The 144,179-nt window shown below is 40.1% G+C and overlaps 1 protein-coding gene across 1 annotated transcript; it reads right to left on the reverse strand.

Moving 5' to 3' along the window:
* Window positions 1-17,787: 17,787 nt before the first annotated feature.
* LOC140009890 (uncharacterized) lies at window positions 17,788-77,417 on the reverse strand. The gene is made up of 3 exons (XM_072056225.1): window positions 76,793-77,417; window positions 18,108-18,143; window positions 17,788-17,954 (listed from the first exon to the last, which is right to left on the reverse strand). The coding sequence occupies exons 1-3, from the start codon at window positions 77,415-77,417 to the stop codon at window positions 17,788-17,790; spliced, it is 828 nt and encodes a 275-aa protein (XP_071912326.1).
* Window positions 77,418-144,179: the final 66,762 nt, after the last annotated feature.

Here is a 144,179-nt window from a genome sequence, read left to right on the forward strand (position 1 = left end):
AATAAACATGAAATCTATCAATTGAAACATTCAAATGAAATATAATTAATAATTAAAGAAGAAAAGCAACTTCTATTTAAGAAATCAAAACTGCCAGGGACCTAATTGCAAATGTTGAGAAAGTTTTAGGGATCAAATTATTATTATTGCAAAAATTAGGGGTCAAAATCAAAGGAAAATAAAGTTTAGGGACCTATTTACATTTAAATTAGGAACCTAATTAAAAAAATCAAAGTTTTCAGTGCCCTAGTATAATTATATAAAAGTATTGGGACTGTTATGCAAATTTCATAACCAGATTCTTACCCAAGGAAATATGCAGGCAAGCCCTCATTTTTCAACAAACAAAACCCAACCAAATAACATTAACCCAAAATCTAAACTATTCTTACAAAACTCAACAAGCTAAAAAAAATCAACTAAAAATATTTAACCCTAATTATATCCTAAATTCTAGAATTAATCTACCCAATGAATCACTAAAACATGAAAAAGAGGAATAAAGTCAAAAAGGACAAAATTGGTTCAATTGGAAAAGTTTTTGGGCCATAATATAATTAGATAAAAATTAAGGGGTTAAAGTGAAATTTTTAGAACTTTTGCATGCAAAGCTTCTAGCAAGAGCTTTCTTCTTCTGCAACATTCTAGCCGCAATCATTTCCGCAACTTTGCAAACTTCTTCAGCACAAAAAATCACCCGCAAACTCAAACGAAAAAAGCCATTGATTTATCAACCCAGTTACCACAAGAACTTCATCCCATTTTGATTAGCACAATCTAAACAAAGTCTTGAGAGCTTAAAAAAAAAAAGGAATCTTACAGCAACAGGAGAAAGAATGAAAACCCATTTCTTGCGGCTTAAAGATGAAAAACATTAAAGGCCAACATTCATTTAACCAAACCACGGAATCATCAAATATTGAACCATCCTAATCCTCTGACGAATTCAGGTCACAAAAAAACAACTTTTTCACAACATCATAAGCCAGCAAAAATCCAAGAAAAAAAATAGTTCATGCAAGGAAAAACTCACATAATAATTCTAAAACTTCATGAAAGATTCTAAATTAGTTGATGAGGGACACTATCGTTATCTATAGACAATGTGTGAGGACCCGAATTTTACTTACTTTAATTCTATTTTATTGACTTATTTAATTATTTATTCACCCGTTTTCTCCGAATAATTTAATTCAACCATTTTGAATCCGTTTGCATGGAACAATGTCTCACTTATATTTTTAAAACATTCCGTTAGCCAAATTAATTTTCGGCGACTCGTTTAGTAAGAAATAGCGAATACATTTTTCGAGGCAATATTCAATCCGTGAGTGCAATAATCTTGGAGAATTAAGAATGATCAATAGTATACTAAGAAAAGTTAATTTAGGGATTAGATGTGAGTGAATTAAAATTACGCTTTTATCACGCGCGCGTCGAAAGTTTCTCGTAAGTCGCACCGGTCCGATTAATTGGAGATTTGAAGAATTAGTATTAGACTCATAAGTATGAGTAATTAAAATGTTAGAGGATGTACCTTGGAGGATTAGTGCATAAGTGTATCAAGCAAGAGAGGAAGTGGTAGTGCACGAAACTATTTCGCACTATTAAGAGTTGATTTTTAGCAAACTTAATGGCTACTTTTCATTCAATCTTCCCTCACAAGATTCATCACTCAACTCCCTCACTCTCACCTCTCTCTCTCTCGGCCGACTCTAAGGAGGAAGAAGGGAAAGAAAAACTCCATTCTTCTATCTTCCATTTTGCTTGCAAATCATCATCCAACTTCCAAGTCTCTTGGAATTCCACTCTAGCAAGAAGAAAGACGCACTCTTGTGAAGTTTCTTGGTGGAAAATTGGAGGAACACTCACTTACTACTAGGGTTTAAATGTGACGCCCCCATTTCTCCCTAAGGCGAACCAAAGGGTATCGGCGGGACGCCTGCCCAACTCTCGCCAGGACTCAATACAATTCCAGATCAAGCTTATTACCAATAATAACTAATAAGACAAGACGAAGTAAGAAAGAGAAGTTGCTTCCATACATAAATATTCAATCTTACATCACAAGTTCAAAATACATCCACTTTCCAAAATATACAACTTCCCAAATGATGTCTAGACAAAACATTTCAAAATTCTAGCCAAAAGAGCCATCAAGTAGGCTTTTCCATAATCCCCTTCCAGTTCAGCTCTTGTTAAGGAAAACAAATTTAACGGGATGAGCGGATGCTCGTGAGGCCAAGAAAACAAGTAAAGCACATAGTTCAAGTAGCAACGGCATTAAAGCAAGAATTAAAGCTATAACATTCAAGCAATTCACAAATTTTCAATTAAACACATTCAATGAGGATACAGGAGCTCTCAGGAGCTAAGTTCCACTTGCTTCGCCAAGCCTCAATCGAATACCTTCCCGCGATGACACTCAGTCAACCGGGTCGGCATTTAAGTCCGTAGAATTCCACTTAACGTCAATTCCATCCACCATACACCACACCGGGCCCGAACATCAATAAAAGGCACTACTACGCGAGTAAGCCAAGCAAGATCTCTCAATAGATCAAGCTTACAGTTATCTCATGGTTCACCAAGCTCCTCGACCAAGCCCTTGCTGGTTCGAGTCGCAAGGTCGTCCAATTGAGATTTGGACGTCCCCACAGTTCAGTTATAAGTCGAGGAGATTCACTCCAACGACATGCAAGCAGTTCAGTTACAATTCAGTTACAAGCAATTCAATTCAGTTGTTCAATCAGTTAAAAGAGAACGAGTGCGATAAAGTACACACTCGACTCAACAATCATAAACCATTCAGTCCATAAGAAGCAATTCACACAATTGCAACAAATCATGCACTTGACACTCACCAATCAAAATAGGGAGTAAGTGCTCAAGCAACTTTTAGGTTTCCGCTTCGAGTTCCTCTTGAAGGGCGCCTGAGCAAATAATAATTGACTATCACACACTATTACTTATAAACCCCTTATTAACAAGAAAGATTGTACACTTGTACAATACTAAGAAAAATATCATGAAAGAGAGCCTTAATTACTCTTAAATCGAGACTTAAAAGTGGGGTTTAATAACACAAGGAAAACTGATTTCCTTCATGAAATCAAGTTTAAAACGGTCAATCAATCTTAAAGGATAGGAAAGAGTTTTCCAAAAACTCATTTTCCATCGAGTCGGAAAATTTTAGTTTTGCATCAAATTTAGAAAAATCAGAACTTGCACTCAGTAGGTCCAAAATTGAAAAACTTTATATCATTGGAATCGGACACTTTTCCAAGATTCTAAATGGAAGACATTCAAATTTCAGCTCAAAGTGGCTGACTTGAGCATACAAGATAGTTTCGATCATATTTTTCGACAAACTTTGGAAATTCGGCAAAATTCACAAAAAGTGAACTAGCCTCTGAAATTTGTAACACAATAAGAATTTCAATCAAGGTTTCAAACACAACAAACAAAACAAATTTGAAGTTTTGAGCGTCAAGATATAGTAGCTCAAAGTTGGTAAATTTTCACTACTAAACAGTGAATTTTCCATATTTGAAAGTAAATTTTGGGACATCATTTGATTATCAAAATGGTCTTAGAATGACACCAAATTTGGTACAATTAAACTCCCATATGAGGGCTATTCCTCTATCAAATTTCATGTAAAAACTCATACTGAAAGGTAGTTAACAAAACTACCAAAGTTCGAGAAATTTCCAAGACAAATCTGTCATCTTGTTTTCTTTCCATTTTCAAACACTTTCCACCATGAAACCAGTCCCATTTTCGTTCATTTGTGAAAGCAAGGTCTATGGAACATTTCATAAGCAATTGATAGTTGGTTGACATCAAAATTTCAAAATAAAACATCTCACAAACAACTAAACTAGTCGTCCAGTAAAAAAAAGGGTTTTCCAGTTTTCTCGCAGTTTGGAAATTGGACCATATATCACTCAATACAACTTGGAATTGTGAATGGTTGGTGGTGTAGAAAACTAGAATCATAAGGTTACATTTTATCACAACAAATAATTTTCAAAATCAATTCATAAGTGAGAGAAAATAGAGCCACAAAATGCAGCATCTACCTTTCTCTCGGATAGGCCATCAGAACAGGGCAGTAAATTTTCCGACTCACTACGGCTCACTCATTTTGAAATAGAAAGTGAATTTTATACCGTTGTAAAGCTACAAATGTCTAGTTTCAAATGCCACAAACGGCACTCGATTTTGACGTCTGTATAAAGAGATATGTTCGATCAAAGGGACACTGTTCAAGCTGCCAGAACACATTTTCCAGGTTTCTTCACATTTCGAAATTTCAAGTTTTACTCAACCAATTCAAATGAGTTTTGGTGGAAACTTTCTACACACCATATACAACATATATACATCAGTTTCACAGTCATTTGAGCATAAAATTTTGAAATAAAGGCACAGCAAAAATAGGATAGATTTCGGCCAGCATCCATGCGCAATTTTTCCTTCATTTTCTATCCATAATCAACTCATCTAAACACATAACAACTACAATCAAGCATTTACACCTCAAGCCCGCTACCTAGAGGTCACCACCTAACATTTAAGAGCAAGAAAAATAAATTCCTCAAGTCCTCTAGCCTAATCCATGTGTAGGGTTCAAACCCTTGCAATTGAAGCTCCAACTTTGAAGAAAAATGGAAAGATTAGAGGAGATAATGGATACCTCTTGAGCTCTTGAAAAACCAGAAATTTATCATTACAAAAGCTCCAAGAAAACCGCAAGATGGAGCCTTTCACCAAGCTAGAGTTGCTCTCCAAGTGATATGTAAGTTGTGTGAAAAATTTGAGGTGAAATGGTAGCAAGAATTGGAGTGAAATTTGGTGAGCTTTCTTCCTTCTTCCCTTGAGAGTTTCGGCCGGCTATGGAAGTGAGGAGAGAGAGTGTGGCTGATGAATGAAGCTTCTTGGAGAAGCTTGAGTGATTTGTGGTTAAAATTTGAGCAAAAATCAACTATGAATAGTATTTGCGTGCGAGGGTTTCGTAACCGTTTTCTCTCAAGTTTGTTTCACTTGTGCACTAAACCTCCAATGTAATTCCTTTAACACTATAATTATTCATTCTTAGTAGTCTAGAATAAATTTCTTAAATCTCCATTGGGTTGGTTTGACGCAAAAACGCGAACTTCCGATTCGTGCGCGATAAAACGAAACTTAAAAGAAATTCTCGCAACGATAATATAAGTAACTAATATTAGGGTAAATAATCATAAAAATAACTATTTTAGAAATAAAACATGAGTCCTCACATCCTCTCCCCCTTAAGAAAATTTCGTTCTCGAAATTATACCTTGATTTGAGAACAGGTATGGATATTTTTCTCGAATTTCTTCTTCAACTTCCCAGGTTGCTTCCTCCAGTCCGTAGTTCCTCCATAGAACTTTCACCAACGGAATCCGTTTGTTTCTCAATTCTTTCACCTTACACTTTAAAAGCTTTATCGGTTTCTCCTCATAGGTCAGTGCTTCATCAATTTCAACATTCTCTGATTGCAAAAGAACGTGAGACGGATCTAGATGATATTTCTTCAGCATCGATACGTGGAAAACATTGTGGATCCGAGATAGACTTGGTGGCAATTCCAACTTATACGCCACGTTTCCCACGTGTTGGATAATCTTGTACGGTCCTACAAATCTCGATTGCAACTTCTTCCCTCTTCCTGCCATCAAACTCGCTTTTAGAGGAGTAGTTTTAAGGAAAATTTGATCTCCAACCGCAAATTCTAAGTCCTTCCTTCGGTTATCTGCATAACTTTTTTGACGACTTTGTGCGGTTTGAATCATCTGGCGTATCAACTTCACTTTTTCGTTCGCCTCCTCAATCCAAGGCATTGTAGTCGGGTCTAAAATCTTTCTTTCACCAACCTCATTCCAATAGATCGGAGATCTATACTTCCGACCATATAGTGCTTCGTATGGAGCTATTTGAATGGAAGAATGAAAGCTATTATTATAGGCAGATTCCACCAAAGTCAAATACTTACTCCAACTCTCCCCAAAATCCAAAGTACAAGTTCTTAACATGTTCTCAAGCGTCTGAATCGTCCTCTCAGACTGTCCATCTGTCTGGGGATGGTAAGTAGTGCTAAAATTCAATTTAGTCCCCAACAGTTCTTGCATCTTTTGCCAGAACTGCGAGATAAATCTAGGGTCTCGATCGAACACAATACTTACAGGTATCCCGTGTAGTCTTAAAATCTCATCTAAGTATAACTTAGCTAACTTCTCCAATAGGTATTTCATACTAATCAGCAGAAAGTGAGCCGATTTGGTCAACCTATCCACTATTACCCAAATGGCATCATGACCCCTTTGTGTCCTAGGTAATCCAGATACAAAATCCATGGTGATATTTTCCCATTTTCACTCGGGTATTTCTAAACATTGCAAAAGACCTGATGGTTTCTGATATTCGGCTTTAACCTGTTGACAAATCAAACAGATCTGGACAAATTGAGCAATTTCCTTCTTCATGGTCTCGCACCAATACAAACTCTTCAAGTCTTGGTACATTTTATTCCCTCCAGGATGTACCGTGTACTTAAATCGTTGTGCTTCTTCCAAAATTTCCTTCTTAAGTCCTTCATCCTTTGGCACTACCATCCGATTCCGGAACCTCAATACACCATTCACTCCCTCTTCTTTAATGCAAACACTACAGCCTCTAACTCCAAATCATGAGTCGGGTAATTTTTCCCGTGCGGCTTTAATTTCCTAGAGGCATACGCTATCACTTTTCCATTTTACATTAATACACATCCCAAACCTTCCTTTGAAGCATCTGTGTAGACCACAAAACTATCCTTCCCATTCGGAAGAGCTAATACGGGTGCTCTCGTTAAACGCCTCTTTAATTCTTGAAAATTTTCTTCACACTTAGGATTCTATATAAATTTCTCACTTTTCTTAGTCAGCTCAGTCATGGATCCAGCAATCTTAGAAAAATCGTTGATAAATTTCCGGTAATACCCTGCTAACCCTATAAACTTCGAACTTCAGTAGGGTTTTTCGCTTGCTTCCATTTAGAGACTGCTTCCATTTAGAGACTACTTCAACTTTGGCTGGATCCATTTTAATCCTGTCCTCAGAAATTATATGACCTAAGAATGTCACTTCCTTCAACCAAAACTCACACTTGCTAAACTTAGCGTACAACTGATGTTCCTTTAAAGTTTGTAAAATAATTCTCAAATCTTTCTCATGATCCTTCAAGGTCTTAGAGTACACCAGTATATCATCGATGAACACCACTACAAACTGATCCAGATAAGACTTAAAGACTCGATGCATTAAATCCATAAAAGCCGCAGGTGTATTGGTCAATCCAAATGGCATTACTGCGAATTCGAAATGACCATACCTCGAGTTAAAAGCAATTTTAGGTATATCCTTTTTCAAAATCCTCAATTGGTTGTAACCCTGTCTCAGATCTAACTTCGAGAATACTACCGCCCCTTGCAATTGGTCAAACAATTAATCAATGTGGGGCAAAGGGTACTTATTCTTAATGGTGGCATCGTTTAAGCCTCAGTAATCTATACACAGCCTTAAATTCCCATCCTTCTTCTTAACAAACAAGACCGGGGCTCCCTACGGTGAATCACTATCCTTTATAAAACCCCACTCTAGTAAATCCTGTAATTGCAATTTCAACTCTTTCTGTGACAGCCCCACCTCACCCTAAGGCGAACCAAAGGGTTCGGTGGACCGCCTGCCCAGCTCTCGCCAGGACTAACGGTTCAGATTAGAGCGATCGAATACGTTCCGGACCGTACACCGCGCATAGACAAGTCAAAATCCCAGAATAAAACAAAACGAAATCGGAGTCGGCCATGAATAGGAACCGACATGGCAAAACCCAACCAAACGTCAAGCAAATATTTACATCTCAAAAGTTAGCATATACAACCCAAAGGGCATACCAAAGTGATTCAAAAGTGGATACATGTACGGTTTGCCAAATCCAAAAGAGAAACGGACCCAAAAGTATATTTAGGGTTTAAATCAATGAGCTATACAAAAGATATGTCTAACTAGCTCAATTCGGCAACCATTTATCAAATCCAGTCCAAAAGTATTTATTTTCCTGTAAGGAAAACAAAAAGGAACAGAAAGGGGTGAGCTTGCGCTCAATGAGGTACCAAACATATAGCAGAAAATCATGGCATTTCACATTTAACAAATCAGATACACATGCTAGATGTAAAGTAAAGTAACTAATGATTCAAATCAGAAGGATACAGGTGGCTCTCAGGAGCCAAATTTCCAGCGCAATACTTGATCTAAACCGGTTGACTCTCCGTCAACGTATATAGAACCAACGCGTCCGTAGACCTCACTTCGTACTGAATTCCGTCCACCAAACACCCCTTTACCAGGCCCGCTCACCGTATTCGAACATAAATGGTAATACTCGAGTATACCCGGAATCAAGGGTCTCAATACCCAAAATCCCCGAACAGACTACCGTGGTTCGTTATCTAATCGTCCAGGCCCTTGCCGGCCCGACTCGAATAACTTAGCCACAGGATTGAGCTCATAGGTCATAGAAATCCGAACAGATGCAGACACAGATAACAGATTCAAATTTTGCATAGTAAATTGGCATATGAACAGACAAGAGAACGAGTGTGATAAAGTACACCCTCGTCTCGAACAAATAAACAGATTACAGAGCAGAAATCAAGTTAAACAGCAATGGAGGGGAGTGATACACTCACTGATTCAACTTCAAAAGTTTTTACTTCAGATTGGCCTTAATTGCCAAGAAACCCTAAAATAATCAAAATAAACCAATTGAAGGTTTCACATCCATAATCGAGTAAACAAAATGCACATGAGGCTCGACTACTAGTCGTATGCCTCGCCAAATAATTACAAATGCAAGGGTACAAAACATGATTTTTGGGAATAAAAAGATAACATGAAGACCTAGGTTCAACAACCCAAAAGCCCTTTCATTTCTACCAAAAGGCAAATCCAACTTAAAAGAACCAAACGGCCTAGAAAATCGGGCAGCACTTCCCCTAAATTTCTTACTTTTCTAGCCATTAAGGCTTCATTATTTCCTCAAATCAGTCCCAACATCTCACACAAAAGTCATCTCATTTCCCAAAAGCCGTTCACGAGGCTCAAAGTAGTACAAGTACAAAAGTTAGCTAGGAAATGACCGGAATGAAAGCAAGCCCTAAAACATGCAAACAAGTACAAGGAGACTCGATAACGAGTCATAAACCAATGCCAAGTATGACCCCAATAGGGTTCCATAAACATATACAAACATTAAAGAAAATCAGAAATTTCGGACATGCAATTAACTTTGGCCCTGAAAAAAAAACAGGTTTTGACTTTACTTTGCGGTAATAGCACCAAATGCACCACGATTATCGGATGAGGGTGAAAGACCCACCATTTCGAAGCTAAAAGACAGGGCTACAACATCACAGAAGGTCACTCAACCCAGTTTTGAGTGTAAACAGGTGAAAAATGCAAGATACTTCATCAACAACGTAAAACAGATTCACCAAAACGCATTCTAGCGGAAACATCATAACTCAGGCTCTACAAGTCCAAATCCAGAAATTCCAAAACCAGTTGAAATCTAATAAACAGGGATAAATTTCATCAGAAGGCCTCAACAACCAATTCGGAAGCAATTCCCGCCAAAACAACCAATTACAGTCGCAAATCCCAATTTCGGGTAAACCAGAACAGCAATAGGAATTTCGACTTTTCTCACTCTACACTACTCCAATTGACCTGAAATTTTGTAGGCACCTCTAAAATGTCATTCCCTACAACTTTAATGTTTTGAGGTAAGGCCAATTCGGCCTCTATCTAGGACCAAAAATTTCGGACAGAATGAAGAACCAAGAACCCTAATTTTCCAGATTTCTTCCAAAACAGAAATTAATTGCAATCTTCCACTTTTTCCACCTCCTAGAGTCATTAAACATCAGTTCCCATCATCAAGGATGGCCACAACATCACATTCATATTAAACCAGAAAATTCATCAATAAATTGAAAACTTCATCAATTCATCCAAAACCAAGAAGTAAACCACAAAATTCATCACTTTAACTACCACTAGGCACTAATTAAGCTTCATTAAGTGAAGGAGAAAGTTCAATCACCACTCACCTAGTAAACAAGAGAGGAAGAGTTGTTTGTCACCTTAGCTTCCCAAAACACTTCACCAAACCACTTACTAACACCTAAAGAAGAGATTTTATGGAGTAGAAACAAGTCTAAGTGATTGCTTTGGATGATTTGCACTAGATGGATGCCAAACTTTGAAGAGTTTTTCTTTCTTCCTTGCTCAAGGTGGCCGGCCACAATGGAGGTAAGAAATGGTGATTTTTGTGGTAATTTTTGAGATATTTAATCAATTGGTCAAATAAGTCAAAAAGGTGAATAGTTGTCATAAGTTACAACCACTCTTAAGGTGACACTTGTCACTTCCTTTAAAACATCTCTATCCTTTAAGTCCCTCTCACATCAATCACATCTCAACCTCTACTTATCTCTTAACACCCGATAAATTTCAACCAGTATCCGAAACTTAACCTAATTGGCCGAATTTTTCCGAACTTCTCACACTAGTGGGTCCCACGTCCGGTATACGCTCTTAATTTCTCAAAATCTATTCGATACTAGAAAAATCATCTAAAAACTATATTTACTCATAAAAATTATCTAGAAAATGTTCCGGATACAGAAAGTGCAGAAAACAAGTCATGAAAAATGCGAAAACCTAGAAAATGCAATTTACGGGTTCTCACACTCTCTCCCCCTTAAAGAAATTTCGCCCTCGAAATTTTCTCTTCAAAATTTAAAGTAACCATTGACCTGTACCTTCTCCGTCTTCAGAGTCAGAAGAAACGAGGTTCTTTATTCCAGTCCCTTCTCCACTTGACGGTCCAGGGTCGGTCTTGATTGGTTGTTGGGTTCCTTTCTTTTCACGCGCTTTAATCGTGCAATGAGCAATTCGATGCTCGGCGCTCCCACAGCGCAGACATCTCCTTCCCTTTTTCCAACAATCCACTTCAATATGATTGGATTTTCTACAATAACCACAAATTGTCACACCACCCGCTCCACGGCGCTTCTTAGCAATTGATCTACCAGCTTTACCCTTTTTCTTTGCATGAAAGATCTTCAGTTGTGGCCTTGCAATTCCCGTCCTTTGAGCTTCCTCTGGAGTCCCCCTAGAAGTATTACCTTGTGCCATTGCTACGGTCTCCTTGGAAATCTCTTCGTATTTCCTCTTTAACTCCATGTTTTGGTGTAAGAGCTCAAGTTTCTCTGAATATTCTTGCTTCCATCACCCTTCCCAGTACTCGGTCAGCCTCCTTTGAACCTCTATTTCATCTGGGAGAACCGAAATTTCCTGATACGGATCAACCCAATGTGTCATCTTACGGAAGTGCTGGAACTCGGATGCTAGCCTGTCGGGCAAAACAATGGGTCATAATACATTCCTAAGTACAAGTGGCACTCTCGGTCCTTGTCCAGCTATTGTTTCCCTTTTCTTCTCTTGATTCTTGGCCTCGCTTAGTTCCACGGCCATGACCACGTCCACGACTACCTCTTCCTCATATATATATATATATATATTTTTTTTCCTCCCTTTTTTTTTCCCTTTCCCCAAGGTAATTCAACGCATAAATACAGTAAAGTGACAAAAGCAATCATATTCTAGCACACCAATTACACCAATGACATATACACATATAACACACCATGTATCAAGAAAACAGTTAATCAAATACACCAATACATGCCAAATTAGACAGATAATCCTATGCACAATACTCAAACCACTGTTATGTCATAGCGGTATCAAAGCAAATCAAGAGTAAAGGCGATATAGTCCCAGACCCAATTAAAATAACCCCGTCCGATCCCTCACGTCACTTACTATGCAAACTAGATATCCAATAACCTCTTGTACTCATTCCAGTCAAACAAAGCCCATTCATGTTCCCAAAATGCAACTCTCACCTACGAACACCGCCTCAACTCTGGAGTACTCAGGCACAAGAATCCGAAATAAGACAATTCACCTCTCGAGCTGGCCAGTCCCAAGAGTAAATCATCAAAAATCGAAATTCCTACCAGACGTACCTATCTATGGTCCTCACATACCACAAGAAAATTTAAAGCCTATAACATTCACAATTCAGAGCTTAGGCTCAAACGAGCACTTAATCCTTCATACATATCCACCACTTAGTCTAGGCTCACTCCGCGCAGAGACCACGTGAAACAGGCTCTGATACCAACTGTGACAGCCCCACCTCACCCTAAGACGAACCAAAGGGTTCGGCGGGCCGCCTGCCCAGCTCTCGCCAGGACTAACGGTTCAGATTAGAGCGATCGAATACGTTCCGGACCATACAACGCGCATAGACAAGTCAAAATCCCAGAATAAAACAAAACGAAATCGGAGTCGGCCATGAATAGGAACCGACATGGCAAAACCCAACCAAACGTCAAGCAAATATTTACATCTCAAAAGTTAGCATATACAACCCAAAGGGCATACCAAAGTGATTCAAAAGTGGATACATGTACGGTTTGCCAAATCCAAAAGAGAAACGGACCCAAAAGTATATTTAGGGTTTAAATCAATGAGCTATACAAAAGATATGTCTAACTAGCTCAATTCGGCAACCATTTGTCAAATCCAGTCCAAAAGTATTTATTTTCCTGTAAGGAAAACAAAAAGGAACAGAAAGGGGTGAGCTTGCGCTCAATGAGGTACCAAACATATAGCAGAAAATCATGGCATTTCACATTTAACAAATCAGATACACATGCCAGATGTAAAGTAAAGTAACTAATGATTCAAATCAGAAGGATACAGGTGGCTCTCAGGAGCCAAATTTCCAGCGCAATACTTGATCCAAACCGGTTGACTCTCCGTCAACGTATATAGAACCAACGCGTCCGTAGACCTCACTTCGCACCGAATTCCGTCCACCAAACACCCCTTTACCGGGCCCGCTCACCGTATTCGAACATAAATGGTAATACTCGAGTATACCCGGAATCAAGGGTCTCAATACCCAAAATCCCCGAACAGACTACCGTGGTTCGTTATCTAATCGTCCAGACCCTTGCCGGCCCGACTCGAATAACTTAGCCACAGGATTGAGCTCATAGGTCATAGAAATCCGAACAGATGCAGACACAGATAACATATTCAAATTTTGCATAGTAAATTGGCATATGAACAGACAAGAGAACGAGTGTGATAAAGTACACCCTCGTCTCGAACAAATAAACAGATTGCAGAGCAGAAATCAAGTTAAACAGCAATGGAGGGGAGTGATACACTCACCGATTCAACTTCAAAAGTTTTTACTTCAGATTGGCCTTAATCGCCAAGAAACCCTAAAATAATCAAAATAAACCAATTGAAGGTTTCACATCCATAATCGAGTAAACAAAATGCACATGAGGCTCGACTACTAGTCGTATGCCTCGCCAAATAATTACAAATGCAAGGGTACAAAATATGATTTTTGGGAATAAAAAGATAACATGAAGACCTAGGTTCAACAACCCAAAAGCCCTTTCATTTCTACCAAAAGGCAAATCCAACTTAAAAGAACCAAACGGCCTAGAAAATCGGGCAGCACTTCCCCTAAATTTCTTACTTTTCCAGCCATTAAGGCTTCATTATTTCCTCAAATCAGTCCCAACATCTCACACAAAAGTCATCTCATTTCCCAAAAGCCGTTCACGAGGCTCAAAGTACTACAAGTACAAAAGTTAGCTAGGAAATGACCGGAATGAAAGCAAGCCCTAAAACATGCAAACAAGTACAAGGAGACTCGATAACGAGTCATAAACCAATGCCAAGTATGACCCCAATAGGGTTCCATAAACATATACAAACATTAAAGAAAACCAGAAATTTCGGACATGCAATTAACTTTGGCCCTGAAAAAAACAGGTTTTGACTTTACTTTGCGGTAATAGAACCAAATGTACTACGATTATCGGATGAGGGTGAAAGACCCACAATTTCGAAGCTAAAAGACAGGGCTACAACATCACAGAAGGTCACTCAACCCAGTTTTGAGTGCAAACAGGTCAAAAATGCAAGATACTTCATCAACAACATAAAACAGATTCACCAAAACGCATTCTAGCGGAAACATCATAACTCAGGCTCTACAAGTCCAAATCCAGAAATTCCAAAACCATTTGAAAGCTAAGAAACAGGGAGAAATTTCATCAGAAGGCCTCAACAACCAATTCGGAAGAAATTCCAGCCAACACAACCAATTACAGTCGCAAATCCCAATTTCGGGTAAACCAGAACAGCAATAGTAATTTCGACTTTTCTCACTCTACACTACTCCGATTGACCTGAAATTTTGTAGGTACCTCTAAACTGTCATTACCTACAACTTTCATGTTTTGAGGTAAGACCAATTCGGCCTCTATATAGGATCAAAAATTTCGGACAGAATGAAGAACCAAGAACCCTAATTTTCCAGATTTCTTCCAAAACAGAAATTAATTGCAATCTTCCACTTTTTCCACCTCCTAGAGTCATTAAACATCAGTTCCCATCATCAAGGATGGCCACAACATCACATTCATATTAAACCAGAAAATTCATCAATAAATTGAAAACTTCATCAATTCATCCAAAACCAAGAAGTAAACCACAAAATTCATCACTTTAACTACCACTAGGCACTAATTAAGCTTCATTAAGTGAAGGAGAAAGTTCAATCACCACTCACCTAGTAAACAAGAGAGGAAGAGTTGTTTGTCACCTTAGCTTCCCAAAACACTTCACCAAACCACTTACTAACACCTAAAGAAGAGATTTTATGGAGTAGAAACAAGTCTAAGTGATTGCTTTGGATGATTTGCACTAGATGGATGCCAAACTTTGAAGAGTTTTTCTTTCTTCCTTGCTCAAGGTGGCCGGCCACAATGGAGGTAAGAAATGGTGATTTTTGTGGTAATTTTTGAGATATTTAATCAATTGGTCAAATAAGTCAAAAAGGTGAATAGTTGTCATAAGTTACAACCACTCTTAAGGTGACACTTGTCACTTCCTTTAAAACATCTCTATCCTTTAAGTCCCTCTCACATCAATCACATCTCAACCTCTACTTATCTCTTAACACCCGATAAATTTCAACCAGTATCCGAAACTTAACCTAATTGGCCGAATTTTTCCGAACTTCTCACACTAGTGGGTCCCACGTCCGGTATACGCTCTTAATTTCTCAAAATCTATTCGATACTAGAAAAATCATCTAAAAACTATATTTACTCATAAAAATTATCTAGAAAATTTTCCGGATACAGAAAGTGCAAAAAACAAGTCATGAAAAATGCGAAAACCTAGAAAATGCAATTTACGGGTTCTCACACTTTCAATTCAGTTGGAGCCATCCTATACGACATCTCAGAGATAGATGCTACTCCCGGAGTCACATCAATCTTAAAAGCTATTTCCCTTTCCAGGGGTAAAGATTCTAACTCTTCAGGGAAAACATCCGGATACTCCTTCATTACAGGCATATCTTCTAGTCTCACTTTGTTGCTAGGAGTGTTTATAAGAAAAGCCAAATATCTCTGAGCTCCCTTACTTAACATTTTCCTAGCTCGAATTCCTGAGATAAGTGCAGATGAGGCTAATCTACCCCTTACATCCAATTTCAGGGTTGTCTCTCCTGGTATGCACAACTCTATCATTTTTGTCTTACAGTTTAACTGAGCATTGTAACAGGCTAACCAGTCCATTCCTAGGATCACATCATACCGCTTAATTGCTAAGCCCATCAGATCGACCAGTAATTTCCGTTCACCAACCCAGATCTCACAATCTTTGTGTATCAAGTTAGCGATTAAACTTTGATCACCAGTAGGCGTTCTAACCTCCAAATCATAAGATAACTTAATTGGCTTCAAATCTATTCCACTCATGAACTTAGGGTTTACAAAAGAATGTGTTGAACCCGGATCAATTAAAACCTTTGCTAAACGGTGAAAATAGGGATCGTAGCTCAACCACCTCAGTAGCATCGGGGATCTGTTGGTAGTCCAATGCGTAAACCCTAGCAGGTACCTTTGGTCGACTCCCTCCAGCACTAGTCTGCTTAGAGGTTAACTTTTCTGGCCTTTGAATGCTTTCTCCTACCTTCAGCTTAATTGGACAATTCATGAGTTGGTGCTCGGCACTACCACAGAACACACATTTTCCCGACTTTCTCCAACAATCATTCTCCGAGTGATTTGGTTTGCCACTGTAACCACAGTTGACCTGAGGGGTTACGGCCGGACCACTAGAAGGCACTCCTCTCGTTTGAACTGGCCCACTACGACCTCATCTGGATAAAGCTCCCTTTGAAGCTCCTGCGGTTCTTACTCCTCCCATTCCCCTTCCCATCTTGGAAGGTGGGGTACTTTTACTAGCCTGACTAGAGGTATAACTAGAAATATTCCTTTTCTTAGAGTGAAAGTCCCTAACTTGTATCCTTGCACTCTCAACTCTCTGTGCTTTCTCCAAATATTCAGTAAATGTAGAGATTTGGGCTGCAGCCAATCCCTCCTGAATCTCCACATTAAACCCTTGTACAAAACGTCTTATCCTTTTCCGCTCATTAGTCACCAATTCAGGAGCGTACTTAGAAAGTTTAGTGAACTTACCTTCATACTCGGCTACACTAAGAGTTCCTGGTCTTAACTTGATGAACTCATCCTCCTACTTCTCTTGGATCAGAGGCGAAAGAAATTTCTCATTAAATTCCCTCGTGAAGTTTTCCCAATTCCAAGGGGTTTGGGCTCTCTCCCACTTTCCCTTTATCATGTCCCATCAAGCATGTGCTACTCCCTCAAATTGGAAAGCAGCAAAGTTCACTCGCCTATCTTCGATATAATCTAAGGCAGCGAATATGTTGGTCATTCTCTCCAACCAGTTCTCCGCTACCTCGGGATCAGGTTTTCCAGTGAACTTAGGCTGGTTAAATTTTAGAAACCTCTCCAAGGCTCTATCTTCCCCTCTATCATGGGCCCCAAGTTGGTTAAGTGGCCCTGGACGCTGTCTCTCAGCTAACCATTCAAGAATATCAATCATCCTATTAATGGCAGTAGCCACTTGGTTACCCTCTAGATTCTCTTGTCCCTGGGTCGGCCCAATTGCCGATCACTGGTCATCCCCATGAGGTTGGGTTTGCCTAGTCCTTCGCCCACGACCTCGACCACTCCTTCGTCCGTCCATAATTCTAGGTATGCCTAGTGCAAGAAATAAAAGTAATTACGTGAGGAAATACTTAAAATAAGAACCACTCATGAAAACATTTAAAATAGCAATAATTTACATATATTAGCACTTTAAAATCCATACAATTAGCAAGTCATGGGGTATTACAAAAATATAGCACACAGGTGCCACAAAAGTACTTTTAGTCATGTACGACTAAAGTAGAGCCAAGAGCCTCAAAAGTAGGCCACACAGTCAAGCAAAATACAATGGCCTTAGCACTAGCATCACCCTAGCTATTTCTAACTACAAAAGTCAAAAGTCTATCACTCTAGGTCTAGTCCACAGTAGGGCTATTAGGTGGAATCTCCTCCTCAGGATCCTCCTCCTGAGCCGGACTCTGAACAATGTCCATCACCCCGTCAATCAGCATAGTAGTATCTGCTAGCATCCCAGCGGCCCGATCCCCGACCTCCTCGCCTATCCTAGTAAGTCGAGCCCTAACTCTCTAAAGCTCATCATGGGGGGTCTCAGCCCTAGCCACCTCGCCCACTATGATCCCCTCTAACTCAGCAATCCTAGCACTCTGAGCATTCACCATAATGCTCAGTTTCTCCACCTCCTGAAGTAGAGCCATGTTGGTATTCACCAACTGGCGACGCTCATCATCAAGAGCTAACACGAGGTTATTCGGATAAGTGTATGTCGCCCTACAGATACATTGAGGAAACCTAGAAGAAGGCGAGTAACGCACACGAGCTCCTCTACCCTATGCTCTATAGTAAAAAGTCCTAAGGGGCTCCACGTGGCCATTAGCCTGACCATTACCATTAGCAGCAGACTCCCCATTTCCATTCTCCATCCCTGCAAAACAACCACAATTTTTGGATTAGAAACTTAGAGTCACTAACTCGCTCAAATATTACTTAGGATATAACTAAGTTATCCCATTCCTATTCTTAGAAGTAAAGTCTCTAGTATATCTCCCAAATAGATCTTCAATTTAGTGCTCTGATACCAACTGTTACGCCCCCACTTCTCCCTAAGGCGAACCAAAGGGTATCTGCGAGACGCCTGCCCATCTCTCGCCAGGACTCAGTACAATTCCAGTTCAAACTTATTACCAATAATAACTAATAAGACAAGACGAAGTAAGAAAGAGAAGTCGCTTCCATATATAAATATTCAATCTTACATCACAAGTTCAAAATACATCCACTTTCCAAAATATACAACTTCCCAAAAGATGTCTAGACAAAACATTTCAAAATTCTAGCCAAAAGAGCCATCAAGTAGGCTTTTCCATAATCCTCTTCCAGTTCAGCTCCTGTTACAGAAAACAAATCTAGCGGGGATGAGCGGATGCTCGTGAGGCCAAGAAAACATGCAAAAAACATAGTTCAAGTAGCAACGGCATTAAAGCAAGAATTAAAGCTATAACATTCAAGCAATTCACAAATTTTCAATTAAACACATTCAATGAGGATACAGGAGCTCTCAGGAGCTAAGTTCCACTTGCTTCGCCAAGCCTCAATCGAATACCTTCCCGCGATGACACTCCGTCAACCGGGTCGGCATTTAAGTCCGTAGAATTTCACTTAACGTCAATTCCGTCCACCATACACCGCACCGGGCCCGAACATCAATAAAAGATACTACTACGCGAGTAGGCCAAGCAAGATCTCTCAATAGATCAAACTTACAGTTATCTGATGGTTCACCAATCTCCTCGACCAAGCCCTTGTTGGCTCGAGTCGCAAGGTCGGCCAATTGAGATTTAGGCGTCCCCACAGTTCAGTTATTAGTAGAGGAGATTCACTCCAACGACATGCAAGCAGTTCAATTATAAGTTGAGGAGATTCACTCCAACGACATGCAAGCAGTTCAGTTACAATTCGATTACAAGCAGTTCAATTCAGTTGTTCAATCAGTTAAAAGAGAATGAGTGCGATAAAGTACACACTCGAATCAACAATCATAAACCATTCAGTCCATAAAAAGCAATTCACATAATTGCAACAAATCATGCACTTGACACTAACCAATCAAAATAGGGAGTAAGTGCTCAAACAACTTTTAGGTGTCCGCTTCGAGTTCCTCTTGAAGGTCCCCTTGAGCGCCTGAGCCAATAATAATTGACTATCACACACTATTACTTATAAACCCCTTGTTAACAAGAAAGATTGAACACTTATACAATACTAAGAAAAATATCATGAAAGAGAGCCTTAATTACTCGTAAATCGAGACTCAAAAGTGAGATTTAATAACACAAGAAAAACTAATTTCCTTCATAAAATCAAGTTTAAAACGGTCAATCAATCTTAAATATAGGGAAGAGTTTACTAAAAACTCATTTCCCATTGAGTCGGAAAATTTCAGTTTTGCACGTCAAATTTAGAAAAACCAGAACTTGCACTCAGTAGGTCCAAAATTGGAAAACTTTATACCGTTGGAATCTTCGTTCAAAGTACTAAAAGTTCCTAGAAGACATTTTTCCGAGATTCTAAATGGAAGATATTCAAATTTCAGCTCAAAGTGGCAAACTTGAGCATACAAGACAGTTTCGATCATGTTTTTCGGCAAACTTTGGAAATTCAGCAAAATTCATAAAAAGTGAACTAGCCTCTGAAATTTATAACAGAATAAGAATTTCAATCAAGGTTTCAAACACAACAAACGAAGCTAAATTCGATGTTTTGAGCGTCAAGATATAGTAGCTCAAAGTTGGTAAATTTTCACTACTAAACAGGGAATTTTCCAGATTTGAAAGTAAAATTTGGGACATCATTTGGGTATCAAAATGGTCTTAGTGTGAGGGCCCGAAAAATTTTCTTATTTTTATTTTATTTTACTGGATTCACCCGTTTACCCCAAATAATTTATTTCACCCGTTTTAAGTCCATTTGTATGCAAAAATGTTTCTTTTATATTTTTAGATTGTTCCGTTAGCAAAATTAATTTTTCTATGGCTCGTTTACCGAGAAATAGCGAATACACATTTTTTGAGGTAAATTCGATATGAGAGTACATTAGTTTTAGAGAACTAAGGATGATTAAGAATAAACTAAGAAAAGTTAATTGAGGGATTATATGTGAGTGAGTTAAAAATTAAGCTTTTACTGCGCGCGCGTCAATAGTTTCTCGAAAGTCACGCCGGTACGACTAATTGGAGATTTGATGAATTAATATTAGACTACTAAGGGTGAGTAATTACCATATTAAAGGAAGTACCTTGGAGGATTAGTGCATGAGTGTCTCAAACCCGAGAGAAAGTGGTAGTACAAAACCCCATTTGGGCACTACTAAGAGTTGACTTTTTGCCCAACACTTATGGCTACAATTTCATTCTTTCTCTCCAAGTTTCCATCATGCAAAACCCCTCATCTCTCTCTCCTCACTCCCTCAATTTTCCGCCAGACCAAGTGACAAGAAAAGGAAGAAGAAAAAAACTCCATTGTTAGCTTCAAATCACTCACCAAACCTCCACCAAATCACTCACAACTTGGAGTACCACTCTAACTTGAAGGGAAGAGAGGGCTGGCTGGTTAGGGGCTGTTTTAAGGAGTTTCTCACAACCAAAATATAGAGTTTCATCTTGAGTTTTGAAGGTATAAACATCTCCACCAAAACTTTTACTTTCTTGTTTCATTTCTCGATTTTGAAGCTTGTAGCTTCCTTATTGTTGTTGTTGCTTGGATTTGGTTGGTTGAAGTGGGCTCTATGAACTCCCACCTTGGTTATATAAGGGCTGCCATGATGTTTATGTGTGTGTTAGTGTGTTTGTGATGAGTTTTACTGTGACGCCCCCATATCTCCCTAAGGCGAACCAAAGGGTATCCGCGGGACGCCTGCTCAACTCTCGCCAGAACTCAGTACAAATCCAGTTAAAACTTAAGGTACAATACTAACAATGAAATCGGAATAAAGGTACGAAGTCATTTCCATACATAAAAATTCCATCTTACATCACAAGTTCAAAATACATCCTCTTTCCAAAATATACAACCACCCAAAAGGATGTCTAGACAAAATACATTCCAAAATTCAAGTCCAAAGAGTCATCGAGTAGGCTTTTCCATAACTCCTTCCATATCGGTTCCTGTTAAGGAAAACAAATCTAATGAGGTGAGCGGATGTTCGTGAGGCCAAGAAAACATGCAAAACACACAGTTCAAGTAGCAATGGCATTTAAACAAGAAATAAAGATGTAAAATTCAAGCAGTTCACGATCCTCATTAAACACATTCAATGAGCATATAGGAGCTCTCAGGAGATAAGTTCCACTAGCTTTGCCAAGCCTCGATCAATTACCTCCCTGCGATGACACTCCGTCAACCGGGTCGGCATTTAAATCTGTAGAACTCCACTTACATGTCAATTCCGTCCACCATACACCTCACAGGACCCGAACTTCTATAAAAGGCACTACTACACGAGTAGGTCAAGCAAGATCTCTCAATAGATCAAGCTTACAGTTATCTCATGGTTCACCAAGCTCCTTGACCAAGCCCTTGCTAGCTTGAGTCGCAAGGTCGGCTAATTGAGATTTAGGCGTCCCCTAGTTCAGTTCAATTCAGTTATAGGTCGAGGAGATTCACTCCAACGACATGCAGACAGTTCATTTATAAGTCGAGGAGATTCACTCCAACGACATGCAGACAGTTCAGTTATAAGTCAAGGAGATTCACTCCAACGACACCCAGTCATACAAATACTGTTCAGTTATGAGCAATTCAGTTGTACAATCAATTAAAAGAGAACGAGTACATAAAATACACACTCGACTCAGCAGTTGTAAACCATTCAGTCCATAAGAAGCAATTCACATAATTGCAACAAATCATGCACTTGACACTCACCAATCAAAAATAAGGGAGTAGTGCTCAAATCAAGTGTTTAGGCGTCCACTTTGAGGTCCTCTTGAAGGTCCTCTTGAGTGCCTGAACAAATAATAATTTACTATCACACACTATCACTTATAAGCCCCTCGTTAACAAGGAGGGTTGTACACTTGTACAATCTAAGAAAATGTCGCGAAAGAGAGCCTTAATTACTCGTAAATCAAAGCTCAAAAGTGGGGTTTAATAACACAAGGAAAAACTGATTTCTTTCATGAAATCAAGTGTAAAACGGTCAATCAATATCGAAGGGTAGTGAAGAGTTTCTAAATGTCATTTCCCAACAAGTTGGAAAAATTCAATTTTTAAGTGTCAATTTTGAAAAATCATATCTTGCACTCAGTAGGTCCAAAATTGGAAAACTTTTTACCGTTGGAAATTAGTTTCAAAGTACTAAAAGTCCCTAGAAGACACTTTTCCAATATTTTAAATGGAAGACATCCAAATTTCAGCTTAAGGTGGCTGACTTGAACTCACAAGACAGTTTCAGTCTTAGTTTTCGGTAAACTTTGGAAATTCGGCGAAATTCACAGAACGTGAACTAGCCTGCAAAATTCGTAACACAATAAGAAGTCCAATCCATGTTTGAAACACAACAAACGGAACAAAAATTGGAGTTTTGAGTGTCAAGATATAGCACCTTCTGATTCGAACGTCCGGACATCCAGATAGAGAGATATGTTCGTTCAAAGAACACTGCCAGAGGACCACTGTTACACGAATTTCCAGATTTGTTCTTGCCAAAATTCAATTTTTATCCAACCAATTCAAATAATTTTTGGTAGAAACTTTCTACACACCACACACAATATATATACATCAGTTTCAAGGTCATTTGAGCAACAAAAATTCGAACCAAAGGCCCGGCAAAAACAGGACAGATTTCGGCCGGTCTTCCTATGCAATTTCCTTCGATTTTCCTTTCACTTTTTTAACTAATATCATCTTGTTTAACACATAATTAACACAAACAACACTTATTATCATCACATCAGCCAATATAACCAAGGTGGGATTTCATAGAGCCCACATCAATCATTCCAATTCAAATAACAACCTCAATAATGAAGCTACAAGCTTCATAGCCAAGATTAAACTCACTAAAGCCGAGATTAAAAGATTGGATGATTACCTCCTAATTCTTGAGACAAATCAGAAATTTTTTCACCTCTAAAGCCCCAAGAAAACCGTGAGATGATACCTTTCTTCTAGCTTAAGTGGATCTCTAAGAAATTTTGAGGTTGGATGCAAAGTTTAAGGTGATTTGGAGTGAAATGGTGAGGAGTTTTCTTCTTCTTCCTTGCTTGGTGGTTGGCCGGCTATGGTGAGTGAAGAGAGAGAGAGAAGGCTGATGAATGAAGCTTCTTGGAGAACCTTGAGTGTTTGTGGTTAAAATTCCTTCAAAAGTCAACTATTAATAGTGTCGCGCGCGCGCGTTTTGTACCCGATTTCTCTCGTTGTTTCAATTGTGCACTAAATCTCTAATGTACTTCCTTTAACATTATAATTATTCACTCTTAGTAGTTTAGTATTAATTTCTTAAATCTCCGTTGGGTTGATTTGACGCGAAAAATGCGAACTTCCAATTCGCCCGCGATAAAGCGAAACTTAAAAGAAATTCTTGTAACGATAATTTAAGTAACTAATACTAGAGTGAATAATCATAAAAATAACAATTTTAAAAATAAAACATGAGTCCTCAAATCTCCAAGATCATTGCTGTGAGAACCCTCATTTTTAAAATATAATTTCCCCAAACTACATGCCTTGCACCAAGATTTAAACCACCTCTTATATGCCAAGCATTATATTTTACAATGTGTTACAACAAATCCCTTGTATTGACCCTCACTTTAAAACACAATTCTCTTATTTACATACCTTATTATAAGATCTAAACCATTTATTACATACCCTTACAATACATTTTCTAGATACTATATTAATTTCCATGCATAACATTCCATTTTATTTTACTTGGAGTAAAATATTTTCTTGAGTTAGTTTAAGTTAATGCACCACTTGACTTTGTCCAAGTGTTCTTGTCTTAAGTAGTAGAGATTTTTTTGTGAGGGATTAGAGATGTTTAACCATTATTGGTACATTTGGAAAGTTAAGAAGACCATTAGTCAAAGGTTAAGAAAGGTTAGGCTATTAATGAAGCCATGTGGCCAAACCTTGACCATGAGCTTGATGACTAAGGATTAAGGGACAAAATAAAAGCTAAACAAACCCTTTTTTTCCCTTAGAGTGGCCGAACCCTTAGCCAAGAAAGAGAGAGAGAGAGAGAGAGCTCCATAAACAAGGTTTTCTTACCTAAACAAATCAAGGGCAAAAATGCAAAAGAGAGAAATTTAGGGTTTGTAAACAAACTCTCTTTGGTTCTAGTGGTGAATCAAACCTTGAAACCTCTATTTTGGTGGATTTCTTGGTGATTTGAGCACCTTGCAAGTAAGGTAAGTACTCTTTAAATTGGAGGTTTTATGTGTTAGATCATCTATTATAAGCTCTAATCATGAATTTCAAGTTGTTGTGGTTGGAATTGGAAGTTAACCCCTTGAATTAAACAAGTAGTGGATGAATTGTTATTATGCACACCAAGTGTTTGATGAAATGTCCAGCTCTTATTCATGTGTATTTATGAAGTATTGATATGTTTTAAAGCCCTATTTAGTTAGATTTAATACTTGAAATGTGCAAAAGGTGAAAATAATGAGAAGAGTGAAAGTTGGAAAATTTCAAGTGTGCTGACCGAAATTTTAGGGGTTGTGTAACAGCCCCACTTTCCCCGAAGGCGAACCAAAGGGGTTAGCGGACTGCCTGCCCAGCTCTCGCCAGGACTACGGATCAGTTCACGTCGATCTAATACGTTCCGGAACATACCCACGCGCGTAAACAAGTCAAAATCACAAAATAAAAAAAACGAAAATCGAAGCCGATGATGAACAGTACCGGCCACGTCAGAATCCAGATACTAGGCCGAGAGTAGCCAAAATTTTTCTTTTGCCGTTTGAAATACGAGTTGATCCGAAATTCAACCAAATATCAACCAAACATACATACATTGAAATGTAACATTTACAAGCCAAAGGGGCATATCAAAAACCATTCATTACGAATATACATGTTCGGTTTGCCAATCAAAAGAAAGTGAACCCAATACACATTAGGGTTTCATTCAAAGAGCTATCCAAAAGATACATTTACATGAGCTCAACTTGACAACCAACAAGTATAACCTTTCCAAAAGTGGTCATTTTCCTGTAAGGAAAACAAATGGAATGGAATGAGCTTAAGCCCAGTGAGTTACTACCACATAAGCAACAAAGATCACATAAGCATAATCTTTCATTTCAAGTACACAATTAAGAAGTAAAACAAGTCGGTAAAAGGATACGGACGGCTCTCAAGAGCCCATTTCCACGCTTACATTCTTGATCGAATCTCATTGACTCTCCGTCAACGTTTATGAGTACCAACCGTAGAACCCACTTCACTCCCATCCCTTCCACCAAACATACCCCAACCGGGCCCGCACTCCAATCAGTAGCTTTTGGTAATGCTCGAGTTTACCGGAATCAAGAGTCTCATTACTACAAGATTCCCCAGTACAGTCCCCGTGGCATGTCAATTTTCACGACCAAGCCCCCGCCGGCTCGATTCAATTGACTACCAACGGGGTTGAGCTCAGTAGTACAGTAAGGCCGTTGGATACTCGTCCAAACGACACCAAATCAGTTTTTCATGAAGTGAATTCAATATCTCATATAGCAAGTGCAGTATATCAGTGAAGCGGTAAACAGTCATTAACGGTATCACAAGGGGTGAGGGCGGTCAAGTACACCCTCACCTCAATCCATTCCAATAACCAAATAAGCCTTCAAGGCATCAAAATCACATATAGCAAAGCCACATTGTAACATTCAAGTGAGTAGTATACTCACCAATCAAGTAGGTGATGTTTCATGCACCGTCGTTAAAAGGACGTCGTGAACCCCCGTCATGTCCTAAAACATACAACCAAATACAATGAGACTCGATAACGAGTCATAAAGCCATGCCAATCACAACCCCAATAGGGTTTCATATGCATATATCAGCATTATAGCAAACCAGAAAATCAGGAAATGTAACTAAGTTGGCCCTAACAACAAAAACAGTTTTGTCCTCATTATGCGGTAATGGCACAAATTGCGCTACGCTTATCGGATGAGGGTGAAAGACCCACCATCTCGAAGCTAAAAGACAGGTCTACAACAATGTAGAAGGCCACTTAGTCCAAATCCTAGCACAACTAGGTCAAAAATGCAAAATACCAAACCAGAACCTTAATTGCAGGTTTACAAATTACACTATGCTGTAATTAGTCCAACTCAGTCTGTACAAGTCCAAATTCATTGATTCCAAAGGCATGCGGTAGCTAAGACAACAGGATACATTTCATCAGAAGACCTCAACTACCAAATCCAAAGTAATTCCAGTCAAAACAGCCGATTACAGGCGCAGTTCGGCCATCCTGATGAACCCAGAACAGCAATAGTAATTTCGACATTTCTCACTCTACACTACTCCAAATGACCTGAACTTTTACAGGCACCTCAAACAAATCAATACCTACAACTTTCATGTTTTAAGAAAAGGCCAATTCGGCCTATAACCATGAGATATAAAACCGGCCAGAATTGGGGATATAAAACCCTAACTTTCTCAAATTCCTTCCAAATCCAAAATTGGTTACAATTATCTATCATATACACCTACTAGAGTCATTAAACATCAATTCCCATCATCAAGGATAGCCACAACATCACATTCATATGAAACCAGAAAATTCGTCAATAAATTGAAAACTTCACCAATTCATCTCAAACCAAGAAATAAACCACAAATTTCAGCACTTTAGCTACCACTATGCACAACTTAAGCTTCATTAGGTGTAGGAGGAAGTTCAATCACCACTTACCTAGAACACAAGAGAGGGAGAGTTGTAGGACACCTTAGCTTCCTTGGACACTTCCACAAAATCACTTACTAGCACCAAATGGAGGAATTTTATGGAGTAGAAACAAATTTAAGCACTTGGTTTGGATGATTTGCACTAGATGGAGAGTTTTTCTTTGAAGAGTTTTTCTTTCTTCCTTGCTAGAGAGGGCCGGCCACAATGGTGAAGAAATGGTGATTTTTGTGGTAATTTTGAGATATTTAATCAATGGGTCAATTAAGTCAAAAAAATGAATAGTTGTCATCCACTCTTAAAGTGACACTTGTCACTTCATTTAAAGCATTTCTATCCTTTTGTTTCCTCTCACATCAATCACATCACATCCTCTACTTATCTCTTAACACCCGGTAAAGTTCAACCAGTATCCGAAACTTAACCTTATTGGCTGAATTTTTCTGAACTTTTCGCACTAGTGGGTCCCACGTCCATTATATATTCTTAATTTTTCAAAAACTATCCAATACTAGAAAAATCATCTAAAAACTATAATTACTCATAAAATTCACCAGGAAAATTTCCTAAGCCAGAAAATGCAGAAAACATGCCATTAAAGGGGAAAAACCCTAGAAAAATTATTAGGGAATTTACGGGTTCGCACACTCTCTCCCCCTTAAAAGAATTTCACCCTCGAAATTCCTTATCATTGGCTACTCCGGGATTAAATTGAGCATTAGACTTAGCTAACAGATCTGTACCCCTTCACTGGCCAGGTTCAGTAAATTATTACCTTCCACGTCCTCTAATAGGTCAAAGACTTGATGTTGTTCTAAGGAGTACACCCGAGAGGACACTTTCGATCCATCCTTGTCCCCTTTCGGCTGGGCAGGGTTGGTCGTAGTTGGTGGCAGAGTCCCTTGCCGCTCGCGCAGGCGAGCTGGACAGTTAGCAATTTGATGTTCGGCACTCCCACAGAGCAAGCATTTTCCTCCTTTTTTCCAGCAATTGTCCTCCGAGTGGTTTAGTTTTCCGCAATACCCGCAGGGTCCGCGTGCTACAAAAGCCGAGCCTCCTCTTGACGGGCTCTCTTGTGACACTCCCGGCATCCTTACTCCTCCCGTTCCCCGCCCAAACTTGGGAGGGGTACTTTCATCCGCCTGCCCCGAACTACTTCCAGGAAATCCCCTCTTTTTCGCCTGAAAGTTTTTCACCTGGAGCCTAGCATTCTCTACTCGTTGTGCCTTCTCCACTGCTTCGCTGAAGGCGTTAATTTAGGCTGCCGCGAGGTCCTTCTGGATTTCTACGTTCAGGCCCTGGACAAATCGCCGTATTCTTCGTTGCTCGGTCATGATCAGTTCGGGCGCAAATTTGGATAGGCGGGTGAATTGGCTCTCATATTCTGCCACAGTTTGAGCTCCTTGGCGGAGTCGAATGAACTCGTCTTCCTTCTTCTCCTGAACTAGAGGAGGGAAAAACTTCGCATTGAACTCTCTGATGAAGTTCACCCAAGTCCTAGGTATCTGTTCTCGTTCCCACTTCTGCCGAATTACGTTCCACCAGGAACGGGCTGCCCCCTCAAGCTGGAACACGGCAAAAGTCACCTGCCGTTCGTCAGGGTAGTGTAAGGTTGCAAATATATCCACCATCTTTTCAAGCCATCTTTCGGCAACGTCTGGGTCGGGTCCCCCAACAAACTTTGGCGGAGCGAACTTTTGAAATCGTTCGAGAGCTCTGTCTTCGCTCTCGATATGGTTACCAGGGTTTCCAGGGTTAGGGTTTGGGTTCTGGCCTTGTTGTTGCACTACTTGTGCTAGTAAGTTTGTCATTTGCTGCATAGCCGCAGCTATTTGTACATTAGGGTTTACTTGCGGTTCCAGATTGGGTCCAGTAGAGGTTTCCCCCATACCCCTAATCGGTGTGGGTTGTCTAGTTCCGCGCCCACGTCCCCGACCACTCCGTGTACCTTCCATGAGTTTTACTTGGTCTAGGCAATAATACTAAACCAAAATAAGCACGATGCATGTGAGTAACACTCAAAACTTTTATAATAACACACATTTATACATTCCAAACAAGATCAAAACATATATATACAAGCCGGTCAAAATTAAGCCACACACATATATACAGCCAGTTAAGTCAAGTACAAACATAGACGATCCACCGAGGAATGGCCTTTCTAGTTCACCAAATCCTTTCTAACCTAGGCCCTCATATCTTTCGTATCCGGGCGCAAGAATCCCATCTAAGATAATTCACAACTCGAGCCGGCCGGTCCCAAGAGTAAACCATCTTTATTAAAGATTCCTACCCGACATACATACCTAGCTTCCTCGAGTCCCATGATAATGATTCGCACACTTATCACATGCCCGGTTCATAACTTATGCTCAAACGAGCACTTAGACATATTCATGAAATTAGGACCATAACACCACTTGGCCCAGTCTCACTCCGCGCAGAGACCACACGAAGTGGCTCTGATACCACTTGTAACAGCCCCACTTTCCCCGAAGGCGAACCAAAGGGGTTAGCGGACTGCCTGCCCAGCTCTCGCCAGGACTACGGATCAGTTCACGTCGATCTAATACGTTCCGGAACATACCCACGCACGTAAACAAGTCAAAATCACAAAATAAAAAAAATGAAAATCGAAGCCGATGATGAACCGTACCGGCCACGTCAGAATCCAGATACTAGGCCGAGAGTAGCCAAAATTTTTCTTTTGCCGTTTGAAATACGAGTTGATCCGAAATTCAACCAAATATCAACCAAACATACATACATTGAAATGTAACATTTACAAGCCAAAGCGGCATATCAAAAACCATTCATTACGAATATACATGTTCGGTTTGCCAATCAAAAGAAAGTGAACCCAATACACATTAGGGTTTCATTCAAAGAGCTATCCAAAAGATACATTTACATGAGCTCAACTTGACAACCAACAAGTATAACCTTTCCAAAAGTGGTCATTTTCCTGTAAGGAAAACAAATGGAATGGAATGAGCTTAAGCCCAGTGAGTTACTACCACATAAGCAACAAAGATCACATAAGCATAATCTTTCATTTCAAGTACACAATTAAGAAGTAAAACAAGTCGGTAAAAGGATACGGACGGCTCTCAAGAGCCCATTTCCACGCTTACATTCTTGATCCAATCTCATTGACTCTCCGTCAACGTTTATGAGTACCAACCGTAGAACCCACTTCACTCCCATCCCTTCCACCAAACATACCCCAACCGGGCCCGCACTCCAATCAGTAGCTTTTGGTAATACTCGAGTTTACCGGAATCAAGAGTCTCATTACTACAAGATTCCCCAGTACAGTCCCCGTGGCATGTCAATTTTCACGACCAAGCCCCCGCCGGCTCGATTCAATTGACTACCAACGGGGTTGAGCTCAGTAGTACAGTAAGGCCGTTGGATACTCGTCCAAACGACACCAAATCAGTTTTTCATGAAGTGAATTCAATATCTCATATAGCAAGTGCAGTATATCAGTGAAGCGGTAAACAGTCATTAACGGTATCACAAGGGGTGAGGGCGGTCAAGTACACCCTCACCTCAATCCATTCCAATAACCAAATAAGCCTTCAAGGCATCAAAATCACATATAACAAAGCCACATTGTAACATTCAAGTGAGTAGTATACTCACCAATCAAGTAGGTGATGTTTCATGCACCGTCGTTAAAAGGACGTCGTGAACCCCCGTCACGTCCTAAAACATACAAACAAATACAATGATACTCGATAACGAGTCATAAATCCATGCCAATCACAACCCCAATAGGGTTTCATATGCATATACCAGCATTATAGCAAGCCAGAAAATCAGGAAATGTAACTAAGTTGGCCCTAACAACAAAAACAGTTTTGTCCTCATTATGCGGTAATGGCACAAATTGCGCTACGCTTATCGGATGAGGGTGAAAGACCCACCATCTCGAAGCTAAAAGACAGGTCTACAACAATGTAGAAGGCCACTCAGTCCAAATCCTAGCACAACTAGGTCAAAAATGCAAAATACCAAACCAGAACCTTAATTGCATGTTTACAAATTACACTATGCTGTAATTAGTCCAACTCAGTCTGTACAAGTCCAAATTCATTGATTCCAAAGGCATGCGGTAGCTAAGACAACAAGCTACATTTCATCAGAAGACCTCAACAACCAAATCCAAAGAAATTCCAGTCAAAACAGCCGATTACAGGCGCAGTTCGGCCATCCTGATGAACCCAGAACAGCAATAGTAATTTCGACATTTCTCACTCTACACTACTCCAAATGACCTGAAATTTTACAGGCACCTCAAACACATCAATACCTACAACGTTCATGTTCTAAGCAAAGGCCAATTCGGCCTATAACCATGAGATATAAAACCGGCCAGAATTGGGGATATAAAACCCTAACTTTCTCAAATTCCTTCCAAATCCAAAATTGGTTACAATTATCTATCATATACACCTACTAGAGTCATTAAACATCAATTCCCATCATCAAGGATAGCCACAACATCACAATCATATGAAACCAGAAAATTCATCAATAAATTGAAAACTTCACCAATTCATCTCAAACCAAGAAATAAACCACAAATTTCAGCACTTTAGCTACCGCTAAGCACAACTTAAGCTTCATTAGGTGTAGGAGGAAGTTCAATCACCACTTACCTAGAACACAAGAGAGGGAGAGTTGTAGGACACCTTAGCTTCCTTGGACACTTCCACAAAATCACTTACTAGCACCAAATGGAGGAATTTTATGGAGTAGAAACAAATTTAAGCACTTGGTTTGGATGATTTGCACTAGATGGAGAGTTTTTCTTTGAAGAGTTTTTCTTTCTTCCTTGCTAGAGAGGGCCGGCCACAATGGTGAAGAAATGGTGATTTTTGTGATAATTTTGAGATATTTAATCAATGGGTCAATTAAGTCAAAAAAATGAATAGTTGTCATCCACTCTTAAAGTGACACTTGTCACTTCATTTAAAGCATTTCTATCCTTTTGTTTCCTCTCACATCAATCACATCACATCCTCTACTTATCTCTTAACACCCGGTAAAGTTCAACCAGTATCCGAAACTTAACCTTATTGGCCGAATTTTTCCGAACTTTTCGCACTAGTGAGTCCCACGTCCATTATATATTCTTAATTTTTCAAAAACTATCCAATACTAGAAAAATCATCTAAAAACTATAATTACTCATAAAATTCACCAGGAAAATTTCCTAAGCCAGAAAATGCAGAAAACATGCCATTAAAGGGGAAAAACCCTAGGAAAATTATTAGGGAATTTACGGGTTCTCACACTCTCTCCCCCTTAAAAGAATTTCGCCCTCGAAATTCCTTATCATTGGCTACTCCGGGATTAAATTGAGCATTAGACTTAGCTAACAGATCTGTACCCCTTCACTGGCCAGGTTCAGTAAATTATTACCTTCCACGTCCTCTAATAGGTCAAAGACTTGATGTTGTTCTAAGGAGTACACCCGAGAGGACACTTTCGATCCATCCTTGTCCCCCTTCGGCTGGGCAGGGTTGGTCGTAGTTGGTGGCAGAGTCCCTTGCCGCTCGCGCAGGCGAGCTGGACAGTTAGCAATTTGATGTTCGGCACTCCCACAGAGCAAGCATTTTCCTCCTTTTTTCCAGCAATTGTCCTCCGAGTGGTTTAGTTTTCCGCAATACCCGCAGGGTCCGCGTGCTACAGAAGCCGAGCCTCCTCTTGACGGGCTCTCTTGTGACACTCCCGGCATCCTTACTCCTCCCGTTCCCCGCCCAAACTTGGGAGGGGTACTTTCATCCGCCTGCCCCGAACTACTTCCAGGAAATCCCCTCTTTTTCGCCTGAAAGTTTTTCACCTGGAGCCTAGCATTCTCTACTCGTTGTGCCTTCTCCACTGCTTCGCTGAAGGCGTTAATTTAGGCTGCCGCGAGGTCCTTCTGGATTTCTACGTTCAGGCCCTGGACAAATCGCCGTATTCTTCGTTGCTCGGTCATGATCAGTTCGGGCGCAAATTTGGATAGGCGGGTGAATTGGCTCTCATATTCTGCCACAGTTTGAGCTCCTTGGCGGAGTCGAATGAACTCGTCTTCCTTCTTCTCCTGAACTAGAGGAGGGAAAAACTTCGCATTGAACTCTCTGATGAAGTTCACCCAAGTCCTAGGTATCTGTTCTCGTTCCCACTTCTGCCGAATTACGTTCCACCAGGAACGGGCTGCCCCCTCAAGCTGGAACACGGCAAAAGTCACCTGCCGTTCGTCAGGGTAGTGTAAGGTTGCAAATATATCCACCATCTTTTCAAGCCATCTTTCGGCAACGTCTGGGTCGGGTCCCCCAACAAACTTTGGCGGAGCGAACTTTTGAAATCGTTCGAGAGCTCTGTCTTCGCTCTCGATATGGTTACCAGGGTTTCCAGGGTTAGGGTTTGGGTTCTGGCCTTGTTGTTGCACTACTTGTGCTAGTAAGTTTGTCATTTGCTGCATAGCCGCAGCTATTTGTACATTAGGGTTTACTTGCGGTTCCAGATTGGGTCCAGTAGAGGTTTCCCCCATACCCCTAATCGGTGTGGGTTGTCTAGTTCCGCGCCCACGTCCCCGACCACTCCGTGTACCTTCCATGAGTTTTACTTGGTCTAGGCAATAATACTAAACCAAAATAAGCACGATGCATGTGAGTAACACTCAAAACTTTTATAATAACACACATTTATACATTCCAAACAAGATCAAAACATATATATACAAGCCGGTCAAAATTAAGCCACACACATATATACAGCCAGTTAAGTCAAGTACAAACATAGACGATCCACCGAGGAATGGCCTTTCTAGTTCACCAAATCCTTTCTAACCTAGGCCCTCATATCTTTCGTATCCGGGCGCAAGAATCCCATCTAAGATAATTCACAACTCGAGCCGGCCGGTCCCAAGAGTAAACCATCTTTATTAAAGATTCCTACCCGACATACATACCTAGCTTCCTCGAGTCCCATGATAATGATTCGCACACTTATCACATGCCCGGTTCATAACTTATGCTCAAACGAGCACTTAGACATATTCATGAAATTAGGACCACAACACCACTTGGCCCAGTCTCACTCCGCGCAGAGACCACGCGAAGTGGCTCTGATACCACTTGTAACAGCCCCACTTTCCCCGAAGGCGAACCAAAGGGGTTAGCGGACTGCCTGCCCAGCTCTCGCCAGGACTACGGATCAGTTCACGTCGATCTAATACGTTCCGGAACATACCCACGCACGTAAACAAGTCAAAATCACAAAATAAAAAAAACGAAAATCGAAGCCGATGATGAACAGTACCGGCCACGTCAGAATCCAGATACTAGGCCGAGAGTAGCCAAAATTTTTCTTTTGCCGTTTGAAATACGAGTTGATCCGAAATTCAACCAAATATCAACCAAACATACATACATTGAAATGTAACATTTACAAGCCAAAGCGGCATATCAAAAACCATTCATTACGAATATACATGTTCGGTTTGCCAATCAAAAGAAAGTGAACCCAATACACATTAGGGTTTCATTCAAAGAGCTATCCAAAAGATACATTTACATGAGCTCAACTTGACAACCAACAAGTATAACCTTTCCAAAAGTGGTCATTTTCCTGTAAGGAAAACAAATGGAATGGAATGAGCTTAAGCCCAGTGAGTTACTACCACATAAGCAACAAAGATCACATAAGCATAATCTTTCATTTCAAGTACACAATTAAGAAGTAAAACAAGTCGGTAAAAGGATACGGACGGCTCTCAAGAGCCCATTTCCACGCTTACATTCTTGATCCAATCTCATTGACTCTCCGTCAACGTTTATGAGTACCAACCGTAGAACCCACTTCACTCCCATCCCTTCCACCAAACATACCCCAACCGGGCCCGCACTCCAATCAGTAGCTTTTGGTAATACTCGAGTTTACCGGAATCAAGAGTCTCATTACTACAAGATTCCCCAGTACAGTCCCCGTGGCATGTCAATTTTCACGACCAAGCCCCCGCCGGCTCGATTCAATTGACTACCAACGGGGTTGAGCTCAGTAGTACAGTAAGGCCGTTGGATACTCGTCCAAACGACACCAAATCAGTTTTTCATGAAGTGAATTCAATATCTCATATAGCAAGTGCAGTATATCAGTGAAGCGGTAAACAGTCATTAACGGTATCACAAGGGGTGAGGGCGGTCAAGTACACCCTCACCTCAATCCATTCCAATAACCAAATAAGCCTTCAAGGCATCAAAATCACATATAGCAAAGCCACATTGTAACATTCAAGTGAGTAGTATACTCACCAATCAAGTAGGTGATGTTTCATGCACCGTCGTTAAAAGGACGTCATGAACCCCCGTCACGTCCTAAAACATACAACCAAATACAATGAGACTCGATAACGAGTCATAAAGCCATGCCAATCACAACCCCAATAGGGTTTCATATGCATATATCAGCATTATAGCAAACCAGAAAATCAGGAAATGTAACTAAGTTGGCCCTAACAACAAAAACAGTTTTGTCCTCATTATGCGGTAATGGCACAAATTGCGCTACGCTTATCGGATGAGGGTGAAAGACCCACCATCTCGAAGCTAAAAGACAGGTCTACAACAATGTAGAAGTCCACTCAGTCCAAATCCTAGCACAACTAGGTCAAAAATGCAAAATACCAAACCAGAACCTTAATTGCATGTTTACAAATTACACTATGCTGTAATTAGTCCAACTCAGTCTGTACAAGTCCAAATTCATTGATTCCAAAGGCATGCGGTAGCTAAGACAACAAGCTACATTTCATCAGAAGACCTCAACAACCAAATCCAAAGAAATTCCAGTCAAAACAGCCGATTACAGGCGCAGTTCGGCCATCCTGATGAACCCAGAACAGCAATAGTAATTTCGACATTTCTCACTCTACACTACTCCAAATGACCTGAAATTTTACAGGCACCTCAAACACATCAATACCTACAACGTTCATGTTCTAAGCAAAGGCCAATTCGGCCTATAACCATGAGATATAAAACCGGCCAGAATTGGGGATATAAAACCCTAACTTTCTCAAATTCCTTCCAAATCCAAAATTGGTTACAATTATCTATCATATACACCTACTAGAGTCATTAAACATCAATTCCCATCATCAAGGATAGCCACAACATCACAATCATATGAAACCAGAAAATTCATCAATAAATTGAAAACTTCACCAATTCATCTCAAACTAAGAAATAAACCACAAATTTCAGCACTTTAGCTACCGCTAAGCACAACTTAAGCTTCATTAGGTGTAGGAGGAAGTTCAATCACCACTTACCTAGAACACAAGAGAGGGAGAGTTGTAGGACACCTTAGCTTCCTTGGACACTTCCACAAAATCACTTACTAGCACCAAATGGAGGAATTTTATGGAGTAGAAACAAATTTAAGCACTTGGTTTGGATGATTTGCACTAGATGGAGAGTTTTTCTTTGAAGAGTTTTTCTTTCTTCCTTGCTAGAGAGGGCCGGCCACAATGGTGAAGAAATGGTGATTTTTGTGGTAATTTTGAGATATTTAATCAATGGGTCAATTAAGTCAAAAAAATGAATAGTTGTCATCCACTCTTAAAGTGACACTTGTCACTTCATTTAAAGCATTTCTATCCTTTTGTTTCCTCTCACATCAATCACATCACATCCTCTACTTATCTCTTAACACCCGGTAAAGTTCAACCAGTATCCGAAACTTAACCTTATTGGCCGAATTTTTCCGAACTTTTCGCACTAGTGGGTCCCACGTCCATATATATTCTTAATTTTTTAAAAACTATCCAATACTAGAAAAATCATCTAAAAACTATAATTACTCATAAAATTCACCAGGAAAATTTCCTAAGCCAGAAAATGCAGAAAACATGCCATTAAAGGGGAAAAACACTAGGAAAATTATTAGGGAATTTACGGGTTCTCACAGGTTGCTGTCCGGTTTTTACCTTGATGTTTCATGCATATTTTGGCTACAAAAGTGAGTGATATATGTTGGGTAATGTGTGTGTAGGTTGTCTACAAAAAATTAGCCAATTTGGTTGAGTAAATTTTGAGTTACAAGCAATGGAACAAAACTGGACAAGGTCCAGAATTTTCTGTCCAGCAATCTTGTAAAGGCCATAACGTTTTACTCACTGATCGGATTTGAGTGGCGTTTGAAAGTAGACTCTTAGAGCTTTAAAACGGTACCAAGCTCATTTTCTGGTTCGTCTTGAGCGATCCGTGGCGAGTCGTGGAAGTTGGCTGCCTGGGCGGTACTGTTCATCCGTGGCAGTCCTGAAATTTCATTTGGTTTCTTAATTTGGAGCCACTTATGTTGGGATTTTGGAAATGGTTTCTTCTAGACAAATTTAACCTTATGAACCTAGTTTCCAATGCAACTAACGAAACCTAATTCCGACTCTCCTACAATGAGCCGTGACCGTTTTCCCTAGACTGGCTGGCCGACACTGTTCAAACCGAAAATGAAACCTTTGAATTTAAATGAAACCTTTCCTTTCCAAGCAATCATATGAACACTAAACATGTATTTTCATGAACTTTTACTATACTTTGGACCTCATTTACATGAAGGATTAAGTAGATTACCTTAGTTACTTAGCTTCTTCATGAACCTATAATTTAGTGAAAAACGAATCTTATTGTTATCGTTTTCATTCGTTGCCCTAGGATCGGGAAACGGAGGTGACTGTAACTGAATCATTTGAAGTTGATAATGACTTTTGTTTGACAGGTGAGTGTTCCACGACCTGCTACTTGTTATGTGGGATACTTGTATATGTGAAAACCTTGATGTGCTATTGACTGAGCCAAACACTGTTTTAATTAAAGTTGGAGGCGAGTGTGTACTTTATCGCACTCGACCTTCCTCGATTTCCGCTGAGGCTCTATATATTGTTACACTGTGATGTGAAATTTTAATTGTGACTGTGAATGAGTTGTTAGGGTGATATCCCTTCAACTACTGTTACTGTTTGGGTACCCAACCTCATAGGTGAGTCGGTTGTATCGAGCCAGCAAGGGCTTGGTCGAGAAGGCCGATAAACCTTGAGGACTGTTTATTGTTCACTGAAACCGGTATACTCAAGTATTACCAAACTACTGTTATGAAGTGCGGGCCCGATAGGGGGTTGATTGGTGGACGGAGACTGGTAAAAGTGGTGTTCTACGGACCCTTTTATACTGTGCATACAAATGTTGACGGAGTGTCAACAGGAGGCAATTATGATCAAGCTCAAGTGGATCTTTGGCTTTTGAAAGCCTCCCGTATCCTTGAATTGAACTGTGATTAAACTGTTATCCTACTGTGTGATATTTATTTGATTATTTCTGTGCTCTTATTTGGGTATGTGCTTACTTGTTTTACTTGGAACCTCACTGAGCTTTAGCTCACCCCATTCCCTTTGTTTTCCTTGACAGATCGGGGATGGATTTGATCAAGAGCTTTCTTAGCTTTACATTGTTTTGTACTGGTATTTGAGATTATAACCTTTTGCTTAAGTAGACCTTACTTTTGACTCCTGTAAGCTTAAACCTATAAGTTCGACTCATGTTATGTAAGTTTATGTGTGGAGTGGTAAGTTGACATTTGACTATATGTATACTAAGCTTTTGGATTGTTGGTGAAGTGATTATGTTTTATTTAGGGTTACGCTCCAAAGAATGGAAGATATTGCCTCTGCTTCATTTGATTTATTAGTACTTTGATCGACTGAGCCCCGGCGAGAGCTGGGCAGGCAGTCCGCTGATACCCTAGGGTTCGCCCTGGGGAGAGGTGGGGCTGTCACAGTTGGTATCAGAGCTTAGGCTTTAGATCTTTGTAGTGTATCCTAGACTTAAATGTTTAGGATGCCGGACTGTGTGATTGGTTTGAAAGTTGGGTGACTGCTGGTAGGGAAAAAAAAAATTAGGGCCTAGGTTTGAATTGGCCGGAGTGAATTAGAAATTTTTAATTTGAGGCTTTAATTGGCCGGAGTGCATGACTATTTCCCCTTAAGATAATTAAGTTTCCTCTACACTTCGTGTAGAGTGGACGGATCTAGTGACCTTAGCAATAGACCGGATAGCGAGCCGTCCTGTAGGGACTTACCGATGATTAAGTATCAAATCAGGCCCGGAGAAGCTAGAGCCTATTAAAGCCCATCTAACCGCTACAGGCGTTGCAAGTGCCATCATACTTATATCTACCCTAATGAAGTAGTATTGGTCGTGGTGAAGGGCCGGAAGGTTGCCATAAGGGACAACGCTAGGCTTGAATCTGAAGTGAATCAACTGAAGGAAACTATTAAAATGCGAGCCGATCGAATTAAGGAGCACGAGTATGATATGGTTGAAGGCCATGAAAGGATTGATGATCTGTGTGCGTAGTTTGGAGAAACTCAGGAGCGTATGGTTAAGGGGGCAATGAAAGTGAGGAATAGAGTTGAATCGATTCTGAACATTTGCAATGACTTACTTGGAGATGTGTACGATGAGGCTTCCCACATTGGAGGCGAGGCAGGAGCAGAACCTGCCCAGACTGAGGGGTCAGCTAGTCTCGCGGTGGATTAAGCCTTCATTTCTAGGCTACTATTTTGGGTGATTTTGACTCCTATACATAGAAAGGATAGGGGATGCAGTGACTTGGTGGTTGTACAGCTTTCTTTTGATTACATGCACTAGGTTTTTGCTTAATATGACTGTACGACTATATCTGTACTTTTGAGGCTCGTACTTACTACTTTTGGTCTTGTTATCTTGTAAATGACTGCTATGCGCCTTTGAATGTATAATACTTGATTGTTGACTGTTGACTGTTGATTTTTGACTTTGGACTATTGACTTTGACTTTTGACTTTGATAATTGACTTTGACTTTTGACCTTTGACTTGACTTTTGACTTTTGGCTATGACTTTATTTTGGCATCGCATTCAAATTACTTTGCATTTTACTCGCCTATCGTGACTCTGATTTCCCTTTTATTTAGTTTTTTAGAATGAATAAGTATCTGTTATGTATCGACGCATACTCACCCATTAGTTATAATACTTGGGGCCCTGGACTAGTGAGTAATAATGGAGACTAGATGACAGTATAGTAGGGGCCATGGGTGTGGATCTAGGTAGGTCCAAGAATAAGAGGAGGAATAAAGGTCTGTAGTCAATTAGAACCAAGGACCCGAATGTGGAGAAGGAGTCCAGGTAGCTACAGCTATCAATTGTATGACTGATCTAATGTTTACTGGCCCGTTTGGTTGACCATCGAGGTCAAGTATCGGGTAACTAGTAAAGGAACCTTGAAGTAAGTGAAGATAGGGCCCTGAGACGGTTCCAAAGTTCGCTTCCCTTAAATTTCTTAGCGGACCAGATCCCAAAGCTGCCGAGAACTGGTTTGAAAGAATGGAAGATATTTTGCTGCTTCGCGTGGTCCCTGCGCGGAGTGAGCTTGGGGTCAAGTGGTGTTTTTGGGCGTAAGCTATGAATCATGACTATTATAAGTATAAACCCTTATCGGTGTACTTGGGAGAAATAGATATGTACGTCGGGTAGGAATCTCTAATATGGGTGATTTACTCTTGGGACCGGCCGGCTCGAGTTGTGAATTGTCTTATTGTGGATTCTTGTACTTGAGTACCAAAAGTGGAGAGCACTGGAATAATGATCTGTATCTTGATTGCACTTGAGATAAGTTTTAATGGTAAAAGTCAAGGCGCGAAAGATTCTAACACTTGACCTAGTTAATGGACTGATTGAGGGAATGGATCTCGGAAGTTATCATGGACTAATCTAGAAATAGTCTGTTAGGGTTTCTATAGACGGTGGCTAGATTATAGTGTACGTCGAGAAATTTGCACTGAAGACCTATTTCCTTCTCCTATGACTGTGAAGACTTGATAAGTGTTTATTTTGAATATGAGGTGGTTTAGGGTTTCAATTTCGGTTGTTTTATGAGAAAATATCATGGTTTGAAGTTGTGTCGTGAAATTTTCAGTTTTATGGTACTTTTTTGTCCACACATGATACTTAAGTGTTGGCCATGGTTTGGTAGCTTTGCTATGTGAAATATCTAGCTTTTATATGCTAGTTTGACTTGCCTAAAGAAACTTCCAGTTTGTGATTAGGAATTTCAGCTTAGGGTTTCATTTTCTAACTTGAATAGGTGACAGTTATATGCTTGATGTAGTGAGTTGTTGGCTTGATATTTATACACTTGAGTTAAAGCTATTTCATGGGAAGAATAAAGCCTTGAATGGGCTGGAAAAGTTAGTAAACACAAAGGAAGTGCCGCTGAAAATTTTTTTCCGCGGGGAACCTTGGAAAGTTTTACGAAATCCGTTATATATTGATGTAGAAAAGTCAAAATTGAGGTTCGTTTATTATGTTTGAAACTAGGTTCAGAGTATCAGTATTGTTTTCAATTCCCATGAATATCTATGATTTTTCAAAGTTGACTGAAATTGTATACCTGTTCTGTCTGTTACTAGGTGAAGCAGCAACTTTAGGTTGGAATTTGACTGACTTGTGGATTGGATCTTACAATGGTACCTTCTAGAAAGTTGTAACAATTTGAATCTATATTCCGACGGTATAAAGTTTATAAGTTTTGGACATAAGAATCTCGAGATATGATTTTCAAATGAGATCACGTAAAACTGGAAAATTCCTATTTTCCTAGGATTATTCCTACTTACATTTCCAACTTTAAGATTGGAGTTGGTAAACTATTTTGAGGTTGGTTTGTGAGTGGATTGAGGCTTAAATAAAAGGAAAATGAGTTCTTCAAATCATTTTAGGTCAGACAGTTTACAACTTTGCATTTTGAACGTCTTTTCTACTTTCCCCAAACGTTTGGCTATAAGTGATACTTTTCTTCTCTAAATGACTTTTGCAACATTGATTAGTAAGGACATCAGGATTATTCCTCGATTGGAACAAGCTAGTATTATATTTTGATAGGTTATACGAGTATGAAACTTTTAAATTGATACATGTTCTAAATAAAGATTTGGAGCCTCAATTCCTACATAATGTGGCTTTGTATTGCTGGTCTTTTACTAAAGCATGTGCTCACAGGACTCGAGAGAGTTAAAAAGGATATTCACCGAAAATATTTTGAACTACTCAGTAATCAAGCTGAGAATTTCGAGGGCGAAATTCTTTAAGGGGGAGAGAGTGTGAGAACCCTCATTTTTAAAATACAATTTCCCCAAACTACATGCCTTGCACCAAGATTTAAACCACCTCTTATATGCCTAGCATTATATTTTACAATGTGTTACAACAAATCCTTTGTATTGACCCTCACTTTAAAACACAATTCTCTTATTTACATGCCTTATTATAAGATCTAAACCATTTATTACATACCGTTACAATACATTTTCTATATACTATAATAATTTCCATACATAACATTCCATTTTATTTTACTTGGAGTAAAATATTTTCTTGAGTTAGTTTAAGTTAATGCACCACTTGACTTTGTCCAAGTGTTCTTGTCTTAAGTAGTAGAGATTTTTTTTGGGAGGGATTAGAGATGTTTAACCATTATTGGTACATTTGGAAAGTTAAGAAGACCATTAGTCAAAGGTTAAGAAAGGTTAGGCTATTAATGAAGCCATGTGGCAAAACCTTGACCATGAGCTTGATGACTAAGGATTAAGGGACAAAATAAAAGCTAAACAAACCCTTTTTTTTTCCCTTAGAGTGGCCGAACCCTTAGCCAAGAAAAAGAGAGAAAGAGAGAGAGCTCCATAAACAAGGTTTTCTTACCTAAACAAATCAAGGGCAAAAATCCAAAAGAGAGAAATTTAGGGTTTGTAAACAAACTCTCTTTGGTTCTAGTGGTGAATCAAACCTTGAAACCTCTACTTTGGTGGATTTCTTGGTGATTTGAGCACCTTGCAAGTAAGGTAAGTACTCTTTAAATTGGAGGTTTTATGTGTTAGATCATCTATTATAAGCTCTAATCATGAATTTCAAGTTGTTGTGGTTGGAATTGGAAGTTAACCCCTTGAATTAAACAAGTAGTGGATGAATTGTTATTATGCACACCATGTGACGGCCCCACTTTTCCCTAGGGCGTACCCCAGGGTTCGGCGGGTCGCCTGCCCAGCTCTCGCCGGGACTCACTCACTCACTACAGTCCTCCAATGAAGTATAAGATAAATCTCAAATATTACATTCAATTCTCCAAGAATTACATATCACAAGTACCAGAAAGTAAAACCTAGAAAAACTCATAACTACAATCACCACGCCAACTATGTACATCTTACTCGTCAACTTTTAACAAATACAAATTCAAGTATTCTATAGCTCAAAATCTAACCACCTTCCCGAGCGATCCCCGTGCCGTCCCCCTGCTAAGGAAAACAAATGGAACGGGGTAAGCTATATGCTTAGTAAGTAAACAGGGGCAAAAGCGTAAATTTTCACGTATCAACCAATTATATGGTAAGAGTAAAGCAAAAGCAGAAAGATAACATCACATAGTAAGGATACGGGTGGCTCCAAAGCCAGATCGTTTGCCATGTGTGACCTCCTGCCGACACTCCGTCGACCTCAAATAATGGTCCGTAGAACTTCACTTGTACACCCACCGTACACCTTATCACCCTCTCTGGCCAGGCACCTCACAAACTTGCTCGAGCGAACGAAATCACAAACTTGAGCTTGGTTCACAAGCTCGGGTCACAAACTTGGTCGACATTCTCGGTGAATCGGATTCACAAACTTGGTGACCTCAGACTAAGTTGGACTGGCTTCGACCAAGCCCTGACCGGCTCGAATAGTCCATCTAGGTCGGAAGATCAACCCCAAACTCACAAACTTCACAAAATTATTCAAAAGTCACCCCGAGCCACAAGCTCAAGGGTTTTAGTTTCAAAATTGCTCATATACACAAGCCATGTACAAATATGTGCGCAAGTTAAGGTTTAGGTCGAGTGCGATAAAGTACACCCTCGCCTAGGTACCCTCTTCATACATATCGAAACACATAAGCAACTAACACACAAGAGCGGCCTGAATACTTACACAACGAACAAAAGAGCAAAATTCAAAATTTGTGCCGCGAAGAGTAGCTAGTAGGCCCCACCGGCTCCACGTAGCTCACCACCGTCTGAAATAGAAGATTGCGTCACAAAATATCATAAACGGCTACTAATATGCCTAAAACAAGTAAAACGGCAAAATCGGCACATACGAGTGCGGAAACGACACACGGAAACGGGAATGGCGGCCTAGCCATTTTGCTGTCAAAACTGTTTTGAACCTAATCGAAGCTATGAGTGTCGGATCAAGGTACATGAGGTACCGTTGCGAAGCTAAGAGGAAGGGATACAATTTTCATGAAGACACCTAAATCCGGATCTGAACAGAAATAGGTCGAAAGTGCAGAAAACCGTTCCAGGAATTTGCACTCCAGAGTAACGGACAGGGTATGTTTGCTGGACTATAACTCCCAGCTCACAAATCCAAATCAGGAAATTCTAAAGGCATTAGAAAGATGAGACATAAGGTTAAAACTTTGATGTTTTGGCCAAGACCTGAATCCACTCAGAACAGAACGAAATTTGAGTGTCAAAGTACTCGTCAGAACTGTCCAGATTCAAGGCAGTTCTGACGATCGATTTTGTTTTGGTCATAACAGGAGCTACGGAACTTGGATTTCGATTCACTTTATACCGTTTCGAAGCCAAAACCAAGATCTACATTTATTATGAAGGAATCAAAACCCAGATCGTACGGGATCAAAACCGAAAAAGTCACGGACAGAAGCTAAACTAAAAACGCACAGAACCTGATGTTCAAAACAGGCTTGAGTATTTCATCTATAACTCATGATACACTAATCCGTTTGACCCGAAATTTTACAGGAATATTCAGGACTTAAGAGGCTAAAATGTTGAAGAAGGCCACTCAGTCAAATTTCGAGTGTAACTACGTCAAAAATGTAACATACTACGCCAGAATCGCAAAACAGGTTCACAAACCGTAATCTAGTACAAACATCATAAAACAGCCTACATAAGTCCAAATCCAGAAATTCCAAAACCAGCTGAAAGCTAAGAAACAGGGCTAAATTCTATCAGAAGGCCTCAACAACCAATTCTGAAACAGTCCAAACCAAAATAACCAATTACAATCGCAGTTCTCAGGTTCGGGTAGAAACAGGACAGCAAGGGTAATTTAGACTTTTCTCATTCTACGCTACTCCGATTGTTCTGAAATGTTTCAGGAACCTCTAAAATGTCATTCCCTACAACTTTCATGTTTTAAGCTAAGGCCAATTCGGCTTCTAACATGGTGCAACAAAAACGGACAGAAAGGGGAAAAATTTTCCAGAAATCTGGAATCTTTTGGTTTCAATGATAGTTTTCTTAATTTCTTGCTACACTTGCTACCAAAACCCCCTATATAGCTTTGGATACAACATATATCAATCATACATCAAGTATAGGCAGAAATTAATCAAACCCTAACTTACCTATCTCATCCAAAATCATCACATCAACTTGCATAACTTGTAATCAAACCCAAAACATGAACTATTTAACATCTTAAACAAGAATAAAAGGATCAAAGCCATAGATCAGATTTTATACCTCAAAAAGAAGGCTTGCAAGAGTGATCCTCCACTATTTCTTGAAATTTTTGGTTCCCTTAGCTTCCCAAGCTTCCAAACTTACGATCAATCGGTTTAGAATTCGATTTTAGCACTTGGTTGGTGTAAATCAAGAAGAAAATGGTGCAACTCTTGCTCTCCCTTTCTCTCTCTCCTTACTCAGCCAAGATGCAGAAAATAATGAAGGAGATTAAGCTAAGTTTGTCTTATAAGAAGGTAGAAAGATAAGAATTAATTCTAACCACAAGTTTGGCCAACACTTGGCTTAACCTCAACCACAAAAATTTTCTCTTTCCTTCCTTGCATTTGAGCCACAAATTTCGGTCAAGCTTAGCTGTAAATTAGGAGATATTTTACTCAAATATCAGTAGACTTGTATGGGAAGAAAGTGGTGGTCAGGTGGTGCGTTCAATCGGTAGTGCGCGGGACCCTCCGGTTCGCGCCGTTTTTCTTAAAAAAACACACGTACTAGGGTTTTTACTTCCTATTCACTAACCTTGTATCATTGCTTCTAATCACATATTATTTCTTACTTAAAATTCATTTTTAATCACCAAATTTGATCCTTGCTCCATACTGAAATTTCATCCGGCGAAAAAAATCGTGAAAACCCTAATTTGCTCCAATCTTGAAAACGAAGAGTGAAACCCTACTTTCTAGGTTTATTTACACTTATTGTGGAGTACTTGAGTAGGAGGATCATATTAAATAAATAATTTCCAAATAAAAGGAATTTTAAGAAAAGTGTGATGAATTTTACAATTCCATAAAATAAAATTAGGGTTTTGAGTCAAATATGAGGGATTCAAACATAGTCACAAGTAAACTAGGGTTTTTGATTAAAATTTTAGGATTTCTAGTCTTTTAAAACAAAATAAAATTTTAAATCAAACCCAAAGAAATAACTTTAGTATCTTCCCTGAAACAAAATAATGTTTTAAAATAAAATGAACTAAAGAAACCGTAAAACAATAGCATCTTAAAAGTTGGGGTGTCACAAATCAAGTGTTTGATGAAATGTCCAGCCCTTATTCATGTGTATTTATGAAGTATTGATATGTTTTAAAGCCCTATTTAGTTAGATTTAATACTTGAAACGTGCAAAAGGTGAAAATAATGAGAAGAGTGAAAGTTGGAAAATTTCAAGTGTGCTGACCGAAATTTTAGGGGTTGCTGTCCGGTTTTTGCCTTGATGTTTCATGCATATTTTTGCTACAAAAGTGAGTGATATATGTTGGGTTATGTGTGTGTAGGTTGTCTACAAAAAATTAGCCAATTTGGTTGAGTAAATTTTGAGTTACAAGCAAAGGAACAAAACTGGACAAGGTCCAGAATTTTCTGTCCAGCAATCTTGTAAAGGCCATAACGTTTTACTCACTGATCGGATTTGAGTGGCATTTGAAAGTAGACTCTTAGAGCTTTAAAACGGTACCAATCTCATTTTCTGGTTCGTCTTGAGCGATCCGTGGCGAGTCGTGGAAGTTGGCTGCCTGGGCGGTACTGTTCATCCGTGGCAGTCCAGAAATTTCATTTGGTTTCTTAATTTGGAGTCACTTATGTTGGGATTTTGGAAATGGTTTCTTCTATACAAATTTACCCTTATGAACCTAGTTTCCAACGCAACTAACGAAACCTAATTCCGACTCTCCTACAATGAGCCGTGACCGTTTTCCCGAGACTGGCTGGCCGACACTGTTCAAACCGAAAATGAAACCTTTGAATTTAAATGAAACCTTTCCTTACCAAGCAATCATATGTACACTAAACATGTATTTTCATGAACTTTTACTATACTTTGGACCTCATTTACATGAAGGATTAAGTAGATTACCTTAGTTACTTAGCTTCTTCATGAACCTATAATTTAGTGAAAAACGAATCTCATTGTTATCGTTTTCATTCGTTGCCCTAGGATCGGGAAACGGAGGTGACTGTAACTGAATCATTTGAAGTTGATAATGACTTTTGTTTGACAGGTGAGTGTTCCACGACCTGCTACTTGTTATGTGGGATACTTGTATATGTGAAAACCTTGATGTGCTATTGACTGAGCCAAACACTGTTTTAATTAAAGTTGGAGGCGAGTGTGTACTTTATCGCACTCGACCTTCCTCGATTTCCACTGAGGCTCTATATATTGTTACACTGTGATGTGAAATTTTAATTGTGACTGTGAATGAGTTGTTAGGGTGATATCCCTTCAACTACTGTTACTGTTTGGGTACCCAACCTCATAGGTGAGTCGGTTGTATCGAGCCAGCAAGGGCTTGGTCGAGAAGGCCGATAAACCTTGAGGACTGTTTATTGTTCACTGAAACCGGTATACTCGAGTATTACCAAACTACTGTTATGAAGTGCGGGCCCGGTAGGGGGTTGATTGGTGGACGGAGACTGGTAAAAGTGGTGTTCTACGGACCCTTTTATACTGTGCATACAAATGTTGACGGAGTGTCAACAGGAGGCAATTATGATCAAGCTCAAGTGGATCTTTGGCTTTTGAAAGCCACCCGTATCCTTGAATTGAACTGTGATTAAACTGTTATCCTACTGTGTGATATTTATTTGATTATTTCTGTGCTCTTATTTGGCTATGTGCTTACTTGTTTTACTTGGAACCTCACTGAGCTTTAGCTCACCCCATTCCCTTTGTTTTCCTTGACAGATCGGGGATGGATTTGATCAAGAGCTTTCTTAGCTTTACATTGTTTTGGACTGGTATTTGAGATTATAACCTTTTGCTTAAGTAGACCTTACTTTTGACTCCTGTAAGCTTAAACCTATAAGTTCGACTCATGTTATGTAAGTTTATGTGTGGAGTGGTAAGTTGACATTTGACTATATGTATACTAAGCTTTTGGATTGTTGGTGAAGTGATTATGTTTTATTTAGGGTTACGCTCCAAAGAATGGAAGATATTTCCTCTGCTTCATTTGAGTTATTAGTACTTTGATCGACTGAGCCCCGGCGAGAGCTGGGCAGGCAGTCCGCTGATACTCTAGGGTTCGCCCTGGGGAGAGGTGGGGCTGTCACAGTTGGTATCAGAGCTTAGGCTTTAGATCTTTGTAGTGTATCCTAGACTTAAATGTTTAGGATGCCGGACTGTGTGATTGGTTTGAAAGTTGAGTGACTGCTGGTAGGGAAAAAAAAAATTAGGGCCTAGGTTTGAATTGGCCGGAGTGAACTAGAAATTTTAATTTGAGGCTTTAATTGGCCGGAGTGCATGACTATTTCCCCTTAAGAGTATTTAAGTTTCCTCTACACTTCGTGTAGAGTGGACGGATCTAGTGACCTTAGCAATAGACCGGTTAGTGAGCCGTCCTGTAGGGACTTACCGATGATTAAGTATCAAATCAGGCCCGGAGAAGCTAGAGCCTATTAAAGCCCATCTAACCGCTACAGGCGTTGCAAGTGCCATCATACTTATATCTACCCTAATTAAGTAGTGTTGGTCGTGGTGAAGGGCCGGAAGGTTGCCATAAGGGACAACGCTAGGCTTGAATCTGAAGTGAATCAACTGAAGGAAACTATTAAAATGCGAGCCGATCGAATTAAGGAGCACGAGTATGATATGGTTGAAGGCCATGAAAGGATTGACGATCAGTGTGCGTAGTTTGGAGAAACTCAGGAGCGTATGGTTAAGGGGGCAATGAAAGTGAGGAATAGAGTTGAATCGATTCTGAACATTTGCAATGACTTACTTGGAGATGTGTACGATGAGGCTTCCCACATTGGAGGCGAGGCAGGAGCAGAACCTGCCCAGACTGAGGGGTCAGCTAGTCGCGCTGTGGATTAAGCCTTCATTTCTAGGCTACTATTTTGGGTGATTTTGACTCCTATACATAGAAAGGATAGGGGATGCAGTGACTTGGTGGTTGTACAACTTTCTTTTGATTACATGCACTAGGTTTTTGCTTAATATGACTGTACGACTATATCTGTACTTTTGAGGCTCGTACTTACTACTTTTGGTCTTGTTATCTTGTAAATGACTGCTATGCGCCTTTGAATGTATAATACTTGATTGTTGACTGTTGACTGTTGATTTTTGACTTTGGACTATTGACTTTGACTTTTGACTTTGATAATTGACTTTGACTTTTGACCTTTGACTTGACTTTTGACTTTTGGCTATGACTTTATTTTGGCATCGCATTCAAATTACTTTGCATTTTACTCGCCTATCGTGACTCTGATTTCCCTTTTATTTAGTTTTTTAGAATGAATAAGTATCTGTTATGTATCGACGCATACTCACCCATTAGTTATAATACTTGGGGCCCTAGACTAGTGAGTAATAATGGAGACTAGATGACAGTATAGTAGGGGCCATGGGTGTGGATCTAGGTAGGTCCAAGAATAAGAGGAGGAATAAAGGTCTGTAGTCAATTAGAACCAAGGACCCGAATGTGGAGAAGGAGTCCAGGTAGCTACAGCTATCAATTGTATGACTGATCTAATGTTTACTGGCCCGTTTGGTTGACCATCGAGGTCAAGTATCGGGTAACTAGTAAAGGAACCTTGAAGTAAGTGAAGATAGGGCCCTGAGACGGTTCCAAAGTTCGCTTCCCTTAAATTTCTTAGCGGACCAGATCCCAAAGCTGCCGAGAACTGGTTTGAAAGAATGGAAGATATTTTGCTGCTTCGCGTGGTCCCTGCGCGGAGTGAGTTTGGGGTCAAGTGGTGTTTTTGGGCGTAAGCTATGAATCATGACTATTATAAGTATAAACCCTTATCAGTGTACTTGGGAGAAATAGATATGTACGTCGGGTAGGAATATCTAATATGGGTGATTTACTCTTGGGACCGGCCGGCTCGAGTTGTGAATTGTCTTATTGTGGATTCTTGTACTTGAGTACCAAAAGTGGAGAGCACTGGAATAATGGTCTGTATCTTGATTGTGTAACAGCCCCACCTTCACCTAAGGTGAACCAGAGGGTTCGGCGGACAGCCTGCCCGGCTCTCGCCGGGACTCAGTCGTTCACTACATTCCTCATACAGATTACAAGATAAAACTCAAATATTACATCAAATTCTCCAATAAATAATTACATATCAAAAGCGAAGCGTCCATGCTTCCACTGCGCCACTCTGATCCATGATCCCAATTATTACACAAGAGGAATTGCACAACAATAAAATCACAACAAGCCTTCCTTCGCCACGAGCCCTGTGGAGGGGAATAAAATATTTTTGGGATGAGCTAGAAGCTCAGCGAGTAACCAGAAAAAAAATAGTAGTCAAATCGGTTTCACAATAGTTCATTTCAATGATGTCATAAATCAAATGATAAGTCCAGAAACAATTACGACATTTACAAAACATTAAATATGGAGTATCAATAATTCAAGAAACATGTACAATGGAAAGCGATAGTAACATTCATGAAAAATATACGTTCGTTCTCCTGTCATTTCCTTTTCTTTTTTCTCATTTGAAATTGCATCATTTTCCACCAACCTCCACCAACCTACAAAGGTAATACTCGAGTATACCAAACGTTCACCCAGGTCCCTAATCGCCCGACCGAGTCCGCTTCTGGCTCGAGACGACCGGTAACAAAGGGCAATGGCCAGTTCAGCCCAAAAAGGCTTACATTCATCCGCAAGTAGCATTTAATCATTCAGAAGTGTGAGGACTCGCAAAAACTATTATTTTATGCCTAATTTATGGCTTAATAAATTATTTAATTGGATTTTATTTCCAAGGAATATTTTCTAGTCTTATGAGACCTAAACGCATGATAATATAACCTCGTTATATTTTTAAAATGATTCGTTTCGAAAATTAATTTCCTAGAGCGCGTTTAGTAAAAATAGTGAATAGTACTTGGAGATTTTATCCGCGTAGTAGCCCGATAAGTTTGGAATATTAGAGACTTGTACTATGGTACTAAAATAGGTAATCTTAAGTATAAATATTCAAGTGATAGTTAGTGGTGCAATTGTTATAAGAATTTTTCGAAAGTTTCGCGTTATAGCGGTAAAATTGACGGTACGCGTTTTCACACGCGCGACTTCATTTGAGGGACTTTAGACCCTTATTCCGGGACAATTAAGAGTGAATAATATTTACAAGAATATATATGCCTTGGAGGTTTAGTGCACTAGTGAACCAAACGCGCGAGAAAAATCGAGTCCAAACGCACCCTAAATTGCACTATTTCCAGTTGACTTTGAGGTGCATTTTGCACCACACAAAGAATCTTCCTTTGGAAGCCAATTGCATCAGCACTCTCTCTCTCTTCACCTCACTTGGCCGAACAACAAGAAGGAGAAGAGCTCTCCATTGTCTTCATTTTTCATCTTCAATCCATGCACTAAAATCCACCCAAATCACACCAAACTTGGAGATCTCTTAGCAAACCACTTGGAGACTACATCTAGCTAAGGAGGAAGGGAACTCTCACGGTTTCTTGGAGCTTCAAGAGGGCCGAAAATTCTGACCTTGCAAACCAAAGGAGTAGGTAATGATCAACTCTTGGATTCTTATCTTTTGGAGATTATATGACAAGATTAAGCTCATACATGCACTTAGTTACTTGTTTATGGTGTAAAAATGTGATTGTGGGCTCTTGGAATTCCCACACTTGGGTTTTTGTTGCTGATGTGATGATTAATGGTGATTATATTGTTGGTTTAGTGATTATAATGATGCATTAGTGATGGGTAATTAGTGGAAACCTCATTGGGTGTAAGAGGCTAAAACTTCCGATTTTGCCCCTGCTATGTTCGGCCATTTCCAGGCCAAATTTTAATGGTTTAATGGCTTGAATTGGATGTTTATAGGATGTATTAGATGTGTGAAAAATTTCATTGGAAAATATTGAGGGTTGATGGAGCAAATGAATTTTTTTTCGAAACCAGCAAATCTGGAAACTGATTCGCGTATGTCTCTGACCAGCAGTAGTATTTTAGCTATAACTCTGTCCTCGGATGTCGAAATCATGTGCCGTTGGTGGCGTTTGAAACTAGACATTCCTAGCTTTAATTTGGTATAAAATGCACGTTCTGATTCTTTGTGACCAAGTCGAACCAAATGTTTTAAGTTCGCTGTCCTGCCACTCTGTTCATCTGGAATGAAGTGTTCAGGCAGCAACTTGATGCCCGAATTTGAACCAGATGGGTGCCGAATTTGGAAATGATTTCTTCTGTGATATTTTAGTCCTATGAATGTATTTTCCAACGGCGTAAGCCATGCTCGATTTCGAGCTATATTGACTGATTTGTGACTGAAGCAAGTGGACTGCTCTGTTTTGGAAAACCCTAATGTTTGGACTGGTTTGGAACCAAATCTTGTAGTGAACTTGTTAGTTGATGTTTTTGATATTAAACACTACCAAAGATATTATGGGTGTATCTTAGACCCTTATTTTTACAAATGAACCATGGTTGGATAACCTTCTTGGTTGAACGATTGGAAATTTGGGAAATGAAAGTCAAAGGCAGAATGCCTTAGGAATTTTCTTGAACTGCGGTTGGCTCATTAACTACCTTGCCGAAGGTATTTTTCCCCGAAATTCGATAGAGAGATACTTTCCATATAGTATTGAAATACTGCCAATTTTGGTGCCGATTCAAGTTCGTTTCGATACCCAATTGAATTACTAAAGTTAGAGGTTCAAATCTGGAAAATTCTCATCCAGTCTTGAATTTCCCCAACTTCGGGCTACCGTATCTCGGTACTCGAAACTCCGATTCTTGATCTGCTTGTTTTGTCATACACTTCACTTGCAACACTAATTGAGCTGAAAATTTTAGAGGCCGGTTTGCAACGTGCGAATCGTGCCGAATTTTCAAAGTTGGCCAAAAACCAACTTCATTCTGCCTTGTAAACTGAAGCTGCGTCTTCAAGCCCATTTTTGACCACTTTCCACTTCGATTCATGGAAAAGTGTCTTCTAGGAACTTATAGTACTCTCTAAGAGGTTTCCAACGGTATAAAGTTTTCCAATTCTCGACTTATACCGAGCGAGTTATGATTTTTCAAAGATTATCGTAAAAGTGGAAAATTTTCCAATTTCAAAGAAATAGAGTTTTTCAAAAAACTCTTTATTCTTTTGATGTTCTTAAACGTTTTGTTTACGATTTTCATGATAAAAACTCAAATAATATTGTACATAATAAAAGGCAAGTTGAACCTCGATTTACGTGTAATTGAGGTTCCCTTTTTCGAAATAATTCTTAGATTGTACTAGTGTACAATCTTTCTTGATAAGTGGGTTAATTGTGTGATTATCCACTATTAAATTGCCAGGCGCGCAAGGAGACCTTCAAGAGGATCTCACCGCGGACACTTGAACTCCCAGAAAATAATTCTTATTGAATTGCTCGGTGAGTGTCAAGTGTATGAATTTGATACTTGCTTATTGTGATACTTGTTGGGAGTTTTAAAAATAAGGGCGGGTGCGTACTTTATCGCACTCGTTCTAATTTCAAATGAATGAATGAATGAATGAATGAAATGTATTGAATGAATGAATGAAATGCAATGTCATGTCATGAATGCTTGTGTCGTTGGAGTGAATCTCCTCGACTACCAAATGAATGGGGGACGCCCAAACTCATAGGCCGTCCTTAGACTCGAGCCAGCAATGGGCTTGGTCGGGGATTTGGACGAGCCATGAGATACACATAAGCTCGACCTAATAAGAGGTCTTGCTTGGCATACTCGTTGAGTATCGCCCAATTATGGTCATTGTGGGCCCTTGGGGTGTACGGTGGACGGAGGGAAGAAAGTGGTGATCTACGGAAATGGAAATACCGACCCGGTTGACAGGAGGGTCAATGCGGGAAAGTATACGAATGACATCGACAGATCGAGTGGAATTTAGCTCCTGAGAGCTACTATATCCTTGAATTGTTTCTGATTACTTTTCCTGTTTGAATAATTGATTATTGAAAAGACATGGTTTTATTTATTAAATTGGGATTGTTATTTGACTAAGTGATTGCATGTGTGTTCTTGGCCTCACGAGCGTTAGCTCACCCTATAGTTTTGTTTTCCTTAACAGGACCGACTCTTGGAGAAATATGGAGAAACCATCCGTTGTAATTTTGTTAAGACTCCTGTTATATATTTTGACTAGGCCCTGGTTTGGGTTGTGCTTTTGGAAATTGAAAACTTGAAAGGTTTGGGCCCTGATGTGTACTTTGAATTTAAGTCGTTTTATGATTACCGATGTACTGGTTATACATTAAGTGACTTATTAAGCTTGAACGCTTCCGCATTATTGTATTCATGTTGCTCTCATCGAAGTGCTTAATTCGGTTTTAAATTGAATGGAATTGCTTGAGTCCTGGCGAGAGCTGGGCAGGCGTCCGCGGATACCCTTTGGTCCGCCTTAGGGAGATGTGGGGCGTCACAGTTGGTATCAGAGCACTAGGTTAGAGGTCTATATGGGAGACATATTAGATACTCTACCTTTAAGACTCGATACGGGATGATTTAATCCTACCCTAAGTGATACTTGAGGCGAGCTAGCAACTAAGTTAGTCCTACCTCAAGTGACGAATGGGATGAACCAGCTATTAAGATAGACATGCATTGCAGGATATTGGAACTGAGTAGTGATTTAAGTTTCTAACCTGAAAAATATTATTATTGTTATTATTTTGCAGGGATGGCTGACGGAAACGGAGCCCCGGCAGCTAATGGGAATGGCCATGCGAATGGTCATTATGAGCCTCTTAGGACTATCTTCTACCGAGCTCGAGTAGGAGGGGCTCGAGTACGCTACTCACCGTATGATAGATACCCTCGATGTCCGTGTAGGTTGACTTACGCCTACCCGAGTCATGTAGTGCATGCTATGGACGACGAGCGTCGTCAGTTGGTGGATACCAACCGCGCTTTACAGGCTGAGGTAGACGAGCTTAGGCAGATGGTCGGCGCTCAGGGTGAGCGGATTGCCGAGCTCGAGGAGGTGCTAGAGGGTGAGGTAGCCACATCTGCAGTGGTTAACCAGGAGCTTCAGGATACTAGGGCTCGACTTACTAGGTTAGGACGGGATGTCCGTACTCGGGCTTTCGAGATTCTGGCTGATGCGACTAGTTTGGTTGAGGACGCTGCTGAGGTGATTCCTGATGAGGAGGAGGAGGATCCGGAGGAGGATCCCGAGGAGGAGGTTCCTCCTGATAGCCCTGCTATGGACTAGGATCTTGGTCGTTGACCTCTTTTGACTTTTGACTGGTACAGTTAGGACTAGTTAGGGTGACGCGAGTGCTGAGGCCATTGTATTTTGCATGCTTGTGTGGCCTACTTTTGGGCACTTGTTCTTACTTTAGTCTTCTGTGACTAAAAGTATACTTCTGAGCACCTGTGTGCTATATTTTGTGAATTGTCCCTAACTTGCTAATTGTACGAACTTGACATGCTTATGAATGTAAATTATTGTTAATTTCAATGCTTTCTTGGTTAGTTCTAAATTCGATATAATTCTTGTTTTCTGCTTAAATTAATTTATTTCTTGCACTAGGCACGCTTAGACTAATGGAAGGATTAAGGAGTGGTCGAGGCCGTGGGCGAGCGTCTAGACAGGCCCAACCTCAGGGGGATGACCAGGGTTCGGCAACTGGACCGACCCAGGGACAGGAAAACGTTGAGGGTAACCAAGTGGCTACTGCCATCAATAGGATGACTGATATCCTAGAACGTCTAGCGGAGAGACAGGGTCCTGGACCATTTAACCAACCTGGGGGCCAGGATAGGGGAGAGGATAGAGCCCTGGAAAGATTCCTAAAGTTTAACCCGCCTAAGTTTATGGGTGAACCTGACCCCGAAGTAGCGGAGAATTGGTTAGAAAGGATGACCAACATATTCGCCGCTCTAGACTATACTGAGGATAGGCGAGTGAACTTTGCTGCTTTTCAATTTGAGGGAGTAGCCCGTGCTTGGTGGGATTTGATAAAAGGAAAATGGGAAAGAGCTCGAACCCCTTGGACTTGGGAGAATTTCACAAGGGAGTTTAATGAAAAGTTTCTTCCGCCCTTGATCCAAGAGAAAAGGGAGGACGAATTTATTAAGTTGAAACAAGGAACCCTTACGGTAGCAGAGTATGAAGGGAAGTTCACCAAACTTTCCAAATACGCTCCTGAGTTAGTAGCCGATGAACGGAGAAGGATTAGAAGGTTCATACAGGGACTTAATGTAGAACTTCAGGAGGGCCTGGCTGCAGCCCAAATCTCTACGTTTACTGAGGCTTTAGAGAAAGCGCAAAGGGTTGAGAATGCAAGATCTCAAGTGAGGGATTTCCACAATAGGAAAAGGAATTTCCCTAGTCGCACTACTGGGCAGACCAGTAAGTTTGTACACCCTTCTAAAAAGGGAAGAGGGGAAGGGGGAACGAGAACTGCTGGAGCTTCTAGGGGAGCTCTATCTAGGGGAGGTCGTAGCGGGACGGCTCAAGCTAGGGGGGCACCATCTGTTGGATCGACTGTGACCCCTCAAGTTACTTGTGGGTATTGTGGTAAATCCAACCACTCTGAGAATGACTGCTGGAGAAAGCTGGGAAAATGCTTGCTGTGTGGGAGCACTGAGCATCAAATCGCGAATTGTCCGAAATCGTTGAAGACAGGGGGAAGCCTGCAGAGGCCTGAAAAATCAACCTCTAAGCAGACCAGTGCCGGAGGGAGTCGACCGAAAGTACCGGCTAGGGTCTACGCATTGGACTATCCACAAGCTCCAGATGCGACCGAAGTGGTCGAAGGTACAATTCCAATCTTTCACCGTCTAGCTAGGGTTTTAATTGATCCGGGTGCAACGCACTCTTTTGTAAACCCTGATTTCATGAGTGGAATGGACTTGAAGCCAATTAAGTTACCATATGACTTGGAGGTTAAAACACCCACTGGGGACAAAAGTCTAATTGCTAATATGGTGTATAAGAATAGTGAAATTTGCGTGAGGGAAAGAAAATTGCTGGCCGATTTGATAGGCTTAGCGATTAAAGGATATGATGTGATCCTAGGGATGGATTGGTTAGCCCGTTATAATGCCCAACTAAATTGTAGGACGAAAATTGTAGAATTGTGTATTCCAGGTGAGGCAACCCTGAAATTGGATGTGAGGGGTAAGTTAGCCTCATCTGCACTTATTTCGGGAATTCGGGCTAGAAAATTGTTAAGTAAAGGAGCTCAAGGGTATTTGGCTTTTCTTATTAATACCCCTAACGATAAGGTGAATCTGGAGGACACACCGGTAGTAAAAGAATTTTCTGATGTTTTTCCTGAGGAATTGGAGTCTCTACCCCCGGAACGGGAAATAGCTTTTAAAATTGATTTAGCTCCGGGAACAGCACCTATATCAAGGACACCATACAGGATGGCCCCAGCTGAATTGAAGGAGTTGAAATTACAATTACAGGATTTGTTGGAACGAGGTTTTATACGGGAGAGTGATTCCCCGTGGGGAGCCCCAGTTTTGTTTGTAAAGAAGAAGGATGGGAGTTTGAGGTTATGTATAGATTATCGAGGCTTAAATGATGTTACGATTAAGAATAAATACCCACTGCCCCACATTGATGAACTGTTTGACCAACTGCAAGGGGCGGTAGTGTTTTCAAAGTTGGATCTAAGGCAAGGTTACTATCAATTGAGGATTTTGGAGAAGGATATACCTAAGACTGCTTTTAACTCAAGGTATGGGCACTTCGAGTTTGCAGTAATGCCTTTTGGGTTAACCAATGCACCTGCCGCTTTCATGGATTTAATGCATAGGGTTTTTAAGCCTTACTTGGATCAATTTGTGGTGATTTTCATTGATGACATTTTGGTGTATTCTAAGAATGTGAAAGATCATGAGAAACATTTGAGAATTGTTTTACAAATCTTGAGGGAACATCAGTTATATGCTAAGTTTAGCAAGTGTGAATTCTGGCTAAAGGAAGTGACTTTCCTAGGACATATAATTTCTAAGGATGGGATTAAAGTGGATCCAGCTAAAGTGGAAGCTGTTTCGAAATGGAAACGACCGGAAAACCCAACGGAAGTTCGGAGTTTTATAGGATTGGCAGGGTATTACCGGAGATTCATCCAGGATTTTTCGAAAATCGCTGGACCTATGACTGAGTTGACCAAGAAAAATGGAAAGTTTATTTGGAATTCTAAGTGTGAAGGAAGTTTTCAGGAGTTGAAAAGACGGTTGACTAGAGCGCCTGTTCTAGCTCTACCAAATGGACATGATAGTTTTGTGGTTTACACCGATGCATCTAAGGAAGGTTTGGGATGTGTTTTGATGCAAAATGATAGAGTGATAGCTTATGCCTCCAGAAAGTTGAAACCGCATGAAGGAAACTATCCGACCCATGATTTGGAGTTAGCGGCTGTGGTCTTTGCTTTGAAGAAATGGAGACACTATTTATACGGAGTGACATTTGAGGTTTTTACCGATCACAAAAGCCTTAAGTACTTATTTTCTCAGAAGGAACTGAATTTGAGGCAACGTAGATGGATGGAATTTCTGGAAGATTATGACTGCATTATTAAGTACCATCCTGGGAAGGCCAATGTAGTGGCCGATGCTTTGAGCCGTCAGGTACAAATGGCTGGATTGATGGTTAAGGAATTTCGATTGTTGGAGGAAGTTAGTTATTGGAATCCTCGATTAGAACCAAGGAAAGTGATTTTGGGGAATATTGTGATAACCTCCACTCTATTGGAACGTATTAAGGAATCTCAGGAAAAGGACCCTGAAATGCAGAAGTTGGTGGAGAAAGTCAAGATGGGAGACCAGACCGATTTCACTTTGGGATCCGATGGAATATTAAGATTTCGAAATCGGGTGGTTATACCAAAGGATGAAGGGCTTAGAAAAGAAATTTTGGAAGAGGCACACCGATCAAAGTTTACAGTACATCCAGGAGGGAATAAAATGTACCAAGACTTGAAGAGTCTATATTGGTGGAAAAATATGAAGAAGGAAATTGCCCAATTTGTTCAGACATGCTTGGTTTGTCAACAGGTTAAAGCCGAACATCAGAAACCATCTGGACTTTTGCAACCTCTAGAAATACCTGAGTGGAAATGGGAAAATGTTACCATGGACTTTGTATCAGGCTTACCAAGGACACAGAGAGGCCATGATGCCATTTGGGTGATAGTAGATAGATTGACTAAGTCGGCTCATTTTCTGCCGATTAATATGAAATATCCATTGGAGAAGTTGGCCAGATTATACTTGGATGAGATCATTAGACTACATGGTATACCTGTGAGTATTGTGTCGGATAGGGATCCAAGATTTGTTTCGAGGTTTTGGCAAAAGATGCAAGAAGTGTTGGGGACTAAGTTGAACTTTAGTACCACCTATCATCCCCAGACTGATGGACAATCTGAAAGAACGATTCAAACTCTTGAGGACATGTTGAGGACTTGTGTACTGGATTTTGGAGAGAATTGGAGTAAGTTCTTGACTTTAGTGGAATTTGCATATAACAATAGTTTCCACTCTTCTATTCAAATGGCTCCGTATGAGGCACTTTATGGTCGGAAGTGTAGATCCCCAATTTGTTGGGATGAAGTAGGTGAACGGAAAATCTTAGACACGACCACTGTATCTTGGATTGAGGAGGCTAATGAAAAGGTGAAATTGGTACGGCAAAGAATTCAAACCGCTCAGAGTAGACAAAAGAGTTATGCCGACAATCGGAGGAAGGATTTGGAGTTCACTGTTGGAGATATGGTATTTCTCAAGATTACGCCTTTAAAAGCAAGTTTGATGTCCGGAAAAGGGAAGAAATTACAACCAAGGTTTGTAGGGCCATATAAGATTATTCAGCGAGTTGGGAATGTAGCCTATAAGCTGGAATTACCACCGAGTTTATCTCGTATTCATAACGTGTTTCATGTGTCCATGCTTAAGAAGTATCATCCAGACCCCTCTCATGTTTTACAACCGGAGAATATTGAGATTGATGAAACCCTGACCTATGAGGAGAGACCGGTAAAACTTCTGGATCGAAAGGTGAAGGAATTGAGGAACAAGCAAATACCACTAGTGAAAGTTCTATGGAAGAACCATGGAGTAGAGGAAGCAACATGGGAAGTTGAAGAGACAATCAGGGAGAAGTATCCAGACTTGTTCACCGACCAAGGTAAATTTCGAGGACGAAATTTTCTTAAGGGGGAGAGGATGTGAGGACTCGCAAAAACTATTATTTTATGCCTAATTTATGGCTTAATAAATTATTTAATTGGATTTTATTTCCAAGGAATATTTTCTAGTCTTATGAGACCTAAACGCATGATAATATAACCTCGTTATATTTTTAAAATGATTCGTTTCGAAAATTAATTTCCTAGAGCGCGTTTAGTAAAAATAGTGAATAGTACTTGGAGATTTTATCCGCGTAGTAGCCCGATAAGTTTGGAATATTAGAGACTTGTACTATGGTACTAAAATAGGTAATCTTAAGTATAAATATTCAAGTGATAGTTAGTGGTGCAATCGTTATAAGAATTTTTCGAAAGTTTCGCGTTATAGCGGTAAAATTGACGGTACGCGTTTTCACACGCGCGACTTCATTTGAGGGACTTTAGACCCTTATTCCGGGACAATTAAGAGTGAATAATATTTACAAGAATATATATGCCTTGGAGGTTTAGTGCACTAGTGAACCAAACGCGCGAGAAAAATCGAGTCCAAACGCACCCTAAATTGCACTATTTCCAGTTGACTTTGAGGTGCATTTTGCACCACACAAAGAATCTTCCTTTGGAAGCCAATTGCATCAGCACTCTCTCTCTCTTCACCTCACTTGGCCGAACAACAAGAAGGAGAAGAGCTCTCCATTGTCTTCATTTTTCATCTTCAATCCATGCACTAAAATCCACCCAAATCACACCAAACTTGGAGATCTCTTAGCAAACCACTTGGAGACTACATCTAGCTAAGGAGGAAGGGAACTCTCACGGTTTCTTGGAGCTTCAAGAGGGCCGAAAATTCTGACCTTGCAAACCAAAGGAGTAGGTAATGATCAACTCTTGGATTCTTATCTTTTGGAGATTATATGACAAGATTAAGCTCATACATGCACTTAGTTACTTGTTTATGGTGTAAAAATGTGATTGTGGGCTCTTGGAATTCCCACACTTGGGTTGTTGTTGCTGATGTGATGATTAATGGTGATTATATTGTTGGTTTAGTGATTATAATGATGCATTAGTGATGGGTAATTAGTGGAAACCTCATTGGGTGTAAGAGGCTAAAACTTCCGATTTTGCCCCTGCTATGTTCGGCCATTTCCAGGCCAAATTTTAATGGTTTAATGGCTTGAATTGGATGTTTATAGGATGTATTAGATGTGTGAAAAATTTCATTGGAAAATATTGAGGGTTGATGGAGCAAATGAATTTTTTTTCGAAACCAGCAAATCTGGAAACTGATTCGCGTATGTCTCTGACCAGCAGTAGTATTTTGGCTATAACTCTGTCCTCGGATGTCGAAATCATGTGCCGTTGGTGGCGTTTGAAACTAGACATTCCTAGCTTTAATTTGGTATAAAATGCACGTTCTGATTCTTTGTGACCAAGTCGAACCAAATGTTTTAAGTTCGCTGTCCTGCCACTCTGTTCATCTGGAATGAAGTGTTCAGGCAGCAACTTGATGCCCGAATTTGAACCAGATGGGTGCCGAATTTGGAAATGATTTCTTCTGTGATATTTTAGTCCTATGAATGTATTTTCCAACGGCGTAAGCCATGCTCGATTTCGAGCTATATTGACTGATTTGTGACTGAAGCAAGTGGACTGCTCTGTTTTGGAAAACCCTAATGTTTGGACTGGTTTGGAACCAAATCTTGTAGTGAACTTGTTAGTTGATGTTTTTGATATTAAACACTACCAAAGATATTATGGGTGTATCTTAGACCCTTATTTTTACAAATGAACCATGGTTGGATAACCTTCTTGGTTGAACGATTGGAAATTTGGGAAATGAAAGTCAAAGGCAGAATGCCTTAGGAATTTTCTTGAACTGCGGTTGGCTCATTAACTACCTTGCCGAAGGTATTTTTCCCCGAAATTCGATAGAGAGATACTTTCCATATAGTATTGAAATACTGCCAATTTTGGTGCCGATTCAAGTTCGTTTCGATACCCAATTGAATTACTAAAGTTAGAGGTTCAAATCTGGAAAATTCTCATCCAGTCTTGAATTTCCCCAACTTCGGGCTACCGTATCTCGGTACTCGAAACTCCGATTCTTGATCCGCTTGTTTTGTCATACACTTCACTTGCAACACTAATTGAGCTGAAAATTTCAGAGGCCGGTTTGCAACGTGCGAATCGTGCCGAATTTTCAAAGTTGGCCAAAAACCAACTTCATTCTGCCTTGTAAACTGAAGCTGCGTCTTCAAGCCCATTTTTGACCACTTTCCACTTCGATTCATGGAAAAGTGTCTTCTAGGAACTTATAGTACTCTCTAAGAGGTTTCCAACGGTATAAAGTTTTCCAATTCTCGACTTATACCGAGCGAGTTATGATTTTTCAAAGATTATCGTAAAAGTGGAAAATTTTCCAATTTCAAAGAAATAGAGTTTTTCAAAAACCTCTTTATTCTTTTGATGTTCTTAAACGTTTTGTTTACGATTTTCATGATAAAAACTCAAATAATATTGTACATAATAAAAGGCAAGTTGAACCTCGATTTACGTGTAATTGAGGTTCCCTTTTTCGAAATAATTCTTAGATTGTACTAGTGTACAATCTTTCTTGATAAGTGGGTTAATTGTGTGATTATCCACTATTAAATTGCCAGGCGCGCAAGGAGACCTTCAAGAGGATCTCACCGCGGACACTTGAACTCCCAGAAAATAATTCTTATTGAATTGCTCGGTGAGTGTCAAGTGTATGAATTTGATACTTGCTTATTGTGATACTTGTTGGGAGTTTTAAAAATAAGGGCGGGTGCGTACTTTATCGCACTCGTTCTAATTTCAAATGAATGAATGAATGAATGAATGAAATGTATTGAATGAATGAATGAAATGCAATGTCATGTCATGAATGCTTGTGTCGTTGGAGTGAATCTCCTCGACTACCAAATGAATGGGGGACGCCCAAACTCATAGGCCGTCCTTAGACTCGAGCCAGCAATGGGCTTGGTCGGGGATTTGGACGAGCCATGAGATACACATAAGCTCGACCTAATAAGAGGTCTTGCTTGGCATACTCGTTGAGTATCGCCCAATTATGGTCATTGTGGGCCCTTGGGGTGTACGGTGGACGGAGGGAAGAAAGTGGTGATCTACGGAAATGGAAATACCGACCCGGTTGACAGGAGGGTCAATGCGGGAAAGTATACGAATGACATCGACAGATCGAGTGGAATTTAGCTCCTGAGAGCTACTATATCCTTGAATTGTTTCTGATTACTTTTCCTGTTTGAATAATTGATTATTGAAAAGACATGGTTTTATTTATTAAATTGGGATTGTTATTTGACTAAGTGATTGCATGTGTGTTCTTGGCCTCACGAGCGTTAGCTCACCCTATAGTTTTGTTTTCCTTAACAGGACCGACTCTTGGAGAAATATGGAGAAACCATCCGTTGTAATTTTGTTAAGACTCCTGTTATATATTTTGACTAGGCCCTGGTTTGGGTTGTGCTTTTGGAAATTGAAAACTTGAAAGGTTTGGGCCCTGATGTGTACTTTGAATTTAAGTCGTTTTATGATTACCGATGTACTGGTTATACATTAAGTGACTTATTAAGCTTGAACGCTTCCGCATTATTGTATTCATGTTGCTCTCATCGAAGTGCTTAATTCGGTTTTAAATTGAATGGAATTGCTTGAGTCCTGGCGAGAGCTGGGCAGGCGTCCGCGGATACCCTTTGGTCCGCCTTAGGGAGATGTGGGGCGTCACAATTTATCTCTTAACACCCGATAAATTTCACCCAGTATCCGAAACTTAACCTTATTGGCCGAATTTTTTCGAACTTTTCGCACTAGTGCGTCCCACGTCCGTTATATATCCGTAATTTTTCAAAAACTATCCAATACTAGAAAAAATCATCTAAAAATTATATTTACTCATAAAATTCACCAGGATAAATTTCCTAAGCCAGAAAATGCAGAAAACATGCAATTAAAGGGGAAAAACCCTAGGAAAATTATTAGGGAATTTACGGGTTCTCACACTCATACTTTTCGGGTCGTGAAATTTTCAGTTTTATGGTATTTTTTTGTCCACACATGATACTTAAGTGTTGGCCATGGTTTGGTAGCTTTGCTATGTGAAATATCTAGCTTTTATATGCTAGTTTGACTTGCCTAAAGAAACTTCCAGTTTGTGATTAGGAATTTCAGCTTAGGGTTTCATTTTCTAACTTGAATAGGTGACAGTTATATGCTTGATGTAGTGAGTTGTTGGCTTGATATTTATATACTTGAGTTAAAGCTATTTCATGGGAAGAATAAAGCCTTGAATGGGCTGGAAAAGTTAGTAAACACAAAGGAAGTGCCGCTGAAAATTTTTTTCCGCGGGGAACCTTGGAAAGTTTTACGAAATCCGTTATATCTTGATGTAGAAAAGTCAAAATTGAGTTTCGTTTATTATGTTTGAAACTAGGTTCAGAGTATCAGTATTGTTTTCAATTCCCATGAATATCTATGATTTTTCAAAGTTGACTGAAATTGTATACCCGTTCTAGGTGAAGCAGCAACTTTAGGTTGGAATTTGACTGACTTGTGGATTGGATCTTACAATGGTACCTTCTATAAAGTTGTAACAATTTGAATCTATATTCCGACGGTATAAAGTTTATAAGTTTTGGACATAAGAATCTCGAGATATGATTTTCAAATGAGATCACGTAAAACTGAAAAATTCCTATTTTCCTAGGATTATTCCTACTTACATTTCCAACTTTAAGATTGGAGTTGGTAAACTATTTTGAGATTGGTTTATGAGTGGATTGAGGCTTAAATAAAAGGAAAATGAGTTCTTCAAATCATTTTAGGTCAGACAGTTTACAACTTTGCATTTTGAACGTCTTTTCTACTTTCCCCAAACGTTTGGCTATAAGTGATACTTTTCTGCTCTAAATGACTTTTGCAACATTGATTAGTAAGGACATCAGGATTATTCCTCGATTAGAACAAGCTAGTATTATATTTTGATAGGTTATACGAGTATGAAACTTGTAAATTGATACATGTTCTAAATAAAAATTTGGAGCCTCAATTCCTACATAATGTGGCTTTGTATTGCTGGTCTTTTACTAAAGCATGTGCTCACAGGACTCGAGAGAGTTAAAAAGGATATTCACCGAAAATATTTTGAACTACTCAGTAATCAAGCTGAGAATTTCGAGGGCGAAATCTTTAAGGGGGAGAGAGTGTGAGAACCCTCATTTTTAAAATACAATTTCCCCAAACTACATGCCTTGCACCAAGATTTATGTGAGAACCCGTAAAACCCTAATTATTTTTCTAGGGTTTATTTCCCCTTAATTGCATGTTTTCTGCATTTTCGGGCCTAGGAATATTTTTCTGGTAGATTTTATGAGTAATTATAGTTTTTAGATGATTTTTCTAGTATTGGTGAGTTTTTAGAAAATTAAGAATATATTTTGGACGTGGGACCCACTAGTGCGAAAAGTTTGGAAAAATTCGGCCAATAAGGTTAAGTTTCGGATACAGTGAAAATTTTATCGGGTGTTAAGAGATAAGTAGTGTGTGTGAAGTGATTGATGTGAGAGAGAGAAAAGAATGATAAGGATGCATTTATGGAGGTGACAAGTGTCACCTTCTCATTTGTTGGACTTTAAGAAACACTATTCACTTTCTTGACTTTTTTTGACCAAAGGTTTAAATATCAAAAAAATGCACAAAAACCACCATTTTCTTGCCTCTTATGGCCGGCCCTCTCCTTGCAAAGAAGAAAGGAATTTCTTCAACTCTCAAGCTTCCATTTCACTCAATCTTGCAAGACCAAAAGCCTACACTAGATTCTATTCCATAAAAACCTTTCTTCTAGTGCTTGTAAGTGTATTAGTGAAGTTGTTTTGAAGCTCTAAGGTGGCCAACCTCTCTATCTTTCTTAATTTCTTGGTAAGTGATGCTTGAACACCCTACTACACCTAATGATGGTTATATTATGCTTAGAAGTGGCTTGAGTGTTGGATTATATGATTTATTTCTTGGTTTGGCTTGATTTGGTGAAGTTTTCCATTTTATGAGGAATTTTCTGGTTTCATATGATTTTGATGTTTTGGACTAGTATGATGGTTGGTAATAAGGGCCTTTGGCTCTAGTAGGTGTGAATTGTTGTTAAATGCAATCAATTTTGGATTTGGAATGAAATGTGAAAAGTTAGGGTTCTTGAACCCCTATTCTGTCCGAAATTTTAGGTCATAGCTAGAGGCCGAATTGGACTTTTCTCAAAACATGAAAGTTGTAGGTATTGATGAGTTTAGTGTGCCTGCAAAATTTCAGGGCAATTGGACAAGTGTAGAGTGAGTTATGCCGTTTTTACTGTTGCTGTTTTTGGTGCACAGAATGTCCGAACTGCGATAGCAATTGCCTGTTTTGACTGGAATTGGTTTGGATTTTGAAGTTGGTTTCTTCTGATCAAATGTAGCTGAATGTCTTATATAACTTATGCCTTTGGAATTTCGGCATTTGGACTTGTATGGACTGAGATATACCGATTACAGTTTTCTGTGTTTTGCAAACCTGTTTTGGTGATTCTGGTTTAGTGTTTGGCATTTTTGACCTAGTTGGGTCAGGAACTGGATTGAGTGACCTTCTACATTGTTGTAGCCCTGTCCCATAGCTTCGAAACGGTGGGTCTTACACCCCTAACCGATAATTGTAGTGAGAGTTGTGCCATTACCGCATTATGACGTCAAAACCGGTTTTCTTATCAAGGCCAACATTAAAGCCTTTCTTAATTTCTGGTTTGCTTTCATGCTTGTATATGTTTATAAAACCCTATTGGGGTTGTGAATTGGTGTTGTTTATGGCTCGGTATGGTTTCTTGTTTTATGATATTGTGAGCTATGGAACGGCTCTTGACATGAAATGCTTATATGCGTGTTGTTGGGTTGTGATTGAAGAAAAATAATGAAGCCTTATGGCTGGAAAATTTGGTAAACACAAAGGGCATGCTGCCCGAATTTTTACTCGCGATTTAGAAAACTATATTCTCGACTTGAGTAAAGGTTAAGTATTTAACCCTTGAATTTCCATGCATGAAACCCTATTGGGCGATAATTGGTTTGACTTTATGACTCGTTATCGAGTCTTATGGTATTTGTTTACATGTTCTAGGGCGTGACGATAGCTCACGACATTCTCCTGACGGAAGTGCATGAAATAGCACTTAATTGATTGGTGAGTGTACTACTCACTTGTGTGCTATTATATGGCTTTGATATTTGAACTTGAGATGTTGTATGTTAATGGATTGATGTGAGAGTGTACTTTACCACTCTCACTTATTGTTTCACATGTTATTGAAAAGTTATTGGAAAGTTATTGGAAAGTTATATGAACTGATATATGAAATGAAATACATGACTTGATATCGATTGGACAAGTATCCAACGACTACAAATGTTATCATTGAGCTCAACCCCATTGGTAGTTGATTGAATCGAGCCGACAAGGGTTTGGTCGTGACAATTAATGAGCCTTGGGTAAAGTTATAAGGAATCTTGTAGTATGAGAGACTCTTGATTCCGGTATACTCGAGTAATACCACAGTGCAAGTGTTTGGAGTGCGGGCCCGGTAGGGGGATGTTTGGTGGAAGGAATGGGAGAGAAGAGGAGTCTACGGTTGGTCACTCTTCAACATTGACGGAGAGTCAATGAGGTTGGATCAAGACATAAGCGTGGAAATGGGCTCTTGAGAGCCGACCGTATCCTTTCACTGATTTACTTTACTTCGAAATTGCATACTGGAATTGAATGGTTTTGCTTATGTGATCTTAATTGCTATTGTGATAGTTGCTCACTGAGCTTTAGCTCACCCCGTTCCTTTTGTTTTCCTTACAGGAATATGACACTTTTGGAATGAATTTTGATAAATGGTTGCCAAATGAACTAGATGAATGACTCTTTTGTATTGTATATAAAATGGGACCCTAAATGTATCATTAGGGCCGTTTTCACTTTTGTCTTGGCAAACCATATATGTAGCGACTTTTGTATCACTTTTAAATGTCATTTTTGGTTTGTAAAGGCTAAATGTTATGGGGTATATGTAATTCGATGTTTGGTTGGGTTCGGACGAGTCGGTTACTATTCATGGCCGACTCCGGGTTTCATTTTCTTTTATTTTGGGTTATTTTGCCCTTTTGCCTTATTTGCGCGCGTTATAAGTTCGGGAACGTGAAAGATCGCTCTATACTGCACCGTTAGTCCTGGCGAGAGCTGGGCAGGCAGTCCGCTAACCTCTTTGGTTCGCCTTAGGGGAAGGTGGGGCTGTCACAGGTGGTATCAGAGCCACGTCGCGTGGTCTCTGCGCGAAGTGAGACTGGGCCAAGTGGTGTTGTGGTCCTAATTTCATGAATATGTGTAAGTGCTCGTTTGAGCATAAGTTATGAATCTTGAAGTGTTATAGGTCTTTAATCTTTCTCATGGTATTTAAGGACCCTAGATAAGTATGTCGGACAGGAATTTTGATTTGTAGATGGTTTACTCTTGGGACTGGCCAGCTCGAGATGTGAACTATCTTATTTCGGATTCTCGTGCCCGAGTACCCCAGAATTGAGGTGATGCAAGCTACTAGGTATTTGAACCCTGTGTTTTGGAAACAAGCCTTGTATTTTGGAAACGTGAACAGGCTTTGTCTGACTAAGATGAGCACAAGAGATCAATGGACATCTAGTTTGGATAGTTAGTGACGTGAGAGACCAGACGGGCTGGTACTGGGATGACTTTTCGACTGTATATGACTAAGTCTATATTTGCTTACCTGCTTATCCGTCTTTTAATATAACGTGTTATATGCGATATGTTATTGGTATGATAGATTTTGTTATGTTAGTCAATTTATTGCATTCATGCATGGAAGTACCCTTTTGGAAAAAAAAAACCCGCGGACATGGTCATAGCAGTGACACAAAACGAGACCAAGAGTCAAAGAGAAGAAAGGGAGGAAACAACACCTGAACCGAACATGGACCAAGAGTGCTACTTGTAATCAAGACTTTCTTATGACCCATTGTTTTGCCGACAGGCTACCATCTGAGGTCCAGCAACTCTGTAAAATGGCACGTAGGGTTGAGATGTATAATGAAATCGGGGGTCTTCGAGACGAAATAAAAGTCCAAAAGAACCTAGTCGCATACTGGGAAGGGCGCTGGAAGCACGAGTATACAGAGAAAATTGAGCTCCTGCACAAAAACTTAGAGCTAAAAAGGAAATATGAAGGGATTTCCGAGGAGGCCCTGGAAAAGGCTCAATGCATCAAGAATGCAAAGGTGCAAGTGAAAGCTTCCCAAATACGGAAAAGGGGTGCAGTGGGTAGCGTGAGTGAGGAACCTTCTAAAGTACAGAAAGTGAACCAGTTATTCGGGCCGCCATGGACAATGGGGGCGGTAGATAAAAGATTTGTCAATGAAAGCCAAACCAGACAGGGGGAGAGTTCTCCGAAAAGCAAAAAGATGACTTTCCACTTGACTTGTGACTATTGCGGAAAGGCCAATCACACTGAGAATGATTGCTGGAGAAAGGGGAGTAGATGTCTGCGCTGTGGGAGCATCGAGCATCGAATTGCATATTGCCCGATTAAAGTGCGGAAAAAGAAAAGAACTCAACAACCAACCCAGACCGACCCTGCACCGTCAAGTGGAGAAGGGACTGGAATGAAGAACCTCGTTTCTTCTGACTCTGAAGACGGAGAAGGTACAGGCCATTGGATACTTTAAATTTGAAGGAAAATTTCGAGGACGAAATTCTTTTAAGGGGGGGAGAGTGTGAGAACCCGTAAAACCCTAATTATTTTCCTAGGGTTTATTTCCCCTTAATTGCATGTTTTCTGCATTTTCGGGCCTAGGAATATTTTTCTGGTAGATTTTATGAGTAATTATAGTTTTTAGATGATTTTTCTAGTATTGGTGAGTTTTTAGAAAATTAAGAATATATTTTGGACGTGGGACCCACTAGTGCGAAAAGTTTGGAAAAATTCGGCCAATAAGGTTAAGTTTCGGATACAGTGAAAATTTTATCGGGTGTTAAGAGATAAGTAGTGTGTGTGAAGTGATTGATGTGAGAGAGAGAAAAGAATGATAAGGATGCATTTATGGAGGTGACAAGTGTCACCTTCTCATTTGTTGGACTTTAAGAAACACTATTCACTTTCTTGACTTTTTTTGACCAAAGGTTTAAATATCAAAAAAATGCACAAAAACCACCATTTTCTTACCTCTTATGGCCGGCCCTCTCCTTGCAAAGAAGAAAGGAATTTCTTCAACTCTCAAGCTTCCATTTCACTCAATCTTGCAAGACCAAAAGCCTACACTAGATTCTATTCCATAAAAACCTTTCTTCTAGTGCTTGTAAGTGTATTAGTGAAGTTGTTTTGAAGCTCTAAGGTGGCCAACCTCTCTATCTTTCTTAATTTCTTGGTAAGTGATGCTTGAACACCCTACTACACCTAATGATGGTTATATTATGCTTAGAAGTGGCTTGAGTGTTGGATTATATGATTTATTTCTTGGTTTGGCTTGATTTGGTGAAGTTTTCCATTTTATGAGGAATTTTCTGGTTTCATATGATTTTGATGTTTTGGACTAGTATGATGGTTGGTAATAAGGGCCTTTGGCTCTAGTAGGTGTGAATTGTTGTTAAATGCAATCAATTTTGGATTTGGAATGAAATGTGAAAAGTTAGGGTTCTTGAACCCCTATTCTGTCCGAAATTTTAGGTCATAGCTAGAGGCCGAATTGGACTTTTCTCAAAACATGAAAGTTGTAGGTATTGATGAGTTTAGTGTGCCTGCAAAATTTCAGGGCAATTGGACAAGTGTAGAGTGAGTTATGCCGTTTTTACTGTTGCTGTTTTTGGTGCACAGAATGTCCGAACTGCGATAGCAATTGCCTGTTTTGACTGGAATTGGTTTGGATTTTGAAGTTGGTTTCTTCTGATCAAATGTAGCTGAATGTCTTATATAACTTATGCCTTTGGAATTTCGGCATTTGGACTTGTATGGACTGAGATATACCGATTACAGTTTTCTGTGTTTTGCAAACCTGTTTTGGTGATTCTGGTTTAGTGTTTGGCATTTTTGACCTAGTTGGGTCAGGAACTGGATTGAGTGACCTTCTACATTGTTGTAGCCCTGTCCCATAGCTTCGAAACGGTGGGTCTTACACCCCTAACCGATAATTGTAGTGAGAGTTGTGCCATTACCGCATTATGACGTCAAAACCGGTTTTCTTATCAAGGCCAACATTAAAGCCTTTCTTAATTTCTGGTTTGCTTTCATGCTTGTATATGTTTATAAAACCCTATTGGGGTTGTGAATTGGTGTTGTTTATGGCTCGGTATGGTTTCTTGTTTTATGATATTGTGAGCTATGGAACGGCTCTTGACATGAAATGCTTATATGCGTGTTGTTGGGTTGTGATTGAAGAAAAATAATGAAGCCTTATGGCTGGAAAATTTGGTAAACACAAAGGGCATGCTGCCCGAATTTTTACTCGCGATTTAGAAAACTATATTCTCGACTTGAGTAAAGGTTAAGTATTTAACCCTTGAATTTCCATGCATGAAACCCTATTGGGCGATAATTGGTTTGACTTTATGACTCGTTATCGAGTCTTATGGTATTTGTTTACATGTTCTAGGGCGTGACGATAGCTCACGACATTCTCCTGACGGAAGTGCATGAAATAGCACTTAATTGATTGGTGAGTGTACTACTCACTTGTGTGCTATTATATGGCTTTGATATTTGAACTTGAGATGTTGTATGTTAATGGATTGATGTGAGAGTGTACTTTACCACTCTCACTTATTGTTTCACATGTTATTGAAAAGTTATTGGAAAGTTATTGGAAAGTTATATGAACTGATATATGAAATGAAATACATGACTTGATATCGATTGGACAAGTATCCAACGACTACAAATGTTATCATTGAGCTCAACCCCATTGGTAGTTGATTGAATCGAGCCGACAAGGGTTTGGTCGTGACAATTAATGAGCCTTGGGTAAAGTTATAAGGAATCTTGTAGTATGAGAGACTCTTGATTTCGGTATACTCGAGTAATACCACAGTGCAAGTGTTTGGAGTGCGGGCCCGGTAGGGGGATGTTTGGTGGAAGGAATGGGAGAGAAGAGGAGTCTACGGTTGGTCACTCTTCAACATTGACGGAGAGTCAATGAGGTTGGATCAAGACATAAGCGTGGAAATGGGCTCTTGAGAGCCGACCGTATCCTTTCACTGATTTACTTTACTTCGAAATTGCATACTGGAATTGAATGGTTTTGCTTATGTGATCTTAATTGCTATTGTGATAGTTGCTCACTGAGCTTTAGCTCACCCCGTTCCTTTTGTTTTCCTTACAGGAATATGACACTTTTGGAATGAATTTTGATAAATGGTTGCCAAATGAACTAGATGAATGACTCTTTTGTATTGTATATAAAATGGGACCCTAAATGTATCATTAGGGCCGTTTTCACTTTTGTCTTGGCAAACCATATATGTAGCGACTTTTGTATCACTTTTAAATGTCATTTTTGGTTTGTAAAGGCTAAATGTTATGGGGTATATGTAATTCGATGTTTGGTTGGGTTCGGACGAGTCGGTTACTATTCATGGCCGACTCCGGGTTTCATTTTCTTTTATTTTGGGTTATTTTGCCCTTTTGCCTTATTTGCGCGCGTTATAAGTTCCGGAACGTGAAAGATCGCTCTATACTGCACCGTTAGTCCTGGCGAGAGCTGGGCAGGCAGTCCGCTAACCTCTTTGGTTCGCCTTAGGGAAAGGTGGGGCTGTCACAATTTAAACCACCTCTTATATGCCTAGCATTATATTTTACAATGTGTTACAACAAATCCTTTGAATTGACCCTCACTTTAAAACACAATTCTCTTATTTACATGCCTTATTATAAGATCTAAACCATTTATTACATACCGTTACAATACATTTTCTATATACTATAATAATTTCCATGCATAACATTCCATTTTATTTTACTTGGAGTAAAATATTTTCTTGAGTTAGTTTAAGTTAATGCACCACTTGACTTTGTCCAAGTGTTCTTGTCTTAAGTAGTAGAGATTTTTTTTTTGTGAGGGATTAGAGATGTTTAACCATTATTGGTACATTTGGAAAGTTAAGAAGACCATTAGTCAAAGGTTAAGAAAGGTTAGGCTATTAATGAAGCCATGTGGCAAAACCTTGACCATGAGCTTGATGACTAAGGATTAAGGGACAAAATAAAAGCTAAACAAACCCTTTTTTTTTCCCTTAGAGTGGCCGAACCCTTAGCCAAGAAAAAAAGAGAGAGAGAGAGAGCTCCATAAACAAGGTTTTCTTACCTAAACAAATCAAGGGTAAAAATCCAAAAGAGAGAAATTTAGGGTTTGTAAACAAACTCTCTTTGGTTCTAGTGGTGAATCAAACCTTGAAACCTCTACTTTGGTGGATTTCTTGGTGATTTGAGCACCTTGCAAGTAAGGTAAGTACTCTTTAAATTGGAGGTTTTATGTGTTAGATCATCTATTATAAGCTCTAATCATGAATTTCAAGTTGTTGTGGTTGGAATTGGAAGTTAACCCCTTGAATTAAACAAGTAGTGGATGAATTGTTATTATGCACACCAAGTGTTTGATGAAATGTCCAGCCCTTATTCATGTGTATTTATGAAGTATTGATATGTTTTAAAGCCCTATTTAGTTAGATTTAATACTTGAAATGTGCAAAAGGTGAAAATAATGAGAAGAGTGAAAGTTGGAAAATTTCAAGTGTGCTGACCGAAATTTTAGGGGTTGCTGTCCGGTTTTTGCCTTGATGTTTCATGCATATTTTGGCTACAAAAGTGAGTGATATATGTTGGGTTATGTGTGTGTAGGTTGTCTACAAAAAATTAGCCAATTTGGTTGAGTAAATTTTGAGTTACAAGCAAAGGAACAAAACTGGACAAGGTCCAGAATTTTCTGTCCAGCAATCTTGTAAAGGCCATAACGTTTTACTCACTGATCGGATTTGAGTGGCGTTTGAAAGTAGACTCTTAGAGCTTTAAAACGGTACCAAGCTCATTTTCTGGTTCGTCTTGAGCGATCCGTGGCGAGTCGTGGAAGTTGGCTGCCTGGGCGGTACTGTTCATCCGTGGCAGTCCAGAAATTTCATTTGGTTTCTTAATTTGGAGCCACTTATGTTGGGATTTTGGAAATGGTTTCTTCTAGACAAATTTAGCCTTATGAACCTAGTTTCCAACGCAACTAACAAAACCTAATTCCGACTCTCCTACAATGAGCCGTGACCGTTTTCCCGAGACTGGCTGGCCGACACTGTTCAAACTGAAAATGAAACCTTTGAATTTAAATGAAACCTTTCCTTACCAAGCAATCATATGAACACTAAACATGTATTTTCATGAAATTTTACTATACTTTGGACCTCATTTACATGAAGGATTAAGTAGATTACCTTAGTTACTTAGCTTTTTCATGAACCTATAATTTAGTGAAAAACGAATCTTATTGTTATCGTTTTCATTCGTTGCCTTAGGATCGGGAAACGGAGGTGACTGTAACTGAATCATTTGAAGTTGATAATGACTTTTGTTCGACAGGTGGCTGTTCCACGACCTGCTACTTGTTATGTGGGATACTTGTATATGTGAAAACCTTGATGTGCTATTGACTGAGCCAAACACTGTTTTAATTAAAGTTGGAGGCGAGTGTGTACTTTATCGCACTCGACCTTCCTTGATTTCCACTGAGGCTCTATATATTGTTACACTGTGATGTGAAATTTTAATTGTGACTGTGAATGAGTTGTTAGGGTGATATCCCTTCAACTACTGTTACTGTTTGGGTACCCAACCTCATAGGTGAGTCGGTTGTATCGAGCCAGCAAGGGCTTGGTCGAGAAGGCCGAAAAACCTTGAGGACTGTTTATTGTTCACTGAAACCGGTATACTCGAGTATTACCAAACTATTGTTATGAAGTGCGGGCCCGGTAGGGGGTTGATTGATGGACGGAAACTGGTAAAAGTGGTGTTCTACGGACCCTTTTATACTGTGCATACAAATGTTGACGGAGTGTCAACAGGAGGCAATTATGATCAAGCTCAAGTGGATCTTTGGCTTTTGAAAGCCACCCGTATCCTTGAATTGAACTGTGATTAAATTGTTATCCTACTGTGTGATATTTATTTGATTATTTCTGTGCTCTTATTTGGCTATGTGCTTACTTGTTTTACTTGGAACCTCACTGAGCTTTAGCTCACCCCATTCCCTTTGTTTTCCTTGATAGATCGGGGATGGATTTGATCAAGAGCTTTCTTAGCTATACATTGTTTTGGACTGGTATTTGAGATTATAATCTTTTGCTTAAGTAGACCTTACTTTTGACTCCTGTAAGCTTAAACCTATAAGTACGACTCATGTTATGTAAGTTTATGTGTGGAGTGGTAAGTTGACATTTGACTATATGTATACTAAACTTTTGGATTGTTGGTGAAGTGATTATGTTTTATTTAGGGTTAAGCTCCAAAGAATGGAAGATATTTCCTCTGCTTCATTTGAGTTATTAGTACTTTGATCGACTGAGCCCCGGCGAGAGTTGGGCAGGCTGTCCGCTGATACCCTAGGGTTCGCCCTAGGGAGAGGTGGGGCTGTCACAATTGCACTCTCAGATCGAATACTGCCTCAAAACATGTATTCGTTATTTCTTACTAAACGAGCTTCCAAAAATTAAATCTGCTAACGGAACGTTTTTAAAATACAAGTAAGGCATTGTTCCATGTAAATGGGTTTAAAATGGTTGAAATAAATTATTCCGAAAAACAGGTGAATAAATTGCTTGAAATAAATTTTACCTTGAGTTGAAAACAGGTCTGGATATTTTTCTCGAATTTCTTCTTCAACTTCCCAAATTGCTTCCTCCAATCCGTGGTTCCTCCAAAGAACTTTTACCAACAGAATCCGCTTGTTTCTCAATTCTTTCCCCTTACGATCTAGAAGTTTTATCGGTTTCTCCTCATAGGTCAGTGCCTCATTACTCTCCGGTTGCAGAACGTGAGATGGATCTGGATGATATTTCTTAAGTATCGATACGTGGAAAACATTGTGGTTCCGTGATAGACTTGGTGGCAATTCCAACTTATAGGCTACACTTCCTACACGTTGGATAATCTTATAAGGTCCTACAAATCTCGGTTGCAACTTCTTTCCCCTTCCTGCCAACAAACTTGCTTTTAGAGGAGTAATCTTAAGGAAAACTTGATCTCCAACCGTAAATTCTAAGTCCTTCCTTAGATTATCGGCATAACTCTTTTGAATACTTTGTGCGGTTTGAATCCTCTGGCGTATCAACTTCACTTTTTCATTCGCCTCCTCAATCCAAGGCACTGTAGTCGGGTTCAAGATTTTTCGTTCACCTATTTCAACCCAACAAATAGGAGACCTACATTTCCGACTATAAAGTGCTTCGTATGGCGCCATTTGAATGGAAGAATGAAAACTATTATTATAGGTAAATTCCACCAAAGTCAAATACTTACTCCAACTCTCCCCAAAATCCAAAGTACAAGTTCTTGACATGTCCTCGAGCGTCTGAATTGTCCTCTTAGACTGTCCATCTGTCTGGGGATGGTAAGTAGTGCTAAAGTTCAATTTAGTCCCCAACACGTCTTGCATCTTTTGCCAGAATCGCGAGACAAGCCTAAGGTCTCGATCGGATACAATACTTACAACTATCCCGTGTAGCCTTATAATTGCATCTAGATATAACTTAGCTAACTTCTCTAACGGGTATTTCATACTAATGGACAGAAAGTGAGCCGATTTGGTCAACCTATCCACTATTACCCAAATGGCATCATGACCCCTTTGCGTTCTAGGTAATTTAGATACAAAATTCACGGTGATATTTTCCCGTTTCCACTCGGGTATTTCTAAAGGTTGCAAAAGGCATGATGGTTTCTGATGTTTGGCTTTAAACTGTTGACAAATCAAACAGGTCTGGACAAATTGAGCAATTTCCTTCTTCATACTCTCCCACCAGTACAAACTCTTCAAGTCTTGATGCATTTTATTCCCTTCAGGATGTACCGTGTACTTAGATCGGTGTGTTTCTTCCAAAATTTCTTTATTAAGTCCTTCGTGCTTTGGCACTACTATCCGATTTCGAAACCTCAATATACCATTCACTCCCAAGTTAAAATTCGACTTTTCTCCCTGTTTGACTTTTTCAAACCACTTTTGCACTTCAGGGTCCCTTTCCTGAGTCTCCTTGATACATTCCAACAAAGTGGATTTCACGAAAATATTTCCAAGAATTACTTTTCTCGGTTCAAGTTGGGGATTCCATATACTAACCTTCTCCAACAAGTGCATCTCTTTAATCACCAATCCGGCCACTTGTACTTGCCGACTTAAGGCATCGGCCACTACATTGGGTTTTCCTGGATGGTACTTTATCGAGCAATCATAATCTTCTAAGAATTCCATCCAACGGCGTTGTCTCAAGTTCAACTCCTTTTGAGAAAACAAATACTTAAGACTCTTGTGGTCGGTAAAGACCTCAAACGTCACTCTATAAAGGTAATGCCTCCACTTCTTTAATGCAAACACTACAGCCGCTAACTCCAAATCATGAGTCGGGTAATTTTTCTCGTGCAACTTTAATTTCCTAGAGGCATACGCTATCACTTTCTCATTTTGCATTAATACACAGCCCAGACCTTCCTTTGAAGCATCTGTATAGACCACAAAACTATCCTTCCCATTCAGTAGAGCTAACTCGGGCGCTCTTGTCAAACGCCTCTTTAATTCTTGGAAACTTTCTTCACACTTAGGACTCCATATAAATTTTTTAATTTTCTTAGTCAGCTTCGTCAGGGGTCTAGCAATCTTAGAAAAATCCTTAATAAACCTCCGGTAATACCCTGCTAACCCTATAAAACTTCGAACTTCAGTAGGGTTTTCCGGTTGCTCCCATTTAGAAACTACTTCAACTTTGGTTGGATCCACTTTAATCCCATCCTTAGAAATTATATGACCGAAGAATGTCACTTTCTTTAATCAAAACTCACAGTTGCTAAACTTAGCGTACAACTGATGTTTCCTCAGAGTGAGTAAAACAATTCTCAGATGTTTCTCATGATCCTCCAAGGCCTTAGAGTACACCAGTATATCATCGATAAACACCACTACAAACTGATCCAGATAAGGTTTAAAGACTCGATGCATCAAATCCATAAAAGCCGCGGTGCATTGGTCAATCCAAACGGCATTACTGTGAACTCGAAATGTCCATATCTCGAGTTAAAAGCAGTTTTGGGTATATCCTTCTCCAAAATCCTCAATTGATAGTAACCCTGTCTCAGATCTAATTTCGAGAATACTACCGCCCCTTGCAATTGGTCAAACAATTTATCAATGTGGGGCAAAGGGTACTTATTCTTAATGGTGACATCGTTCAAGCCTCGGTAATTTATGCACGGTGTTAAACTCCCATCCTTCTTCTTAACAAACAAGACCGGGGCTCCCCACGGTGAATCACTCTCCTTTATAAAATTCCACTCTAGTAAATCCTATAACTGCAATTCCAACTCTTTAAATTCAGCTGGAGCCATTCTATACGGCGTCTTACAGATAGATGCTACTCCCGGAGTCACATCAATCTTAAAAGCTATTTCTCTTTCCGGGGGTAAAGACTGTAACTCTTCAGGAAAGACATCCGGATACTCCTTCACTGCAGGCATGTCTTCTAATCTCACTTTATCGGTAGGAGTATTTATAAGAAAAGCCAAATATCCCTGAGCTCCTTTACATAACATTTTCCTAACTCGAATCCCTAAGATAAGTGCAGATGAGGCTAATCTACCCCTTACATTCAATTTCAGGGTTGCCTCTCCTGGAATGCACAATTCTACCATTTTTGTCTTACAATTCAACTGAGCATTATAACGGGCTAACCAGTCCATTTCTAGGATCACATCATACCCTTTAATCACTAAACCCATCAGATCGGCCAGTAATTTCCGTTCACCAACCCAAATCTCGCAATCCTTATATATTAAGTTAGCGATTAAATTTTGATCTCCAGTAGGCGTTCTAACCTCCAAATCATAAGGTAACTTAATTGGCTTCAAATCTATACCACTCATGAAGTTAGGGTTTACAAAAGAATGTGTTGCACCTGGATCAATTAAAACCTTAGCTAAACGGTGAAAAATAGGGATCGTACATTCAACCACCTCAGTAGCATCGGGGATCTGTTGGTAGTCCAATGCGTACACCCTAGCAGGTACCTTTGGTCGACTCCCTCCAGCACTAGTCTGCTTAGAGGTTGACTTTTCTAGCCTTTGAATGCTACCTCCTACCTTCAGCTTATTTGGACAATTAGTGAGTTCGTGCTCGGTACTACCACAAAACAAACACTTTCCCGACTTTCTCCGAGTGATTTGGTTTACCACAGTAACCACAATTGACTTGAGGGGTTACGGCCGGACCACTAGAATGCACTCCTCTCGATTGAACCAGCCCACTACGACCTCCTCTGGATAGAGCTCCTCGTGAAGCTCCTGCGGTCCTTACTCCCCCCATTCCTCTTTTCATCTTGGAAGATGGGGCACTCTTACTAGCCTGTCCCGATGTATAGCTAGAAACATTCCTTTTCTTAGAGTGAAAGTCTCTTACTTGCATTCTTGCACTCTCAACTCTTTGTGCTTTCTCCAAAGCTTCAGTAAATGTAGAGATTTGGGCTGCAGCCAGGCCCTCCTGAATCTCCACATTAAGCCCTTGTACAAATCGTCTTATCCTTTTCCGCTCATTAGTCACCAATTCGGGAGCGCGTACTTAGAAAGTTTAGTGAACTTCCCTTCGTACTCGGCTACACTAAGGGCTCCTTGCCTCAATTTTATGAATTCGTCCTCCCGCTTTTCTTGGATCAGAGGTGGAAGAAACTTCTCATCAAATTTCCTCGTGAAGTTTTCCCAAGTCCCAGGGTTTTGGGTTCTCTCACACTTTGCCCTTATCATGTCCCACCAGGCACGTGCTATTCCCTCAAATTGGAATGCAGCAAAGTTCACTAGCCAATCTTCGATATAATCTAAGGCGGCGAATATGTTGGTCATCCTCTTCAACCAGTTCTCCGCTACCTCGGGATTAGGTTCTCCAGTAAACTTAGGCGGGTTAAATTTCAGAAATCTCTCCAAAACTCTATCTTCCCCTCTATCCTGGGCCCCGGGTTGGTTAAGTGGCCTGGACCCTGTCTCTCGGCTAATCATTCAAAGATATCAGTCATCTTATTAATGGTAGTAGCCACTTGATTACCCTCTCAATTCTCTTGTCCCTGGGTCGGCCCAGTTGCCGATCCCTGATTATCCCCTTGAGGTTGGGTTTGCCTAGTCCCTTGCCCACGACCTCGACCACTCCTTCGTTCGTCCATAATTTTAGGTATGCCTAGTGCAAGAAATAAAATTAATTACACGAGAAAATACTTAGAATAAAAACCAACTCGAAACATCAAAATTAATAATAATTAACATGTATTTACACTTTAAAATTCATACAATTAGCAAGTCATAGGGCATTACAAAAATATAGCACACAGGTACCACAGAAGTACTTTTAGTCATGTATGACTAAAGTAAAGCCAAGTGGCTCAAAAGTAGGCCACACAGTCAAGCAAAATACAATGGACTAAGCACTAGCATCACCCCAGCTATTTCTAACTACAAAAGTCAAAAGTCTATCACTCTAAATCTAGTCCACAGTAGGGCTATCAGGTGGAATCTCCTCCTCAGGGTCCTCCTCCTGAGCCGGACTATGAACAAACTCCATCACCTCGTCAATCACCATAGTGGCATCAGCCATGATCCCGGAAGCCCGATCACTGACCTCCTCGCCTATCTAAGTAAGTTGAGCCCTAACTCTCTGAAACTCATCACGGGCGGCCTCAGTCCTAGCCACCTTGCTCACTAATGTCCCCTCTAACTCAGCAATCCTAGCACTCTGAGCATTCACCATAATGCTTAGCTCCTCCACCTCCTGAAGCAGATCTCGGTTGGTATCCACCAACTGACGTCGCTCATCGTCAAAGGCAAATATGAGGTTATTCGGATAAGCATATGTCGCCCTACATATACATCGAGGATACCTAGTAGATGGTGAGTAACGCACACGAGCTCCTCCACCCTGTGCTCTATAGTAAATAGACCTAAGGGGCTCCACATGGCCATTAGTCTGACCATTACCATTTGCAGCAGGTTCCCCATTTCCATTCTCCATCCCTGGAAACCAACCACAATTTTCGGGTTAAAACTTAAAGTCACTAACTCGCTCAAATATTACTAAGAGCATGACTAAGTTATCTCATTCCTATCCTTATAGGTAAAGTCTCTAGTATCTCCCAAATAGATCTCTAACCTAGTGCTTTGATACCAACTGTGACGCCCCTACTCTCTATAAGGCGAACCAAAGGGAATCCGCGGGATGCCTGTCCAGTTCTCGTTAGGACTCAGTACAAATCCAGTTCAAACTTAAGGTACAATACTAACAATGAAATCGAAATAAAGGTACGAAGTCAGTTCCATACATAAAAATTCCATCTTACATCATGTGACAGCGCCACCTCTCCCTAGGGCGAACCCTAGGGTATCAGCAGACTGCCTGCCTAGCTCTCACCGGGGCTCAGACGATCAAAGTACTAATAACTCAAATGAGGCGGATGAGATATCTTCCAAGCAAGGGAGTGTAACCCTAATTAAACATAATCACTACACCAACAATCCAAAAGCTTAGTATACATATAGCTAAATATCAACTTACCACTCCACACATAAACTTACATAACATGAGTCGAACTTATAGGTCAAAGCTTACAGGAGTCAAAAGTAAGGTCTACTTAAACAAAAGGTTACAATCTCAAAATACAAGTTCATAGCAAAACAGAGCTAGGTAAACTCTTGATCAAATCCATCCCCGATCTGTTAAGGAAAACAAAGGGAATGGGGTGAGCTAACGTCCAGTGAGGTTCCAAATAAAACAAGTAGACACATAGTCAAGTAAGGTCACAAAATGATCAAATAACATCATACAGGAAGATAACAGTTTAATCACAGTTCAATTCAAGGATACGGGTGGCTTTCAAAAGCCAACAACCACTGGAGCTTGATCATGACTGGATCCATTAACTCTCCGTCAACGTTTGTATTCATAGAATGTAAGTCCGTAGAACACCGCTTTAACCAACCTCCAACCTCCATCCACAAATCAACCTCCTACCGAGCCCACACGTCACAAACAGTAGTTTGGTAATACTCGAGTATACCAGAAATCCAAGATTCCAAAGAAACAGGATCAAGTCGAGGATTTTACCACTGGTGGTGCTAGGCAACACAACAAGCAAGCACAATGGCTATACTTTACCAGGGACCTCCAAACATCAGTCCCCAAGGTTTATCGGCCTTCACGACCAAGCCCTTGCTAGCTCGATACAACCGACTCACCTAAGAGGTTGGGTACCCAAACAGTAGCAGTAGTTGATGGGATATCACCCAAACAACTCAAACACAGTCATATATATAGCGAAATTTCATCTCATAATAACAGTATATAGAGCCTCATTGGAAAACAAGGGAGGTCGATTGCGATAAAGTACACGCTCGCCTCCATTTTATCAAAACAGTATTTGGCTCCAACAGTCATAAATCAAGTATTTCAGATATTCAAATATTTCACATAACGGGTAGCAGGTAGTGGAACACTCACCTGTCAAGCAATGCAGTAGTCAAACGTCAAGTATCTCGGTTACGACCACCTTTGTAACAGCCCCACTTTCCCCTAAGGCGAACCAAAGGGGTTAGCGGACTGCCTGCCCAGCTCTCGCCAGGACTAACGGATCAGTTTACGTCGATCTATTACGTTCCGGAACATACCAACGTGCGCAAATATGTCAAAATCACAAAATAAATAAAAACGAAATTCGAAGCCGAAGATGAATAGTGCTGGACACGTCAGAATCCAGATACTAGGCCGAGAGTAGCCAAAATTTTTCTTTCGCCGTTTGAAATACGAGTTGATCCAAAATTCAACCAAATATCAACCAAACATACACACATTGAAATGTAACATTTTCAAGCCAAAACGGCATATCAAAAATCATTCACTACGAATATACATGTTCGGTTTGCCAATCAAAAGAAAGTGAACCCAATACACATTAGGGTTTCATTCGAAGAGCTATCCAAAAGATGCATTTACATGAGCTCAACTTGACAACCAACAAGTATAACCTTTCCAAAAGTGGTCATTTTCCTGTAAGGAAAACAAATGGAACGGAATGAGCTTAAGCCCAGTGAGTTACTACCACATAAGCACAAGGATCATATAAGCATAATCTTTCATTTCGAGTACACAATTAAGAGTTTTAATTCTTAAGAGTACACAAGTCGGTAAAAGGATACGGATGGCTCTCAAGAGCCCATTTCCACGCTTACATTCTTGATCCAATCTCATTGACCCTCCGTCAATGTTTAAGAATACCCGACCGTAGACCTCACTTCACTCCATTCCTTCCACCAAACATACCCCAACCGGGCCCGCACTCCAATCAATCATTTTGGTAATACTCGAGTATACCGGAACCAAGAGTCTCATTACTACAAGATTCCCCAGTACAGTCCCCGTGGCACGTCAATAGTCACGACCAAGCCCTCGCCGGCTCGATCCAATTGACTACCTACGGGGTTGAGCTCAGTAATACAGTAAGGCCGTTGGACATTCGTCCAAACGACACCAAATCAGTTTTCCATGAATAAAATTCAATATCTCATATAGCAAGTGCAGTATTTCAGTAAAACGGTAAACAGTCCTGAATGGAATCACAAGGGGGTGAGGGCGGTCAAGTACACCCTCACCTCAATCATTTTCAATAGCCATATTAGCCGTCAAGGCATCAAATTCACATATACCAAAGCCACATTGTAACATTTAAGTGAGTAGTATACTCACTAATCAATTCAGTGCTATTTCATGCACTTCCGTCAGGAGAATGTCGTGAACCACCGTCACGCCCTAGAACACGTAAACAAATGCAATGAGACTCGATAACGAGTCACAAAACAATGCCAATCACAACCCCAATAGGGTTTTGCAAACATATACAAGGATTATAGCAAACCAGAAAATCAGGAAATGTAACTCATTTGACCCAACAACAAAAACAGTTTTGGCCTCCTAATGCGGTAACGGCACCAATTTCACTACGATTATCGGATGAGGGTGTAAGACCCACCATCGCGAAGCTAAGAGACAGGTCTACAACAATGTAGAAGGCCACTCAGTCCAAATCCTATCACAACTAGGTCAAAAATGCAGAAAACCAACCCAGAACCGTAATTGCAGGTTCCCAAATCACACAAAACTCTAATCAGTCCAATTCAGTCTATACAGGTCCAAATGCATTGATTCCAAAGGCATATGATACCTAAGATATCAAGGTACATTTCATCAGAAGACACCAACAACAAAATCCAAACCAATTCCAGTCAAAACAGACGATTACAATCACAGTTCGCACATTCTGATCACCCAGAACAGCAACAGTAAAAACGGCATAACTCACTCTACACTACTCCAAATGCCCTGAAATTTTGCAGAAACTTCAAACTCATCAATACCTACAACTTTCATGTTTTGAGAAAAGTCCAATTCGGCCTCTAACCCTATGATCCAAAACCGGACAGAATTTGGGGTTATCAACCCTAACTTTTCTCATTTCAATCCAAACCCAAAATTGATTGCAATTTCCTATCATATGCACCTACTAGAGCCATAGCCCCTTATTACCAACCATCAAAAACAACCACACCATCAAGATCACATAAAACCAGAAAATTCCTCAAAAAAATAAAAACTTAACCAAATCACTTCAAACCAAGAAATAAACCACAATTTCTAACACAATAGCCACCATTAGGCATAAATTCAACATCATTAGGTGTAAGGGGATAGTCAATCACTACTTACCAAGTAAACAAGAGAGAGGGAGTTGTAGGACACCTTAGCTCTCCAAGAAAACTTCACTAATCAACTTACTAGCACCTAATGGAAGGATAATATGGAGTAGAAACTAATTTAGGTAAGTGGTTTGGATGATTTGTGCTAGTTGAGAGCTTGAAAATTGAAGAAATCCTCTTCCTTCTTGAGCTTAAGAGAGCCGGCCATGGAGGAGTAAAAATGAGTGAATTTTGAGCAATTTTTAAGATATTTAACCTTTTGGTCAAAAAAGTCAAAAATTGGAATAGTAACTCTTAAATCCTATCCAATGATACCATGACACTTGGCACCTCATTAATGCATTCCTATCCTTTCTTTTCTCTCTCACATCAATCATTTCACACACTCTACTTATCTCTTAACACCCGATAAATTTTACACAGTATCCGGAATTTAACCTAATTGGCCGAATTTTTCCGAACTTTTCGCACTAGTGGGTCCCACGTCCAATATATATTCTAAATCTTTCAAAAACTACCCAATGCTAGAAAAATCATCTAAAAACTATAATTACTCATAAAAATTCATCAGGAAAATTTCCTAAGCCAGAAAACGCAGAAAACATGCCATTAAAGGAAATAAAACCCTCGGAAAAGATTAGGGTTTTTATGGGTTCTCACAACCTTCGTTTCCCAATCCTAGGGCAATGAGTGAAATCGTTAACAAATTAGGTTCATTTCCCACTCAATTGTAGGCTCATTAAGTGACCAAGTGAGTGGTTAAACTCACTCAATTCATCATGTAAATTAGGCCCAAAATGTAGTAAAAGTTCATGAGAAAACAAGTTAGACAACTGCAAAAAAATTGGGCAAAATAAAAGTCTCATTCAAGCTCAAAATGTTCTTCGCGGGTAAAACAGTCGTGCCCGCGCAGTCTTGGGAAAACGGTCATATCTCATTGTAGGAAGGTCGGAATTAGGTTCTGTCAGTGGCATTGGAAACTAGACTCGAAGGCTTTCCAACGGTACCAATTACACACTCTAGTTCATCTCCTAGAAGTATCAGTAGCTCGGACAAGTTGGCTATTTTTCCAACCCTGGATCAGCCCTAACCTCAAGCAAAACTACATTAGTTCTTGGTGTTATCTTCATTTGTTTTGGTTCAAATTCACCCAAATCAGTCCTCAAATGTTCATATATAGGGCATCACATCGCCTAGGGCCATTGGAGTTCAAAATATAATACATCAACATGAATAAGAATAACCATAGTAGCCTAGCCATCAAGAAAACCAAACCAGTCCACTATATAGACCAAACCACTACTTTACTTGCTCAAATTTCATTCAACTCACCCATGAGCTTAACCAATGTCTAGCCATGATTATTAGGCTTGAATAGAGTACACTTGAACCACAAAAATCAAGGGAAAACCCCTTCTTCCAATGCCGGTCAGCCAAGGTAAGGAAATCAGTCCACAAATTTACATGTTCATCTAACTTTCATCCTTTCATGATTTTCATTTAAACAACACATCAAGTGGTAGATCTAACTCAAAAAAGGTTTAAAACATGTCAATACCTCATAAACAAACATGAACAAGATCCAAACATTTCATCAAACACTTGGTAGGCATAAAAACTAACTCAACTACTACTTGTTTCATTCAAGCAATTAACCCCAAATCTCAACCAAAACAACTTGTAGTTTACCATTAGAACTTAAAGTAGGTGATATAACATCATAAAACTCTAATTTAAAGGTCAGTTACCTCTCTTACAAGTTGCTTAAGTCACCAAACAACCGACCAAAGTGAAAGTTTCAAGCTTGGAACAAACTCTAGGATTGCAAGAAAGTTTCTCGACTAACTCAAGATCTTTCTCTTTTGGTTTTTGCTCTTGATTTACTAGGGTTGGAAAGAAAGGAAAAATGGAGTTTCTCTCTTCCTCTCTAAGCTTCAAGAAATTCGGCCATAAGGGAGAAAAAATGGCTAAGGGTAGTTTAAATTATCTTCTAATCTTTGGTCAAACAAAATACTTGGCTAGGGTTTTGCCACATAACCCATTTCTTGTCCATAACTTCTCTTAATCCTTTGACTAATGATAGTTCAACCCTTCCAAATGTACCAATACCTATTAAACACCTCTAATCCTTCATGTAAAGTCCCTACCACTAATAGAAGAACACTTGGTAAAATACAAGTGGTGAATTATTTAAAACCAACTCAAGAAATTGTTTTAATTCAAATAAAAGGAAATGAAATGTAATACATGGGAAATGTTATGACACATAGCGAATATAATACAAGGGCATATATTAAATGGTCTAGATCTTATAGTAAGGCATGTAAATAAGAAAATTATGTTTTAAAGTGAGGGTCAATACAAGGGAATTATTGTAACACATGTAAAATACAATGCTAGGGCATATAATGAATGGTTTAAATCTTAGTGCTAGGCATGTAGTTTAGGGGAATTGTATTTTAAGTTAGGGTTCCCACACATTACAAGTTCAAAATACATCCCCTTTCGAAAATATACAACCTCCCAAAAGGATGTCTAGACAAAATACATTCCAAAATTCAAGTCCAAAGAGTCATCGAGTAGGCTTTTCCATAACTCCTTCCATATCGGTTCCTGTTAAGGAAAACAAATCTAACGGGGTGAGCGGATGCTCGTAAGGCCAAGAAAACATGCAAAACACACAGTTCAAGTAGCAATGGCATTTAAGCAAGAAATAAGTTGTAACATTCAGGCAGTTCATGACTTTCAATTAAACACATTCAATAAGGATACACGAGCTCTCAGGAGCTAAGTTCCACTAGCTTTGCCAAGCCTCGATCAATTACCTCCCCGCGATAACACTCCGTCAATCGGGTCGGCATTTAAGTCCGTAAAACTCCACTTACACGTCAATTTCGTCCACCATACACCGTACAAGGCCCAAAATTCTATAAAAGGCACTACTACACGAGTAGGCCAAGCAAGATCTCTCAATAGATCAAGCTTATAGTTATCTCATGGTTCACCAAACTCCTCGACCAAGCCCTTGCTGGCTCAAGTCCCATGGTCGGCCAATTGAGATTTGGGCGTCCCCCAATTCAGTTCAGTTCAATTATAGGTCGAGGAGATTCACTCCAACGACATGTAGACAGTTCAGTTATAAGTCAAGGAGATTCACTCCAACGACACCCAGTCATACAAATACAGTTCAGTTATGAGCAGTTCAATTGTACAATCAATTAAAAGCGAACGAGTGCGATAAAGTACACACTCGACTCAAGAGTTGTAAACCATTCAATCCATAAGAAGCAATTCACATAATTGCAACAAATCATGCACTTGACACTCACCAATAAAAAATAAGGGAGTAGTGCTCAAATCAAGTATGTAGGCGTCCGCTGTGAGTTCCTCTTGAAGGTCCCCTTGAGTGCCTGAGCAAATAATAATTTACTATCACACACTATCACTTATAAGCCCCTCGTTAACAAGGAGGGTTGTACACTTGTACAATCTAAGAAAATGTCGTGAAAGAGAGCCCCTGTGACGACCCCATCTCCCCCTAGGGCGTACCCTAGGGTTTAGCGAGTCGCCTGCCTAGCTCTCATCAGAACTCACTCACTCGTACCTCGAGTAATTAACTTACATCCATAAAAGTAAATAACATGACAATTCAAACTTATAATGTACATCGATGCACAAACCAAGATACAAAGCTCTATACACCAAAATATTTCATAGTGGTTACAATTCAAGTACAAATCACCCTAGTCGAGTGATAGCGTGAGAACAAATCAAAATTCAAAACATCTAGACTACGCTAGTCTGTACACATCTCACGCCTCGATCGTATTCCCTGTAAAGAAAACAAAATTTATGGACTGAGCTAAAGCTCAGTGATGTTCCAAATATCAAATTAACCATCAAATAACGTAGAAGTAGCACAATAGTGAAATAGCAAGCAAAACAAGTCAAGAAGTGAGTAATAATACTTCATATAGCCAAACAATAAATATTTCACATTTCACATATAAGGATATAGTGGCTCATATATCTGCTCCACCATAGCTTGATCGATTGGTAGTTGACACTCCGTCAACTTTCAAGTAAGGTAACTATTCCAGTAGAACACCACTTAACTCCAATCTCCGTCCACCGACCAAACCCCTTACCGGGCCCGAACTCCACAATACACACTGGTGGTAATACTCAAGTATACCGATTAGTCGAGGGGATAACACTCCACTTGACATCACTAACTACCCAGGGTTCGTTATCTAATCGACCAGGCCCTTGTCGGCTCGACTCGACTAACTAGCTACAGGATTTTTGGAATTCCAAACAAGATATAATTCATGTGCATGTATATCAAATCAACTGAAATCAATGACCAAGAACAAATTACATTAGGGCAAGTGCGATAAAGTACACGCTTGCCTTATCAATCTACTCATATATCAGGTAATCACATTGCTCAAGTATTAAACACAAGTATCAAGTGCAATCCGGTATTTGGAAGCACTCACAAAATATGTATGCCTCTACGGGTCATGTTTGGGTATTACTCCGGGCTTGGAGTCCAAATCTGCGAGAAAATATCGTTTAAGAGCTTTGAAAATCGACTAAGGTTCGAAACTTAGACGTGTTGTTTAACAAGAAGCAAGCAATTGAAATTCATTTGGAGAATATTCGTAAGACCCTTGCTCGCTATTCAAACTGTGAAACTTGGTAACAATTATACTTGGAAATACCATTTGAGTCGAAGGGACAAGGAAAACGTATTTCTATGAGTCGTTATTTTCATTTTCCCAAGGGTACAAGTTTCGGCCGAACGCTAACTTACAGACCTCTATGAAACAAGACTTGAATACCCTACGGTTCTAGTAAGATTCGTTCCTGAATTCATACTCAAGTCGTGAGTACCTCTACCTAACCCTCGAGTGTAAATTTGGGCAGTACGCCCTTTGTGTTTACCTATTTTCCAGCCATTTATGGCTTCATTGTTTTTCGCAAGGCAGCCCCAACATCACACACAAGAAATATCATCACCACAGCCTTTCAATGAGGCTCCAAAATCACCCAAGTACATCACAAGTCCAATAGTGCAACTAAATATCAGTTTTGAAGCCAAAAGAGGAAATAGCAGCTTTAACATCTTATAGCATTTTAGTCACAAATGGAGCTACGTTTATCGGATTGGTATTCATTTTATACTGTTTCGAAACTAAGACAAAGGGCTACAATTTTCATGAAGACCACTCAATCCATTTCACAATTGATCTAGGTCAAAAGTACAGATTACAGAACCAGAAGGTCCTTGTCAGTATGGTTGTCAGTACTGAATTCAAATGACAATAACTCAGGCTACACAATTCCGTTTGAGGCGTTTTTGGATGTGTTGGAAAAATGAAACATAGGGGTAAAAGTTTTGTGTTTTGGCCAAGGTTAATTTGATACGGATCAAGGTGAAAAAATGCAGCCAAAATGAGGAAATGTCAAAACCATCCACAAAACTATACCTATGGCAGCAAAGGTAATTTTGTCTTTTCATATGCTACAGTACTAGGATTGAACTGAAATTTTTCAGACAGCTATAAAACATCATTTTCTACAACTTTCATGTTTTAACCTAAGGCTAATTCTGTGACAGCCCCACCTCACCCTAAAGCGAACCAAAGGGTTCGGCGGGCCGCCTACCCACCTCTCGCCAGGACTAACGGTTCAGATTAGAGCGATCGAATACGTTCCGGACCATACAACGCGCATAGACAAGTCAAAATCCCAGAATAAAACAAAACGAAATCGGAGTCGGCCATGAATAGGAACCGACATGGCAAAACCCAACCAAACATCAAGCAAATATTTACATCTCAAAAGTTAGCATATACAACCCAAAGGGCATACCAAAGTGATTCAAAAGTGGATACATGTACGGTTTGCCAAATCCAAAAGAGAAACGGACCCAAAAGTATATTTAGGGTTTAAATCAATGAGCTATACAAAAGATATGTCTAACTAGCTCAATTCGGCAACCATTTGTCAAATCCAGTCCAAAAGTATTTATTTTCCTGTAAGGAAAACAAAAAGGAACAGAAAGGGGTGAGCTTGCGCTCAATGAGGTACCAAACATATAGCAGAAAATCATGGCATTTCACATTTAACAAATCAGATACACATGCCAGATGTAAAGTAAAGTAACTAATGATTCAAATCAGAAGGATACAGGTGGCTCTCAGGAGCCAAATTTCCAGCGCAATACTTGATCCAAACCGGTTGACTCTCCGTCAACGTATATAGAACCAACGCGTCCGTAGACCTCACTTCGCACCGAATTCCGTCCACTAAACACCCCTTTACCGGGCCCGCTCACCGTATTCGAACATAAATGGTAATACTCGAGTATACCCGGAATCAAGGGTCTCAGTACCCAAAATCCCCGAACAGATTACCGTGGTTCGTTATCTAATCGTCCAGGCCCTTGCCGGCCCGACTCGAATAACTTAGCCACAGGATTGAGCTCATAGGTCATAGAAATCCGAACAGATGCAGACACAGATAACAGATTCAAATTTTGCATAGTAAATTGGCATATGAATAGACAAGAGAACGAGTGTGATAAAGTACACCCTCGTCTCGAACAAATAAACAGATTGCAGAGCAGAAACCAAGTTAAACAGCAATGGAGGGGAGTGATACACTCACTGATTCAACTTCAAAAGTTTTTACTTCAGATTGGCCTTAATCGCCAAGAAACCCTAACATAATCAAAATAAACCAATTGAAGGTTTCACATCCATAATCGAGTAAACAAAATGCACATGAGGCTCGACTACTAGTCGTATGCCTCGCCAAATAATTACAAATGCAAGGGTACAAAACATGATTTTTGGGAATAAAAAGATAACATGAAGACCTAGATTCAACAACCCAAAAGCCCTTTCATTTCTACCAAAAGGCAAATCCAACTTAAAAGAACCAAACGGCCTAGAAAATCGGGCAGCACTTCCCCTAAATTTCTTACTTTTCCAGCCATTAAGGCTTCATTATTTCCTCAAATCAGTCCCAACATCTCACACAAAAGTCATCTCATTTCCCAAAAGCCGTTCACGAGGCTCAAAGTAGTACAAGTACAAAAGTTAGCTAGGAAATGACCGGAATGAAAGCAAGCCCTAAAACATGCAAACAAGTACAATGAGACTCGATAACGAGTCATAAACCAATGCCAAGTATGACCCCAATAGGGTTCCATAAACATATACAAACATTAAAGAAAACGAGAAATTTCGGACATGCAATTAACTTTGGCCCTGAAAAAAATAGGTTTTGACTTTACTTTGCGGTAATAGCACCAAATGCACCAGGATTATCGGATGAGGGTGAAAGACCCACCATTTCGAAGCTAAAAGACAGGGCTACAACATCACAGAAGGTCACTCAACCCAGTTTTGAGTGTAAACAGGTCAAAAATGCAAGATACTTCATCAACAACGTAAAACAGATTCACCAAAACGCATTCTAGCGGAAACATCATAACTCAGGCTCTACATGTCCAAAACCAGTAGAAATCTAAGAAACAGGTATAAATTTCATCAGAAGGCCTCAACAACCAATTCGGAAGCAATTCCAGCCAAAACAACCAATTACAGTCGCAAATCCCAATTTCGGGTAAACCAGAACAGCAGTAGTAATTTCGACTTTTCTCACTCTACACTACTCCGATTGACCTGAAATTTTGTAGCAACCTCTAAAATGTCATTCCCTACAACTTTAATGTTTTGAGGTAAGGCCAATTCGGCCTCTATCTAGGACCAAAAATTTTGGACAGAATGAAGAACCAAGAACCCTAATTTTCCAGATTTCTTCCAAAACAGAAATTAATTGTAATCTTCCACTTTTTCCACCTCCTAGAGTCATTAAACATCAGTTCCCATCATCAAGGATAGCCACAACATCACATTTATATTAAACCAGAAAATTCATCAATAAATTGAAAACTTCATCAATTCATCCAAAACCAAGAAGTAAACCACAAAATTCATCACTTTAACTACCACTAGGCACTAATTAAGCTTCATTAAGTGAAGGAGAAAGTTCAATCACCACTCACCTAGTAAACAAGAGAGGAAGAGTTGTTTGTCACCTTAGCTTCCCAAAACACTTCACCAAACCACTTACTAACACCTAAAGAAGACATTTTATGGAGTAGAAACAAGTCTAAGTGATTGCTTTGGATGATTTGCACTAGATGGATGCCAAACTTTGAAGAGTTTTTCTTTCTTCCTTGCTCAAGGTGGCCGGCCACAATGGAGGTAAGAAATGGTGATTTTTGTGGTAATTTTTGAGATATTTAATCAATTGGTCAAATAAGTCAAAAAGGTGAATAGTTGTCATAAGTTACAACCACTCTTAAGGTGACACTTGTCACTTCCTTTAAAACATCTCTATCCTTTAAGTCCCTCTCACATCAATCACATCTCAACATCTACTTATCTCTTAACACCCGATAAATTTCAACCAGTATCCGAAACTTAACCTAATTGGCCGAATTTTTCCGAACTTCTCACACTAGTGGATCCCACGTCCGGTATACGCTCTTAATTTCTCAAAATCTATTCGATACTAGAAAAATCATTTAAAAACTATATTTACTCATAAAAATTATCTAGAAAATGTTCCGGATACAGAAAGTGCAGAAAACAAGTCATGAAAAATACGAAAACCTAGAAAATGCAATTTACGGGTTCTCACACTCTCTCCCCCTTAAAAAAATTTCGCCCTCGAAATTTTCTCTTCAAAATTTAAAGTAACCATTGACCTGTACCTTCTCCGTCTTCAGAGTCAGAAGAAACGAGGTTCTTTATTCCAGTCCCTTCTCCACTTGACGGTCCAGGGTCGGTCTTGATTGGTTGTTGGGTTCCTTTCTTTTCACGCGCTTTAATCGTGCAATGAGCAATTCGATGCTCGGCGCTCCCACAGCGCAGACATCTCCTTCCCTTTTTCCAACAATCCATTTCAATATGATTGGATTTTCTACAATAACCACAAATTGTCACACCACCCGCTCCACGGCGCTTCTTAGCAATTGATCTACCAGCTTTACCCTTTTTCTTTGCATGAAAGATCTTCAGTTGTGGCCTTGCAATTCCCATCCTTTGAGCTTCCTCTGGAGTCCCCCTAGAAGTATTACCTTGTGCCATTGCTACGGTCTCCTTGGAAATCTCTTCGTATTTCCTCTTTAACTCCATGTTTTGGTGTAAGAGCTCAAGTTTCTCTGAATATTCTTGCTTCCATCGCCCTTCCCAGTACTCGGTCAGCCTCATTTGAACCTCTATTTCATCTCGGAGAACCGAAATTTCCTGATACGGATCAACCCAATGTGTCATCTTACGGAAGTGCTGGAACTCGGATGCTAGCCTGTCGGGCAAAACAATGGGTCATAATACATTCCTAAGTACAAGTGGCACTCTCGGTCCTTGTCCAGCTATTGTTTCCCTTTTCTTCTCTTGATTCTTGGCCTCGCTTAGTTCCACGGCCATGACCACGTCCACGACTACCTCTTCCTCATATATATATATATATATTTTTTTCCCTTTCCCCAAGGTAATTCAACGCATAAATACAGTAAAGTGACAAAAGTAATCATATTCTAGCACACCAATTACACCAATGACATATACACATATAACACACCATGTATCAAGAAAACGGTTAATCAAATACACCAATACATGCCAAATTAGACAGATAATCCTATGCACAATACTCAAACCACTGTTATGTCATAGTGGTATCAAAGCAAATCAAGAGTAAAGGCGATATAGTCCCAGACCCAATTAAAATAACCCCGTCCGATCCCTCACGTCACTTACTATGCAAACTAGATATCTAATAACCTCTTGTACTCATTCCAGTCAAACAAAGCCCATTCATGTTCCCAAAATGCAACTCTCACCTACGAACACCGCCTCAACTCTGGAGTACTCAGGCACAAGAATCCGAAATAAGACAATTCACCTCTCGAGCTGGCCAGTCCCAAGAGTAAATCATCAAAAATCGAAATTCCTACCAGACGTACCTATCTATGGTCCTCACATACCACAAGAAAATTTAAAGCCTATAACATTCACAATTCAGAGCTTAGGCTCAAACGAGCACTTAATCCTTCATACCTATCCACCACTTAGTCCAGGCTCACTCCGCGCAGAGACCACGCGAAGCAGGCTCTGATACCAACTGTGACAGCCCCACCTCACCCTAAGGCGAACCAAAGGGTTCGGCGGGCCGCCTGCCCAGCTCTCGCCAGGACTAACGGTTCAGATTAGAGCGATCGAATACATTCCGGACCATACAACGCGCATAGACAAGTCAAAATCCCAGAATAAAACAAAACGAAATCGGAGTCGGCCATGAATAGGAACCGACATGGCAAAACCCAACCAAACGTCAAGCAAATATTTACATCTCAAAAGTTAGCATATACAACCCAAAGGGCATACCAAAGTGATTCAAAAGTGGATACATGTACGGTTTGCCAAATCCAAAAGAGAAACGGACCCAAAAGTATATTTAGGGTTTAAATCAATGAGCTATACAAAAGATATGTCTAACTAGCTCAATTCGGCAACCATTTGTCAAATCCAGTCCAAAAGTATTTATTTTCCTGTAAGGAAAACAAAAAGGAACAGAAAGGGGTGAGCTTGCGCTCAATGAGGTACCAAACATATAGCAGAAAATCATGGCATTTCACATTTAACAAATCAGATACACATGCCAGATGTAAAGTAAAGTAACTAATGATTCAAATCAGAAGGATACAGGTGGCTCTCAGGAGCCAAATTTCCAGCGCAATACTTGATCCAAACCGGTTGACTCTCCGTCAACGTATATAGAACCAACGCGTCCGTAGACCTCACTTCGCACCGAATTCCGTCCACCAAACACCCCTTTACCGGGCCCGCTCACCGTATTCGAACATAAATGGTAATACTCGAGTATACCCGGAATCAAGGGTCTCAATACCCAAAATCCCCGAACAGACTACCGTGGTTCGTTATCTAATCGTCCAGGCCCTTGCCGGCCCGACTCGAATAACTTAGCCACAGGATTGAGCTCATAGGTCATAGAAATCCGAACAGATGCAGACACAGATAACAGATTCAAATTTTGCATAGTAAATTGGCATATGAACAGACAAGAGAACGAGTGTGATAAAGTACACCCTCGTCTCGAACGAATAAACAGATTGCAGAGCAGAAACCAAGTTAAACAGCAATGGAGGGGAGTGATACACTCACTGATTCAACTTCAAAAGTTTTTACTTCAGATTGGCCTTAATCGCCAAGAAACCCTAAAATAATCAAAATAAACCAATTGAAGGTTTCACATCCATAATCGAGTAAACAAAATGCACATGAGGCTCGACTACTAGTCGTATGCCTCGCCAAATAATTACAAATGCAAGGGTACAAAACATGATTTTTGGGAATAAAAAGATAACATGAAGACCTAGATTCAACAACCCAAAAGCCCTTTCATTTCTACCAAAAGGCAAATCCAACTTAAAAGAACCAAACGGCCTAGAAAATCGGGCAGCACTTCCCCTAAATTTCTTACTTTTCCAGCCATTAAGGCTTCATTATTTCCTCAAATCAGTCCCAACATCTCACACAAAAGTCATCTCATTTCCCAAAAGCCGTTCACGAGGCTCAAAGTAGTACAAGTACAAAAGTTAGCTAGGAAATGACCGGAATGAAAGCAAGCCCTAAAACATGCAAACAAGTACAAGGAGACTCGATAACGAGTCATAAACCAATGCCAAGTATGACCCCAATAGGGTTCCATAAACATATACAAACATTAAAGAAAACCAGAAATTTCGGACATGCAATTAACTTTGGCCCTGAAAAAAACAGGTTTTGACTTTACTTTGCGGTAATAGCACCAAATGTACCATGATTATCGGATGAGGGTGAAAGACCCACCATTTCGAAGCTAAAAGACAGGGCTACAACATCACAGAAGGTCACTCAATCCAGTTTTGAGTGTAAACAGGTCAAAAATGCAAGATACTTCATCAACAACGTAAAACAGATTCACCAAAACGCATTCTAGCGGAAACATCATAACTCAAGCTCTACAAGTCCAAATCCAGAAATTCCAAAACCAGTTGAAATCTGAGAAACAGGGATAAATTTCATCAGAAGGCCTCAACAACCAATTCGGAAGCAATTCCAGCCAAAACAACCAATTACAGTCGCAAATCCCAATTTCGGGTAAACCAGAACAGCAATAGTAATTTCGACTTTTCTCACTCTACACTACTCCGATTGACCTGAAATTTTGTAGGCTCCTCTAAAATGTCATTCCCTAAAACTTTAATGTTTTGAGGTAAGGCCAATTCGGCCTCTATCTAGGACCAAAAATTTTGGACAGAATGAAGAACCAAGAACCCTAATTTTCCAGATTTCTTCCAAAACAGAAATTAATTGCAATCTTCCACTTTTTCCACCTCCTAGAGTCATTAAACATCAGTTCCCATCATCAAGGATAGCCACAACATCACATTTATATTAAACCAGAAAATTCATCAATAAATTGAAAACTTCATCAATTCATCCAAAACCAAGAAGTAAACCACAAAATTCATCACTTTAACTACCACTAGGCACTAATTAAGCTTCATTAAGTGAAGGAGAAAGTTCAATCACCACTCACCTAGTAAACAAGAGAGGAAGAGTTGTTTGTCACCTTAGCTTCCCAAAACACTTCACCAAACCACTTACTAACACCTAAAGAAGAGATTTTATGGAGTAGAAACAAGTCTAAGTGATTGCTTTGGATGATTTGCACTAGATGGATGCCAAACTTTGAAGAGTTTTTCTTTCTTCCTTGCTCAAGGTGGCCGGCCACAATGGAGGTAAGAAATGGTGATTTTTGTGGTAATTTTTGAGATATTTAATCAATTGGTCAAATAAGTCAAAAAGGTGAATAGTTGTCATAAGTTACAACCACTCTTAAGGTGACACTTGTCACTTCCTTTAAAACATCTCTATCCTTTAAGTCCCTCTCACATCAATCACATCTCAACCTCTACTTATCTCTTAACACCCGATAAATTTCAACCAGTATCCGAAACTTAACCTAATTGGCCGAATTTTTCCGAACTTCTCACACTAGTGGGTCCCACGTCCGGTATACGCTCTTAATTTCTCAAAATCTATTCGATACTAGAAAAATCATCTAAAAACTATATTTACTCATAAAAATTATCTAGAAAATGTTCCGGATACAGAAAGTGCAGAAAACAAGTCATGAAAAATGCGAAAACCTAGAAAATGCAATTTACGGGTTCTCACACTCTCTCCCCCTTAAAGAAATTTCGCCCTCGAAATTTTCTCTTCAAAATTTAAAGTAACCATTGACCTGTACCTTCTCCGTCTTCAGAGTCAGAAGAAACGAGGTTCTTTATTCCAGTCCCTTCTCCACTTGACGGTCCAGGGTCGGTCTTGATTGGTTGTTGGGTTCCTTTCTTTTCACGCGCTTTAATCGTGCAATGAGCAATTCGATGCTCGGCGCTCCCACAGCGCAGACATCTCCTTCCCTTTTTCCAACAATCCACTTCAATATGATTGGATTTTCTACAATAACCACAAATTGTCACACCACCCGCTCCACGGCGCTTCTTAGCAATTGATCTACCAGCTTTACCCTTTTTCTTTGCATGAAAGATCTTCAGTTGTGGCCTTGCAATTCCCGTCCTTTGAGCTTCCTCTGGAGTCCCCCTAGAAGTATTACCTTGTGCCATTGCTACGGTCTCCTTGGAAATCTCTTCGTATTTCCTCTTTAACTCCATGTTTTGGTGTAAGAGCTCAAGTTTCTCTGAATATTCTTGCTTCCATCGCCCTTCCCAGTACTCGGTCAGCCTCATTTGAACCTCTATTTCATCTCGGAGAACCGAAATTTCCTGATACGGATCAACCCAATGTGTCATCTTACGGAAGTGCTGGAACTCGGATGCTAGCCTGTCGGGCAAAACAATGGGTCATAATACATTCCTAAGTACAAGTGGCACTCTCGGTCCTTGTCCAGCTATTGTTTCCCTTTTCTTCTCTTGATTCTTGGCCTCGCTTAGTTCCACGGCCATGACCACGTCCACGACTACCTCTTCCTCATATATATATATATATATTTTTTTTCCCTTTCCCCAAGGTAATTCAACGCATAAATACAGTAAAGTGACAAAAGTAATCATATTCTAGCACACCAATTACACCAATGACATATACACATATAACACACCATGTATCAAGAAAACGGTTAATCAAATACACCAATACATGCCAAATTAGACAGATAATCCTATGCACAATACTCAAACCACTGTTATGTCATAGCGGTATCAAAGCAAATCAAGAGTAAAGGCGATATAGTCCCAGACCCAATTAAAATAACCCCGTCCGATCCCTCACGTCACTTACTATGCAAACTAGATATCCAATAACCTCTTGTACTCATTCCAGTCAAACAAAGCCCATTCATGTTCCCAAAATGCAACTCTCACCTACGAACACCGCCTCAACTCTGGAGTACTCAGGCACAAGAATCCGAAATAAGACAATTCACCTCTCGAGCTGGCCAGTCCCAAGAGTAAATCATCAAAAATCGAAATTCCTACCAGACGTACCTATCTATGGTCCTCACATACCACAAGAAAATTTAAAGCCTATAACATTCACAATTCAGAGCTTAGGCTCAAACGAGCACTTAATCCTTCATACCTATCCACCACTTAGTCCAGGCTCACTCCGCGCAGAGACCACGCGAAGCAGGCTCTGATACCAACTGTGACAGCCCCACCTCACCCTAAGGCGAACCAAAGGGTTCGGCGGGCCGCCTGCCCAGCTCTCGCCAGGACTAACGGTTCAGATTAGAGCGATCGAATACGTTCCGGACCATACAACGCGCATAGACAAGTCAAAATCCCAGAATAAAACAAAACGAAATCGGAGTCGGCCATGAATAGGAACCGACATGGCAAAACCCAACCAAACGTCAAGCAAATATTTACATCTCAAAAGTTAGCATATACAACCCAAAGGGCATACCAAAGTGATTCAAAAGTGGATACATGTACGGTTTGCCAAATCCAAAAGAGAAACGGACCCAAAAGTATATTTAGGGTTTAAATCAATGAGCTATACAAAAGATATGTCTAACTAGCTCAATTCGGCAACCATTTGTCAAATCCAGTCCAAAAGTATTTATTTTCCTGTAAGGAAAACAAAAAGGAACAGAAAGGGGTGAGCTTGCGCTCAATGAGGTACCAAACATATAGCAGAAAATCATGGCATTTCACATTTAACAAATCAGATACACATGCCAGATGTAAAGTAAAGTAACTAATGATTCAAATCAGAAGGATACAGGTGGCTCTCAGGAGCCAAATTTCCAGCGCAATACTTGATCCAAACCGGTTGACTCTCCGTCAACGTATATAGAACCAACGCGTCCGTAGACCTCACTTCGCACCGAATTCCGTCCACCAAACACCCCTTTACCGGGCCCGCTCACCGTATTCGAACATAAATGGTAATACTCGAGTATACCCGGAATCAAGGGTCTCAATACCCAAAATCCCCGAACAGACTACCGTGGTTCGTTATCTAATCGTCCAGGCCCTTGCCGGCCCGACTCGAATAACTTAGCCACAGGATTGAGCTCATAGGTCATAGAAATCCGAACAGATGCAGACACAGATAACAGATTCAAATTTTGCATAGTAAATTGGCATATGAACAGACAAGAGAACGAGTGTGATAAAGTACACCCTCGTCTCGAACGAATAAACAGATTGCAGAGCAGAAACCAAGTTAAACAGCAATGGAGGGGAGTGATACACTCACTGATTCAACTTCAAAAGTTTTTACTTCAGATTGGCCTTAATCGCCAAGAAACCCTAAAATAATCAAAATAAACCAATTGAAGGTTTCACATCCATAATCGAGTAAACAAAATGCACATGAGGCTCGACTACTAGTCGTATGCCTCGCCAAATAATTACAAATGCAAGGGTACAAAACATGATTTTTGGGAATAAAAAGATAACATGAAGACCTAGATTCAACAACCCAAAAGCCCTTTCATTTCTACCAAAAGGCAAATCCAACTTAAAAGAACCAAACGGCCTAGAAAATCGGGCAGCACTTCCCCTAAATTTCTTACTTTTCCAGCCATTAAGGCTTCATTATTTCCTCAAATCAGTCCCAACATCTCACACAAAAGTCATCTCATTTCCCAAAAGCCGTTCACGAGGCTCAAAGTAGTACAAGTACAAAAGTTAGCTAGGAAATGACCGGAATGAAAGCAAGCCCTAAAACATGCAAACAAGTACAAGGAGACTCGATAACGAGTCATAAACCAATGCCAAGTATGACCCCAATAGGGTTCCATAAACATATACAAACATTAAAGAAAACCAGAAATTTCGGACATGCAATTAACTTTGGCCCTGAAAAAAACAGGTTTTGACTTTACTTTGCGGTAATAGCACCAAATGTACCATGATTATCGGATGAGGGTGAAAGACCCACCATTTCGAAGCTAAAAGACAGGGCTACAACATCACAGAAGGTCACTCAATCCAGTTTTGAGTGTAAACAGGTCAAAAATGCAAGATACTTCATCAACAACGTAAAACAGATTCACCAAAACGCATTCTAGCGGAAACATCATAACTCAGGCTCTACAAGTCCAAATCCAGAAATTCCAAAACCAGTTGAAATCTGAGAAACAGGGATAAATTTCATCAGAAGGCCTCAACAACCAATTCGGAAGCAATTCCAGCCAAAACAACCAATTACAGTCGCAAATCCCAATTTCGGGTAAACCAGAACAGCAATAGTAATTTCGACTTTTCTCACTCTACACTACTCCGATTGACCTGAAATTTTGTAGGCACCTCTAAAATGTCATTCCCTAAAACTTTAATGTTTTGAGGTAAGGCCAATTCGGCCTCTATCTAGGACCAAAAATTTTGGACAGAATGAAGAACCAAGAACCCTAATTTTCCAGATTTCTTCCAAAACAGAAATTAATTGCAATCTTCCACTTTTTCCACCTCCTAGAGTCATTAAACATCAGTTCCCATCATCAAGGATAGCCACAACATCACATTTATATTAAACCAGAAAATTCATCAATAAATTGAAAACTTCATCAATTCATCCAAAACCAAGAAGTAAACCACAAAATTCATCACTTTAACTACCACTAGGCACTAATTAAGCTTCATTAAGTGAAGGAGAAAGTTCAATCACCACTCACCTAGTAAACAAGAGAGGAAGAGTTGTTTGTCACCTTAGCTTCCCAAAACACTTCACCAAACCACTTACTAACACCTAAAGAAGACATTTTATGGAGTAGAAACAAGTCTAAGTGATTGCTTTGGATGATTTGCACTAGATGGATGCCAAACTTTGAAGAGTTTTTCTTTCTTCCTTGCTCAAGGTGGCCGGCCACAATGGAGGTAAGAAATGGTGATTTTTGTGGTAATTTTTGAGATATTTAATCAATTGGTCAAATAAGTCAAAAAGGTGAATAGTTGTCATAAGTTACAACCACTCTTAAGGTGACACTTGTCACTTCCTTTAAAACATCTCTATCCTTTAAGTCCCTCTCACATCAATCACATCTCAACCTCTACTTATCTCTTAACACCCGATAAATTTCAACCAGTATCCGAAACTTAACCTAATTGGCCGAATTTTTCCGAACTTCTCACACTAGTGGGTCCCACGTCCGGTATACGCTCTTAATTTCTCAAAATCTATTCGATACTAGAAAAATCATCTAAAAACTATATTTACTCATAAAAATTATCTAGAAAATGTTCCGGATACAGAAAGTGCAGAAAACAAGTCATGAAAAATGCGAAAACCTAGAAAATGCAATTTACGGGTTCTCACACTCTCTCCCCCTTAAAGAAATTTCGCCCTCGAAATTTTCTCTTCAAAATTTAAAGTAACCATTGACCTGTACCTTCTCCGTCTTCAGAGTCAGAAGAAACGAGGTTCTTTATTCCAGTCCCTTCTCCACTTGACGGTCCAGGGTCGGTCTTGATTGGTTGTTGGGTTCCTTTCTTTTCACGCGCTTTAATCGTGCAATGAGCAATTCGATGCTCGGCGCTCCCACAGCGCAGACATCTCCTTCCCTTTTTCCAACAATCCACTTCAATATGATTGGATTTTCTACAATAACCACAAATTGTCACACCACCCACTCCACGGCACTTCTTAGCAATTGATCTACCAGCTTTACCCTTTTTCTTTGCATGAAAGATCTTCAGTTGTGGCCTTGCAATTCCCGTCCTTTGAGCTTCCTCTGGAGTCCCCCTAGAAGTATTACCTTGTGCCATTGCTACGGTCTCCTTGGAAATCTCTTCGTATTTCCTCTTTAACTCCATGTTTTGGTGTAAGAGCTCAAGTTTCTCTGAATATTCTTGCTTCCATCGCCCTTCCCAGTACTCGGTCAGCCTCATTTGAACCTCTATTTCATCTCAGAGAACCGAAATTTCCTGATACGGATCAACCCAATGTGTCATCTTACGGAAGTGCTGGAACTCGGATGCTAGCCTGTCGGGCAAAACAATGGGTCATAATACATTCCTAAGTACAAGTGGCACTCTCGGTCCTTGTCCAGCTATTGTTTCCCTTTTCTTCTCTTGATTCTTGGCCTCGCTTAGTTCCACGGCCATGACCACGTCCACGACTACCTCTTCCTCATATATATATATATATATTTTTTCCCTTTCCCCAAGGTAATTCAACGCATAAATACAGTAAAGTGACAAAAGTAATCATATTCTAGCACACCAATTACACCAATGACATATACACATATAACACACCATGTATCAAGAAAACGGTTAATCAAATACACCAATACATGCCAAATTAGACAGATAATCCTATGCACAATACTCAAACCACTGTTATGTCATAGCGGTATCAAAGCAAATCAAGAGTAAAGGCGATATAGTCCCAGACCCAATTAAAATAACCCCGTCCGATCCCTCACGTCACTTACTATGCAAACTAGATATCCAATAACCTCTTGTACTCATTCCAGTCAAACAAAGCCCATTCATGTTCCCAAAATGCAACTCTCACCTACGAACACCGCCTCAACTCTGGAGTACTCAGGCACAAGAATCCGAAATAAGACAATTCACCTCTCGAGCTGGCCAGTCCCAAGAGTAAATCATCAAAAATCGAAATTCCTACCAGACGTACCTATCTATGGTCCTCACATACCACAAGAAAATTTAAAGCCTATAACATTCACAATTCAGAGCTTAGGCTCAAACGAGCACTTAATCCTTCATACCTATCCACCACTTAGTCCAGGCTCACTCCGCGCAGAGACCATGCGAAGCAGGCTCTGATACCAACTGTGACAGCCCCACCTCACCCTAAGGCGAACCAAAGGGTTCGGCGGGCCGCCTGCCCAGCTCTCGCCAGGACTAACGGTTCAGATTAGAGCGATCGAATACGTTCCGGACCATACAACGCGCATAGACAAGTCAAAATCCCAGAATAAAACAAAACGAAATCGGAGTCGGCCATGAATAGGAACCGACATGGCAAAACCCAACCAAACGTCAAGCAAATATTTACATCTCAAAAGTTAGCATATACAACCCAAAGGGCATACCAAAGTGATTCAAAAGTGGATACATGTACGGTTTGCCAAATCCAAAAGAGAAACGGACCCAAAAGTATATTTAGGGTTTAAATCAATGAGCTATACAAAAGATATGTCTAACTAGCTCAATTCGGCAACCATTTGTCAAATCCAGTCCAAAAGTATTTATTTTCCTGTAAGGAAAACAAAAAGGAACAGAAAGGGGTGAGCTTGCGCTCAATGAGGTACCAAACATATAGCAGAAAATCATGGCATTTCACATTTAACAAATCAGATACACATGCCAGATGTAAAGTAAAGTAACTAATGATTCAAATCAGAAGGATACAGGCGGCTCTCAGGAGCCAAATTTCCAGCGCAATACTTGATCCAAACCGGTTGACTCTCCGTCAACGTATATAGAACCAACGCGTCCGTAGACCTCACTTCGCACCGAATTCCGTCCACCAAACACCCCTTTACCGGGCCCGCTCACCGTATTCGAACATAAATGGTAATACTCGAGTATACCCGGAATCAAGGGTCTCAATACCCAAAATCCCCGAACAGACTACCGTGGTTCGTTATCTAATCGTCCAGGCCCTTGCCGGCCCGACTCGAATAACTTAGCCACAGGATTGAGCTCATAGGTCATAGAAATCCGAACAGATGCAGACACAGATAACAGATTCAAATTTTGCATAGTAAATTGGCATATGAACAGACAAGAGAACGAGTGTGATAAAGTACACCCTCGTCTCGAACGAATAAACAGATTGCAGAGCAGAAACCAAGTTAAACAGCAATGGAGGGGAGTGATACACTCACTGATTCAACTTCAAAAGTTTTTACTTCAGATTGGCCTTAATCGCCAAGAAACCCTAAAATAATCAAAATAAACCAATTGAAGGTTTCACATCCATAATCGAGTAAACAAAATGCACATGAGGCTCGACTACTAGTCGTATGCCTCGCCAAATAATTACAAATGCAAGGGTACAAAACATGATTTTTGGGAATAAAAAGATAACATGAAGACCTAGATTCAACAACCCAAAAGCCCTTTCATTTCTACCAAAAGGCAAATCCAACTTAAAAGAACCAAACGGCCTAGAAAATCGGGCAGCACTTCCCCTAAATTTCTTACTTTTCCAGCCATTAAGGCTTCATTATTTCCTCAAATCAGTCCCAACATCTCACACAAAAGTCATCTCATTTCCCAAAAGCCGTTCACGAGGCTCAAAGTAGTACAAGTACAAAAGTTAGCTAGGAAATGACCGGAATGAAAGCAAGCCCTAAAACATGCAAACAAGTACAAGGAGACTCGATAACGAGTCATAAACCAATGCCAAGTATGACCCCAATAGGGTTCCATAAACATATACAAACATTAAAGAAAACCAGAAATTTCGGACATGCAATTAACTTTGGCCCTGAAAAAAACAGGTTTTGACTTTACTTTGCGGTAATAGCACCAAATGTACCATGATTATCGGATGAGGGTGAAAGACCCACCATTTCGAAGCTAAAAGACAGGGCTACAACATCACAGAAGGTCACTCAATCCAGTTTTGAGTGTAAACAGGTCAAAAATGCAAGATACTTCATCAACAACGTAAAACAGATTCACCAAAACGCATTCTAGCGGAAACATCATAACTCAAGCTCTACAAGTCCAAATCCAGAAATTCCAAAACCAGTTGAAATCTGAGAAACAGGGATAAATTTCATCAGAAGGCCTCAACAACCAATTCGGAAGCAATTCCAGCCAAAACAACCAATTACAGTCGCAAATCCCAATTTCGGGTAAACCAGAACAGCAATAGTAATTTCGACTTTTCTCACTCTACACTACTCCGATTGACCTGAAATTTTGTAGGCTCCTCTAAAATGTCATTCCCTAAAACTTTAATGTTTTGAGGTAAGGCCAATTCGGCCTCTATCTAGGACCAAAAATTTTGGACAGAATGAAGAACCAAGAACCCTAATTTTCCAGATTTCTTCCAAAACAGAAATTAATTGCAATCTTCCACTTTTTCCACCTCCTAGAGTCATTAAACATCAGTTCCCATCATCAAGGATAGCCACAACATCACATTTATATTAAACCAGAAAATTCATCAATAAATTGAAAACTTCATCAATTCATCCAAAACCAAGAAGTAAACCACAAAATTCATCACTTTAACTACCACTAGGCACTAATTAAGCTTCATTAAGTGAAGGAGAAAGTTCAATCACCACTCACCTAGTAAACAAGAGAGGAAGAGTTGTTTGTCACCTTAGCTTCCCAAAACACTTCACCAAACCACTTACTAACACCTAAAGAAGACATTTTATGGAGTAGAAACAAGTCTAAGTGATTGCTTTGGATGATTTGCACTAGATGGATGCCAAACTTTGAAGAGTTTTTCTTTCTTCCTTGCTCAAGGTGGCCGGCCACAATGGAGGTAAGAAATGGTGATTTTTGTGGTAATTTTTGAGATATTTAATCAATTGGTCAAATAAGTCAAAAAGGTGAATAGTTGTCATAAGTTACAACCACTCTTAAGGTGACACTTGTCACTTCCTTTAAAACATCTCTATCCTTTAAGTCCCTCTCACATCAATCACATCTCAACCTCTACTTATCTCTTAACACCCGATAAATTTCAACCAGTATCCGAAACTTAACCTAATTGGCCGAATTTTTCCGAACTTCTCACACTAGTGGGTCCCACGTCCGGTATACGCTCTTAATTTCTCAAAATCTATTCGATACTAGAAAAATCATCTAAAAACTATATTTACTCATAAAAATTATCTAGAAAATGTTCCGGATACAGAAAGTGCAGAAAACAAGTCATGAAAAATGCGAAAACCTAGAAAATGCAATTTACGGGTTCTCACACTCTCTCCCCCTTAAAGAAATTTCGCCCTCGAAATTTTCTCTTCAAAATTTAAAGTAACCATTGACCTGTACCTTCTCCGTCTTCAGAGTCAGAAGAAACGAGGTTCTTTATTCCAGTCCCTTCTCCACTTGACGGTCCAGGGTCGGTCTTGATTGGTTGTTGGGTTCCTTTCTTTTCACGCGCTTTAATCGTGCAATGAGCAATTCGATGCTCGGCGCTCCCACAGCGCAGACATCTCCTTCCCTTTTTCCAACAATCCACTTCAATATGATTGGATTTTCTACAATAACCACAAATTGTCACACCACCCACTCCACGGCACTTCTTAGCAATTGATCTACCAGCTTTACCCTTTTTCTTTGCATGAAAGATCTTCAGTTGTGGCCTTGCAATTCCCGTCCTTTGAGCTTCCTCTGGAGTCCCCCTAGAAGTATTACCTTGTGCCATTGCTACGGTCTCCTTGGAAATCTCTTCGTATTTCCTCTTTAACTCCATGTTTTGGTGTAAGAGCTCAAGTTTCTCTGAATATTCTTGCTTCCATCGCCCTTCCCAGTACTCGGTCAGCCTCATTTGAACCTCTATTTCATCTCAGAGAACCGAAATTTCCTGATACGGATCAACCCAATGTGTCATCTTACGGAAGTGCTGGAACTCGGATGCTAGCCTGTCGGGCAAAACAATGGGTCATAATACATTCCTAAGTACAAGTGGCACTCTCGGTCCTTGTCCAGCTATTGTTTCCCTTTTCTTCTCTTGATTCTTGGCCTCGCTTAGTTCCACGGCCATGACCACGTCCACGACTACCTCTTCCTCATATATATATATATATATTTTTTTCCCTTTCCCCAAGGTAATTCAACGCATAAATACAGTAAAGTGACAAAAGTAATCATATTCTAGCACACCAATTACACCAATGACATATACACATATAACACACCATGTATCAAGAAAACGGTTAATCAAATACACCAATACATGCCAAATTAGACAGATAATCCTATGCACAATACTCAAACCACTGTTATGTCATAGCGGTATCAAAGCAAATCAAGAGTAAAGGCGATATAGTCCCAGACCCAATTAAAATAACCCCGTCCGATCCCTCACGTCACTTACTATGCAAACTAGATATCCAATAACCTCTTGTACTCATTCCAGTCAAACAAAGCCCATTCATGTTCCCAAAATGCAACTCTCACCTACGAACACCGCCTCAACTCTGGAGTACTCAGGCACAAGAATCCGAAATAAGACAATTCACCTCTCGAGCTGGCCAGTCCCAAGAGTAAATCATCAAAAATCGAAATTCCTACCAGACGTACCTATCTATGGTCCTCACATACCACAAGAAAATTTAAAGCCTATAACATTCACAATTCAGAGCTTAGGCTCAAACGAGCACTTAATCCTTCATACCTATCCACCACTTAGTCCAGGCTCACTCCGCGCAGAGACCACGCGAAGCAGGCTCTGATACCAACTGTGACAGCCCCACCTCACCCTAAGGCGAACCAAAGGGTTCGGCGGGCCGCCTGCCCAGCTCTCGCCAGGACTAACGGTTCAGATTAGAGCGATCGAATACGTTCCGGACCATACAACGCGCATAGACAAGTCAAAATCCCAGAATAAAACAAAACGAAATCGGAGTCGGCCATGAATAGGAACCGACATGGCAAAACCCAACCAAACGTCAAGCAAATATTTACATCTCAAAAGTTAGCATATACAACCCAAAGGGCATACCAAAGTGATTCAAAAGTGGATACATGTACGGTTTGCCAAATCCAAAAGAGAAACGGACCCAAAAGTATATTTAGGGTTTAAATCAATGAGCTATACAAAAGATATGTCTAACTAGCTCAATTCGGCAACCATTTGTCAAATCCAGTCCAAAAGTATTTATTTTCCTGTAAGGAAAACAAAAAGGAACAGAAAGGGGTGAGCTTGCGCTCAATGAGGTACCAAACATATAGCAGAAAATCATGGCATTTCACATTTAACAAATCAGATACACATGCCAGATGTAAAGTAAAGTAACTAATGATTCAAATCAGAAGGATACAGGCGGCTCTCAGGAGCCAAATTTCCAGCGCAATACTTGATCCAAACCGGTTGACTCTCCGTCAACGTATATAGAACCAACGCGTCCGTAGACCTCACTTCGCACCGAATTCCGTCCACCAAACACCCCTTTACCGGGCCCGCTCACCGTATTCGAACATAAATGGTAATACTCGAGTATACCCGGAATCAAGGGTCTCAATACCCAAAATCCCCGAACAGACTACCGTGGTTCGTTATCTAATCGTCCAGGCCCTTGCCGGCCCGACTCGAATAACTTAGCCACAGGATTGAGCTCATAGGTCATAGAAATCCGAACAGATGCAGACACAGATAACAGATTCAAATTTTGCATAGTAAATTGGCATATGAACAGACAAGAGAACGAGTGTGATAAAGTACACCCTCGTCTCGAACGAATAAACAGATTGCAGAGCAGAAACCAAGTTAAACAGCAATGGAGGGGAGTGATACACTCACTGATTCAACTTCAAAAGTTTTTACTTCAGATTGGCCTTAATCGCCAAGAAACCCTAAAATAATCAAAATAAACCAATTGAAGGTTTCACATCCATAATCGAGTAAACAAAATGCACATGAGGCTCGACTACTAGTCGTATGCCTCGCCAAATAATTACAAATGCAAGGGTACAAAACATGATTTTTGGGAATAAAAAGATAACATGAAGACCTAGATTCAACAACCCAAAAGCCCTTTCATTTCTACCAAAAGGCAAATCCAACTTAAAAGAACCAAACGGCCTAGAAAATCGGGCAGCACTTCCCCTAAATTTCTTACTTTTCCAGCCATTAAGGCTTCATTATTTCCTCAAATCAGTCCCAACATCTCACACAAAAGTCATCTCATTTCCCAAAAGCCGTTCACGAGGCTCAAAGTAGTACAAGTACAAAAGTTAGCTAGGAAATGACCGGAATGAAAGCAAGCCCTAAAACATGCAAACAAGTACAAGGAGACTCGATAACGAGTCATAAACCAATGCCAAGTATGACCCCAATAGGGTTCCATAAACATATACAAACATTAAAGAAAACCAGAAATTTCGGACATGCAATTAACTTTGGCCCTGAAAAAAACAGGTTTTGACTTTACTTTGCGGTAATAGCACCAAATGTACCATGATTATCGGATGAGGGTGAAAGACCCACCATTTCGAAGCTAAAAGACAGGGCTACAACATCACAGAAGGTCACTCAATCCAGTTTTGAGTGTAAACAGGTCAAAAATGCAAGATACTTCATCAACAACGTAAAACAGATTCACCAAAACGCATTCTAGCGGAAACATCATAACTCAAGCTCTACAAGTCCAAATCCAGAAATTCCAAAACCAGTTGAAATCTGAGAAACAGGGATAAATTTCATCAGAAGGCCTCAACAACCAATTCGGAAGCAATTCCAGCCAAAACAACCAATTACAGTCGCAAATCCCAATTTCGGGTAAACCAGAACAGCAATAGTAATTTCGACTTTTCTCACTCTACACTACTCCGATTGACCTGAAATTTTGTAGGCTCCTCTAAAATGTCATTCCCTAAAACTTTAATGTTTTGAGGTAAGGCCAATTCGGCCTCTATCTAGGACCAAAAATTTTGGACAGAATGAAGAACCAAGAACCCTAATTTTCCAGATTTCTTCCAAAACAGAAATTAATTGCAATCTTCCACTTTTTCCACCTCCTAGAGTCATTAAACATCAGTTCCCATCATCAAGGATAGCCACAACATCACATTTATATTAAACCAGAAAATTCATCAATAAATTGAAAACTTCATCAATTCATCCAAAACCAAGAAGTAAACCACAAAATTCATCACTTTAACTACCACTAGGCACTAATTAAGCTTCATTAAGTGAAGGAGAAAGTTCAATCACCACTCACCTAGTAAACAAGAGAGGAAGAGTTGTTTGTCACCTTAGCTTCCCAAAACACTTCACCAAACCACTTACTAACACCTAAAGAAGACATTTTATGGAGTAGAAACAAGTCTAAGTGATTGCTTTGGATGATTTGCACTAGATGGATGCCAAACTTTGAAGAGTTTTTCTTTCTTCCTTGCTCAAGGTGGCCGGCCACAATGGAGGTAAGAAATGGTGATTTTTGTGGTAATTTTTGAGATATTTAATCAATTGGTCAAATAAGTCAAAAAGGTGAATAGTTGTCATAAGTTACAACCACTCTTAAGGTGACACTTGTCACTTCCTTTAAAACATCTCTATCCTTTAAGTCCCTCTCACATCAATCACATCTCAACCTCTACTTATCTCTTAACACCCGATAAATTTCAACCAGTATCCGAAACTTAACCTAATTGGCCGAATTTTTCCGAACTTCTCACACTAGTGGGTCCCACGTCCGGTATACGCTCTTAATTTCTCAAAATCTATTCGATACTAGAAAAATCATCTAAAAACTATATTTACTCATAAAAATTATCTAGAAAATGTTCCGGATACAGAAAGTGCAGAAAACAAGTCATGAAAAATGCGAAAACCTAGAAAATGCAATTTACGGGTTCTCACACTCTCTCCCCCTTAAAGAAATTTCGCCCTCGAAATTTTCTCTTCAAAATTTAAAGTAACCATTGACCTGTACCTTCTCCGTCTTCAGAGTCAGAAGAAACGAGGTTCTTTATTCCAGTCCCTTCTCCACTTGACGGTCCAGGGTCGGTCTTGATTGGTTGTTGGGTTCCTTTCTTTTCACGCGCTTTAATCGTGCAATGAGCAATTCGATGCTCGGCGCTCCCACAGCGCAGACATCTCCTTCCCTTTTTCCAACAATCCACTTCAATATGATTGGATTTTCTACAATAACCACAAATTGTCACACCACCCACTCCACGGCACTTCTTAGCAATTGATCTACCAGCTTTACCCTTTTTCTTTGCATGAAAGATCTTCAGTTGTGGCCTTGCAATTCCCGTCCTTTGAGCTTCCTCTGGAGTCCCCCTAGAAGTATTACCTTGTGCCATTGCTACGGTCTCCTTGGAAATCTCTTCGTATTTCCTCTTTAACTCCATGTTTTGGTGTAAGAGCTCAAGTTTCTCTGAATATTCTTGCTTCCATCGCCCTTCCCAGTACTCGGTCAGCCTCATTTGAACCTCTATTTCATCTCAGAGAACCGAAATTTCCTGATACGGATCAACCCAATGTGTCATCTTACGGAAGTGCTGGAACTCGGATGCTAGCCTGTCGGGCAAAACAATGGGTCATAATACATTCCTAAGTACAAGTGGCACTCTCGGTCCTTGTCCAGCTATTGTTTCCCTTTTCTTCTCTTGATTCTTGGCCTCGCTTAGTTCCACGGCCATGACCACGTCCACGACTACCTCTTCCTCATATATATATATATATATATTTTTTTCCCTTTCCCCAAGGTAATTCAACGCATAAATACAGTAAAGTGACAAAAGTAATCATATTCTAGCACACCAATTACACCAATGACATATACACATATAACACACCATGTATCAAGAAAACGGTTAATCAAATACACCAATACATGCCAAATTAGACAGATAATCCTATGCACAATACTCAAACCACTGTTATGTCATAGCGGTATCAAAGCAAATCAAGAGTAAAGGCGATATAGTCCCAGACCCAATTAAAATAACCCCGTCCGATCCCTCACGTCACTTACTATGCAAACTAGATATCCAATAACCTCTTGTACTCATTCCAGTCAAACAAAGCCCATTCATGTTCCCAAAATGCAACTCTCACCTACGAACACCGCCTCAACTCTGGAGTACTCAGGCACAAGAATCCGAAATAAGACAATTCACCTCTCGAGCTGGCCAGTCCCAAGAGTAAATCATCAAAAATCGAAATTCCTACCAGACGTACCTATCTATGGTCCTCACATACCACAAGAAAATTTAAAGCCTATAACATTCACAATTCAGAGCTTAGGCTCAAACGAGCACTTAATCCTTCATACCTATCCACCACTTAGTCCAGGCTCACTCCGCGCAGAGACCACGCGAAGCAGGCTCTGATACCAACTGTGACAGCCCCACCTCACCCTAAGGCGAACCAAAGGGTTCGGCGGGCCGCCTGCCCAGCTCTCGCCAGGACTAACGGTTCAGATTAGAGCGATCGAATACGTTCCGGACCATACAACGCGCATAGACAAGTCAAAATCCCAGAATAAAACAAAACGAAATCGGAGTCGGCCATGAATAGGAACCGACATGGCAAAACCCAACCAAACGTCAAGCAAATATTTACATCTCAAAAGTTAGCATATACAACCCAAAGGGCATACCAAAGTGATTCAAAAGTGGATACATGTACGGTTTGCCAAATCCAAAAGAGAAACGGACCCAAAAGTATATTTAGGGTTTAAATCAATGAGCTATACAAAAGATATGTCTAACTAGCTCAATTCGGCAACCATTTGTCAAATCCAGTCCAAAAGTATTTATTTTCCTGTAAGGAAAACAAAAAGGAACAGAAAGGGGTGAGCTTGCGCTCAATGAGGTACCAAACATATAGCAGAAAATCATGGCATTTCACATTTAACAAATCAGATACACATGCCAGATGTAAAGTAAAGTAACTAATGATTCAAATCAGAAGGATACAGGCGGCTCTCAGGAGCCAAATTTCCAGCGCAATACTTGATCCAAACCGGTTGACTCTCCGTCAACGTATATAGAACCAACGCGTCCGTAGACCTCACTTCGCACCGAATTCCGTCCACCAAACACCCCTTTACCGGGCCCGCTCACCGTATTCGAACATAAATGGTAATACTCGAGTATACCCGGAATCAAGGGTCTCAATACCCAAAATCCCCGAACAGACTACCGTGGTTCGTTATCTAATCGTCCAGGCCCTTGCCGGCCCGACTCGAATAACTTAGCCACAGGATTGAGCTCATAGGTCATAGAAATCCGAACAGATGCAGACACAGATAACAGATTCAAATTTTGCATAGTAAATTGGCATATGAACAGACAAGAGAACGAGTGTGATAAAGTACACCCTCGTCTCGAACGAATAAACAGATTGCAGAGCAGAAACCAAGTTAAACAGCAATGGAGGGGAGTGATACACTCACTGATTCAACTTCAAAAGTTTTTACTTCAGATTGGCCTTAATCGCCAAGAAACCCTAAAATAATCAAAATAAACCAATTGAAGGTTTCACATCCATAATCGAGTAAACAAAATGCACATGAGGCTCGACTACTAGTCGTATGCCTCGCCAAATAATTACAAATGCAAGGGTACAAAACATGATTTTTGGGAATAAAAAGATAACATGAAGACCTAGATTCAACAACCCAAAAGCCCTTTCATTTCTACCAAAAGGCAAATCCAACTTAAAAGAACCAAACGGCCTAGAAAATCGGGCAGCACTTCCCCTAAATTTCTTACTTTTCCAGCCATTAAGGCTTCATTATTTCCTCAAATCAGTCCCAACATCTCACACAAAAGTCATCTCATTTCCCAAAAGCCGTTCACGAGGCTCAAAGTAGTACAAGTACAAAAGTTAGCTAGGAAATGACCGGAATGAAAGCAAGCCCTAAAACATGCAAACAAGTACAAGGAGACTCGATAACGAGTCATAAACCAATGCCAAGTATGACCCCAATAGGGTTCCATAAACATATACAAACATTAAAGAAAACCAGAAATTTCGGACATGCAATTAACTTTGGCCCTGAAAAAAACAGGTTTTGACTTTACTTTGCGGTAATAGCACCAAATGTACCATGATTATCGGATGAGGGTGAAAGACCCACCATTTCGAAGCTAAAAGACAGGGCTACAACATCACAGAAGGTCACTCAATCCAGTTTTGAGTGTAAACAGGTCAAAAATGCAAGATACTTCATCAACAACGTAAAACAGATTCACCAAAACGCATTCTAGCGGAAACATCATAACTCAAGCTCTACAAGTCCAAATCCAGAAATTCCAAAACCAGTTGAAATCTGAGAAACAGGGATAAATTTCATCAGAAGGCCTCAACAACCAATTCGGAAGCAATTCCAGCCAAAACAACCAATTACAGTCGCAAATCCCAATTTCGGGTAAACCAGAACAGCAATAGTAATTTCGACTTTTCTCACTCTACACTACTCCGATTGACCTGAAATTTTGTAGGCTCCTCTAAAATGTCATTCCCTAAAACTTTAATGTTTTGAGGTAAGGCCAATTCGGCCTCTATCTAGGACCAAAAATTTTGGACAGAATGAAGAACCAAGAACCCTAATTTTCCAGATTTCTTCCAAAACAGAAATTAATTGCAATCTTCCACTTTTTCCACCTCCTAGAGTCATTAAACATCAGTTCCCATCATCAAGGATAGCCACAACATCACATTTATATTAAACCAGAAAATTCATCAATAAATTGAAAACTTCATCAATTCATCCAAAACCAAGAAGTAAACCACAAAATTCATCACTTTAACTACCACTAGGCACTAATTAAGCTTCATTAAGTGAAGGAGAAAGTTCAATCACCACTCACCTAGTAAACAAGAGAGGAAGAGTTGTTTGTCACCTTAGCTTCCCAAAACACTTCACCAAACCACTTACTAACACCTAAAGAAGACATTTTATGGAGTAGAAACAAGTCTAAGTGATTGCTTTGGATGATTTGCACTAGATGGATGCCAAACTTTGAAGAGTTTTTCTTTCTTCCTTGCTCAAGGTGGCCGGCCACAATGGAGGTAAGAAATGGTGATTTTTGTGGTAATTTTTGAGATATTTAATCAATTGGTCAAATAAGTCAAAAAGGTGAATAGTTGTCATAAGTTACAACCACTCTTAAGGTGACACTTGTCACTTCCTTTAAAACATCTCTATCCTTTAAGTCCCTCTCACATCAATCACATCTCAACCTCTACTTATCTCTTAACACCCGATAAATTTCAACCAGTATCCGAAACTTAACCTAATTGGCCGAATTTTTCCGAACTTCTCACACTAGTGGGTCCCACGTCCGGTATACGCTCTTAATTTCTCAAAATCTATTCGATACTAGAAAAATCATCTAAAAACTATATTTACTCATAAAAATTATCTAGAAAATGTTCCGGATACAGAAAGTGCAGAAAACAAGTCATGAAAAATGCGAAAACCTAGAAAATGCAATTTACGGGTTCTCACACTCTCTCCCCCTTAAAGAAATTTCGCCCTCGAAATTTTCTCTTCAAAATTTAAAGTAACCATTGACCTGTACCTTCTCCGTCTTCAGAGTCAGAAGAAACGAGGTTCTTTATTCCAGTCCCTTCTCCACTTGACGGTCCAGGGTCGGTCTTGATTGGTTGTTGGGTTCCTTTCTTTTCACGCGCTTTAATCGTGCAATGAGCAATTCGATGCTCGGCGCTCCCACAGCGCAGACATCTCCTTCCCTTTTTCCAACAATCCACTTCAATATGATTGGATTTTCTACAATAACCACAAATTGTCACACCACCCACTCCACGGCACTTCTTAGCAATTGATCTACCAGCTTTACCCTTTTTCTTTGCATGAAAGATCTTCAGTTGTGGCCTTGCAATTCCCGTCCTTTGAGCTTCCTCTGGAGTCCCCCTAGAAGTATTACCTTGTGCCATTGCTACGGTCTCCTTGGAAATCTCTTCGTATTTCCTCTTTAACTCCATGTTTTGGTGTAAGAGCTCAAGTTTCTCTGAATATTCTTGCTTCCATCGCCCTTCCCAGTACTCGGTCAGCCTCATTTGAACCTCTATTTCATCTCAGAGAACCGAAATTTCCTGATACGGATCAACCCAATGTGTCATCTTACGGAAGTGCTGGAACTCGGATGCTAGCCTGTCGGGCAAAACAATGGGTCATAATACATTCCTAAGTACAAGTGGCACTCTCGGTCCTTGTCCAGCTATTGTTTCCCTTTTCTTCTCTTGATTCTTGGCCTCGCTTAGTTCCACGGCCATGACCACGTCCACGACTACCTCTTCCTCATATATATATATATATATTTTTTTTTCCCTTTCCCCAAGGTAATTCAACGCATAAATACAGTAAAGTGACAAAAGTAATCATATTCTAGCACACCAATTACACCAATGACATATACACATATAACACACCATGTATCAAGAAAACGGTTAATCAAATACACCAATACATGCCAAATTAGACAGATAATCCTATGCACAATACTCAAACCACTGTTATGTCATAGCGGTATCAAAGCAAATCAAGAGTAAAGGCGATATAGTCCCAGACCCAATTAAAATAACCCCGTCCGATCCCTCACGTCACTTACTATGCAAACTAGATATCCAATAACCTCTTGTACTCATTCCAGTCAAACAAAGCCCATTCATGTTCCCAAAATGCAACTCTCACCTACGAACACCGCCTCAACTCTGGAGTACTCAGGCACAAGAATCCGAAATAAGACAATTCACCTCTCGAGCTGGCCAGTCCCAAGAGTAAATCATCAAAAATCGAAATTCCTACCAGACGTACCTATCTATGGTCCTCACATACCACAAGAAAATTTAAAGCCTATAACATTCACAATTCAGAGCTTAGGCTCAAACGAGCACTTAATCCTTCATACCTATCCACCACTTAGTCCAGGCTCACTCCGCGCAGAGACCACGCGAAGCAGGCTCTGATACCAACTGTGACAGCCCCACCTCACCCTAAGGCGAACCAAAGGGTTCGGCGGGCCGCCTGCCCAGCTCTCGCCAGGACTAACGGTTCAGATTAGAGCGATCGAATACGTTCCGGACCATACAACGCGCATAGACAAGTCAAAATCCCAGAATAAAACAAAACGAAATCGGAGTCGGCCATGAATAGGAACCGACATGGCAAAACCCAACCAAACGTCAAGCAAATATTTACATCTCAAAAGTTAGCATATACAACCCAAAGGGCATACCAAAGTGATTCAAAAGTGGATACATGTACGGTTTGCCAAATCCAAAAGAGAAACGGACCCAAAAGTATATTTAGGGTTTAAATCAATGAGCTATACAAAAGATATGTCTAACTAGCTCAATTCGGCAACCATTTGTCAAATCCAGTCCAAAAGTATTTATTTTCCTGTAAGGAAAACAAAAAGGAACAGAAAGGGGTGAGCTTGCGCTCAATGAGGTACCAAACATATAGCAGAAAATCATGGCATTTCACATTTAACAAATCAGATACACATGCCAGATGTAAAGTAAAGTAACTAATGATTCAAATCAGAAGGATACAGGCGGCTCTCAGGAGCCAAATTTCCAGCGCAATACTTGATCCAAACCGGTTGACTCTCCGTCAACGTATATAGAACCAACGCGTCCGTAGACCTCACTTCGCACCGAATTCCGTCCACCAAACACCCCTTTACCGGGCCCGCTCACCGTATTCGAACATAAATGGTAATACTCGAGTATACCCGGAATCAAGGGTCTCAATACCCAAAATCCCCGAACAGACTACCGTGGTTCGTTATCTAATCGTCCAGGCCCTTGCCGGCCCGACTCGAATAACTTAGCCACAGGATTGAGCTCATAGGTCATAGAAATCCGAACAGATGCAGACACAGATAACAGATTCAAATTTTGCATAGTAAATTGGCATATGAACAGACAAGAGAACGAGTGTGATAAAGTACACCCTCGTCTCGAACGAATAAACAGATTGCAGAGCAGAAACCAAGTTAAACAGCAATGGAGGGGAGTGATACACTCACTGATTCAACTTCAAAAGTTTTTACTTCAGATTGGCCTTAATCGCCAAGAAACCCTAAAATAATCAAAATAAACCAATTGAAGGTTTCACATCCATAATCGAGTAAACAAAATGCACATGAGGCTCGACTACTAGTCGTATGCCTCGCCAAATAATTACAAATGCAAGGGTACAAAACATGATTTTTGGGAATAAAAAGATAACATGAAGACCTAGATTCAACAACCCAAAAGCCCTTTCATTTCTACCAAAAGGCAAATCCAACTTAAAAGAACCAAACGGCCTAGAAAATCGGGCAGCACTTCCCCTAAATTTCTTACTTTTCCAGCCATTAAGGCTTCATTATTTCCTCAAATCAGTCCCAACATCTCACACAAAAGTCATCTCATTTCCCAAAAGCCGTTCACGAGGCTCAAAGTAGTACAAGTACAAAAGTTAGCTAGGAAATGACCGGAATGAAAGCAAGCCCTAAAACATGCAAACAAGTACAAGGAGACTCGATAACGAGTCATAAACCAATGCCAAGTATGACCCCAATAGGGTTCCATAAACATATACAAACATTAAAGAAAACCAGAAATTTCGGACATGCAATTAACTTTGGCCCTGAAAAAAACAGGTTTTGACTTTACTTTGCGGTAATAGCACCAAATGTACCATGATTATCGGATGAGGGTGAAAGACCCACCATTTCGAAGCTAAAAGACAGGGCTACAACATCACAGAAGGTCACTCAATCCAGTTTTGAGTGTAAACAGGTCAAAAATGCAAGATACTTCATCAACAACGTAAAACAGATTCACCAAAACGCATTCTAGCGGAAACATCATAACTCAAGCTCTACAAGTCCAAATCCAGAAATTCCAAAACCAGTTGAAATCTGAGAAACAGGGATAAATTTCATCAGAAGGCCTCAACAACCAATTCGGAAGCAATTCCAGCCAAAACAACCAATTACAGTCGCAAATCCCAATTTCGGGTAAACCAGAACAGCAATAGTAATTTCGACTTTTCTCACTCTACACTACTCCGATTGACCTGAAATTTTGTAGGCTCCTCTAAAATGTCATTCCCTAAAACTTTAATGTTTTGAGGTAAGGCCAATTCGGCCTCTATCTAGGACCAAAAATTTTGGACAGAATGAAGAACCAAGAACCCTAATTTTCCAGATTTCTTCCAAAACAGAAATTAATTGCAATCTTCCACTTTTTCCACCTCCTAGAGTCATTAAACATCAGTTCCCATCATCAAGGATAGCCACAACATCACATTTATATTAAACCAGAAAATTCATCAATAAATTGAAAACTTCATCAATTCATCCAAAACCAAGAAGTAAACCACAAAATTCATCACTTTAACTACCACTAGGCACTAATTAAGCTTCATTAAGTGAAGGAGAAAGTTCAATCACCACTCACCTAGTAAACAAGAGAGGAAGAGTTGTTTGTCACCTTAGCTTCCCAAAACACTTCACCAAACCACTTACTAACACCTAAAGAAGACATTTTATGGAGTAGAAACAAGTCTAAGTGATTGCTTTGGATGATTTGCACTAGATGGATGCCAAACTTTGAAGAGTTTTTCTTTCTTCCTTGCTCAAGGTGGCCGGCCACAATGGAGGTAAGAAATGGTGATTTTTGTGGTAATTTTTGAGATATTTAATCAATTGGTCAAATAAGTCAAAAAGGTGAATAGTTGTCATAAGTTACAACCACTCTTAAGGTGACACTTGTCACTTCCTTTAAAACATCTCTATCCTTTAAGTCCCTCTCACATCAATCACATCTCAACCTCTACTTATCTCTTAACACCCGATAAATTTCAACCAGTATCCGAAACTTAACCTAATTGGCCGAATTTTTCCGAACTTCTCACACTAGTGGGTCCCACGTCCGGTATACGCTCTTAATTTCTCAAAATCTATTCGATACTAGAAAAATCATCTAAAAACTATATTTACTCATAAAAATTATCTAGAAAATGTTCCGGATACAGAAAGTGCAGAAAACAAGTCATGAAAAATGCGAAAACCTAGAAAATGCAATTTACGGGTTCTCACACTCTCTCCCCCTTAAAGAAATTTCGCCCTCGAAATTTTCTCTTCAAAATTTAAAGTAACCATTGACCTGTACCTTCTCCGTCTTCAGAGTCAGAAGAAACGAGGTTCTTTATTCCAGTCCCTTCTCCACTTGACGGTCCAGGGTCGGTCTTGATTGGTTGTTGGGTTCCTTTCTTTTCACGCGCTTTAATCGTGCAATGAGCAATTCGATGCTCGGCGCTCCCACAGCGCAGACATCTCCTTCCCTTTTTCCAACAATCCACTTCAATATGATTGGATTTTCTACAATAACCACAAATTGTCACACCACCCACTCCACGGCACTTCTTAGCAATTGATCTACCAGCTTTACCCTTTTTCTTTGCATGAAAGATCTTCAGTTGTGGCCTTGCAATTCCCGTCCTTTGAGCTTCCTCTGGAGTCCCCCTAGAAGTATTACCTTGTGCCATTGCTACGGTCTCCTTGGAAATCTCTTCGTATTTCCTCTTTAACTCCATGTTTTGGTGTAAGAGCTCAAGTTTCTCTGAATATTCTTGCTTCCATCGCCCTTCCCAGTACTCGGTCAGCCTCATTTGAACCTCTATTTCATCTCAGAGAACCGAAATTTCCTGATACGGATCAACCCAATGTGTCATCTTACGGAAGTGCTGGAACTCGGATGCTAGCCTGTCGGGCAAAACAATGGGTCATAATACATTCCTAAGTACAAGTGGCACTCTCGGTCCTTGTCCAGCTATTGTTTCCCTTTTCTTCTCTTGATTCTTGGCCTCGCTTAGTTCCACGGCCATGACCACGTCCACGACTACCTCTTCCTCATATATATATATATATATATTTTTTTCCCTTTCCCCAAGGTAATTCAACGCATAAATACAGTAAAGTGACAAAAGTAATCATATTCTAGCACACCAATTACACCAATGACATATACACATATAACACACCATGTATCAAGAAAACGGTTAATCAAATACACCAATACATGCCAAATTAGACAGATAATCCTATGCACAATACTCAAACCACTGTTATGTCATAGCGGTATCAAAGCAAATCAAGAGTAAAGGCGATATAGTCCCAGACCCAATTAAAATAACCCCGTCCGATCCCTCACGTCACTTACTATGCAAACTAGATATCCAATAACCTCTTGTACTCATTCCAGTCAAACAAAGCCCATTCATGTTCCCAAAATGCAACTCTCACCTACGAACACCGCCTCAACTCTGGAGTACTCAGGCACAAGAATCCGAAATAAGACAATTCACCTCTCGAGCTGGCCAGTCCCAAGAGTAAATCATCAAAAATCGAAATTCCTACCAGACGTACCTATCTATGGTCCTCACATACCACAAGAAAATTTAAAGCCTATAACATTCACAATTCAGAGCTTAGGCTCAAACGAGCACTTAATCCTTCATACCTATCCACCACTTAGTCCAGGCTCACTCCGCGCAGAGACCACGCGAAGCAGGCTCTGATACCAACTGTGACAGCCCCACCTCACCCTAAGGCGAACCAAAGGGTTCGGCGGGCCGCCTGCCCAGCTCTCGCCAGGACTAACGGTTCAGATTAGAGCGATCGAATACGTTCCGGACCATACAACGCGCATAGACAAGTCAAAATCCCAGAATAAAACAAAACGAAATCGGAGTCGGCCATGAATAGGAACCGACATGGCAAAACCCAACCAAACGTCAAGCAAATATTTACATCTCAAAAGTTAGCATATACAACCCAAAGGGCATACCAAAGTGATTCAAAAGTGGATACATGTACGGTTTGCCAAATCCAAAAGAGAAACGGACCCAAAAGTATATTTAGGGTTTAAATCAATGAGCTATACAAAAGATATGTCTAACTAGCTCAATTCGGCAACCATTTGTCAAATCCAGTCCAAAAGTATTTATTTTCCTGTAAGGAAAACAAAAAGGAACAGAAAGGGGTGAGCTTGCGCTCAATGAGGTACCAAACATATAGCAGAAAATCATGGCATTTCACATTTAACAAATCAGATACACATGCCAGATGTAAAGTAAAGTAACTAATGATTCAAATCAGAAGGATACAGGCGGCTCTCAGGAGCCAAATTTCCAGCGCAATACTTGATCCAAACCGGTTGACTCTCCGTCAACGTATATAGAACCAACGCGTCCGTAGACCTCACTTCGCACCGAATTCCGTCCACCAAACACCCCTTTACCGGGCCCGCTCACCGTATTCGAACATAAATGGTAATACTCGAGTATACCCGGAATCAAGGGTCTCAATACCCAAAATCCCCGAACAGACTACCGTGGTTCGTTATCTAATCGTCCAGGCCCTTGCCGGCCCGACTCGAATAACTTAGCCACAGGATTGAGCTCATAGGTCATAGAAATCCGAACAGATGCAGACACAGATAACAGATTCAAATTTTGCATAGTAAATTGGCATATGAACAGACAAGAGAACGAGTGTGATAAAGTACACCCTCGTCTCGAACGAATAAACAGATTGCAGAGCAGAAACCAAGTTAAACAGCAATGGAGGGGAGTGATACACTCACTGATTCAACTTCAAAAGTTTTTACTTCAGATTGGCCTTAATCGCCAAGAAACCCTAAAATAATCAAAATAAACCAATTGAAGGTTTCACATCCATAATCGAGTAAACAAAATGCACATGAGGCTCGACTACTAGTCGTATGCCTCGCCAAATAATTACAAATGCAAGGGTACAAAACATGATTTTTGGGAATAAAAAGATAACATGAAGACCTAGATTCAACAACCCAAAAGCCCTTTCATTTCTACCAAAAGGCAAATCCAACTTAAAAGAACCAAACGGCCTAGAAAATCGGGCAGCACTTCCCCTAAATTTCTTACTTTTCCAGCCATTAAGGCTTCATTATTTCCTCAAATCAGTCCCAACATCTCACACAAAAGTCATCTCATTTCCCAAAAGCCGTTCACGAGGCTCAAAGTAGTACAAGTACAAAAGTTAGCTAGGAAATGACCGGAATGAAAGCAAGCCCTAAAACATGCAAACAAGTACAAGGAGACTCGATAACGAGTCATAAACCAATGCCAAGTATGACCCCAATAGGGTTCCATAAACATATACAAACATTAAAGAAAACCAGAAATTTCGGACATGCAATTAACTTTGGCCCTGAAAAAAACAGGTTTTGACTTTACTTTGCGGTAATAGCACCAAATGTACCATGATTATCGGATGAGGGTGAAAGACCCACCATTTCGAAGCTAAAAGACAGGGCTACAACATCACAGAAGGTCACTCAATCCAGTTTTGAGTGTAAACAGGTCAAAAATGCAAGATACTTCATCAACAACGTAAAACAGATTCACCAAAACGCATTCTAGCGGAAACATCATAACTCAAGCTCTACAAGTCCAAATCCAGAAATTCCAAAACCAGTTGAAATCTGAGAAACAGGGATAAATTTCATCAGAAGGCCTCAACAACCAATTCGGAAGCAATTCCAGCCAAAACAACCAATTACAGTCGCAAATCCCAATTTCGGGTAAACCAGAACAGCAATAGTAATTTCGACTTTTCTCACTCTACACTACTCCGATTGACCTGAAATTTTGTAGGCTCCTCTAAAATGTCATTCCCTAAAACTTTAATGTTTTGAGGTAAGGCCAATTCGGCCTCTATCTAGGACCAAAAATTTTGGACAGAATGAAGAACCAAGAACCCTAATTTTCCAGATTTCTTCCAAAACAGAAATTAATTGCAATCTTCCACTTTTTCCACCTCCTAGAGTCATTAAACATCAGTTCCCATCATCAAGGATAGCCACAACATCACATTTATATTAAACCAGAAAATTCATCAATAAATTGAAAACTTCATCAATTCATCCAAAACCAAGAAGTAAACCACAAAATTCATCACTTTAACTACCACTAGGCACTAATTAAGCTTCATTAAGTGAAGGAGAAAGTTCAATCACCACTCACCTAGTAAACAAGAGAGGAAGAGTTGTTTGTCACCTTAGCTTCCCAAAACACTTCACCAAACCACTTACTAACACCTAAAGAAGACATTTTATGGAGTAGAAACAAGTCTAAGTGATTGCTTTGGATGATTTGCACTAGATGGATGCCAAACTTTGAAGAGTTTTTCTTTCTTCCTTGCTCAAGGTGGCCGGCCACAATGGAGGTAAGAAATGGTGATTTTTGTGGTAATTTTTGAGATATTTAATCAATTGGTCAAATAAGTCAAAAAGGTGAATAGTTGTCATAAGTTACAACCACTCTTAAGGTGACACTTGTCACTTCCTTTAAAACATCTCTATCCTTTAAGTCCCTCTCACATCAATCACATCTCAACCTCTACTTATCTCTTAACACCCGATAAATTTCAACCAGTATCCGAAACTTAACCTAATTGGCCGAATTTTTCCGAACTTCTCACACTAGTGGGTCCCACGTCCGGTATACGCTCTTAATTTCTCAAAATCTATTCGATACTAGAAAAATCATCTAAAAACTATATTTACTCATAAAAATTATCTAGAAAATGTTCCGGATACAGAAAGTGCAGAAAACAAGTCATGAAAAATGCGAAAACCTAGAAAATGCAATTTACGGGTTCTCACACTCTCTCCCCCTTAAAGAAATTTCGCCCTCGAAATTTTCTCTTCAAAATTTAAAGTAACCATTGACCTGTACCTTCTCCGTCTTCAGAGTCAGAAGAAACGAGGTTCTTTATTCCAGTCCCTTCTCCACTTGACGGTCCAGGGTCGGTCTTGATTGGTTGTTGGGTTCCTTTCTTTTCACGCGCTTTAATCGTGCAATGAGCAATTCGATGCTCGGCGCTCCCACAGCGCAGACATCTCCTTCCCTTTTTCCAACAATCCACTTCAATATGATTGGATTTTCTACAATAACCACAAATTGTCACACCACCCACTCCACGGCACTTCTTAGCAATTGATCTACCAGCTTTACCCTTTTTCTTTGCATGAAAGATCTTCAGTTGTGGCCTTGCAATTCCCGTCCTTTGAGCTTCCTCTGGAGTCCCCCTAGAAGTATTACCTTGTGCCATTGCTACGGTCTCCTTGGAAATCTCTTCGTATTTCCTCTTTAACTCCATGTTTTGGTGTAAGAGCTCAAGTTTCTCTGAATATTCTTGCTTCCATCGCCCTTCCCAGTACTCGGTCAGCCTCATTTGAACCTCTATTTCATCTCAGAGAACCGAAATTTCCTGATACGGATCAACCCAATGTGTCATCTTACGGAAGTGCTGGAACTCGGATGCTAGCCTGTCGGGCAAAACAATGGGTCATAATACATTCCTAAGTACAAGTGGCACTCTCGGTCCTTGTCCAGCTATTGTTTCCCTTTTCTTCTCTTGATTCTTGGCCTCGCTTAGTTCCACGGCCATGACCACGTCCACGACTACCTCTTCCTCATATATATATATATATATATTTTTTTCCCTTTCCCCAAGGTAATTCAACGCATAAATACAGTAAAGTGACAAAAGTAATCATATTCTAGCACACCAATTACACCAATGACATATACACATATAACACACCATGTATCAAGAAAACGGTTAATCAAATACACCAATACATGCCAAATTAGACAGATAATCCTATGCACAATACTCAAACCACTGTTATGTCATAGCGGTATCAAAGCAAATCAAGAGTAAAGGCGATATAGTCCCAGACCCAATTAAAATAACCCCGTCCGATCCCTCACGTCACTTACTATGCAAACTAGATATCCAATAACCTCTTGTACTCATTCCAGTCAAACAAAGCCCATTCATGTTCCCAAAATGCAACTCTCACCTACGAACACCGCCTCAACTCTGGAGTACTCAGGCACAAGAATCCGAAATAAGACAATTCACCTCTCGAGCTGGCCAGTCCCAAGAGTAAATCATCAAAAATCGAAATTCCTACCAGACGTACCTATCTATGGTCCTCACATACCACAAGAAAATTTAAAGCCTATAACATTCACAATTCAGAGCTTAGGCTCAAACGAGCACTTAATCCTTCATACCTATCCACCACTTAGTCCAGGCTCACTCCGCGCAGAGACCATGCGAAGCAGGCTCTGATACCAACTGTGACAGCCCCACCTCACCCTAAGGCGAACCAAAGGGTTCGGCGGGCCGCCTGCCCAGCTCTCGCCAGGACTAACGGTTCAGATTAGAGCGATCGAATACGTTCCGGACCATACAACGCGCATAGACAAGTCAAAATCCCAGAATAAAACAAAACGAAATCGGAGTCGGCCATGAATAGGAACCGACATGGCAAAACCCAACCAAACGTCAAGCAAATATTTACATCTCAAAAGTTAGCATATACAACCCAAAGGGCATACCAAAGTGATTCAAAAGTGGATACATGTACGGTTTGCCAAATCCAAAAGAGAAACGGACCCAAAAGTATATTTAGGGTTTAAATCAATGAGCTATACAAAAGATATGTCTAACTAGCTCAATTCGGCAACCATTTGTCAAATCCAGTCCAAAAGTATTTATTTTCCTGTAAGGAAAACAAAAAGGAACAGAAAGGGGTGAGCTTGCGCTCAATGAGGTACCAAACATATAGCAGAAAATCATGGCATTTCACATTTAACAAATCAGATACACATGCCGGATGTAAAGTAAAGTAACTAATGATTCAAATCAGAAGGATACAGGCGGCTCTCAGGAGCCAAATTTCCAGCGCAATACTTGATCCAAACCGGTTGACTCTCCGTCAACGTATATAGAACCAACGCGTCCGTAGACCTCACTTCGCACCGAATTCCGTCCACCAAACACCCCTTTACCGGGCCCGCTCACCGTATTCGAACATAAATGGTAATACTCGAGTATACCCGGAATCAAGGGTCTCAATACCCAAAATCCCCGAACAGACTACCGTGGTTCGTTATCTAATCGTCCAGGCCCTTGCCGGCCCGACTCGAATAACTTAGCCACAGGATTGAGCTCATAGGTCATAGAAATCCGAACAGATGCAGACACAGATAACAGATTCAAATTTTGCATAGTAAATTGGCATATGAACAGACAAGAGAACGAGTGTGATAAAGTACACCCTCGTCTCGAACGAATAAACAGATTGCAGAGCAGAAACCAAGTTAAACAGCAATGGAGGGGAGTGATACACTCACTGATTCAACTTCAAAAGTTTTTACTTCAGATTGGCCTTAATCGCCAAGAAACCCTAAAATAATCAAAATAAACCAATTGAAGGTTTCACATCCATAATCGAGTAAACAAAATGCACATGAGGCTCGACTACTAGTCGTATGCCTCGCCAAATAATTACAAATGCAAGGGTACAAAACATGATTTTTGGGAATAAAAAGATAACATGAAGACCTAGATTCAACAACCCAAAAGCCCTTTCATTTCTACCAAAAGGCAAATCCAACTTAAAAGAACCAAACGGCCTAGAAAATCGGGCAGCACTTCCCCTAAATTTCTTACTTTTCCAGCCATTAAGGCTTCATTATTTCCTCAAATCAGTCCCAACATCTCACACAAAAGTCATCTCATTTCCCAAAAGCCGTTCACGAGGCTCAAAGTAGTACAAGTACAAAAGTTAGCTAGGAAATGACCGGAATGAAAGCAAGCCCTAAAACATGCAAACAAGTACAAGGAGACTCGATAACGAGTCATAAACCAATGCCAAGTATGACCCCAATAGGGTTCCATAAACATATACAAACATTAAAGAAAACCAGAAATTTCGGACATGCAATTAACTTTGGCCCTGAAAAAAACAGGTTTTGACTTTACTTTGCGGTAATAGCACCAAATGTACCATGATTATCGGATGAGGGTGAAAGACCCACCATTTCGAAGCTAAAAGACAGGGCTACAACATCACAGAAGGTCACTCAATCCAGTTTTGAGTGTAAACAGGTCAAAAATGCAAGATACTTCATCAACAACGTAAAACAGATTCACCAAAACGCATTCTAGCGGAAACATCATAACTCAAGCTCTACAAGTCCAAATCCAGAAATTCCAAAACCAGTTGAAATCTGAGAAACAGGGATAAATTTCATCAGAAGGCCTCAACAACCAATTCGGAAGCAATTCCAGCCAAAACAACCAATTACAGTCGCAAATCCCAATTTCGGGTAAACCAGAACAGCAATAGTAATTTCGACTTTTCTCACTCTACACTACTCCGATTGACCTGAAATTTTGTAGGCTCCTCTAAAATGTCATTCCCTAAAACTTTAATGTTTTGAGGTAAGGCCAATTCGGCCTCTATCTAGGACCAAAAATTTTGGACAGAATGAAGAACCAAGAACCCTAATTTTCCAGATTTCTTCCAAAACAGAAATTAATTGCAATCTTCCACTTTTTCCACCTCCTAGAGTCATTAAACATCAGTTCCCATCATCAAGGATAGCCACAACATCACATTTATATTAAACCAGAAAATTCATCAATAAATTGAAAACTTCATCAATTCATCCAAAACCAAGAAGTAAACCACAAAATTCATCACTTTAACTACCACTAGGCACTAATTAAGCTTCATTAAGTGAAGGAGAAAGTTCAATCACCACTCACCTAGTAAACAAGAGAGGAAGAGTTGTTTGTCACCTTAGCTTCCCAAAACACTTCACCAAACCACTTACTAACACCTAAAGAAGACATTTTATGGAGTAGAAACAAGTCTAAGTGATTGCTTTGGATGATTTGCACTAGATGGATGCCAAACTTTGAAGAGTTTTTCTTTCTTCCTTGCTCAAGGTGGCCGGCCACAATGGAGGTAAGAAATGGTGATTTTTGTGGTAATTTTTGAGATATTTAATCAATTGGTCAAATAAGTCAAAAAGGTGAATAGTTGTCATAAGTTACAACCACTCTTAAGGTGACACTTGTCACTTCCTTTAAAACATCTCTATCCTTTAAGTCCCTCTCACATCAATCACATCTCAACCTCTACTTATCTCTTAACACCCGATAAATTTCAACCAGTATCCGAAACTTAACCTAATTGGCCGAATTTTTCCGAACTTCTCACACTAGTGGGTCCCACGTCCGGTATACGCTCTTAATTTCTCAAAATCTATTCGATACTAGAAAAATCATCTAAAAACTATATTTACTCATAAAAATTATCTAGAAAATGTTCCGGATACAGAAAGTGCAGAAAACAAGTCATGAAAAATGCGAAAACCTAGAAAATGCAATTTACGGGTTCTCACACTCTCTCCCCCTTAAAGAAATTTCGCCCTCGAAATTTTCTCTTCAAAATTTAAAGTAACCATTGACCTGTACCTTCTCCGTCTTCAGAGTCAGAAGAAACGAGGTTCTTTATTCCAGTCCCTTCTCCACTTGACGGTCCAGGGTCGGTCTTGATTGGTTGTTGGGTTCCTTTCTTTTCACGCGCTTTAATCGTGCAATGAGCAATTCGATGCTCGGCGCTCCCACAGCGCAGACATCTCCTTCCCTTTTTCCAACAATCCACTTCAATATGATTGGATTTTCTACAATAACCACAAATTGTCACACCACCCACTCCACGGCACTTCTTAGCAATTGATCTACCAGCTTTACCCTTTTTCTTTGCATGAAAGATCTTCAGTTGTGGCCTTGCAATTCCCGTCCTTTGAGCTTCCTCTGGAGTCCCCCTAGAAGTATTACCTTGTGCCATTGCTACGGTCTCCTTGGAAATCTCTTCGTATTTCCTCTTTAACTCCATGTTTTGGTGTAAGAGCTCAAGTTTCTCTGAATATTCTTGCTTCCATCGCCCTTCCCAGTACTCGGTCAGCCTCATTTGAACCTCTATTTCATCTCAGAGAACCGAAATTTCCTGATACGGATCAACCCAATGTGTCATCTTACGGAAGTGCTGGAACTCGGATGCTAGCCTGTCGGGCAAAACAATGGGTCATAATACATTCCTAAGTACAAGTGGCACTCTCGGTCCTTGTCCAGCTATTGTTTCCCTTTTCTTCTCTTGATTCTTGGCCTCGCTTAGTTCCACGGCCATGACCACGTCCACGACTACCTCTTCCTCATATATATATATATATATATTTTTTTCCCTTTCCCCAAGGTAATTCAACGCATAAATACAGTAAAGTGACAAAAGTAATCATATTCTAGCACACCAATTACACCAATGACATATACACATATAACACACCATGTATCAAGAAAACGGTTAATCAAATACACCAATACATGCCAAATTAGACAGATAATCCTATGCACAATACTCAAACCACTGTTATGTCATAGCGGTATCAAAGCAAATCAAGAGTAAAGGCGATATAGTCCCAGACCCAATTAAAATAACCCCGTCCGATCCCTCACGTCACTTACTATGCAAACTAGATATCCAATAACCTCTTGTACTCATTCCAGTCAAACAAAGCCCATTCATGTTCCCAAAATGCAACTCTCACCTACGAACACCGCCTCAACTCTGGAGTACTCAGGCACAAGAATCCGAAATAAGACAATTCACCTCTCGAGCTGGCCAGTCCCAAGAGTAAATCATCAAAAATCGAAATTCCTACCAGACGTACCTATCTATGGTCCTCACATACCACAAGAAAATTTAAAGCCTATAACATTCACAATTCAGAGCTTAGGCTCAAACGAGCACTTAATCCTTCATACCTATCCACCACTTAGTCCAGGCTCACTCCGCGCAGAGACCACGCGAAGCAGGCTCTGATACCAACTGTGACAGCCCCACCTCACCCTAAGGCGAACCAAAGGGTTCGGCGGGCCGCCTGCCCAGCTCTCGCCAGGACTAACGGTTCAGATTAGAGCGATCGAATACGTTCCGGACCATACAACGCGCATAGACAAGTCAAAATCCCAGAATAAAACAAAACGAAATCGGAGTCGGCCATGAATAGGAACCGACATGGCAAAACCCAACCAAACGTCAAGCAAATATTTACATCTCAAAAGTTAGCATATACAACCCAAAGGGCATACCAAAGTGATTCAAAAGTGGATACATGTACGGTTTGCCAAATCCAAAAGAGAAACGGACCCAAAAGTATATTTAGGGTTTAAATCAATGAGCTATACAAAAGATATGTCTAACTAGCTCAATTCGGCAACCATTTGTCAAATCCAGTCCAAAAGTATTTATTTTCCTGTAAGGAAAACAAAAAGGAACAGAAAGGGGTGAGCTTGCGCTCAATGAGGTACCAAACATATAGCAGAAAATCATGGCATTTCACATTTAACAAATCAGATACACATGCCAGATGTAAAGTAAAGTAACTAATGATTCAAATCAGAAGGATACAGGCGGCTCTCAGGAGCCAAATTTCCAGCGCAATACTTGATCCAAACCGGTTGACTCTCCGTCAACGTATATAGAACCAACGCGTCCGTAGACCTCACTTCGCACCGAATTCCGTCCACCAAACACCCCTTTACCGGGCCCGCTCACCGTATTCGAACATAAATGGTAATACTCGAGTATACCCGGAATCAAGGGTCTCAATACCCAAAATCCCCGAACAGACTACCGTGGTTCGTTATCTAATCGTCCAGGCCCTTGCCGGCCCGACTCGAATAACTTAGCCACAGGATTGAGCTCATAGGTCATAGAAATCCGAACAGATGCAGACACAGATAACAGATTCAAATTTTGCATAGTAAATTGGCATATGAACAGACAAGAGAACGAGTGTGATAAAGTACACCCTCGTCTCGAACGAATAAACAGATTGCAGAGCAGAAACCAAGTTAAACAGCAATGGAGGGGAGTGATACACTCACTGATTCAACTTCAAAAGTTTTTACTTCAGATTGGCCTTAATCGCCAAGAAACCCTAAAATAATCAAAATAAACCAATTGAAGGTTTCACATCCATAATCGAGTAAACAAAATGCACATGAGGCTCGACTACTAGTCGTATGCCTCGCCAAATAATTACAAATGCAAGGGTACAAAACATGATTTTTGGGAATAAAAAGATAACATGAAGACCTAGATTCAACAACCCAAAAGCCCTTTCATTTCTACCAAAAGGCAAATCCAACTTAAAAGAACCAAACGGCCTAGAAAATCGGGCAGCACTTCCCCTAAATTTCTTACTTTTCCAGCCATTAAGGCTTCATTATTTCCTCAAATCAGTCCCAACATCTCACACAAAAGTCATCTCATTTCCCAAAAGCCGTTCACGAGGCTCAAAGTAGTACAAGTACAAAAGTTAGCTAGGAAATGACCGGAATGAAAGCAAGCCCTAAAACATGCAAACAAGTACAAGGAGACTCGATAACGAGTCATAAACCAATGCCAAGTATGACCCCAATAGGGTTCCATAAACATATACAAACATTAAAGAAAACCAGAAATTTCGGACATGCAATTAACTTTGGCCCTGAAAAAAACAGGTTTTGACTTTACTTTGCGGTAATAGCACCAAATGTACCATGATTATCGGATGAGGGTGAAAGACCCACCATTTCGAAGCTAAAAGACAGGGCTACAACATCACAGAAGGTCACTCAATCCAGTTTTGAGTGTAAACAGGTCAAAAATGCAAGATACTTCATCAACAACGTAAAACAGATTCACCAAAACGCATTCTAGCGGAAACATCATAACTCAAGCTCTACAAGTCCAAATCCAGAAATTCCAAAACCAGTTGAAATCTGAGAAACAGGGATAAATTTCATCAGAAGGCCTCAACAACCAATTCGGAAGCAATTCCAGCCAAAACAACCAATTACAGTCGCAAATCCCAATTTCGGGTAAACCAGAACAGCAATAGTAATTTCGACTTTTCTCACTCTACACTACTCCGATTGACCTGAAATTTTGTAGGCTCCTCTAAAATGTCATTCCCTAAAACTTTAATGTTTTGAGGTAAGGCCAATTCGGCCTCTATCTAGGACCAAAAATTTTGGACAGAATGAAGAACCAAGAACCCTAATTTTCCAGATTTCTTCCAAAACAGAAATTAATTGCAATCTTCCACTTTTTCCACCTCCTAGAGTCATTAAACATCAGTTCCCATCATCAAGGATAGCCACAACATCACATTTATATTAAACCAGAAAATTCATCAATAAATTGAAAACTTCATCAATTCATCCAAAACCAAGAAGTAAACCACAAAATTCATCACTTTAACTACCACTAGGCACTAATTAAGCTTCATTAAGTGAAGGAGAAAGTTCAATCACCACTCACCTAGTAAACAAGAGAGGAAGAGTTGTTTGTCACCTTAGCTTCCCAAAACACTTCACCAAACCACTTACTAACACCTAAAGAAGACATTTTATGGAGTAGAAACAAGTCTAAGTGATTGCTTTGGATGATTTGCACTAGATGGATGCCAAACTTTGAAGAGTTTTTCTTTCTTCCTTGCTCAAGGTGGCCGGCCACAATGGAGGTAAGAAATGGTGATTTTTGTGGTAATTTTTGAGATATTTAATCAATTGGTCAAATAAGTCAAAAAGGTGAATAGTTGTCATAAGTTACAACCACTCTTAAGGTGACACTTGTCACTTCCTTTAAAACATCTCTATCCTTTAAGTCCCTCTCACATCAATCACATCTCAACCTCTACTTATCTCTTAACACCCGATAAATTTCAACCAGTATCCGAAACTTAACCTAATTGGCCGAATTTTTCCGAACTTCTCACACTAGTGGGTCCCACGTCCGGTATACGCTCTTAATTTCTCAAAATCTATTCGATACTAGAAAAATCATCTAAAAACTATATTTACTCATAAAAATTATCTAGAAAATGTTCCGGATACAGAAAGTGCAGAAAACAAGTCATGAAAAATGCGAAAACCTAGAAAATGCAATTTACGGGTTCTCACACTCTCTCCCCCTTAAAGAAATTTCGCCCTCGAAATTTTCTCTTCAAAATTTAAAGTAACCATTGACCTGTACCTTCTCCGTCTTCAGAGTCAGAAGAAACGAGGTTCTTTATTCCAGTCCCTTCTCCACTTGACGGTCCAGGGTCGGTCTTGATTGGTTGTTGGGTTCCTTTCTTTTCACGCGCTTTAATCGTGCAATGAGCAATTCGATGCTCGGCGCTCCCACAGCGCAGACATCTCCTTCCCTTTTTCCAACAATCCACTTCAATATGATTGGATTTTCTACAATAACCACAAATTGTCACACCACCCACTCCACGGCACTTCTTAGCAATTGATCTACCAGCTTTACCCTTTTTCTTTGCATGAAAGATCTTCAGTTGTGGCCTTGCAATTCCCGTCCTTTGAGCTTCCTCTGGAGTCCCCCTAGAAGTATTACCTTGTGCCATTGCTACGGTCTCCTTGGAAATCTCTTCGTATTTCCTCTTTAACTCCATGTTTTGGTGTAAGAGCTCAAGTTTCTCTGAATATTCTTGCTTCCATCGCCCTTCCCAGTACTCGGTCAGCCTCATTTGAACCTCTATTTCATCTCAGAGAACCGAAATTTCCTGATACGGATCAACCCAATGTGTCATCTTACGGAAGTGCTGGAACTCGGATGCTAGCCTGTCGGGCAAAACAATGGGTCATAATACATTCCTAAGTACAAGTGGCACTCTCGGTCCTTGTCCAGCTATTGTTTCCCTTTTCTTCTCTTGATTCTTGGCCTCGCTTAGTTCCACGGCCATGACCACGTCCACGACTACCTCTTCCTCATATATATATATATATATATTTTTTTTCCCTTTCCCCAAGGTAATTCAACGCATAAATACAGTAAAGTGACAAAAGTAATCATATTCTAGCACACCAATTACACCAATGACATATACACATATAACACACCATGTATCAAGAAAACGGTTAATCAAATACACCAATACATGCCAAATTAGACAGATAATCCTATGCACAATACTCAAACCACTGTTATGTCATAGCGGTATCAAAGCAAATCAAGAGTAAAGGCGATATAGTCCCAGACCCAATTAAAATAACCCCGTCCGATCCCTCACGTCACTTACTATGCAAACTAGATATCCAATAACCTCTTGTACTCATTCCAGTCAAACAAAGCCCATTCATGTTCCCAAAATGCAACTCTCACCTACGAACACCGCCTCAACTCTGGAGTACTCAGGCACAAGAATCCGAAATAAGACAATTCATCTCTCGAGCTGGCCAGTCCCAAGAGTAAATCATCAAAAATCGAAATTCCTACCAGACGTACCTATCTATGGTCCTCACATACCACAAGAAAATTTAAAGCCTATAACATTCACAATTCAGAGCTTAGGCTCAAACGAGCACTTAATCCTTCATACCTATCCACCACTTAGTCCAGGCTCACTCCGCGCAGAGACCACGCGAAGCAGGCTCTGATACCAACTGTGACAGCCCCACCTCACCCTAAGGCGAACCAAAGGGTTTGGCGGGCCACCTGCCCAGCTCTCGCCAGGACTAACGGTTCAGATTAGAGCGATCGAATACGTTCCGGACCATACAACGCGCATAGACAAGTCAAAATCCCAGAATAAAACAAAACGAAATCGGAGTCGGCCATGAATAGGAACCGACATGGCAAAACCCAACCAAACGTCAAGCAAATATTTACATCTCAAAAGTTAGCATATACAACCCAAAGGGCATACCAAAGTGATTCAAAAGTGGATACATGTACGGTTTGCCAAATCCAAAAGAGAAACGGACCCAAAAGTATATTTAGGGTTTAAATCAATGAGCTATACAAAAGATATGTCTAACTAGCTCAATTCGGCAACCATTTGTCAAATCCAGTCCAAAAGTATTTATTTTCCTGTAAGGAAAACAAAAAGGAACAGAAAGGGGTGAGCTTGCGCTCAATGAGGTACCAAACATATAGCAGAAAATCATGGCATTTCACATTTAACAAATCAGATACACATGCCAGATGTAAAGTAAAGTAACTAATGATTCAAATCAGAAGGATACAGGTGGCTCTCAGGAGCCAAATTTCCAGCGCAATACTTGATCCAAACCGGTTGACTCTCCGTCAACGTATATAGAACCAACGCGTCCGTAGACCTCACTTCGCACCGAATTCCGTCCACCAAACACCCCTTTACCGGGCCCGCTCACCGTATTCGAACATAAATGGTAATACTCGAGTATACCCGGAATCAAGGGTCTCAATACCCAAAATCCCCGAACAGACTACCGTGGTTCGTTATCTAATCGTCCAGGCCCTTGCCGGCCCGACTCGAATAACTTAGCCACAGGATTGAGCTCATAGGTCATAGAAATCCGAACAGATGCAGACACAGATAACAGATTCAAATTTTGCATAGTAAATTGGCATATGAACAGACAAGAGAACGAGTGTGATAAAGTACACCCTCGTCTCGAACGAATAAACAGATTGCAGAGCAGAAACCAAGTTAAACAGCAATGGAGGGGAGTGATACACTCACTGATTCAACTTCAAAAGTTTTTACTTCAGATTGGCCTTAATCGCCAAGAAACCCTAAAATAATCAAAATAAACCAATTGAAGGTTTCACATCCATAATCGAGTAAACAAAATGCACATGAGGCTCGACTACTAGTCGTATGCCTCGCCAAATAATTACAAATGCAAGGGTACAAAACATGATTTTTGGGAATAAAAAGATAACATGAAGACCTAGATTCAACAACCCAAAAGCCCTTTCATTTCTACCAAAAGGCAAATCCAACTTAAAAGAACCAAACGGCCTAGAAAATCGGGCAGCACTTCCCCTAAATTTCTTACTTTTCCAGCCATTAAGGCTTCATTATTTCCTCAAATCAGTCCCAACATCTCACACAAAAGTCATCTCATTTCCCAAAAGCCGTTCACGAGGCTCAAAGTAGTACAAGTACAAAAGTTAGCTAGGAAATGACCGGAATGAAAGCAAGCCCTAAAACATGCAAACAAGTACAAGGAGACTCGATAACGAGTCATAAACCAATGCCAAGTATGACCCCAATAGGGTTCCATAAACATATACAAACATTAAAGAAAACCAGAAATTTCGGACATGCAATTAACTTTGGCCCTGAAAAAAACAGGTTTTGACTTTACTTTGCGGTAATAGCACCAAATGTACCATGATTATCGGATGAGGGTGAAAGACCCACCATTTCGAAGCTAAAAGACAGGGCTACAACATCACAGAAGGTCACTCAATCCAGTTTTGAGTGTAAACAGGTCAAAAATGCAAGATACTTCATCAACAACGTAAAACAGATTCACCAAAACGCATTCTAGCGGAAACATCATAACTCAGGCTCTACAAGTCCAAATCCAGAAATTCCAAAACCAGTTGAAATCTAATAAACAGGGATAAATTTCATCAGAAGGCCTCAACAACCAATTCGGAAGAAATTCCAGCCAAAACAACCAATTATAGTCGCAAATCCCAATTTCGGGTAAACCAGAACAGCAATAGTAATTTCGACTTTTCTCACTCTACACTACTCCGATTGACCTGAAATTTTGTAGGCACCTCTAAAATGTCATTCCATACAACTTTAATGTTTTTAGGTAAGGCCAATTCGGCCTGTATCTAGGACCAAAAATTTTGGACAGAATGAAGAACCAAGAACCCTAATTTTCCAGATTTCTTCCAAAACAGAAATTAATTGCAATCTTCCACTTTTTCCACCTCCTAGAGTCATTAAACATCAGTTCCCATCATCAAGGATAGCCACAACATCACATTTATATTAAACCAGAAAATTCATCAATAAATTGAAAACTTCATCAATTCATCCAAAACCAAGAAGTAAACCACAAAATTCATCACTTTAACTACCACTAGGCACTAATTAAGCTTCATTAAGTGAAGGAGAAAGTTCAATCACCACTCACCTAGTAAACAAGAGAGGAAGAGTTGTTTGTCACCTTAGCTTCCCAAAACACTTCACCAAACCACTTACTAACACCTAAAGAAGACATTTTATGGAGTAGAAACAAGTCTAAGTGATTGCTTTGGATGATTTGCACTAGATGGATGCCAAACTTTGAAGAGTTTTTCTTTCTTCCTTGCTCAAGGTGGCCGGCCACAATGGAGGTAAGAAATGGTGATTTTTGTGGTAATTTTTGAGATATTTAATCAATTGGTCAAATAAGTCAAAAAGGTGAATAGTTGTCATAAGTTACAACCACTCTTAAGGTGACACTTGTCACTTCCTTTAAAACATCTCTATCCTTTAAGTCCCTCTCACATCAATCACATCTCAACCTCTACTTATCTCTTAACACCCGATAAATTTCAACCAGTATCCGAAACTTAACCTAATTGGCCGAATTTTTCCGAACTTCTCACACTAGTGGGTCCCACGTCCGGTATACGCTCTTAATTTCTCAAAATCTATTCGATACTAGAAAAATCATCTAAAAACTATATTTACTCATAAAAATTATCTAGAAAATGTTTCGGATACAGAAAGTGCAGAAAACAAGTCATGAAAAATGCGAAAACCTAGAAAATGCAATTTACGGGTTCTCACACTCTCTCCCCCTTAAAGAAATTTCGCCCTCGAAATTTTCTCTTCAAAATTTAAAGTAACCATTGACCTGTACCTTCTCCGTCTTCAGAGTCAGAAGAAACGAGGTTCTTTATTCCAGTCCCTTCTCCACTTGACGGTCCAGGGTCGGTCTTGATTGGTTGTTGGGTTCCTTTCTTTTCACGCGCTTTAATCGTGCAATGAGCAATTCGATGCTCGGCGCTCCCACAGCGCAGACATCTCCTTCCCTTTTTCCAACAATCCACTTCAATATGATTGGATTTTCTACAATAACCACAAATTGTCACACCACCCGCTCCACGGCGCTTCTTAGCAATTGATCTACCAGCTTTACCCTTTTTCTTTGCATGAAAGATCTTCAGTTGTGGCCTTGCAATTCCCGTCCTTTGAGCTTCCTCTGGAGTCCCCCTAGAAGTATTACCTTGTGCCATTGCTACGGTCTCCTTGGAAATCTCTTCGTATTTCCTCTTTAACTCCATGTTTTGGTGTAAGAGCTCAAGTTTCTCTGAATATTCTTGCTTCCATCGCCCTTCCCAGTACTCGGTCAGCCTCATTTGAACCTCTATTTCATCTCGGAGAACCGAAATTTCCTGATACGGATCAACCCAATGTGTCATCTTACGGAAGTGCTGGAACTCGGATGCTAGCCTGTCGGGCAAAACAATGGGTCATAATACATTCCTAAGTACAAGTGGCACTCTCGGTCCTTGTCCAGCTATTGTTTCCCTTTTCTTCTCTTGATTCTTGGCCTCGCTTAGTTCCACGGCCATGACCACGTCCACGACTACCTCTTCCTCATATATATATATATATATATTTTTTTTCCCTTTCCCCAAGGTAATTCAACGCATAAATACAGTAAAGTGACAAAAGTAATCATATTCTAGCACACCAATTACACCAATGACATATACACATATAACACACCATGTATCAAGAAAACGGTTAATCAAATACACCAATACATGCCAAATTAGACAGATAATCCTATGCACAATACTCAAACCACTGTTATGTCATAGCGGTATGAAAGCAAATCAAGAGTAAAGGCGATATAGTCCCAGACCCAATTAAAATAACCCCGTCCGATCCCTCACGTCACTTACTATGCAAACTAGATATCCAATAACCTCTTGTACTCATTCCAGTCAAACAAAGCCCATTCATGTTCCCAAAATGCAACTCTCACCTACGAACACCGCCTCAACTCTGGAGTACTCAGGCACAAGAATCCGAAATAAGACAATTCATCTCTCGAGCTGGCCAGTCCCAAGAGTAAATCATCAAAAATCGAAATTCCTACCAGACGTACCTATCTATGGTCCTCACATACCACAAGAAAATTTAAAGCCTATAACATTCACAATTCAGAGCTTAGGCTCAAACGAGCACTTAATCCTTCATACCTATCCACCACTTAGTCCAGGCTCACTCCGCGCAGAGACCACGCGAAGCAGGCTCTGATACCAACTGTGACAGCCCCACCTCACCCTAAGGCGAACCAAAGGGTTTGGCGGGCCACCTGCCCAGCTCTCGCCAGGACTAACGGTTCAGATTAGAGCGATCGAATACGTTCCGGACCATACAACGCGCATAGACAAGTCAAAATCCCAGAATAAAACAAAACGAAATCGGAGTCGGCCATGAATAGGAACCGACATGGCAAAACCCAACCAAACGTCAAGCAAATATTTACATCTCAAAAGTTAGCATATACAACCCAAAGGGCATACCAAAGTGATTCAAAAGTGGATACATGTACGGTTTGCCAAATCCAAAAGAGAAACGGACCCAAAAGTATATTTAGGGTTTAAATCAATGAGCTATACAAAAGATATGTCTAACTAGCTCAATTCGGCAACCATTTGTCAAATCCAGTCCAAAAGTATTTATTTTCCTGTAAGGAAAACAAAAAGGAACAGAAAGGGGTGAGCTTGCGCTCAATGAGGTACCAAACATATAGCAGAAAATCATGGCATTTCACATTTAACAAATCAGATACACATGCCAGATGTAAAGTAAAGTAACTAATGATTCAAATCAGAAGGATACAGGTGGCTCTCAGGAGCCAAATTTCCAGCGCAATACTTGATCCAAACCGGTTGACTCTCCGTCAACGTATATAGAACCAACGCGTCCGTAGACCTCACTTCGCACCGAATTCCGTCCACCAAACACCCCTTTACCGGGCCCGCTCACCGTATTCGAACATAAATGGTAATACTCGAGTATACCCGGAATCAAGGGTCTCAATACCCAAAATCCCCGAACAGACTACCGTGGTTCGTTATCTAATCGTCCAGGCCCTTGCCGGCCCGACTCGAATAACTTAGCCACAGGATTGAGCTCATAGGTCATAGAAATCCGAACAGATGCAGACACAGATAACAGATTCAAATTTTGCATAGTAAATTGGCATATGAACAGACAAGAGAACGAGTGTGATAAAGTACACCCTCGTCTCGAACGAATAAACAGATTGCAGAGCAGAAACCAAGTTAAACAGCAATGGAGGGGAGTGATACACTCACTGATTCAACTTCAAAAGTTTTTACTTCAGATTGGCCTTAATCGCCAAGAAACCCTAAAATAATCAAAATAAACCAATTGAAGGTTTCACATCCATAATCGAGTAAACAAAATGCACATGAGGCTCGACTACTAGTCGTATGCCTCGCCAAATAATTACAAATGCAAGGGTACAAAACATGATTTTTGGGAATAAAAAGATAACATGAAGACCTAGATTCAACAACCCAAAAGCCCTTTCATTTCTACCAAAAGGCAAATCCAACTTAAAAGAACCAAACGGCCTAGAAAATCGGGCAGCACTTCCCCTAAATTTCTTACTTTTCCAGCCATTAAGGCTTCATTATTTCCTCAAATCAGTCCCAACATCTCACACAAAAGTCATCTCATTTCCCAAAAGCCGTTCACGAGGCTCAAAGTAGTACAAGTACAAAAGTTAGCTAGGAAATGACCGGAATGAAAGCAAGCCCTAAAACATGCAAACAAGTACAAGGAGACTCGATAACGAGTCATAAACCAATGCCAAGTATGACCCCAATAGGGTTCCATAAACATATACAAACATTAAAGAAAACCAGAAATTTCGGACATGCAATTAACTTTGGCCCTGAAAAAAACAGGTTTTGACTTTACTTTGCGGTAATAGCACCAAATGTACCATGATTATCGGATGAGGGTGAAAGACCCACCATTTCGAAGCTAAAAGACAGGGCTACAACATCACAGAAGGTCACTCAATCCAGTTTTGAGTGTAAACAGGTCAAAAATGCAAGATACTTCATCAACAACGTAAAACAGATTCACCAAAACGCATTCTAGCGGAAACATCATAACTCAGGCTCTACAAGTCCAAATCCAGAAATTCCAAAACCAGTTGAAATCT

The sequence above is a fragment of the Coffea arabica genome, chromosome 6e (assembly GCF_036785885.1).
Source record: "Coffea arabica cultivar ET-39 chromosome 6e, Coffea Arabica ET-39 HiFi, whole genome shotgun sequence".
In the NCBI taxonomy this organism is placed as follows: Eukaryota; Viridiplantae; Streptophyta; class Magnoliopsida; order Gentianales; family Rubiaceae; genus Coffea; species Coffea arabica.

Coding starts and splice junctions, on each gene's coding strand:
- LOC140009890 (XM_072056225.1), bottom strand. CDS start 77,417: ATGGCGCCATACGAAGCACTTTATAGTCGGAAATGTAGGTCTCCTATT. Junction 18,144..76,792: donor AGACCTGTTTTCAACTCAAG/GTAAAATTTATT, acceptor GTTGTTTTGCAG/GGATGGAGAATGGAAATGGG. Junction 17,955..18,107: donor TGGGGAGTCTGCTGCTAATG/GTAATGGTCAGG, acceptor ACCTCGTGTTAG/CTCTTGATGATGAGCGTCGC.